The sequence below is a fragment of the Equus quagga genome, chromosome 11, assembly GCF_021613505.1.
Source record: "Equus quagga isolate Etosha38 chromosome 11, UCLA_HA_Equagga_1.0, whole genome shotgun sequence".
NCBI lineage: Eukaryota > Metazoa > Chordata > Mammalia > Perissodactyla > Equidae > Equus > Equus quagga.
The window spans coordinates 93,974,986-94,117,740 of record NC_060277.1 but is presented as its reverse complement, the minus strand read 5'-3'; the positions used below and the strand labels follow the sequence as shown (position 1 = coordinate 94,117,740).

Here is a 142,755-nt window from a genome sequence, read left to right as displayed (position 1 = left end):
TGTGTCTTTCATGGTTCCCTCTTCCCTACTCATTTGGCGGCCTGAAAGGCCCTGTGTGTTGTCTGTTTCTTAGCAGCGGGACACCCTCAGTCGTGGTTTTGAGTAGGCTGATGAGTAGAGAGCCCAAGGTTCAGACAGGGTGCAGAATGATTATTTGGGGGTGAGATTACGAGTTTTCAGTTTTATTTCCTTTGAGCCGAATATGTACTTGGACTCTCTGAGATGGTCCACGGAGCAACCTTTGTCAGTGATTTCATTTTTAGTCACTGTTAATTTTATCTACATAGCATAAGCCAGGAATGTGATTCAGTGAGTCAGATCCACCCCTGTCAGTTACCGCGTCTAGATTCATGGTTTAGTCTCAACTGTTCCCTTCTTAAGGTGATGCTAATGAAGACAAATTTAGGCATTATCTTTGATTCCCTAGGAGTTTATCAGTCCAGTTTTAGTCAAAGTGCATTATAAACCCACAGTGTTTTATTAGTTTCCCAGTTATAAGTAAGTGGTCCTTGTAACTCCTGTGTGATAAACTTTGAATACTGTGAGAGGAGATTTAACGAAATGAGTAGTTTGTTGAAAGTACCCATCCACTGTTTTAAAATAAACTTAACTTTAGAACTGTTTTAGATTTACAGAAAAATTGTGAAGACAGTACAGAGAGTTCTCATGTACTCCCAGCTAGTCTTCCCTACTGTTGACATCTTCATTAGTAGGGTACATTTCTCACCATTAATGAACCCATATTGATACATTATTGAAGTCTTTACTTTATTCAGCTTTCCTTAGTTTTTACCTACTGTCCTTTTTTTTTTGCGCCAGGATCCCATCCACGATGCCGCATTACATTTAGTTAGTCATCGTGTCTCTTTAGGTTCTTCTTGGCTGTGACAGTTTCTCAGACATTTCTTGTTTTTGATGACCTTGACAGTTAATGACAATTTTGATGACATTGACCTGATTTTAACTGATCAGGTACTTTGCAGAATGCCTCTCTATTGGAATTTAGTTGATGTTTTTCCTCATTATTATACTGGGGTTATGGGTTTTTGGGTGGAAGACTACAGAGGTAAAGTGCCGTTCTAATCACATTGTATCAAGGGTACGTACTATCAACATCCTTTATCACTAGCCGGTTACCTTGATTACCTGACTGAGGTACTGTTTGTCAGGTTTCTCTGCTATGAAGTCCCCCCCCCCCCACCCTTTTCGTACTGTACTCTTTGGAAGGAAGTCACTATGTGAAGCCCACGCTTAAGCAGTGGGGATTTATGCTCCACCTCCTTGATGGTGGAGTAGGGACATAAATTATTTTACCTATTTACTTTTTTCTATCCCCTTAGGTATCGCTCTCTGGAGTCTGAAATACTCAATTCTGAACTAATTATTTACAGAGTAGTAACACGTTCCAATGTTAAGTATAAAGAACATTGTAATGGAAGATAATAAGTTTTTCATAACGTTTTAATAACCAAATAACCATTCATCCTTACACCATCCCTGTGAAATTTTACAGTTCCTCTTCTGCTACTTTTGATGTGCTATTTTTGCTTTTAGAAACTAACAAACAACAAATTTCCCCTTTCAATACTAAAATTAGACCTAGTGTTTAGAGTTTTTCTCCGAAATTGATATTATCCTGTAGAACTCCAACTCATGCAAGCTATGGAGATGCTGCATGGTGCCATGATCTTAAAGCAAATGCAAGTTATTCACTCATTTAAAAAAATCATACACATGTACACATATATGTGTATATATATCTTGACTTCCTATACCAATGCATATTTAAAATAAACTAAAATTCATAAAATTACGACATGCATACATTAACTCATAAGTGTGGATTTCTTCTAATGTGGTCTGCTGATGCACAAACCCCCAATCTTAACTCTCAAATATATTTTTATACAATAACAATGTAATTTTTTAACGAGTGAAGGTGGCCTTTTTGAGAATTATTCGCATGTCCAATTCGACATTACTGGGTACCTTTATAAAGACTCACCTCAACAATGCCCCTTAGACCTCAGTATGAAGAAAAGTTCTGCTTTTGAAAAATTATGTGGTCATTTCCCTTTGCCTTTCTCTACAGTCAGATGTGTGCTTTATCTCTATAAGGTGAGAAGGATGTTGGGAAAAGACAGTGACTGGTACATCTCTGTGTACGAACATCTTTGAGTTTACTATCTTATCATCCGCCTCTCCTTAGCTCTATTTTCTTTACTTTTCTGATATATTACATATGTATTTTTGTAAGCTGTCTCAGATCCTATTTGGAAGAAGGCAGGGTAGTAGAAAATAAACACGCATAAATAGAGTATGTAAGTATTCTGTGAGCGGTGGCAAGTAAACCAAGCAGTTCCCAGAAGGGAAAACAAAAGTGAGAGAATTGCATTCAAAAATGAAAAAGTCGAGGTGATAAAAGTGCCCAAAGCGTTTTGAACTGTCTTAGAACTTTCTGAAAACTTGGACCAAGAAATTTTATCACAAGAAAGGAGAAACTGAGAATGAAAAACATAATACTTCGAATGTCGTGAGTTTTCATCGATGGTATTCATGGCTGTCATCCCCGAATCTAGACCCAAAGTTCCAGATTTTGCTCAATTTAAGACACACCTCTTTGAACTTAAACTTGCGAGAAAGCAATCCAGATCGCCTCTCCCCCATGTGCTGTTACTCTCCTACCCATTAACCTTCTAAAATAGACATTTTGAGACAATGTACTGATGCGCCATTTCCATCCTATCGGGGTTCTCGGCTTTGACATTCAAAAGGGGGCTGGAGGAGCGGTACCTCGGGCGCTCGGCGGTGAGCGTCCTTTAAAGCCGCCGCCAGCCAGCGCCGCTGTAACCCCGCGCACCGGCCGGTCGCCGGTTCCTGCCCCTTTCAATCTGCGCCGACGCGGCGGCGGATCCCGGGGACTCCCCGCGCCGGGAATCTCCCGCCAGCTGTGCGCTGCGTCCCGACGACGGCAGGAGCACGTGGAGCGGCCGGGTAGCCAGAGCGGCAGCTCCAGCCCAGCCCAGCTCGGCGGCAAGATGGAAGGTGAGCCTCCAGCCCGCTTCTTTTCTAAGGGGTCTTTGAAAAGCTCAACTGGTGCACGCAGCAGAGAGAGTTCCTTCTGAATCTCGGTTTTGCTTCTATTTATTTCTTTGGTCAAAAGTAAATATGAGGCATTTCAGAGGGCAAAACGTGTCGGTTCTCATACATCTCTCATTTGCCCCCTACCCCCTCGCCTAACTTTGGAAAGTGATAACTTCTCCGCAGTTTTATTTCTTAGGGGTTGTCAGGGGTCAACTATAAGTCTGCAGAGGAAGAATACTTACGGGGCTACCCTGAAATGTCAGCAAACCTGGGTTGGAACAACTAGTCCTTTTGAATGTTTTTTCGTCCATGGCCTCAGTGTCCATTAGAATTAGGCTAATCTGAGTGACTTGATTAGAATGAAAAATGATTGTTTTTTTCTTCTAAAGGGTAAATGTTGTCATATGGGAAAGATAAATTTTAAAGTGGTTGGCACTTGTGGTTCCCTTGGAACTCGATCTTCTAATGATCCTTCTTTACCCAAAGCAAAAATCAGGCTTAAATTAAGAGTTTCATTTGAATTCATTTTCAAAGTCATGAAATTATCCTTGCTTCTAAAAAATTTTTCAGTATGTACTTTCTTGGAATAACTAAATTTCACACTACTGTTGTAAACTTTTCAGTAGTCTTTTCAACGAGTTTCTTAAACCTTGAAAATGGCAGATGCATCTCAACTTGGGGGAGGTGGTGATATTTGGAAAATCAGAATTTGTGAGAAACATATTTATTCTATTAATAAATGAGATAGTGACACCTAATTAAAATGTCGATTTGATAAATATTGCAAATAGTGTGGACATTTTCTTCGCCATAATCGAAGCATCTCTTACTGCCAATGAACCTTGGTCTTTGGCGACTTTAGAGCTAAAGTATATGCAGTTTTCGAAATTTGATTAAATACTTTGGGAGACAAGATAAGTATGGTAAAGCTTTTGTTTCAACGGTATAATTGAGAACAATATTCTGGTCTTAAATCCTCAGTTTGTACATGGGTATGCTTACATTTTTTTCTTAACTGCCTTGGCCCATATAAGCATTTTTTTCTCTATGTAGAACGCCAAATGATAAGTCAATGAACAGTATGTATTTAGTATGTATATAGAAACTTTTAAATGGTCATTATTGAATAATGCTTCAAGTGTTTTCTCTTATGAAAAACTCCTTATGCTTTTAAATTTTTTAATTATCAGGATTTAAAAAATAGCTCTAAAAACTTGCACTTTGAATATTTGGAAAATGGTTTGTGAAGTCTAATTTTTAACATCTAAAGGTTTCATTGGCCAAGAACAGGAAAAAAAATTAGGCTGCTGTACTCTATGAAAAAATAATTTTAAAAACTCTCATACTTTGATTATTATAAATAAAATGCTGAATTTTTTTGTGTGAAATTATAAATCACTACTCCAGCACTAATTTTTCCTAGTCTTAACCATTTCACTGAGAGAATAACGTACATAATGGTGTAAATCAGTGGAGACTGAAATGTTTCTCTGTAAATGTTAACACTACTGAGTTAATTTATTTAATGTGAAATAGAGAAATTATTAACTAAATAGCATAATTTAGGATATTAAAGCCCTAATAGAGACTTTTAGATAAGCCTGAGTGAAGACTCTCTGAATAAGAAAGGAATGAAAACTTGTGTAGAATTTAATTTAGAATGTATAGACTATTCATGGGAAGAGATAGATTATAGATGAGTGATCAGTTGTGAGTTTAGATGACTAGATTAAATTCCTAGGTCCATAGAGCTAAATGGTGTATAGTATGCTTAATGCAGAAACTTCAACACTCTAATAAAAAATTAAATTAAAAAAAGGTTAATGATGTGAATTTAGCTATTTGAGGACAGAGTTTTTGATGTAGTAAAATATCTGGTTAATTATAGCCCCCCAGGATTGACTAATCTGGTTTGTGTGTTTGACATTTAAAATAAAGTATTTTTACATTATTTTGATATTTTGGTCTCAATCTAGAATAAAGATTTGACCTCTAGTATGTACCTCACATTTCTTGGCAATTTGAGAAAGTAGAATACTTTATGGAATACCTTTATTTTATGCCTAATTTGGGGCTCAAATTAATATGCTACAGTTTATTATGAAATGTGAGGCTGTATAGTCAGTCATTCCTTCAGCATATAAAATCTTTTTTAAACTCATTCGTCTTTTCATTCATCAACAGACATTTATGAGACTTTGAAGATGTCAGATGAAATAAGCTTTTGAAATAGAAATCTTGTCATGTAAAAATGAAAAGAGTTAATGCATATAATAAATCAGAAACTATAACTTTTTTCTTTTATCACAATCTGTGCCTAGATATTTTCTATCCAAAGTCTCTTTATGTTGCTAACTTTTGTTAGTTGTGCTTAATAACATCTCTTCTGTCTGGTATGGTTGAGAAATGAGGTGGTTCACAAATATGAATTTCACGGATATTGGCAAATGTCTCATTTAATATAAAACCTTTGTATTTAAACAATATCGGATAGAGATCTAAGTGTATTTATTACATAGCTCCCTGTTTATAAACAAGGTACACAAAAGATAACTTTATTTTGGTGACCCTGGGTCACTATTCTAACTATCAGGTAATGTATTGTTTTATAGTATATTCTCAAAGAGGTCTTGAACCATGTAGAGCTGAATGCCCCTACACTAAATATTCTCAGGTTATTGTGCAATTTTTGTTTCCTTCTTGATGTCAACTTCTGCTTCTCACCACATGGCTTTTGTGGTAGCCATTTTTCATTTCTAGGTCCCTTTCTATGCTCTGGATGTTTGAGATTTACAGAGATATAGCCTCCAGGTGGTGGAGTTTACTAGAGCCTATGAAGGTTGAAATGGTAAAGTTCAAAAGAAGAAGAGCCACAGAAAGGCTATGGGGTCCTGGTAGAACATGATTTTAGAAAGTTCCTGTTTATGCTTCCTATAATCCAATATGCTATTCCACACTTCCGTATCTTTACTGAAATTTTCACCCCATTCTTTACCTGGGTATGTCTCTTAATTTTTCAAGACTTCTCAGGCATCATCACCATGAAGGCTCTGCAGATGATCTCCTTCTTATGACCTTCCTTGGTGCCTTGTGGTGGTTACCCTACCCAGTCCCTCACCTCCCTCGACCTAGGCTAAGAGCCTTTCCTTTCTCCACATACCTCTGCCAATTATGTTGAAATTATTTGTTGATTTAAGTGTTTATTCCCCGACTGGTCTTTAAGCTTCTGGAGGGCAGAGACTATGTCTTATTTTTGTATGCTCGGTGCCAAGAACAATTCCTGGTTCGTAAAACACCCTCAAAGTTTGTTGCATTCAATTAAGAAAATGGTTCTGAAAAGTAATTTTCACTATGTTTATTATGATGCCTTTTATTTAGTTAATTTTTGTGAGTAGGAGATTGGTGCTAGCAATTCTTTGTTAGGACTCACAAATTTTTTTAAAGTACTTAAATGGTATAACAGAGAAAAAACCTTAGAAAACAAAAATGTTATTGGGTTTTTTGGCCGGACTATCACTTATCACTTAAAACCAAATCTTATCTATTAACTTTACATTAGATTTCAGGATCACATATTAGTCCATTAAAATATGGATCAAATATGAGCAGAAATTTGTTTTCTTAATCAGTAAGATGTAGATGGTGCCATAAAATTAGCATAAATATTTCCAGTGATACCTTTTTAATACATTATTATAAACTTGCCATTAATATATAAACGTATATACTTACATTTATTTAGGACTAAAAGATTGTTAGTAGATCTTTTATCAGACATCCAATATTAATTGGCTGCTAACTCAAGTTGTAGTTCTAGACCATGTATGAGAAGAACCAAGTGATTAGCACAGAAACCTGCCTGTAGTAAGTGCTCAATAAATATTTTCTTCTGTGCTAAAGATTCATTAATTATTGTGAAAAGAGACCCTAGACATCACAAGGACGTAGAGTTCACTCTGCTATCTAGCCTTTTAAAAATACAGCTCTCCCATTAACTGGTACATTTATAGTAACTAGAAACCATAGGGATGACCCTAAGCCCTTTTGAATCAGTTTTTAGAAAGATGAAATAATGAAACAATAATTATAATGTTCTATTATATGTAGGTCGTTTGAAAAGTGATCTGTAACTCAATTATTATTACTATGTAATGTATCAAAATACTTTAATCCCCAGTGATTCTGAATGAGATAATTTTTTCATTCTTAATTGAAATTTGTTTTTTGTATCCAAAATTAAAGTTCTTGGAGTCCAAAGTGGTGTAGAGTAAATCAAAATAATATGGAGTTGATACTGTATTATATTGGATATGTGTCCTATCTAAGAGAGATAAAAAACTAGGTGTTGGGACCAGTCTGGTGGCATAGTGGTTAAGTTTGTGTGCTCCACTTCGGTGGCCTGGGGTTTCCAGGTTTGGGTCCCTGGCGCAGACCTACACGCTGATCGTCAAGCCATGCTGTGGTGGTGTCTCATGTACAAAGTAGAGGAAGATTGGCGTGGATGTTAGCTCAACAAGAATCTTCCTCACCAAAAAAAAGAAAAGAAAAGAAAAGAAAGAAAACTAAAACCACAAAATAGATGTTTAATAATGGATATGAAACAGAATAAAATGCACTTATAGAACAATACTCTTTACTCCTTGTCAATAATTCAAAATCAACTTACCTCCTGACTTTTATATCAATGAGATTGGCAACATATCACAAATTGTATTTATTAATGAGTGTTCTTAGGGATGAAAATTTTTGCACATTAGTTTATTTGTGAGTTTATAAAGAAACTTTTAAAATAAGAAATAGAAAACATTTCAATAGCAACACTGATGAAACAATGCAAAACTGTATTTTCTGCTCTTAACTTTTAATTGTCTAAAGATTATTTAACTAGATTTCTTGCTTATTTTGGTCAGTAATATACCTGTAACCCTTTCTAAACTGTCAGGTCCGGAAGTTTATGGGTTTTTTTTAATCACCAGTGATAACTAGTACCCAGCCCAGTCCCCAACACATAGTAGATCCACAGTCATATTTATTGAATAAATTAATGAATGAGTTGCCTCTGTGTTTGGTCATATGACTGTTTATTTGTTCAGCTTTTATGGTAAAGAGAGTAAGAAAAACAGTGACATTGAAACTACTTAATTTTGCTGGTTGATTTGTCAGAGGTGCTGTTAAAGGTTCAGCAGAAGAGTTTGGAATGTTGGCTAAATCCAACAGGATGAATACTACCATCTTTTTATAATCCAATATTGTCTCTACACTGGGCAAAATAATATAATACCTTTAACTTTTGGATTTGTTTAAAAATTTTGCTACATTCTTTATTTCAGTGAAACTCCAATTTCCACAATAAACCATTTCTTCACAACAAATGTTTTGTTCTTAAAGTTGAGAATAACGTTTTACTTACTTGGAAATTCTCTATCAGAGCGCTATCAGTTCATTTGTAACGTGATGTCTATTTGAGAGACTATTATCAGAATATTTGGCACATTAGAACAATTTCCTGTAAAAGCAGTCATATAGATTCTGTGAATGTGAAAAAAAGATCATGCTCACCAAACTGTAAACATTTTTTATAGATGTGGAGTTACATCATAGCCAATATATATTAGCTCCAGTCTGAAGACCGGTAGTAACTAATTTTTATATTTAACAACTAGTCATTTTTGCCATCATCTGCCTTTCTCAAGTTAAGAAATCACTTGCTAACACTCATTAATAGTTGATTATGTGCTTGCATACAGTGTCAACAGTACCACAAATGTGCGTCGGAGGCTAACTTGATTTAAATTTCATTTGACTTTCATGCATATCACTTAAATTTTAATGCATTGAAGATTATCAATGTATAAATTTATACTCTGACTTCAGAATAAAACTTTTTTACCAACTCCTTGAAAATATTAACATTTTATAAATATTTATAAATATTTTATAAGTATGACTTGAGTAAGATTGTGGTTCCGCACTAGTATGTTTTTTCCTGTGCATATTCACTCATGTAAAAATTATTTAAGTAGGAATATCACTAACTCTCCTATTCCCTGTATTTAATTAAATTCCTATGAAGGCTCAGGCTAAGGTGCTTGGGACATGCTTTTGTCACAGTGTAGTAATCAGCTGCTCAATAACAAGAACATGTAGCAAGGCACATCATGATTATATGTTATGAATTTTTTAAATACTTATTGTATGGTTGGGGTACTTCTTGTGTGATTTTTAGACATGTTCAGAATTAAAGGATGTGAACAATTGTTAGATATTTTTAGTGATTCAACTTTGAAGCAAAGATTACTTACCATCTTTCAAGTTTCAAGGAACAGTTTAACTAAAAAGTATTCTGAAATAATATGGTGAAACACTTGTAAGTGGTAAAAGCTTTTATATATAGGCATCTTCATTTTTTTTTCATATTGGCAAATAAGGCAAAATACAGAAATAATTTGTGCATTGAAGACTGATATAAAGCTGCAACTTTCATCCGTAACTCTAGATTTTTAGTTTTTGTCTACTAAAACAGCCTTATTATTCTCATTGTTTGACTTTTTAGTAATTATTATATATTTGAACTTATTATAATTGTTACTGCTAAGATACTCCTTTATCTGTTTTATGTATGGTAATCCATGTAAGATTTCCTTTGAAAAAATGAAATGCCTCTTTTAAAAAATTTCAAAACTACTTGTATAGGAACAAATGCTTTCCTACTATGTAAGTAGTCTCTGGAAGCTGGTATTGTTTAAGATTCAGCGAGTTCTGTATAAATTATGATTGTCAGAAATTAAACACCTGGTCCCTTTGGCTTCCTTTGTAAGACAGAACTTCCTAACTTTGTTTTGGTACTGTGGATGTTATTCTGTACCATTCTCAAACTTTGAGAAATAGATGGCCCGTGGGCCTACAAAAAATACTTGTCTAAAGCAGTCGTGTGCCAGTGGATTCAAGAGGGCCAGGTAGGGGAAATTATTCAAAACTGGTATAAACTGCTAATTCTCTACCTCTCTTGATTCGTGAATCATCAGCAGGACAAAAGAGTTTATGGGCCATCCTAATCAACACACTTCTGCTTGCCACCATAAAAACAAAATTTCCCAGGATTAATAGGAATATTTTTGTGAGTGGATGAAAGAATTAGGATGAGACACCATTTTAAGATTTTTTATGCATTCTAGAAATAAAATTGTGAACTTGTTTGGTAAACAGTAATTCGGTGTAAAATAGACCTTTGGCATTTGTGAATGCTATTTTGATTCTTTGCGAGTGACCCTTATGGAATACAATAATGGTAATTTGTAAATGTTATGGGTTTTGTAAAGATTTAAATAGGATAATGTATATAAAAGTTCTGGCTCAAATTTGAATTAGTAGGGCTGGGAGACTGAAGCACCCGAACAAATATGTGGCTTCTATGTTAGCCAAGCCAACAGCATTCATATACATCTTAATAAATGGAATTTGGAGAACCTCAAAGGACTCCACAGTTATCTGTTGTAAACATCAGTGACCTAATGTGGTCCTATTTGCCCCAAACTTAAACAACTAGGAAATTTTTACAGGTAATCTAATTTGGGGTTGGAGGCACATGCTGTATAATAGGACAAATAATGATTAAACAAGTTGATGGTGAGAGTATAGTGCTTATAGGTCTTACAGCTTCTACTCTATACAGTGATATTTGGTAGTTGTATGATGACCCCCTCAGCTATTACACAGTCTCACAGTTCAACAAGAATTAGGATGAGACAGAAAAACAAGACAAAATGTGTTTTTATCAACAGAACACCCTTTAATACCAAAATCTCATGTGGGACAGATATAAGTGCAATGTTCCAGTTGGGAGAGGGGAGAGGGCAAGCCACCACTGCCAGGCCTACGTAGCTGTTGACCTTTTCCTTCCCCTCTACAGATCAGCGCCTGTGGTAAACCTCTGGGACCCTGGAGTTCCACAGAACACCTTTTGGAAACTACTGATTCAGACTGTTAGATGTTTTTTTTTCCGCTGGTAATCCTGTATCTAGACTTGCCTCTTTCAGTCCATTTTGAGGATTGCTGCCAGAATGATCTTCCTCAAATATCAGTTTACTCCCCTGATCAAAAGCCATTTTAAGTCTTTCTTAGTTGTGCATTTAAAATAATCCACAGTGTAGCTTCAATATCCCTTGCCAGTGGTATCCTCTGGCCTCTAATGTTATTATTCTGGACTACTTCATGTTGCCTGAACATGCACTGCTTTTCCTAACTCCCCGTTTTTCTAATGATGTTCAAACTCAGCAGATTAAAAAATGAACCCATTGTCCTTCCAACCCAAACCAACTCCTCCTGACTTCCCAACACTGTTAATAGCACCCTAATCATGCCAGCTGAAATTCTCCCTCATCATTATAATCTATCCCAAATGCCATCTCTTTTAGGAAGCCGTCCCTCATTCTACGTTAGAATCTCTCCGTTTTCTGAAACTTAGTAATGTTTTATGTCTGTCTAATGTCTTCTAGAACCTAACTCTATTTTATGTATAAACATGAAGTATTTTTATATGGTTTTAATACAATCTAAATTGTCAAAGTATGCAATTACTATATGAATTAAGAGAAGATGATTCTTTGTTTAGGTCAGAATCAAGACTCTATTGTCATTATTGATGCAACCTGTACCCTTCTGCATTTTTAGCTCTTGTAGTCATGCTGATGCTACAAATACATCTGACTACCTTATTATTATGTCTTCTAGAATAATTGTGCTGGGACATTTACATATTGAAGTACAAATTATTTTATTATCATTTATTTTACCTTTATGTTATAGTTAGGGCTTTATTTAAAAAAATTATGTGTGTGGGTAGGTTATATTTCATTCATGATGGCAAGAGGCCTTATAAAATATTTTTTCTAGTGATGTTCAAACAAAGGGGACACCTGGTCTCGGTAAGGTTGAGAACCACTCTAAGTTTACTGTTTTATAAGAGACCAGTCACAGCCTAAATAAGATCATGTTTATGAAATCACCTTGCATAATGCTAGACACAGAGTTAGGGTCCAGAGAATGTTCAGTTCAATTCATAAATCATTTATAAGGATCCTTCAAACCCTTGCTAATCTTAGTATGGCCTGTGGACCAGGAGCATTGGCAATATAGGGGAATGGTTACAAATGCAGAAGCTCACGCCAGACTTGCTGAATCAGAATCTGCGTTTTAACAGGGTTCCTAGGGGATTCTTGTGTACATTAAAGTCTGATAAGCATTGCCCACAGTTTGAAAAGTATCAGTGAAACTTATCATCACTGTCATAGCACATGTTGGGTTAGTGGTGAGTCATCTGTATATAAGTATTTAGAATATATTTTTTATTGTTTGCTGATTTTAAGAGATAGTTGAACAACAAAAACTTTATAACATTTAGTCTTTACTTACCTTGTAAGATAGCCTTTATGACAATGTAATTCAAAAGTCAAAACTCTTCGTTCATTCTTCATTCAAAAAATATTTATTGAATGCCTGTTCTGTGCCATGTATGCAAAATATTGGCGCTACAGTGGTGAACAAGACAGACAGTGCTTTTGCTCTTGTGGAATTTATGGTCAACTGAGGAAGACAGGTCCCCAAAACAAGTAAATTACAAATGAAATAAGTAAAATTAGGCTAAGTGCTATGAAGGAAATAAAGAGTGCTAATATGGAGAATAATGGTTGGGCCGGGTTGGTGAACCCTTCCTCTTTGGGGCCAGTCTTCCTCACCAAAAAAAAAAAAAAAAAAAAAAAAAATCTGGCTAAAGACAGAAATTTGGTCATCTTCAGCACATAGATGATGTTTAACGCCATGGGAATGAATGGGATCACCTCAAGAGAAAATATTTTGTGAGAAGGGGGCTCAGGATTGAGCCCTGAGGAATATCTCATTTAGATGGTCAGGTAGAGGAAGAGCTGGCAAGACAAGAGGAAAACCAGCAGTGTGGTGTAACGTAATTCAAGAGAGGAGAGGGTTTTGCTAAGGAGTGGTTAGCCAGCTATGTTGAACGTTGTTGAAACATCAAGTTAAGGTGAGGAGGACAAAAAGTGTGGGTTGGTTTTGGCAACATAAAACTTGCTGGTGACCTTAATAAAAGTGGTTTTTGTGGAGTGGTGGGGATGGAAACCAAATTGAAGTGGTTAAAGCAGGAATGGGAATAGAGGAAGTAGAAACAGTGATACCATTTTTTTCCAGAAGTTTAGCTAGTAGGCGAAGCAGAGAAATAAGTGGGATTGTTGATGGAGAGGAATGTAGATCAAGAGAGTTTGTTTTAATTTTGCAAAGATAAATGACAAGCTATTTTTAGCCTAAGTTTACTGAAAAAAATCAAAGACCAAGATTGAAACAGATCTTGAAATCTGAATTCTCAGGGAAGTTTGATTGCAGAATTAGCTATCACTGAAAATATCTTCTTATTTAGTTGGCACATGACATGTAAATGAATTTTCTCACCGTGAGAATTTTTAAGATATATGGTACCCATTCAGTGGATGGTTGGTATAGATATAACCTGTAAAGACTATAAAAGAATCATGAGAAACTCTTGAAATAGAAACTTTTTTCAAAAGTGGGAACATATTTCTTTAATTACATTTCTAAGGTTTTGGATTTTAGATATTTGAGAATGTTTGAGTGTTCATAGATTTTTTTAAAATTAAGGAATAACTTATGCAATGAAGTGCACATATCTTAGTTATATAGCTTGATTAAATTTTACCTGTATACACACTTTCCAAGATATGAAACATTTGCCTCACTCCATAAGGTTCCTTTGTGCCCATTTATAGTTAATATCCCCCCTTAGCCCCAAGTTAAACACTGTTCAGACTTGTGTCGTTATAGATCAATTTTCCTGTTCTTGAATTCCATATAAGTGGAATCACACAGTATGTGCTTTTTTCATGTCTGGCTTCTTTTACTCAGCATACTTTTGAGATCCATCCATATTGTTACGTTTATTAGTAGTTCGTTCTATTTTATTGTTGAATGGTATGAATATACCACAGTTTGTTTATTCATTCTACTGTTGATAGACATTTGATTGTATCCAGTGTGTTTCTATACTATGAACATTCTTATGCATATCTTTTGGTGGACATATACATTTATTTCCCTTAGGTAGATATCTAGGACTAGCAATTCTGGGTCATACGGTAGGTGTATATTTACCTTTGATGCACACTGCCAAATATTTTTCAAAGTGATTGGACCAGTTTAGCCTCCCACTAGCAATGTTTGAGAGTTCCAGTTCTTCCACATCTTGCCAACACTTGCTATTGTTAGTCGGTCTTTTAAATTTTAGCCGTTCATTTTGGTGTGTAGTGGTATTTCATTGTGGTTTTAATTTGCAGTTTTCCTGATGTTGAGTATTTTTCATGTTTATTGGCCATTTGGATATCCTCTTTCCTGAAGTGCTATAAGTCTTCTGTACTTTAAAAAAATTTTTATTAAAGTCATAATAGTTTATAACATTGTGAAATTTCAGTTGTACATTATTTGTCTGTCACCATGTGTATGTGCCCGTTTACCCCTTATGCCCACTCCTCAACCTGCTTCCCCTCTGGTAACCACTAATCTGTTCTCTTTGTCCATGTGTTTGTTTATCTTCCACATATAAGTAAAGTCATACTGTGTTTGTCTTTCTCTGTCTGGTTTATTTTGCTTAACACAATACCCTCCAGGTCCATCCATGTTGTTGCAAATGGGACGATTTTGTCTTTTTTATAGCTGAGTAATATTCCATTGTATGTATATACACCACATCTTCTCTATCCATTCATCAGTCGTTGGGCACTTGGGTTGCTTCCACATCTTGCCTATTGTGAATAATGCTGCATTGAACATAGAGGTGCATAAGTCTCTTTGAATTGTTGATTTCATGTTCTTTGGATAGATACCCAGTAGTAGGATAGCTGGGTTGTATGGTATTTCTATTTTTAATTTTTTGAGAAATTTCCATACTGTTTTCCATAGTGGCTACACCAGTTTGCATTCCCACCAGCAGTGGATGAGGGTTCCCTTTTCTCCACATCCCTTCCAACATTTATTTTTTGTCTTGGTGATTACAGCCATTCTAACGGGTATAAGGTGATATCTCAATATGGTTTTGATTTGCGTTTCCCTGATGATTAGTGATGTTGAACATCTTTTCATGTGCCTATTGGCCATCTGTATATCTTCTTTGGGAAAATGTCTGTTCATATCCTCTGCTCATTTTTTGATCGTTTTTTTTTTTTTTTGTCGTTGAGTTGTGTGAGTTCTTTATATATTTTGGAGATTAACCCCTTGTCAGATAGATGATTTACAAATATTTCCCCCAGTTAGTGGGTTTTCTTTTCATTTTGTTCCCAATTTCTTTGCCTTGCAGAAGCTCTTTAGTCTAATGAAATCCCATTTGTTTATTTTTTCTTTTGTTTTCCTTGTCCAAGTAGACTTGGTATTCAAAAAGATCCTTCTAAGACTGATGTCAAAGAGTGTACTTGCCTATATTGTCTTCTCGGAGTTTTATGATTTCACATCTTACCTTCAAGTATTTAATCCATTTTGATAATTTTTGTGTATGGTGAAAGATAATGTTCTACTTTCATTCTTTTGCATGTGGCTGTCCAGTTTTCCCAGCACCATTTATTGAAGAGACTCTCCTTTCTCCGTTGTATGTTCTTAGCTCCTTTGTTGAAGACTAGCTGTTCGTAGATGTGTGGTTTTATTTCTGGGCTTTCAGTTATGTTCCATTGATCTGTATGTCTGTTTTTGTACCAGTACCATGCTGTTTTGATTACAGTAGCTTTGTAGTAAATTTTGAAGTCAGGGATTGTGATTCCTCCAGTTTTGTTCTTTTTTCCCAGGATTGCTTTAGCTATTTGGGGTCTTTTGTTGCCCATATGAATTTTAGGATTCTTTGTTCTATTTCCATGAAAAATGTCATTGGGATTCTGATTGGGTTTGCACTGAATCTTTAAATTGCTTTAGGTAGTATGGACTTTTTAACTATGTTTATTCTTCCAATCCATGTGCGTGGCATGTCTTTCCATTTCTTCATGTCATCATCGATTTCTTTCAATAATGTCTTATAGTTTTCATTGTATAGCTCTTTCACCTCCTTGGTTAAGTTTATTCCTAGATATTTTATTCTTTTTGTCGTGATTGTAAATAGGATTGTATTCTTGAGTTCTCTTTCTGTTAGTTCATTATTAGAGTATAGAAATGCAACTGATTTTTATAAGTTAATTTTGTACCCTGCAATTTTGCTGTAGTTATTGATTATGTATAATGGTTTTCCAATGGATTCTTTAGGGTTTTCTATATATAAAATCATGTTGTCTGCAAACAGTGAGACTTTCACTTCTTCATTGAAAATTTGGATACCTTTTATTTCTTTTCTTGCGTAATTCCTCTGGCCCAAACCTCCAGTACTGTGTTGAATGAGAGTGGTGAGAGTGGGCACCCTTGTCTTGTTCCTGTTCTCAGAGGAATGGCTTTCAGTTTTTCCCTGTTGAGTATGATGTTTGCTGTGGGTTTGTCATATATGGCCTTTATTATGTTGAGGTATTTTCCTTCTCTACCCATTTTATTGAGAGTTTTTATCATAAATGGATGTTGGATCTTTTCAAATGCTTTCTCTATGTCTATTGAGATGATCATGTGGTTTTTATTCCTCATTTTGTTAATGTGATATATCACATTGATTGATTTGCGGATATTGAACCATCCCTGAATCCCTAGTATAAATCCCACTTGCTCATGGTGTATGATCCTTTCAATGTATTGCTGTATTTTTTTTTAAGTTGGGTTGTATTTTTTCGTATAGATTGTGTGGGCGTTCAAAAAAATATTTTGGAAAAATGCACTTTGTCAGTTGTGTATTGCAAATATTTTCTCCCAGTCTGTAACTTGCCTATTTATTTTCTTAATCTATTTGATAATAGAATTCTTAATTTTAATGAAGACTAATTTATCAATAGGACATAAGTGTGCTTTATGTTCTATTTAAGAAATCTTTACCTACTCTAAGGCCATGAAAATATTCTTCCATGTTTTCCTCTAGAAATTTGATGGTTTTAATTTTCACAGTTAGGTCTATTACCTACTTCAAATTAATGATTATATTTTTCACCCCCGTTATTTTATAAGAAAAACTAGGCATTTTAAAGTTATAAAATGAAAATCTTACTTGGAATATGTTGGATTCAACCATTTTAGCACAAACTTTTTTTTAAGTAGCAATAATATGAAATGCCCATTCCTCTTTTTCTCTCTACGTGTTCATTTGGTGGCATGTGATATCCATGGTAAAATAGAAATGTATTTATTTTTCTAAAACTTTAGAGTAATTGACCTTTCAAGGAAAATAACACTGCATATTGAATTTTCTGTTTTCAACCTGTGCCCCACGGTCTATAATTTCCTTATTAGATATTTAATCTGGGGGTAAAAATGAAATAGTTTTTATATAAAAGGGTAAGTTAGGAAGAACAGGAATGGTAACATGGGCTGCATTTGATCTAGTGTTCTTAGATAAGTAGTGTGATATTTCTTAGCCTTTACCTTAGTCCAAGGAAGAAAGGAAGGGAGTACTTCATGGTTGGAGGGATTACTCTTATTTTAAGGCATGCTCTTTGTTTATATATCTTCCTTTCCCCTCAATCTTAGTCAGTTGAGGTGTTTGAAATCAGTTAGGTCTAAAATCTGTTCTAGTTCTGACCCTCTTCCAAGATCTATAATCTATGTAGGGAAGCACTTGAAAACAGTGCTTCAGGGGCCGGTCCTGTGGCTGAGTGGTTAAGTTCATGCACTCCACTTGGGCAGCCCAGGGTTTTCCCAGTTCGGATCCTGGGCGCAGACCTAGTACAGCTCATCGAGCCAAACTTAGGCGGTGTCCCACAAAGCAGAACCAGAAGGACCTACAACTATGTACTGGGGGGCTATGGGGAGAAGAAGAAAAAAAATATATATAAAACAGTATTTAAATCCTTTGAAACAAATGTGAAACTCAAGAAACAAATCTTGCTTCTCTTCTTAATATGTCACTGACATTGTACCCTTGGACAATCATGTGACTTTATATTTTTTGTCATTCTTTGTGTCTTGAATTTTGTCTGTAGAATGGGGAGAATAATAAATGCCATTGTGCCTGTTTATCTTCCAGAAATGCTATGAGATAATATAAAATCTCATTCACACTACTGAGCTAAGTGCTTGGTGCCATATTTTTGGAAGACCACAAGCAAACAGAACAGGGGAAGAAAACTCTCACCACGGTTAGGGAGCTGAGTGGTAGCATCTGAGTAATAACTTATTGTCTATGTTCCCCGAAAGCTGAACTAAGACCTGAAATGGACATTGCAGGAAATTTGAGTTGAGCTACATTTAAGAAGGAACTTTATTAACCATTGGAGTTTTTCTGAAATGGAAAGGAATAACTTCTATATTATTGGAAGTGTCTAAGCAGAGGCTGTACAACCCAAATAGGGGGATATTGGAGGAAATTCAAGCATCAGGTGGCAGAGGAAGGAGAAGTAAGCTAGTTAGATATCCACTCTAATTCTGATATTCTAATTTCGTTGGTTATGGGGATCGTTTTCATTATGCAGAACTGTTCTTGTGATGACAAGATTCCATAAGTGATTGTAGGTAGAAGTAATAAAGAGAACTGGTAAAGGACGTTTCAGAAATATTAGCTAACACTGTCTGGCATTTATAGTCCCAAGTGTTAATGTTGTGATTGTGAATACATTTTTGTAGTCAGTGACTCAGTTTCCAAAGCTTTTAGTTAAAAAGTAAATGTGGACCTTTTAGATAAGAGAAACTGTTTTTTTAAAAAGAGGCATGGGGCTAGGGGAGTCAGTTTACTGTTAATGAAGATAAAAAAGGTATGTCAACATTCAGAGACAGCTTTGTGGCAGCTGTCAGGCACCAGTGCGGCTGGCAGCCGGCAAATTCAGTACAAGATTCTTTCTGAGATTTGACATTTTTCTCTCCTTTAGCACCTACACTTCCTCCTGGGAAAACAGACCAGTGAGTGGAAATCTGATCTCTGAAACTAAGATTAGAATTTTGTTAGCTGATATTCTTAATTGAATGATAATTACTTAACGGTATCAAAATAAAGGTGTTTATAACCATTTGAGTTTAAAATATGGTTACAAATTTCCTTGCTAACGTTAAGTATTTGGTTTAGTACATAGATAATTTATTAGAGCTAAAAGGTAAAAACATTCACGTGAGAACTTTGGTAAAATCTCAATTAACCAGACTCCTGCCATTTCCCAGTTTAAATTTTATTTGTCATCTATCACCTTTCATTTTGTAGCACATGAAATGCTAGAATCTCTGAGAAAAATCTTAGTATCTTAACAAAAATTCTAACTAGTGAAATTTTTTAAAATGGTGTCTTTGTCTATGAAAAGAGAATCTGAAGACATGAGAACAAGTTTGAAACTGGCGTCTCTCAGTAAGCATGTGATGAAGGCTTGTTTTGAATACTGGTAGAAAACAATTTGAGATTGCTAGTAAAGCTTTGAGAAGGCTACAAAGCTTGGAAAGCTACAAAAGAAATAACTTTTAACTTTACAGTCCACTATATTTATCAGCTGTCTCAGTAACATAATAATTATAAATTTTACAAGATTTGTTATTTAACAGGGAAGGTGTCAATAGAAAACACTAATGATTTAATTAAACCTAAAACATATCAGGAAATTGGTTATTTAGTTGTGGGAAGGGCAGGAGGGCAAATGATATGAAAAAAGTATTAGAGTTTTCTGCTAGATTATAATTTTGGTTTTTAAATGAGATAATAAAAATGGTTTTATCTAATGATATCAAAAAATCCTAATGTAAACATAATGCTAAGTATGTATTTGTACACATACATATAAGTACATTTTAAAATATCTGTATTTTTGGCATCATGTGGTATTTGTTTTTACCCTCTGAAAAGTCACATTAATTTTTCAGTCAGTGAAATTTGTAAAATGCTGTGTATGAAAGATGCTGTCTAGATGCTTTATATCTTTGATTACTGCATTAAGGGAAACCTGAACTTTTTCCTAAAATTCCAATTGCAGGAGTTTGGGAAATATTGATAGAAGATGGTCATTGTTAAGCTGTTTCTTGGTATAATATCTTTAAAATTTTGATCGATATTCATTTTTTATACGTGGTTTGATTTATTTCTTTCTTCCTGATCCAGAGTTTTAATGTTTGTTTTAAGTAAGTAGCTTTACAGTGGTATCCCAGACAACAACGAGATATTCTAAAACCTAAATCAGTGCTATTCAGTAGAACTTTCTGCAATGATGGAAGTGTCCTTTATCTGTGTTGTCCAATAGAGCCACATGTTCTGTTCAGCACTAGAAATGTGGCTGGTGCAACTGAGAAACTAAATTTTTTATTTTAAACTTTTAAATTTAAACTTAAATCACCATGTGTGGCTGGTGGCTACTGTATTGGACAGTACAGTATTAGTATTAGTGATAGATCTAGAACAGGACTTGGCAAACTTTTTCTGTAAATGACCAGATAGTGAATGTTTTAGGCTTTGCGAGTCATACGGTCTGTTTCGACTGCTCATCTCTGCTGTTGGAGTACGAAAGCAGCCATAGACAGTGCAGAAATGAATGGGTTAGGCTGTGTTCCAATAAAACTTTATTTATGGACACTGAAATTTGAATTTCATATACTTTTCAAGTGGCAAAAAACAGTATTCTTCTGATTTTTTTCAATGATTTAAAAATGTAAAAACCATTTTTAGTTCACATGCCAAACAAAAACAGGTGGTAAGCCATAGTTTGCAGAACCTTGATCTGGAGTGTTCAAAAGTAGTATCAATCATAGAGATGTAAAAATTCATGTGTTCATTCAACAAATATTTATTGAGTGTCCATCACGAGTGGGTACTATTTTGGATGCTGAAGATATAGCAAAATAGCAATAAAAAATGCAGACAACATCCCTGTTCTCACGGAGCTTACATATGGGGAGACAGATAAAAAAAAGGACAAATATATATCAGGTGGTGACAATGAAGAAATTTTATGAAGAAAAATAAAGCAAGGTAAGAGAAAAGAAACTGACAGTGGAGGATGACATTTTATATAGGGTAGTTAGGTAAAGCTTGTTTGGGAAGGTGACTTTTGAACACACACCTGAATGAAGAAAGGAAGTGGGCCAGGTGGCTATCGTGGGGAAGAGCATTCTGGTCAAAGGGAAGGGTAAATGCAAAGACTCTGAGGCAGGAGCATGCTTTACCTGTTCAGGTGACAGGAGAGATGTAGAAAATTGGCAAGATTCATGTTTCAACAAAATTAACCAGCTTTGGAATTCTTCCATCATTTGCATCAGATAGGTATAAACATCAGTACAGGAAACTTTATTTCTATCAAAAGCAATATAGGGACCCTTCCTTCTTAGCTTTCCAGAACATTCTTTTGAATATTTTAAAGCTATATTGAGTGCCAACACATTAAAAAGACCCCCGTAGACCCCATCAAATGGAAACTTTCTGAGGGTTTTTTTGGACTGAAGTATAAGAAATTACAAAATAGCCCATTAAAAACGTAAAAGTTTTTGCTGCACTTAGAAATACTTAAAAGTTTTCTGGTCTTCAGTTGGGAATTCCTTCACTATATATCCACTACTGCACTTCATGTTTTTATAAAGATCTTTAAATTCAGGGTGGGAAAAATGTACTTCAATCTATTTTGTCCTTGTGTTTTAAATATTTTTTAGTATCTAAGAAGAACATCCATGTAGCCTGATTGTAGATGGGTTTAATGTCTCCTTTAAGTTCTGAATACTAAGATAATCAGAATCTACTTTTTCTCTTAGAAACTGTGCTCAGTTACTTCTGGTGTTATTTACAGCACACAAAGCCCACTTGAAAAAGTATTGAGAACTATTTAAATGTCATTGTCAGAGGGTTTAAAAGGTTCAGGGGAGGGGCTGGCCCCGTGGCCGAGTGGTTAAGTTCGCGCGCTCCGTTGCAGGCGGCCCAGTGTTTCATCGGTTCGAATCCTGGGCGCGGACATGGCACTGCTCGTCAGACCACGCTGAGGCAGCGTCCCACATGCCACAACTAGAGGAACCCACAACGAAGAATATACAACTATGTACCGGGGGGCTTTGGGGAGAAAAAGGAAAAAAAAAAAAATCTAAAAAGAAAAAAAAAAGGTTCAGGGGACCTTTTTTATTTAGGTTATCACATCAAAAGTCATCGTGCTCTATAGTAACTAAATGATGTTTTCACATGAAGATTGCTTATGTGAAACCTTTGAGCTAGTTTTCTTTCTTTTTTTTCCTGTTAAGAATCCCTTTAGTGTGCATTTAGAAGTTTCACAGTTAGCTTTTTTTCTTTAACTTTTTTTAAAAAAAAAAAAAACATCAAACTTACAGAAAAGTTGCAATACAGGACAAAATACTATTTTTTCTGGAAATTTTGAGAGTAAGTTGCTGACATGATACCCTGTCACCCTTGAATACTTCTGTGTGTATGTTCTACCTTCTACATAACCAGGAAAAACCATCAAAATCAGGAAATTAACAGTGATACATTACTACCATTTAATCCTCAGACCCCATTCAGATTTCTCCAGCTGTTTCTATAATGTCCTTTACAGCAAGAAGATTCAGCTCAGAACCACACATTGTATTTAGTTCTCACATCTCTTCACTCTCCTTCAGTCTGGAACAGTTCCTCAGTCTTTCATGACCTTGACACTTTTGAGGATTACAAGCCAGTTATTTTGTAAACTATCCCTCAATTAGAGTTTGTTTTTTCATGGTTAGGTTCACGTTATGCATATTTGGCAGGAATATCACATAAGTGATGCTGTGTTCTTTTCATTATCAGGTGGCATGTAATTTTTGTTTGTCCTGTTACTGATGATGATCACTTTGCTCAAAGTGGTGTCTACCAGGTTTTCCACTATATAGTTCTTTTTATCTTTGTAATAGTAAATATTTTGGGGAGAAGCACTTTGAAACTATATAAATCTTCTGTTCATCATCAGAGTTTCAATTTATTCACTTACTTATTAATGTCAATATGGACTCATGAAGTTCTGTTTTCTTCAATGGGTTATAATCCAAAACTATCATTATTATTTTGATGCTTCCTTGTCCCAGATTTGGCCAGTGGAAACCCCTTCAAAATAATTTCTATATCCTTTTAACGTATCCTCTTCATTCTGAGTACTTCCTTGCTTTCTGTCACAAAATGTTCCATACTCGTCTTGTACTTTCCCTGCCTCAATCCTGGAATTAGCCGTTTCTCCAAGGAGTCTGGTTTTTTTAAGTGGAGAATGATATTTAGGAGTTAATATCTGGATACTAGAAGCTGTTGTAGTGTCACTGCTCCTAGATGCTCTCAGTGACAGGACTAGAGACTATATGTATGTATATCATACATAGAGATATACACACATTTACACCTATATTTTATATCAATTTATATGTAGTAGAAGCCATGTGTTCATGCCAGTATCTCCATTTCCAATACAGTACCACAGATTTCCATATATGTAACTCCCTTCTCTGACAGAAAAAACTGGCCTTCATTGTCCTTATTATATTTTTCTTATTTGATCAGTCCTCCTTTGTATAACCTAGTCATCCATTGCCACTGCCAGCTTCTCCTCAGTGCAAATGCTCTCCTTGCCTCGTTTGGGTTCTGACATCCTTTACCATGGCCACTGTTCTGTGTGGACACTTCTCAACTGCTTGGGCTCTGATATACTCATACAAGGCTGCCCCTAATATATTGGTGCCCTCTTCACCCCACTCAAGTTCTGACACTTTGCCCTGGACCAGTGCCATGCATAGAAGCTCTCCTCACTATATTTGGGCTCTGTGGTGCTGCCCCCGCCCCCCTGTCCCCATGTGGGTGCCTCGCTTACCCTGTTTAGGCTCTGAAACCCACACCAGACCACCTTCATGCATAGGTGTCCTCTTCACTATGCTCAGGCTTTGACTCCTCATGCTAGGCCGTCCTTTAGCGTGGATACCTTCTTCATCCATCTCAGACTCCAGCATTCCAAGTCAGGCAATTCTCCTGCCTGAATGCCCTTCTTACCCTGCTCGGGCTCTGATTTCCCATGCTGTCAGCCCTCCATGTAGAATTCCTCCTCACCTCATTCAGGCTTCCCACGCCACACAGGCACTCTCTTCATGCTGGTTGGTCTTAGCAGCCTGCCCTGGGCTGCCCCTACTCCCTGCATGGACATTCTTCTCTCATCTTGCATTTTGACACCCCATACTTGGTTACCCCTTTGCTTATTTGTAAAATATGTGTATTTTCCCTGACTTTATGCTTTTCTGCTAACATCTAATGGGTGATGTGTTAAATTTTTAAAATGAGGACAGGATATAAGTACATTGACTGTGTTTTTTAAACAAAAATTGGAATATGACCAGATTATAGTATAGAATATTTGAAGTCAGTACTGTCCTGAACGGTTTTGGGCATATGATCACCATTAAAATAAAGAACAAAGGAGAGTTTAAATTTCTAATAATGGAGGAGTACCTCCTATGGAACCAAACTTCCAACAGCTAACAATTACAGATTCTGGACAAAATATGAAAGAAATATGTTATCTGAAAGCATTGGAAAGTGACCAAAACCAACCTGTTTTTATGGCTTTTTTGCCCAAGGGCAGGCCCCAGTTTTAGACTCAGGGTGACCAAAACTTGGGTAGTAAATCCATAGTTTTACTGGCTTAAAAAAACGTAGCAACTACAGCAGCTGGTAAGTAAGTGGAGAAATCTTGGAATGGAGAATACTGAGAAGGCTTTTTTGTGTATAAATTCTCTGGCTGATCCAAATCTCTAGCCGATCCTTGAACTATGCATATCTGGGTCACAGTCTGAGCAGCCCATCTAAGGCTAAAATAACTGAATAGAGATTTATGATTCTACAAGGATGACCAACTTGTCCCAATTTCCTTGAGACTGTGAAAGTTCTGTCATCTGGGAAAACCCTCAATCCCAGGCATGCTAGGACATTTGGTTATTTGGTTACCCTAGGCTGCTGCCCACCACAAGTGAGACAGAACTTGAGTTTGAGTCCAGACAAGTTAAATACATGCTTTAAAAGTAAAATAAACAGGGGGCTGGCCCTGTGGCTGAGTGGTTAATTTCATGGGCTCCGCTTTGGCAGCCCAAGGTTTCGCTGGTTCCAAACCTGGGCGCAGACATGGCACCGCTCATCAAGCCATGCTGAGGCGGTGTACCACATACCACAACTAGAAGGACCCACAACTAAGAATACACACTATGTACTGGGGGGGCTTTGGGGAGAAAAAGGAAAAATAAAATGTTTTTTAAAAAAGTGAAATAAACAGAGAAAAATTCCTATACTCTTCAGAGGAATATAACAGAACCCAGAAATCCTGTAACATATCTTTACATTGTCCAGGGTACAAACCAAAGTTATTAGGTCATATGAAGAAGCAGGAAGATGTGACCCATACACAAGAGAAAAGGAGTCAATGGTGACGGACTGCAAAATAATATAGATATTGAAACTGGGAGACAAGGATCTTAAACAGCTATAATAATTGCACTCAAAGATGTAAAGGAAAATATACTTGTAATGAATTAATGAATAGGAAATCTCAGCAAGAGAAACTATAAAAAAAGAACAAATTGGAAATTCTAGAACTAAAAATTACAATATCTGAAATAGATAACTCATTAGACAGGCCTAACATAAAATTAAGATGACAGAAGAAGGAGTAAGTGGACTTGAAGGTATATCAGTGAAAGTATTCAGTCTGATTAACAGAAAAAAACATTGTGGGAAGAAAGAACAGAGTCTCAGGGAACTTTGGGAAAATATGAAAAAGTCTAACATACATATAATTCAAGTCCTAGAAGGAAAGGACCAAGAGAATGGAGGAGAAAAAGTATTTGAAGAAATAATGGCTCAAGTTTGCTGAAAAACATAATTTTACAGATAAGTTTAGTGAAGCCAAGTGGGATAAATTCAAATAAAATCACACCTAGGCATATCAGAGTCAAACTGCTGAAAACCAAAGGTAAAGAGAAAATTTTGAAAGCACTTAGAGAAAAAGAATACATTGTGTATAGGAAAACAACAATACAAAAATCACTGATGTCTTATCAGAAACAATAGAGGCTAAAAGATAGTGGAATGCCGTCTTTAAAGTTCTGGAACAAACTATCAACCCAGAATTCAGTATCAAGTAAAAATATTCTTTAAAATTGAAGGCAAAATAAAGATATTTCCAAGTAAATGAAAACTAAGAAAAGTTGTCACTCACACAGTTGCACTACTGGAAATACCAAAGGAGGTTCTTTAGACTGAAGATGATACCAGATGGGAACTCAGATCTTCATGAAAAAATGAAAATCACAAATGTTAAGCATGTGGGTAAATACAAAGTACTAGTTTTTTCCTCTTCATCTCTTTAAATTACAATTGCTACATAGATAATTCCTGTTATTCTCCTTGAGGCATTTTTTTAGGGAGGATGTAGAGAAGGAATAGTCTTGCTGGGAAGAGGGAATCTGCTACTAAGGCTTCCAAAATGGTATCCTTATTAAACTCAGAATGCTCAACTCTGAAAAACTTTACTCTAAGTTGCTAATATTTGTAATCCTTTTCTTTTCAGATATCAAACCAGATGTGGAACTAAAAAGCACTCAGGAGCAATCTGTGGCCACAGGTAATATCATGTCTTTCCTCTCTAGAAATACACCTTTAACTGAAATTACCAAGACAGAGAAATATTCTGATTGCAGTAAAAATGCTATCGAGATACTTTGGGGGAAAAAATGTGGTTGTGTCTTCCTGATAAAAAAAATCACTCATCCATTTAGAGCATATAAGTTCTTTGGCATCATAGGGCCAAACCACACCCCACCTAATGTTAATCACTTTTTTTTTCCTTAAAAAAATTTTTCAACTGATTGGTTTTGAACAAAGATAGTTTTTGTTGAATAATGTAGAGGCTTGTATTTGAATGACTTGTGCTTTTCATCGTAGAACATAGTTAGCAACCTTTTTTTATAAAGAGCCAGATAGTAAATATTTTAGACTTTTTGGACCACATAGGGTCTCTGTTGCATATTCCTCTTTATATTTTTTACAAACCTTTAAAAAAGTAAAAACCATTCCTACCTCCTGGGTTCATACAAAAGCAAGCCATGGCTAGATCTGGCCCTTGGGCCATAGTTTGGCGACCTCTGCTCCAGGATAAACTATAAACATTTAAAATTATTTCCTAAAAATAACTTCCATATTTTCTCTATTGATTAACTCACTTTGAATCAAAGCTTGTGCTATATTACAAAATTTACCACTTGTGCCTTTTTGTGTTATTGTGAGTTATAACCTTATATATATGTGTTTTTTTTAGAGTGAATTTCTTTTTTAAGATTGGCCCCAAGCTAACATCTGTTGCCAATCTTCCTCTTTTTTTTCTTCTCCCCAAAGCCCCCCAGTACATAGTGGTATATCCTAGTCGTAGGTTCTTGTAGTTCGTCTCTGTGGGGTGCCACCTGAGATGGCTTGATGAGTGGTGCTAGGTCTGCGCCAGAATCTGAACCAGTGCACTCCGGGCTACCAAAGCAGAACACGTGGACTTAGCCACTCAGCCAGGGGCCAGCCCCTAACCTTATATTTTAATTTAAACTAAATTTAAACTAATTTTAACTGTACTTCATATTAGTTGTTCAGGTGTGCACTTTATGTTAGTCATTTCAGGCTTGAGAAAAGAGAACCACTGTTTAGAACAGTGTCTTAGGGTTCATAGAGTATATGTTACAATATGCAGGAATTAGAAACTTTACCTATTTATAAATCAAAACATGAGTTCATGATGACCACATTTTCAGAACCTCTTAGTCATGGATTTTATGAAATGTTTCCATTTTACTGCTGAATTCCAGTAAAAGTCCTGCAACATGTGTTTGGCAGCTGAAAGGAATGCCACTGCAGAGTTTACAGTCACCTCTGCTGCTTCAGCCCAGCTTAAACACCACGGAATTCAGTGTCTTTGACTATTTGTGGCATGTAATAGGTTCTCTGAATATTGAGAAGGAGTTTGATAGAAAGTGGGTAACTTTTCAGTTCATTTCTTCTGTTAGCATCTTTTGTTGAGCTACCATGCTTACATGTGAAATAATTCCAGCTACATTGTTTCTTTTTTCTTACTTCTAATATTATCAATATTTATTGTGCAAAATTATATTTCCATTAAATTTGATTTTAACAAGTTTGCTGTTTATTTAAGCATGCTTTTATTATGTCTGCTCTCTTTCACTAACGAACTCCCATAACACTTTGTATTTCCCTTAATTTCTTACGTTATAGATATATAATCTCTCTGCATTATAGACTTCTGTTATCTCTTGTTTAAGTCTTGCATTATAGTCACGGGCTTGTCTAATCTACAACTGCAAAGTATAAACTCCTTGAGGATAGGAATTATGCCTTATTCATCTTACCTACAGCCTTGTCAGCATTTAGTAAATGTTTGAAGAAATAAAGGATCTTGGGGGCCAATATGTTTTCCTCAGAATCACATTTATAATGTGAACAGACAGGGAAAGTAGGATTTGGTATACAGAAGCTCATATGCTTCCTCTCAGGAAAGCGTCTTTCCCAAATTGGATTATGCCAGTATTTTCAGGCTTACTATTTCTCATCACCATATATTAATACTTCTTGGTCATCAATAGCAATAGCATCCTGCTGAATATTGAGACATACCAAAGGAGAGAGAATGTCTGTCTAGAAGGAACTTGAATTCATTTTAACTCAGATGAAGGAAATATTTGAGAAAATCTTGTCTAATGGAAAGGTACATCAACCCTGGACATGTATTTCTAAACCTCAAAAGTTTTCATATATATCCCACTTGGAGTATATGTGAAAGAGATACTGTCTATCATGAGATTGTATGAAGCTGAAATGGGAGTCTACTTATTACATGTTTATAAAAACCCTTTAAAGTTGACTGCATAGTTAAAATTCTTTTTATCTCCCAGAAGGTCCAGTGATTTTGAATGACTACAATTTAACCAAACCTCATGAAACAGAAAATGTGGATAGTGCAGAAGGCCCAACAAATGAAGATGAAGATATAGGAGGTGAGCCATAGTGTACAGACTAGAAACTAATGGTTATAGATGTGGTCGAGGCTTAATATGAAGAAGAAATCTGGAACTCTCCAAGGAAAACTTGCATTTGTGGGTTAAGTTGGGAGTAATTCAGTTTTGTTCATTTTACAAATATTTACATTTAATAATTTGCTATAGAATATCAGAAAATTTTGAGAATTTAAGGTGCTTATTCAGTGTTCAAGTTATACTAACTTCATTTTTAAAATAACATTTATTTTACTCTTTTGTATTATAAAAGTAATGCACGTTCATTGTAGAAAGTTTGTCCGGGGTGTTTTGTAACACCAAGAACCAATTCTCCAATTCTCCAGACACCAACTGGGCATCCAGCAATCCAAACTCTCATACTAACTTCTAGAGTTAATGCTTGGTCTCACAAGACTGCCCTCACTTCAGACACCAGTTGAAAGTACCAGGTCCCAGGTTACCTGCACGTCTGTCTAACTTGGCTACAAATTCAGGGTTTTGCACAACCTCCCCTCAGATTCAATAATTTGCCAGAATGACTCACAGAACTTAGGAAAGCGCTTTTCTTGCCATTAGTGATTTGTTATAACAGACACAACTCAGGAAGAGCCAAATGGAAGAGATGCGTAGGGCAAGACATGAGGTGGGAGAGCCTGGAGCTTCCATGGCTTCTCTGGGCACACTACCCTTCCAGCACCTCTGTGTGCTCACCAACCCAGAAGCTCTCTGTATCTTATTGTTCAGGAGTTTTCGTAGAGCTCAATCTGCAGTCCCTTCTCCCTTTCCTGGAGGTTGGTGGATGAGGCTGAAAGTTCCAATCCTCTAATCACTTGGTCTTTCTGATGACTAACCCACACTGAAGCTATCAAGGCGCCCCATCCTAAGTCACCTCAGTAGCATAGACTCAGGTGTGATTGAAAAGGGCTTGTTATGAATAACAAAAAAACACTCAGCAAACTCCAAGGGTTTTAGGAACTCTGTGTCTAGAATCTGGGACAAAACCCAAATATTATTTTTTGCATTGTACCACAGGCTACCCCCTGGTCTTTGACCACAAATCCCTTATAGCAAAAGGACCATAAAAGTCAAGAGATACTGGCACATTAGTAGGGTCCATTCAGTCATTAATGATTAGTCCAGTCCATTATATCATATGAAAATGTCTCCCAAGGTAAAGGCCACTCAGGTTTGCAGACTTCCATTTGATCTTGTCAGGTTCCAAAAGCAAGAGTGGTCTCAGCAATATATGCCTTCACCTTTTTGGTCATCTGGTATAATTGAGCTAAGAGACAATATTATTCTCTTACTCTGAGCCTCTCTTGAGATTTTAATATAATATTGGACTTCCTTCATTACATAAACCATTGCTTCATTCCTTTATCCTCAGCTACATTCTTCAATCTTTCCGTTTATACCTGAACTTTTCCACTTTTGGAAGGAACATTAGGTTTAGCCACTGTACTGCAGCAGCAGTACTAGTCTAACAAGTGCCTCCCCCTCAGTCCTATTCATATAGGGTAGAGTTACTTAGGTGCAGAACTAGAGGGCTGTTTTTACCACTAGGCAACATAGCTGCATTCACTGCTAACTTCAGTTTTGCCAAATGGAGTGAAGGCACAACCTGCCCTATCAGGCCTTTAGGAATTCTGACATAAAGATTTAAAGCTATAGTTACAGTTTCTTGCCTAGGAATCATCCCTGTTTCCAGCGCTTGTAGTTGCGGCCCTGGTCCTGTGACCACTGCATCAAGTAGGAAAGAGAAAGTTGAAGTGATGTGGGGAAGAAAAAGAAAGTATAGTCATCATACCAGTGTCCTCTCCCCTTGGGAAAAATTTCACAGTCATACTAGCATCCTCCTCCATCCCCTCTTCCCCAGATCCACCAGAAAAACAGAGGAATTTATTTAGTGAGGACACTCCCTTAGCCCCTCTCGTGTTGAGTGTGAGCACACACTCTTGAAGACATGTAAACCAACCCTTCATGCCCACGTCTCTCCCTGTCTTAAACAACCAGTGTTTCAGTTGCCTATTCCAGTTCTCGATGAAACTATTATTCTAAGGAAGGTATCTCTCTGCCCATTGTTTGACATTATGGGCTGTAAAGCATGTTCCTTGGCCTGAAGAAATGTGACTTGGTGGTCCAAATTGGTGCAATATCTTCTGTTCTGGTTGTTTTATAGTACTCTGACCATTTGCGTCAACCATCAGGTAAGCAAAGCCTAATCCAGAGTCAATGTCTATCCTATCAAAACCCATTTGTAGCCCCTCTGGAGCTACTGGCATTGGTTCAGTGTAATCCACTTGCCGCTTAGGTGTGGAACCTTCCCCTGAGGAATTTTCCCCGTAGCCACCTGCAGCTTCTGTCTTTCTTGCTGACAGACAGAAAAGTTCTTGTTGGCACTTTGAGCCTCAGAACGTGCAAAAAGAATATGTCCAGATTGAGCCCTTTGCCTTACTGCGGTCCCTAAATGTCTACTCATTTCATGGACCCATGTGGCCACCTCAAGTGAGTATACCATGATATCCACTTTTTGGTTCCAATCACCTTCCAAACCTGGGTATCAACATGTCCTACTTTAATGCAGCCCTCAAATTCCCGTAGTGATTTCCATAGGACCATGCCGCATTTGGGCATCCCCTTAATAGATCAAGTTTCCATTGCCTTTCTGCCTACATGGCCAGGCCATTGGCCATCATCCGTGAGTCAGGTAAAAACCAAAATGTAGAGGCTTTTATCATTGTTCAGTTCTTCTATCACTGCTAGGAAAACAGCATGTAATTCATCCTACCAAGCTGATTTGTTTTTACCTTCTTCAATCAGAAGGGTGATTTTCCAAACAGGGTATTGTCCGTGTATCTTAGAACTGCCATCCATAACCCAAGCACCTCTTTGTTGGTCTATCAAGAGCTGTTTATAGGGCACTGTCCAAGTAATGATAGAATCCGGCAGCTCTTCAGACAGTTCCAAAGTCAGTCCTAGGAGAGAAGAGGCTCCCTGCTTGTCTGTATCTCCTGCTTGCATTCCCCAGGTAGCATAATCCTCTATAAACTATTTCTACTTTATTATGGAATTCTTCTGGGCATTGCCCTCCCCGTTAGAGCATTTCTCTGACACCGCCTAAGACATCATGAGTATTTCAGATATTAAGATTGTTTTTTGTCCTGCAATCATAGGGGCAGTTCCAATTAATGTCCGATAGCAGACTAATAATTGCCCCTGAAATGGAAATTCTCTATTCCATAGTCCCAATAGTCATCGCTGGGAAGCACTCACAGGCTTGCCATAAGACCCAGTCTACACTCCACATAGCGCTATTGCACAGAATTTGTCTGTACCAGCACTCCAGCTTCTCTTCTACCCTGTGTGGACTTGGGCAATCTTATCCACTCCCATTCAGCATATCCGATTAATATTGCTTGAAGGACCAATTTACATGCCTTCTGTTTTACAGAAAGTTTCCCAGTCGGACACAATGTCCGTCCACGTAATATGTTCATGTAAAAGAAACTCAACCACTTCACACATACCAGTTTTCCTCCAGATTTTCACCTTAATCTGTCAACCCTTACATTCATAACTGTAACCTCCATTAGAACTTCATCAACAGGTTTTGATTTAATAGAACTAGGTAGAAGTGTTCCCCAGTCAGACATAATATCCATTCCCACAAAATATTCAGGTAAAGGAGATGCAACTTTTTCACATAAAGTCTGTTTAAACATTCCAATTTTCACCCAAACTTCTACCATAATCCTATCAACCCCTATATTTCTATACTCTCTCAGTCTAATTGAAGCCCCTTTATGGCTTTACTAACAAGTTTTGGTACCATAGTGCATGAGGCACTCATGTCAGGGAGTCTCAGAAACTTTTCTTCTCCACCCCCTGACCATTTTACCCCTTCATGTGCAAAAGGCTTTGGGTCATGAGTGAGAAGCTGAGCCAAGGTACTGTGGCCCTTTTGTCATGACAAAGATTAATCTGCCTATTGTCCTAGGCGATTTCAGATTGTAATCTTTGCCTTCTGGCTTTTTAAATTCCTCCAAATGGAGTGAATAGAGTGGACTTGTTTGGGGCCCTTTAAGGTAGGAGAATCAGCAGCAGGTCCCTTGGGTCCACCCAACCTTCCATAGTGCTGTATTAAGACCTTTGTTTCAAGCCCATCAATGTCCATTTTATTTATCCCATTTCTTAATAACCATCTAAAGATTTTCGCCCTGCTGAGACAAATCTCTTGACTCTCCCCTTTCTTTTTCTTCTTTGCTTTAGCCCTATCAATATTTCCTTTATTCATCTTATTTCTTTTTCTTTGTTTCTTTTTTTATTTTTTTTGCTGAGGAAGATTCACCCTGAGCTAACATCTGCTGCCAATCTTCCTCCTTTTTGTTTTTTTGTATGTGAGCTGCTGCCACTGCATGGCTGCTAACAGACAAGTGGTGTAGGTCTGCGCCCAAGAACCAAACTTGGGCCACAGAAGCAGAACGCGCAGAACTCAACTACTAGGCCACCGGGGCTGGCCCTATTCATCTTATTTCTTAATAACCATTTACAGTTTTCCACCTTGCTGGAATAAGTCCCTTGACTCATCCTTCTGCCTCTTCTTGTTTTCTTGTTCATTAACCTAATGTTTTTATTATCATGTGAAGACCCAATAGGGGAAGCTGAGACCGCAGATTCAATAAGGCTTCTAGCACTGTTGCTTGATCTTGCAGCAGTAACGGTACATGGGATGCCCACGCAAAAGGGGCCTCTGTTCTAACCATGTTTTCTTAGATTCCATATTTGTCTCTTTGGCATCTGTTCATCACAGGACCAATTATATTAACTATATTTTCTTATTTTCTGAATTTTTGATGCTTTGACATTTGAGGGCCTTACAGACCCAAGGAAAGACTGCCCCTCTCAGGGATAGCCAGTTCTTAGAGATAGTAAAGGGCTTGGCCAGGACCATGCTTTTCATATGCAAATTAACCAGTCCAGACTCTATACCCATTAGCCATCTCATTAACTAACTCTCATACTCTAAACTAGTATTTCCCCTTCTTGAATTCACCCAGGGCCAAGTACCAGACAACTAGAGACCACTCTTATGTCCCAAAGCCTGCTGGGATTATTCAAACCAGCCAATCCTAAACTGTTTATCCTTCCTGCTTTGCCTTTTCTCGGAAACTCCAATAAAGACTCTGGCCTAAGATTTTTCTTCACTCTTCTTTTCTGCCTCCTGACTGACACTGGTGCTTTCCCCAGTGGCCCTGTGTAGCATGTGGTGACCCCTCTCTATGGGGCTTGTGAATATAATAAAGTACTTCTTTCCAAGCCCCATTCTCATCTCTTCCAGTGGCTGCACCAACTTTACCATACCACGTCCAGCATGTACATTCTTAGAACACCCCCTTAAGTCATAGCATTTACCATGAGCTAGATAACAGGCATATTCTGTGGGTGAATATCTTGGTTTTTATAAAGCCAGTCCCATATGGTTGACCTACAAAGCATATCAGTTACTCCATCTAGAGTGTTCCATTGGCATTTATAGAGGGAATGGACAGTCTTCTTTTTCCGGGTAAATAAACCTTACAGTGGTTTATTACAGTCCACCAGCCTGGCTCTTCTCTCAGGAAAAACCTGCTGTAGTCTGGATCATGTGTAACTATCTGTGATTGTTCCATATGAGGCGTGGGTCCTGTGTCAACCCAAACATGCTCTTCCGTTCTGTAGCATTCAAAACCAAAGACACTGCCCCTAGATTAGTCACCCTCATGATCCATATTAATAAAGGTTCTCAGGAAGCTGATGATACTAATTCATAAAATAAGACAGCTCTTCCACACTATACCACCTGGTTTCATGGTTTTGCCCTCCCCCCCAACATGAACTACCTTTTGGTGAGCAGAGATCTTGGAGGTACTCTCTCCAGCATAATTTTTCCTTTTAGGGGAAGCTTTGATCCTAATATCTAAAGCTAAAACCAACCAAAATCTGAAACTGGTCCATCATCAAGGTCTGATCCAGAACTCTCTTTTCATTTCATTTTAGCTATTACAGATAACAGTAACCAAGAGATTGTACATTTCACTTTTTTATTAGTTTGCATTTCCTTATGCATCCAGTGAACCAGCTCCCCAGGGATTGGATCCATCACTTTAGTAACTGATCGCAGACAGCTCCTGCTCCATGGTCAGGAATCAGAGGTTCCTCATTTCCTGTTCTTTCTTCCTTTCTCATTCCAAACCACATGTTTCTATGAGCCAGGACTATTCTAGCAAGTCCCACTCATGATACCAATTCTGTGGTGTTTTCCAACACCAGCAACCAATTCTCTAGATACCAACTCACCACCAATTCAATTCTGATACTAACTCCTAGAGTTAGTGCAGAATCCACTGGTTAAGGGCTCAGTCCCACAAGACTAACGTCACTTCAGACACCAGTTGAAAGTACCAGGTCCCCAGGTTACCTGCACTTTAGCCCAGCTTGGCCACTTAGGGGTTTCCCAGAAATCCCCCTCAGGTTTGATAATTTGCTAGTATGATTCACATAACTTAGGAAAGTGCTTTACTTACTATTGCCGGTTTATTATAAAGGATAATATTCAGGGAAAGCCAAATGGAATCGATGCATGGGACAAGGTCTGGGGTTGGAAGGCATGGAGCTTCCATGCCTTCTCTGGGCACACTACCCTTCTAGCACCTCCATGTGTTCACCGGAAGCTCTCTGAATCTCATTGTTCAAGAGTTTTTAAAGAGCTCAATCTGCAATCCCCTCTCCCCTTCCTGGAGGTTGGTGGATGGGGCTGAAAGTTCCAATTCTCTAATCACTTGGTCTTTCTGGTGACCAACCCATACTGAGGCTATCAAGGGGTATCACTCTAAGTCACCTCAGTAGCATAAACTCAGGTGTGATTGAAAAGGGCTTGTTATGAATAACAAAAAAACACTCAGCAAACTCCATGGGTTTTAGGAACTCTGTATAGGGAATTGGAGATAAAGACCAAATATGTTTTTGTGTTTCATCACAGTTTGGAAAGTTCATAGAAGTAGAAAGAAAACAGAAAAACCCACCTCTATTCTGTTACTCAAAGATAGTCTGTATTAGCATTATGGAATACTTCTAGGCTTTTTTGGTGAATTTTGAGTACTATATTTATATTAACATTGCACACATTTTATGCTAATATTTATGTTGATAAATCTGATCACTGTTGCTTTATGAATGTCACTCAGATCTCATCTTAGGTGTCATTCCTTCAGAGAGATTTTCCCTGACAACCCAGTCACTATTTTAACACATTACCCTATTTTAATTCTCTGCATGGCACTCACCACAGATAATTTGGGAGTTTTATTTGTTTATTGTCTCTCTCCCTCCACCCTTCTTGAGCCAGGAGCTTGGGCTGTCTTTTTCACTGCTAGGTATTTGTAGCACCTAGAACAATACTTGGCCCATAGTAGGTGTGCAATAAATGTTTGCTGAGTAAGTGACTCAATGAATGCCTTAGATTAATTATATGTGTATATATATGTGCTTCTTAAAGAAAGAAAAGAAAAAGAAAAGAATTGTTTCTTGGGATCTTTTCTTTTCTAAGAGACCAAGAAATAGAGTTCTATGTCTAAAACTTCAGAGAATCAAATCACAGCTTCAACTAACATTCCAGCTCTGCCTAGCTGTACATTAATTTGTACCAGTTCTTAACCACAGAGACTGAAAAATGCTGCCTGGCACAGGATGTGGTCATTTGTGCTGAGGAAAGGCGTATGGTGTTCTACCAGCTTCATGCAACTTCTTGAAGGTGACATCCATGGAGTCACATTCAGAATGAGGCAAATGATAGCTGTGCCTTTGGCTTGTGTTTTTCTGAGTTAGGGTTTCTGAGTTCTGGTAGGTAATGCCATTAAGTTCATCTTTGAAATGATGACCCCTATACAACTTTTGGTCTGGGAATTTATATTTTATGTTAGAATTTGCGCAGGGTTCAGAAATGGCCTATGAGTTTTATATTTTCAGGTAATTGGGGACAAAAACCAGAAATACTCAAACGTAAACAAGAAACCAAATCATTTCCATCCAACAATAGGAGTTTAAAACAAATATTGTAAAAACCTATGTGGTGCAGCACTTATCCTGGAGTCCATACAATAGATTGCAGACCTCTGCATTTGACCCTGCTCCACAAGTGCTTCCAAGGAGAAAAGAGGTTCAGTCTCTGTGGTCCACTCAGTTTGAGTTATCTTTGACTGCTGTAGCTGCCTATGCTATTTCTATCACCTTACTTCCAACTACATGTCAGTGGATTAACGGGTTATCTGTATATTTTTCTCAGTTGTTAGGAGTCTGGGAGTGTCATTCAGTTCTTGGCAGAGACTAGAAGATATAATCAATCATTCTAAATAATTTGGGAAAGAGAGAAGAAATGGGATTCTTTCCTCCAAGCCTGACTTAGAAATGAATAGACTAAGTTTAGTATTGAAAGATGAATCCGTTATTTCATGATTAAGCTCCAAACTGATTACTCTTCTGTGAATGTTGGCACTTAATCTGGGTCATATACCTTTGGAAAAGGTTGTTACTAGGCGCCTGCTTTTTAGAAAGATTTGATATGATGAGTATATACAAATTATACATGCAGAATTATATAAAATAATAGAATTAAAAAGTACCATTGCCTGATAAAAGATATACCTATTGCATAAAAAGGTAATTCTGCCATATGCAGCACAGGGAAACATTAAGACTAGAATTAGGATTATATTTTTAAAGGTAGTTAGGAAATTTAGCTATAATATAAAAATGAATATAAATAACTTTAAAGCATGCTTTAGTGGATCCTATTCTTTTCTTTTTTTTTCCTGAGGAAGATTCACTCTCAGCTAGCCCTGAGCTAACATCTGTGCTCATACTCCTCTATTTTTTAGTATGTGGGCCACCAGCACAGCATGGCAACTAACAGCTCTTAGAAAATTATTTTATAGAAAATTAGAAATACTACGTTATTTTTCTCTTGTAGAGAATTGTTTGAGAAACAAAATGAAATATTTGGAAAAAAATTTTAAAAGGTATTAACGTTTAGCATAAATTCACTTGTTTCCCACCCCACAGATATTTTGATCATTTTTTTTACAATATATACTGAGCCTAGCACAAGAGTTGCCAAATTTTTTCTGTAAAGGGCCAGAAAGTAAATATTTTAGGCTTGTGGGCTATATGTTCTCTGCTGCAACTTTTCAACTCTGCTGTTGTAGTGAAAAGCAGCCATAGAAGATACATAAATGGATGCGTGTGGCTGTGTACCAATAACTTTATTTCCAAAAACAGGCAGTGGGTCAGATTTCATCTGCAGGCCGTAGTTTGCTGACTCCTGGCCTAGTGTGTATGTTTATTGTGTGATGAGTTAAGAAAGCTTCTGGTCCTTGAAAGGAACGGTGTTCATATAATCATTTCAAAAGGGCATCAATGGGGACTCTAACACTAATATTTTTTAAATTGGAAAAACATACATCACTAAGAGCTCTGTTTATCACACACGTATATAGTGAGTATAGCTCTGTACCACTACAATTTGCATATATTAACTGATCACAAATAAAACCATATGTGGATTAAATGTTGTGTTACCACTTGATTGATTCCTCCTTTCTTCCTGAAAATTTACATCTAATAGACTAATGCACTGGATATATTTACATCAACTCAAGTTTATTTCCTCCACGAGGCCTTCTTGTACTACCCCAGCTTCCCCCAAGTGTAGTCTTAGAGCTGGGTTTTTGGAGTGTGTTTGATTAGTACTTGTTTAAGCACCTAATTATACCCTACCTGGAGTTGTTTGTGCATGACAAACTTTCACCCCGTTACATTATAAACTTTTTGAAAAAAAAAGAGCCTTAGTAGCCCACATTTACATCTTTCTAAAAATACCTACCTATGAAGTGATATAATCCACCTGAATTGAAAAGCACAAGAAATGAAGAGGTTCAGGGTTCTTTTTCCAGCCTGGTCCTTGACTCCTGTGAGCAGTGATTATTTCTCTTCTTAATGGTAACCAACTGCAACTGTTGTCAGACTGATCTTGAGCAGTAGGAAATAACCCAGGGATCCCCAAGTCTTTATTTTTGTTTACTGTTGGGAATATCATGGGTACTCCACTGAATCTAAAGGATATTGAGACCTTCTTTTTGGACCTAAAATGTCATTGAAATACCGTAATGTCAAAAGCAGAACCTAAAGCAATATTTATAACATATTGTGAGAAAGAATTTCCCTATTGCTTGTATCTGGCCTGTGTTCACAGAGGAGCACGATAAAATAAAAGCCTCTGGATATCAGGACTGTAAGACGTGTTTAACAGTAGTGTACCCAGGATTATAACTAGGTAGAGATGAGACAGGAGATGGTGGATATTATCCCAGCAAGGCTCTATGACAAAGAAATGCAGTTAGGGACAGAATGACTGAGGTGGAACCTCACAGCTTTTCATTTCAGTTTGTCTTCCTCTGAAATTGGGTCCCCATCTTGTCGTATCCCACTTAGAATATGGAAGGAAAGATTCTGTTATGAGCATGTATGTTCTGAGGTTGTGATTCTGCTTGCATATGCTGGTGGCATTACTTTTCCTCTTTGAATAATTAGGGAATATAAATTTGGTTACCAACTCCCTGCATTTAACACTCTACTGGCCCCCATTTTTCAGCAGCCCCCTAACAATCCCCATCTCTTTGTACTTGCACTAGCAGTTTGTTCTTGAGCTGCTATGGGGCAAAAAGTACATAATATACTCAATATCCATCAGCATCAGCTTTTACCCTGCTTAAGTTGCACTTTTACCCTTTGTATTAGTTTTCCTAGAGGTTCTATAATACATTACCACAAACGAGGTGGCTTACAACAACAGGAATTTCTTCTCTCACAGTTCTAAGGGCTAGAAGGCCCAAATCAAGGTGTCAGCACGGCCATGCTCCCTCTAAAAGCTCTAGGGAAGAATCCTTTCTTGCCTCCTTCTAGCTTCTGGTGACTCCCAGCAATCCTTGGTGTTCCTTGGCTTGTAAACTACATCACTCCAACCTCTGTCTCTCTTGTCACATAGCTGTCTTGCCTGTGTGTGTCTCTGTCTATCTTCTCCTCTTCTTATAAGGACAACAGTCATTGGATTAAGGGCCCACCCTAATCCAGTGTGACCTCATCGTAACTAATTACATGTACAAAAGTCATGTTCTGTGGTTCCTGGCAGACATGAATTTTGGGGGGACAACTCAAGGCACTACACCCTTCATCTCACAAATCTTTACAACTGAATATCAAATATACCTGGTACTCATCATGAAATAGATTTCTTTTTAATTAATTGTACACTGGTGATCAATTGGTTTATTTATTTAATTATCTCTGTTGTAAAAGAGTTAGAATCATGCCGGATCCCATGAGAAAAGTTGAATTTGATAATTTTTTGAAAGGCCTTCAATTTTCTCTATTGTGATACCTTGTGTGATGCTTAGATCAAAAACAAGAACTTTAATTAGAAAGTTTGCTGAAAAAAATCATTCTTCCTCCCTTAGGAGGTACAGCTCCCATCTTCAGTAGCTTTCCATGTCAGAGTCTCAGTCTCTTTTGAGGTGTACAACTTTCTGCGCTCATGAGAAATACAAACTACTTTGATGCTTCTGAAAGGGGGAAGAAAAAAAGCAAGCCACATTTGTGGTTTATGGATGCTAATTACTGCTACATTTAGATGTGTGAAGGAGGGGTCTATGGCTGGAGCGAGCTGGGAGAGACCGAGTCAGCCTCGCCAAGGCGCTCACTGAGGTTCCAGTGGTACTGCTCAGCACACGCAAATATATGCTTCAAAAGGAAGTGCCGTTTTTTATCAAAATATTACATCTCTCAAGCCCAGATCAAGACCTGTCGCTCATGGGATGCAGGGGTTATCTTACAAAATCAGCAGTGCTTTGCTGCAGAAGTTCACTCACAGGGGATTTCTGTAAGTGCTCACAATGGGCAGAGAGGCTTGACGGCTTCTATTGTGTCAAACGGGTAAATTCTGCTGGTGATAAAACCCAGACACCTCTCCTTGAATCTTTTTAGCAAAAACATCTCTGGATTTTTTTTTTTTTAACCAAGCTATGTAGCACAGTGAACTAAAAGGAACTTATAGGAAGATATTTGGCATCTGCAAAAGATGAATGGACAGTTGTAATGATTGAAAGAAAAATGGATCTCCTCCCTGTCCTTAGTGGGTCCTCTGAGACTCTTCCCCTTTCCTTTTGCTTTTCTTTAACTGTAGAGCAATAGCGCTGATGCCTTCTCGGAGTGGAAGCAAGACATGTGTGAAATAAAATGTAAATTCTAGTCCAGTTGATTAGGAGTATGTGTGAAACACCCGTATGTGCCTGCTAACTCTCATAGCATGTGGTCTTGCCAACTAAGTTTGGCACCAGGCATGGCGACCCGGGTCATTGTGTACTCTGGTATGGTTTGGTAACCACATGAAGGCACCCTGCTAAGGGCTAAGTGAGGAATCTCCATGGTGTGCCAGAGTCAGCTCATACATAATTGCTTGTTATATTTTCAGGAATTTTGTGAGCCAGCTGACTTTACGTTGGTAGCTTGAAATGGGCCATGGTATTTATACCGCTGACATCAGCAAATGCTACAAATAAGCCCTTCCCTCACTCTGAGTTGGTTTTTAAGCATTTACCAGCATAATTCTGGAGTGAGAACTACATGAAGGTTATCGTTTTTCATAATTTGTCAGAAGGGCTGTTTTTTTTTTAATTTGCACAAAGGAGAATAGTGTTGGAGATGAGAAGAGTACATGAGATCTCTCCACAACTAGGATCCAGAAATTTTTTTTTTAAAGATTTTATTTTTCCCTTCTCTCCAAAGCCCCCCGGTACATAGTTGTGTATCCTTAGCTGTGGGTCCTTCCACTTGTGGCATGTGGGACGCCCTTCTCAGCATGGCTTGACGAGCAGTGCCATGTCGGTGCCCAGGATTCGAACTGGCGAAACCCTGGGCCACTGAAGCAGAGTGCATGAACTTAACCACTCGACCACGGGGCCAGCCCCAGAATCTAGAAATTTTGTCTTTAAAATATGAGGGTCACATTATTGTGAAACTAATGAAATATGGGAGTTTTTCAGTACTTACTATTACAAAAAGCACAAAGCAACAACAGTGAAGTTTAGACCAGACACAACTGACCATACATTAAACTTAAAAAGTCCTAAATAATCATGAGTCAATTACTTCAAAGTCCCAAAAAATCATGAGTCAATTACTTCCTACGAAATCCCGTAAGAATTTTAGCTTGCGCTGGTCAGAGAAGGGAGGAGGAATGGGCAGTTGTAGGCAATCACCAATCCAATTTATATCCAAATTTATAGATATTGCATTGTGGCAGGGTCTTACTGCACTTTATTGTCTCTCAAAGAGTTGATGACATGGCAAGGACAGGGTCTTATTCTTCTTTTATGCCAAAGTTTGGAGTATACAGTAAATGCTCAGTATTTATTTATTTTTCTTTATTCCTTTTTTTTTTTTTTTCCTGAGGAAGATTAGCTCTGAGCTATCATCTGCTGCCCATCCTCCTCTTTTTGCTGAGGAAGACTGGCCCTGAGCTAATGTCCGTGCCCATCTTCCTCTGCTTTATATGTGGGACGCCTACCACAGCATGGCTTGCCAAGCAGTGCCATGTCCACACCCGGGATCCAAACTGGTGAACCCCCAGGCCGCCGAAGCGGAATGTGCGAACTTAACCGCTGCGCCACTGGGCCGGCCCTCTTTATGCCTTTCCATCCAACCATCTGCTTATTTGTTTACCCCCTCATTGTTCCAAGTGCTCACCAAAAAAATTATTGGTTAATTAAATAAAGTGAAGAAGAGCAAGTGAGCTCATTTTAACAATGGGATCTTTTTTAGCAGTATTCTTCAAACTGGGATATGGGAAGACTTTCCAAGGATTACATAGGTGTGGATAATTTTAAGAGAATCAATTTCCAATCTTCAACTACAGTATGTTCTCTTTCCTAAAAATGATCTACCCTTTAAGACTGCTGTAGTTGAAGTTCTTCTTTCCCATCTCCCCTTTTACAATGATCCTTCTCTACTTTCTAAAAGAAAGGCACATCTTTCACCCATCTCAATTCTTACTTTTTTGCCCTAAGGTGTAAATACTTCCAGGACACCAAACAAAGGGTCAATTAGATAATTTCTTTCTTTTTTCTTTTTTGAGGAAGATCAGCCCTGAGCTAACTACTGCCAATCCTCCTCTTTTTGCTGAGGAAGACTGGCCCTGAGCTAACATCCTTGCCCATTTCCTGTACTATATACGTGGGACACCTACCACATCATGGTGTTTTTGCCAGTCAGTTCCATGTCCGCACCCAGGATCCGAACCGGCGAACCCCAGGCCACCAAGAAGCGGAATGTGCAAACTTAACCCCTGTGCCACTGGGCCGGCCCCTAGATAATTTCTTTAATCAAACTTTCATGAATGCATCTCCTCGATCCATCTTATTAAAAGATACGTTCCCAACAAATTTTTCTATTTATGCTTAACAATTATTGATCAAGATTTGTGATATACCTATATTGTTTTCATCAATTGTGTGCTAATAATTGAAGTGATAACTCGATCTAGAAGAAATTTTTTAACACATAGCACTTGATGCTAATAAAAATATTTTATTTATATATGTACATATAGATGTTGTAGAGACACATGATAGGATGAGCAATAGGAAACTCAAGCATAAAGGAATAGTACAAAAGGACGAAATTCTGTGGGGAAAGCAAAATGCAAATAGAAGTTCAGGGAGACAATTTCTGACTTTTAAAAAAAATTTATGTATTTTTAAATTTCTAATGGAGTAAATCAAATCACTAGTACTTATATTCCATTAGATACATTTGAAAGGCAGCAATAACAGTTTTAACCATCATTATTTACAATAAACAAAAAGTGTGCTTTTGTTTAAAAATTTTTTGGGGGCCGGCCCTGTGGCCGAGTGATTAAGTTTGTGCACTCTGCTACGGGGGCCCAGGGTTTTGCTGGTTCGGATCCTGGGCACGGACATGGCACCGCTCATCAGGCCACATTGAGGTGGCATCCCATGTACCACAACTAGAAGGACCCACAACTAAAATAGACAACTATATACTGGGGGGATTTGGGGAGAAAAAGCAGAAAGAAAAAAAGAAAAAAAGAAGATTGGCAACAGTTGTTAGCTCAGGTGCCAATCTTTAAAAAAAATTTTTTTTTTAATCATGGTGAAAAATTGTCAATGTGATCTTAATATTCACAGAATGTCCACTATATATAAGGTAGAAACATAATTTTTCAAAATTCTTTTGAGAGTACTTGAGCAAAAAATTGGAAGGCTGTCCACTGTCATATAAAGTATATAAAGTGTAGCATGGAAGAGTCTTCAGTTTAAGCCTGAGCCTATTTAAAGGCCTAATACAAAGATTCTCAACCTGAGATCTCAGGGTTTGAGGAACCTCTCAAAACTATGTGAAATTTTGTGTTTATGGGCATGTGTACATTTTTTTAGGTAAAGGGTATAGTTCTCAAAGACATCCACAACCCAGAAAAGATTAAAAAGCCCTGACCAAAGTGTATAAGGTCTTAAGGCTTCTTGATTTTGCTGTTTTTGCAATAGTTTCATATGTAAGGGACGGCAGAATTGCTTCCAACATAAACAATTTTGGTTCAGTTCTGAGTGTATATCAAATAATATATACTAATTATGAAAAATCATGAAATAGGCACAATATTCCTTTCTTCATCACCACCCTGAACTATCCTGGGGTGATCTTTTAATTTTATTCCTTGCTTATTCAAAGGCCTTTCCTTTTTCTTAATTTGGATAGGGAAAGTTACAGATGCTTCATCTGTAGAAAAATGCTGGATGGCAATTTGGAAAACAGTTTGTAAAAGAATAGACATCATCTGCCCCTGACCATTCTGTTATGTGGTTTCTTCCAGCAGCTAATACTCAGCAGACTAGTGATAGGTTGACATAGTATTCAGGCTTAGACTTAGGAAGATTACATTTGGAAATGACTGACAACACAGTAGTTTTAAATGTTTGGACTTTAAAGTGTCACACACAGCAGATGAATGAAGATGTCAGAGCCAGGCCTAAAGGAAGACCCTGGTAATCCAGCCCTTGGTGTATAACCTTCAAACACCAATAAACAAGATTATCTGGATTTAACATGTGACCTTTCTCATTCTGACTGGTAGGTCCAGATGTTTTCTCATTCCGCTGCCTGGTTGGAATCTGCTTTTAAACTGACTGCAAGTGGATCTAGATTTGAGGTTGCAGGAATGACAGTCTTGAAAAGTATATTCTGCAGTGGGTAATGCTGTCTAAACAGTAGCATATGGAGACCCATGGTTTAATAATTAAAAGTAACTTGTGACCTTACCCTTAATAGATTTGTTAATTATGTCAACCAAATAAGTAAAAATGGGATTGTAGTAGATATTTCGCTATATTAGTCAGTCTGGTGGCATTAAAAACATTCACAAGATTTGTTAGAACCAGCCTTTTCTGCACCTGTGTCTACAGAAGCAGAAATCCCAGTCATGCCTTTGTTACCCCTTCAGGAAGTTTATAGCAGCCCTAGAGAATGTAGGAAAGGCTCTTTTTTTTTTTTTTTTTTTTTCCACAACTCACCATTTCTTTTTTTCTTTTTTTAAGGATTGGCACCTGGGCTAACAACTGTTGCCAATCTTTTTTTTTTTTTCTGCTTTATCTCCCCAAACCTCGCCCTGTACACAGTTGTATATCTTAGTTGCAGGTCCTTCTAGTTGTGGGATGTGGGATGCCACCTCAATGTGGCCTGACGAGCGGTGCCATGTCGGCACCCAGGATCTGAACCCTGGGCCACTGCAGCGGAGCGCACGAACTTAACCACTCGGCCATGGAGCGGCCCCAGGAAAGGCTCTTTATTAGCTTCTCTTAGGTCAGTCTAGGCTTATGGCCATACTTTTCATCCACCAAAACTTGGACACAACTAATGTACCTGTATTACCTGTCTTCGTTGCTTGGAGCCCAGAACTATTTCTGGCATTTTTATATGAACTATTCCTTACTCATCATCATCTTGATTTTCTGGTTCTAGCCCTTTGAGTTGTGTTAGTTCTCTCTCTGAGGCTATATAGACAAGATAATTCTTTATTGTCTTATTTTCTTATGGGAAAACTAAACTCTCACACCCCTGAGTGAACCCTCAGAGAGCTTCCTCATATGCTTCATACAAACACTGCTGACTTGTAGTCAGGATAGTGCTTGTTAATTAATTAATAATCATAGCCTAGTAAAGCACACTAAATTATTAACAGAACTGAAAATGAAACATAAAAAGACGTAAAAGCACAAAATATGACAAAGAAGTAATACAATTAGAAAACCTGTATCTTTATAGATTTTAACACAATTTATAAAGACCAAAAGTCAGTAGTTACCTATCAAATAAAGTTGATAATAAAATAATTAATATGGGAGATGTCTTATGAGGCCAACTGTTGTTTGTTTTAGCCTCCTTTTCTATTGCCAAGTCGCAGATGTACCTTGTGTTTTTTAACTCAACACTTAATAATTTCTTTGCAAAGGGCATGAAATTAGTTGCACAGAAACAAAGGGAGTTAAAGATAGTCTTATGAGGATTAATCATAGTTCAAAATCTACACTTGTCACAATGCTGCTTGTAATAGTTTGTGAATGAGTAGCTAAACTCTCCACTCCTGAGACAGGGTCAGTATTAGTGTAGCTAGCCATCAGTTGTTGGTTTTTTGTTTTTTAAAAATCCTTATAAAGTTCTTTTTTAAAAAACAGCTTTAGTCTGGTTATAATTTACATACCTTTAAGTGTTCAATTCAATGATTTTTAGTAAATGTACAGAGTTGTGCAACTAGCACTTTGTTTTAGAACATTTCTATGACCCTAAAAAATCTCTTGTACCTGTTTTTAGTCAATTCCCATTCTTACCCCCAGCCCCAGGCAATCACTAATCTGATTTCTGTCTCTCTAGATTTACCATTTCTGGATGTCTCATATAAAAGGAATAATACAATATGTAGTCTTTTGCTTCTGGTTTCTTTCACTTAGCATAATATTTTTTAAGTTTATCCATGTTATTGTATGTATCAATACTTGTTTCTCTTTGTTTCTGAATAGTATTCTATTGTATTGATAAAGTACATTTTTTTAATCAATTCACCAATTGATGACATTCTGATTCACCATCTGTTTCCATTTTTGGGCTGTTAGGAATAATCCTGCTGTGAATATTTGTGTACAAGTCTTTGTATGAACATATGTTTTCATTTCTTTTAGGTAAATACCTAAGAGTGAAATTGCTGGGTTGTGTGGTAAATTATGTTTAATTTTATAAGAAATTATTTATATTAGTTATCGATTACTCTATAACAAATTACCGCAAACCTTAGCAGCTTAAGACAATACAAATTTGTTATCTCAGGAATACAGGCACAGCTTATCTGAGTCCTCTGCTTCAGAGTCTCTCACAAGGCTGCAATCAAGTCACTGACATGGACTGTGGTCTCATCTGAAGGCTTGAGTAGGGAAGGTTCAACTTGCAAACTCACTCATGTGATTGTCAGAATTCAGTTCCTTGAGGGTTGTTGGACTAAGGGCCTCATTTCCTGACTGTTAGTTGGCTGGAAACTACCTTCAGTTCCTTGCCATGTGGACTCTCTAGTTTCTTCCACTTCATCAAAAGAGCACATGCGAAGCACCAGAGAGAGAAAATGAGAAGAAGATGAAAGTCACAGTCTTTTATAATCTCATGATAGGAGTGATTTCCTATCACTTTTACTATGTTCTTTTAATTAGAAGCAAATCATCTAGGGCCAGCCCACATTCACGGGGAGAAGATTACACAATGATATGAATACTAGGAGTCAGGGATCATTGGGAGCCATTTTAGAAGGCTGCCTACTATACTGCTAAACTTTTGTCCAAATGGCTGCACCATTTTACGTTCCCACTAGCAACATATTAGGGTTCCATTTTCTCCACGTTCTCAACAACACTCACTGTTCTCTGTCTTTTTGATGCTAGCCATTCTAGTGGGTGTGAAGTGGGTTTAATTTGCATTTCTCTAATAACTAATGATGCTGAGCATCTTTTCATTTTCCTCTTGTTCATTTGTATAATTTCTTTGGTGAAATGTCAATTCGCATCTTTTTCACATTTGTTAATTGGGTTATTTGTGTTATTATTGAGTTGTAAGATACTTTCATTTATGCATCATGTTTGGTATCATATCTAGGCAATCTTTGCCTAACCCAAGGTCATGAGGATATTGTGTGTCAGCTACCACGTTAGGTCTTTCTGTGCATTATTTTGCCTAATTTAATTGCTGTAACAACCCTGTTAGGTGTAGATATTATCGTCATTGCAAAATGAGAAAATTCACAGAAATCTAGTGACTTGCTGAGATCATATAGCTAGTTAGTACAACTTGAACTTAGACTCTGTCTCACTCCAAAGCCTTTGCTCTTTCATCAGAACTTAAAAAAACAAAAAGACATTCAAATCTATTTTCAGTGGACAGAATGAGAATGAAATACCACATTGTCCCTTCCTTGTAATTATCAACACCCATTCTGATGTGCAATTTGGAATACTATTAGTAGAAACCTCTCTATTTGTGATCATTTGTTGTTAGTGCCGTCAAGTTGATTCTGACTCCTAGTGACCAGTGGAACCTTGCATCCCTCTCATCTTCCAGCATGCTCCACTGTTCTTCATAGGGTTTTCATGGCCAAATTTTTCAAAAGTTAGTGGCCAGTTCCTTCCTCTTAGTCTTTCTTAGTCTGGAAGCTCTGCTGAACCTTGTCCACCATGGGTGACATATCAATGTCATAGCTTGAAATATCGATTGAAATATCGGTGACATAGCTTTTAGCAGCACAGCAACACACAGCCACCACAGTATAACAACTGACTAACGGGTGGTGCAGTTCCCTGACCAGGTCACGAACCTGGGCCACAGTGGTGAGAGTGCTGAATCTTAACTACTAGACCACCGCGGCTGGCTTTGTGATCATTAGAAGTTGCCTTTTGAAGTAGAAATGGGCGTGTACTCTAGTTTCTTGGCTAGATTCCATCCTAGTTTTATTCTGCCAGACAATATTTCCTGCACAGGTTCTGGTCGAGCTAGGATGCATCTTTGCTTGCAGCCTTGAAGTATGTTACTGGGCAGCTGTTAAGCAGTTGTTGTACTTTTCCCCCAGGGACAAGCATGTTCCAGTGACAAGATAGCTTATTCCCTTATGTGCTTTTAATGTTGTACATTAACCTAGGACAAGTCAGTGCTGAGTTTCCTCCATGTTTCTCAGTGCTCTGATTCCACTATTTGAAAAGCAGAGAGAGGAGAATGGAGGAAGCAGAGAGGAAAAAAAGTCCAAATAATATGTAGCAGATGGTAAATTTTATATTATTTTGTACATGTTTTGTTTTAATTAATTTAATCTTAAAAAGAGCATGAATCTTCTCATACTCAATCCTTATACTCATTTCCCTCTCTTCCAAGAATCCTTTACACCCTTAGGGTCTGCTTGATATACCTTAAGTTAGAATTACAATTTATTGTGTTCCTCTGCTGTGACCTAATATGCTAGCCTTAGGCAAAATTACAATCTGTGCAATTTTTTTAAGACATCTCCAACCTTAATTTTGTACTTGAAGCAAAGAACACAGTAATTTTTCATGCCTTCCTTCCTTCTTGCTTTCTTTTCTTTCTTCTTTTTGTTCATTTGGTAAGCAGCTGCTGAAGCATGTGCCAAGCACATTGCTAAATGTTAAGAGTGCAAATGGAATAATTTATAGACATTGACATTAAGCAGCCACTATGTATGTAGAGGGGAAAGTGGGGAATACCATAAGAGGAGCAGACTTAGAAAGGAAGCAAAAAGGAGAGAAATAATGAGCTAGGTTGAAACTTGTTGCGTGTGAAACAAGTTTAAGAAATCCAAGAAGTGATTGGAAGTATCTCTTGGTCTCAGCAGGGAGGACTAGGCTGGAAATACAGATTTGGGAGTCATCAACAACAAAAAGTTGGATCAAGAGAATATGTCAAGTGAAAAAAAAAGAAGGGTCAAGAAATAGGCCCCTGAAGACCATTCACAACTAGGAGACAGAGAAAGAGGAGTAAACAGAGGAAATAAGTAAGTGATGTAGGAAAAGAACCAGGTGTGAATAGAGCTCAGGGAAGAGGTTCAAGAAGCAGGGACTGGTCAGTGGCATCCTGTTGCTAAGTGGTGGAATAGGAGGGGCAGAAGCCAGACCACAGTGGGCAAAGAAGTCAACTGGAGAACTGGTCATCACTGTGGGACTTGGGCTTTTCTCTGATGGAGCGTGAGGAGAAACTCTGCATGCTACAGGTCAGCTTCAGGAAGTTGTAGACAAGTAGGGAGTGGTACAACAAATTGACTTATTACTTCTTCCCTACCTGGCCTTCTTATTATCATTAAATTTGTTCAGGCTGCCCAAGGAATGAATTCATTTATTCATTTGTTCATTCATTCAATGCTTATAGTAAGTGGGCTCTCTGAAAGGTTCTGGGGACACAAATATTCTTAAAACCTGGCCTCTGCCTTGAAGATACTCCTAGTCTATATGGGAAACAAACATGTTAACTGTCATATAACACAACACATACTGTGTATACCAAGAACTACTTCTGCTCTGGATATAGACTATAGCCATTTTCATTCTTTCCCTTACCTGTGATTCTGAGTTTGATGTTGTGACAGAATGTTTTTAGCCAATTTAATTATATTTGGATGATGTGTTTTGAATTTTTCTGAGAATTATATTTTAATATGCTTTAAATTTTATTATTGAATTATGTTAAGAAAGATACAGTGGATATTCTATACAAAGGAATTATGAATGAAAAGAAAGTTTTTTCTTCTGGATTTCTAAATGAAATGTCTGCCAGGTGCATGCTTTAGTCTATCTCTGGTATGTTCAGGCAACATCTAAAACCTCAACCTCTTTAAATGTATTTTCATTGGTTATTTTTCAATGGATAGTGGTTATTTCTCAGAAATATAAATATGAAGTAATATAATACTACATAGGTTAAATAATCAACAGAAAAAGTTCATAATTACAATAGACAGAAATGAAAAAATACTTTATATTTGTATACTGCTTTATAATTTAGAATGAACTTTCACGCATCGTGTTCTTCAGTCCTCACAACTCTAGATAAAGAATTCACCTGGCCCTATGATATCTGAAGAGCATAGCCCAACTGAGCAGCTGGACCCTTGCCTACTGCTGATATGTAGTATATTCCTGTAGTTAAAAGTGATAAATCTCTTGTTCTAATGGGGAAGCAAAGAACTGCACTGAAATTATTAAACAAAATTATTTTTATTATTATGGCAGTGAATGAGCTATTTGATAGATAATAAGGCAAAGATTAATCTCATTAGTAAAATTGAAGTTGGTTCCTTTGCAACTAAAACTTTCTTCATGTTTTTGTGCTAAAGCTCTTGAATTTGAAGTGATATAATTTACTAATTTCTAGTTTAGATTCTTTGAGGGAAAATTTAAAAGTCTGATAAGAATATGTTTTAGTGAGAACTTAAACCAAACCAACTAGTATCCAAACTGCTATCTCTTATTTCACTGCTATTGATATTTTATCTCTTATTAGTCTGAGTCACCTTTTCCAGTTTTTTTATTAACTTTAAAATAGGTATTTAAAAAATACCAGATGTCTATCACTTTAAATTTTAAAAGAAGAGAAGAATGAAAGCATAATGGATCGTATACTAAATCAATGACCGAAAGTTTTGTTTTCATTGAAGCTTTATAATTTTACTGGTTAGCAAATACTGGAACTTCTTATTCTTTAGTTCTCAAAATATCATTGGTTTTTCTCCTTCCTCACTTTACACATAAAATGTAAATTAGAAGATGAAAATGACCCATAATTTCAGTATTCTTGAAAAAGAGGCCATTGTGGAAAAGGAGTAGAGACGTTAATTTTATAAGGAAAATTGTTCTAGTTAATCTGTTCCTGCTATATTGGATGATAGCAACAAATTCTGTAGACTAAATACCTACAATACATGTATCTCCCATTTTGCTCTTTAGTGCTTCAAGCTTCTAAATCCTATTAACAGCTGTCAAAACCTGGTAAACTATTTAGATGCTTTCACAATTTGTTTAATTGGATAGTTAGAAAATGGCATGCTAGAAAAGCCCACCCCCCCTTTCTTTTAGCCTGGCTGAACATCTGTAGCATTAGGGCCTCATTATCTCTGAATTGGCATAGCAAATCAGTGGCATCATTAAAATGCCACATTAAGATGATTAAGCTTCTTTGTTATCCAGTTGACTTTTGCATGTGCTGAGGATTTCATGGTTATGACCCCCAATCCTTGTAAAACACTTAAACACATCGCCCTTTTGTGTCTTTCCTGTTTAACAGTCTCTATCTTGTTTTGTCCCTTCTCACAATATCCCTTGCAAACTTGAGGCTTTATCCCAAACTTTGCCCTTCTTTGAATTGGATTCTGAGATCTCATAGTTCAGGGTGGTAATTCAGAACCCCTTTTTACAACTGGGAAATTCCTACTAACATGCTATCCAAGACATCCAAGTTGCCTGTTCTGTTTGCCATCTTTGATAGGTTCTTCTCTCCAACTGAGCATTTTATGTGCCTGTAAAAACAAACTGAGGCACAGTTGGCTGAGACTGCTATTGCCCCTGAAGGATTTAGATGTTGGATCCTTTCCAAGACCCATTGTTTTTGCAGTGTCTCAGGTGAAACCAAAAATGTCTACTCTGGAGTGCAAGCCTTTCATGTGATAACCATCACCCCAGGAAATGAAACCATGTGCATCAGCCCCAGTGAGCCAAGGCTTTGTTCTCTTCAGCCTACAAAATTCTCTCTGGGGGGTGTGTGTTTGTTAGTGTGTGTCATCTTCCTAAGAGGCCTCCAGAACATAGACAAAGATGGGAGCAATTGTACCCCAGAGTAGCTCCTTTAGAAAGAAGTTCAGTTTAATCTAATTTTCACGGGTTAGATTTAATTTAGACATCTTTTTTTCCCCCCATGGGAATGTTTTGCAATTACCTTTATCAGCAATTTGTGGTTTGGTATGTTCTTTGCTCCATGAGTTTAATTATAAAAAATTTACTCAGGAAGGCTTTAACATTTTTTATTATGAAATTTATCATACATACAAAAAGGCAAATATAGTTACATGTATAGTTTAAAGAATAGTAACAAAACAAGCATCCATGGACCAACCACTTGGCTTAAGAAATAAAATATTGCTGGAGCCTATGAAGATTCTTGATAGTTTTTTAAGTGGCAATCTAAGTTGTGTGTCTAAGAAACCTGATCCATATTGTAAGACTGGAATTCACAAGACTAAAATGGGAGATTATTCGCATTACAGAAGGTTTATTCACTTTACAAAAACTTCAGGATACTGTAAGCCAGTTCCTCAAGTATATTCAAGTTTTTCTCGCCAGATCTTTAATATCTTCTGCCTGTATTAACAGTTCAGGCATTGCTAGTCACTGACAACTGAAAATCAATGAAAAATGAAGGTAAATATCTCTGAATGTATAATGTAAGTCAGTGGGACAACATTATTGGTTTTTGTTTTGTTTTGTTTTTTAAAGATTTTATTTTTCCTTTTTCTACCCAAAGCCCCCCCAGTACATAGTTGTGTATTTTTTTAGTTGTGGGTCCTAGTTGTGGCATATGGGATGCTGCCTCAGCATGGCCTGAGGAGCGGTGCCGTGTCGGCGCCCAGGATCCGAACTGGCGAAACCCTGGGCCGCCAAAGCAGAGCATGAGAACTTAACCACTCAGCCACAGGGCCGGTCCCCAACATTATTGGTTTTGCACGTAACGTTTTATGAACACATTGGCTATATAAAGGTAAATCTGTACAGGTTAATGACATCGTGATAAATATAAAGTAGAATGAGGTAGGTGTATGAGAGAGCTCAGAAACAGGAGAATTTGTTTCTAGTTTAGAGTATCCATTTGCATGGAAGAAATGGCATTTAAACAACATCTGGAAGTTTAAATACAATGTTGATATGGGGAAAGGGCATTCATTTTAGGTATGGGAAAGACTGAAAAAGAAACTTGGAGAACTGTGATTACATTGCTGCTGTGCTTCTCGAACTTTAATGTGTATAAGAATCCTTGAGTATCTTGTTAAAATGCAAATTCTGATCCAGTAGGTCTGAGGTGGGGCCTTAAGAGACTACATTTCTAATAGGCTCCCAGGGGATGCTGGAACTGCTGATCCAAGGTCCTCACTTTGAGTATCAAGCTTCTAGTCTAGAGAAAAGGATGATTCCAGAAGACTAGTGAGAAATGAAATGATCAGATAGGCTCAGAGCAGGTTCTAGACAGGCCTTTGAATGCCTCACTAAGGATTTTGGACTTTATTCTGTAAGCAAAATGAAATCATGGAAAGTTTCTGAACAAGGGTTTTAGTGCTAGGGGATAATTAATCTATCAACAGGTTATAGTATAAAATCGAGGTCACATACACTGTGGTCCAGTCAGGAGGCTAATGCAGTGCCATATTCGTGTACTAAGTATTTATTGGGTATGCACCTTATGCAGAGCACTGTATCAGACTCTAGAGCATTGGTTCTCAAACTCCATTATGAATAAAATTTACCTAGAGAACATGTTTTTTAATGCATATTTCCAGTCCCCACACCAAGATTAGTAGATCTACTGTGAGACCCCCCCCCCCCAATTTCTGTTTTAAAACCACACAACCTCTGGTCTTACAGACCAGGTTACAGTGTCATAGGGGACATTGAGTTTAAAAAAACAAACCTGTGTTGCTTCTGCTCTCAGATAGCTTACATGTCCAAATGGGAGAGGAGATAAGTTTATAAGTAACTCAGAGAAAGGAGGAACAAATTATTTTGCAGCTGTGAGAATCAAGGAAAGCATAGTGTGGGGGAAATGGCATATTAGTTTGGCCTTAAAGGACGTGTAGGATTTAGACCTGTGGCGAAGTTGGGGAAAGACCTTTTAGGCAGTAGAAATAATAAAAGCAAGAATACTTAGAAGTTGTTTAGTTTGGCTAAAGATATCTGAACATTCAAAATCAACATTACAAAGATAAGTTGGGGTCAGATATTGGAAGGTCTTTTAAATTCTTTGTTTCTGTGTTTGGACTTAATTTTGTTGGCAGTGGAGAATATGAAAGAATTTTGACAGGGTCATGATATGACCAGAGCCATAGTTTAGGAAAAACAAGCTGGTGATAGTATACAGGATGAGCTGAAAAGGGGAGAGAGAAGAGGCAGAGAGAACAATGTGGAGGCTACCGCAGTAAATCTTGGAGAGACTAATGAGGCTCTGAGATTTAGGATAGTAGGTGTGCAAAATAGTGGGGAGAAGAAACAGATTGGAGAGAAGGTACAAAAATAGAACCAAGGAGGGTTGCAAGCAAGAGGAAGGAAAGATGACTGTAAAGATTCTAGCCTGAGTAATTGGGAAGACACCCAGGAGACCTTTGGGAATAGAGGATTGACGAACGAGAGAGAGAGCACACCTGGAGATATATATTTGGGGACTAATCAATAAAATGCTAGTTGAAGCCTTAAGAGTGGATGAAATTGCCATAGGGAAGGAGGTGTAGAGGGAAGAAAAAAGAGGCTTAAGGACAGTGGTTAGGAGGCAGAGGGAGGAAAAGGAGCTAGAAAGAAGCCATCAGAAAGGTAAGGAAAGGAGGTACAGTTTCACTGAAGAAATAGAAGTATAGAACAAGGAGTGGCGGTCAGTAGGGTCAAGCGCTACAGAGAAGATGGAGAGAATGGCATAAAAAAGGCCTTTGGATTTAGGAACCAGGAGACTGTTGATGGTCTTCAGGGAAGCAGATTCAGTGAATTATGAAGGCAGATGACAGATTACATGGAATTGTACATCAGTTTTGAGGATGTAGAGGCAGTAAGCATAGATTACTTTTTTAGTAAGACTGTCTAGAAAGGAGTGTTGAGAGAGGATGAGATAAGAGGCTAAACTAAATTGCAAAGAGAATTTTAGAGCCTGAGGGCATAGAATAGAGGTCTTAGAGACCTGATGTAGAGGTTGAAAGGAAAAGGATTCCAGTTTCTAGACTTGGAGACTGGAAGAATGAAGATTCCATTGTAAATAAAAAGTCATAAATTAGAAGCAAGTTTGTCATTCAAAGATGACATTTTATTTTAGACATGTTTATTAATATTTTCAAGGGATACTAAGTAGAATGCCCCCTTTTCCTCTGCTCCAGTAAATCTTCCTCCTAAGGGATGGAATGAATTTCTTCATTAGAGCGAACTAGTGTCTTTCCTGATAGTTTTGGTGGACTATATTTGGAGGCTGTGTGCTAAATCCAGTAATTTCTCAGGAATCTCATTAGTATCCTAGATACTCATGTATTCTAATATTCAACTCTGTTTACATTCATGTGGTAAATCATAATGAATTTTTGATCCCCAGTAACCATGCACGGAGGCCATCCAGGTCTTTTATCTAAAACTGGTAAGACTCCAAAGGCAAACCAACAACTGTATCAGGAGCTCTTTCGTCCACTAAGTACAAGGAACTTCCCTAATGCCCTGTCCATGTGACTCTCATGCTTTCTCTTAGGGCCCTGGGTCTCAGATACTGTCTTTCTTATTCTACAGTTAAGTCCTAAAGGACTAAAGCCAAGATTTTATCTTGACCCAGGTCAACGTAGTATTGAGTTCTTGGTCAGACCCATTAAAGGCAAAATCTGAGGGAAGGAGCAACTCTCTTGTGTCCTGTGTTTTCAGAAAGACCCCCACACATTGATTTACTAGTTTTTAATTGTCACTGACCACAGAATGGCCTGAGTCTGTTCATATTAACATTTTATAACTAAAATGAAAAGGATTCTTTTCTGCTGGCCCTTTCTATCTGCTGTTTTTGGTTTTCAGTAGCTGAAGTTTTCCGTTGAGGTTCTTTTAAACGCCTACATGCAAACTGAAGAGCACTCAAGCTTTGGTGGGATATCACCCACAGCTGGAGTGATGGAGGAAGGGAGGAGGGTACAAGCCTCAGGTGCATCCTTCTCTTAAAAAAATTCAAAAAAAACGAAAACCACTTAAAGCAAACAAATTCCATCTGAAAGCAGGCAAGACCTATCCAGAGAAAGAAGGGAATGAACCTCTTTCCATGTAGGAAATGGATATCAATTCATATATAACCCAGATGCATAGGATGGGCAAGTTTGAAACATGTTGGACTTATCCTACAGCCCTCCATCTCTTCTAATCAAAGGGTGAAAAGTTGTGAACCATGAACCGTGGTGAGAAGCAGTGGAACAGAGTTGCAGCAATGGCTCCTCTGTTGGTGGTTAGGCCCTGTCTTGCTCTATTAAGCAAACACAGTTAATATAGATGAAAGGTAACCTTGATAGAAGTGAAAATTGAAACTTGAGTTGAAGGTAACAAGCCAGGCGCAGCTGCGTTGTACTTCCTCCTATGTGGCAACAGGAGCTGCGCTTACTGGTGTTTTTTGGAAGGGATGTAGTTTTTTAAAATACCCTTTTTTCAGAGTGTTTTGGTTTTTAACGTCTATGCATTGGTAGGAGAGTGTGGAATATGTTAGTAAGAAGCCGCTTAGACTTTATAAGTCTAGTGTGTGAGGTCAAATCCAAGTTTAGCATTCTAATCACACATCTGCTGTTAACTGGCTATGTAACCTCGGACAAAGCGCTGAGAATATCTCTGTATGAAAAACAAGAGGGTTGGATTAGATGATCTCTAAATTCCCTTCCAGCCCTAAAATCCCATTGATTTGTGATTCCTCATGGGAAAGTACAACTTCCAATTTCTAAGAGTGAATGTTTGAAAAAGTAAGCATTTATGCAGCATATTTTGTATATGAAAAATTCCTTATGAATGTTTATTATTAATACAGCCGGCAAATGTCTGGGTTTTGTTAGTGTCAGTACCTAATTTGCCTTCTTCATTTCTTATGTTCTTCAGCTTAAGAGTGTTACAGCTCTTTTTAAGATAATACCTGGTCACCCAACTCACTTGGGCCAATTGCTCCTCTCCTATCCGGTCCTGTAATTCTAGGATCTTGAGTTCATCCCTCCCTAACTTGGGTATAGGTGCCCTTCCCTTGCTTAGGTTGAGCTCCATTTACCTGTGTCAATGAAAGTGACTCCTTAGAAGGTTATGTTAAAGAATTACTTCTCCTTTTATCTTTCTCAACAGTATTTCACTAGTACTGCCAGCTTCCTCTACATTCAGTGTTGTCTCTTTATCAGTTCCGAGAGAGAGAGAGAGAGAGAGAGAGAGAGAGAGAGAGAGAGATAAGACTCTTTTAGCAGTTCATATACATGGAAGGGGAAGAGGCAAAGCATGGCTTAAAATCAGAAAAACAGTATTAACTAGTCAACTCTCAATCTTAGTGACTTAAATTGGATACATTTGAAGGATTAAAACAGTTTTTTCTTCTTGAAACCAAAGAGCACATCACCTCGCCTCTTAACTGCAGCCACCAAAAAAGGTACTAGATCTGAGAACCTTTCTTTTCCCCCAGTACTGGAGAAGAGTTGTGCAAAATGTTTTTTTTCATGGTTTCTTTGAGCAGTCATAGCTAAAATCTGTTATCTCTAATTTTCTGGGTGTCCTAAAACGCTGTCATCTATTTCTGTGTGCGTGTGAGTGTGTTTTCCCCTGACTGTGGTTCTGAATTCAAATAATGAGTAATCATCCTAGTGGCGTTTTCTTGTTTTGTAAATGTACAATATTATGTTAGCTTCATTTGGTATTTCATTGTCAGTTGTGAGTCCCTGCTCTTTGAGCTGCTTTGATAGCCCCAAATACAATCATTGTTCATTTCTTGCATTTTCCTCCCTGCAGATGATTCAATGAAAGTGAAAGATGAATACAGTGAAAGGGATGAGAATGTTTTAAAGCCAGAGCCCATGGGAAATGCAGAAGAGCCTGAAATCCCTTACAGCTATTCAAGAGAATATAATGAATATGAAAACATTAAGTTGGAAAGACATGTTGTCTCGTATGATAGTAGCAGGCCAACCAGTGGCAAGATGAACTGCGATGTGTGTGGATTATCCTGCATTAGCTTCAATGTCTTAATGGTTCATAAGCGGAGCCATACTGGTAAATAGTCTCCTTTATCCATTCTTCTGAAAACTCTCGTAATGCAGCCATGTGAGAAATGAAGTGGTGGAATTTGGGGTGACTTTTGATTACTTTCACTGATTTTTGCTATAATTCTGATGTATCTCTTCTCTCCATTTCCATTTAACCAGTGATTTTTAGTCCTGCTTCACCATGCATTTGGCAAACATACTGCAAATGCTATGAATAAAAACAAAGACTGTAGAGGGCACAGTGTTCTAGGTCCGCCAAATATTTTTTTCTTGAGTTGATAAGTAGGAGTTGAATTGTGTGATTTGCTTCTTAGGCATCTTTCATATATTTTTACATAACTTTTAAAAAAGCAGATCTCATTATTGGGTTCAAATTTGGTAGATGAAAGGATGTAGTTTTTATGACCAGTTTAAAAAAAATTATCTTCAGACAGTAAACAGGTAGTCTATAGAAATGCATACAATCACAACAATCCTACTGAGCCCAATAGATTCCTTCTGCAATCTGATATAAAGACTTTAAAAAGAAGCATTTCTGGCCCTCGATACTTTATTAGGACTTGAGTCTGTGACTCTTTTTTCAGACTGAGATTATATTCAAAAGGAATGCTAAGTAATGTAAAAACTTACATCCAGAAAGCACTTCTAGAGCTACTCTTGTTTCTTTGCTCTGATCCAAGACGATACCTAAAACAGCCTTGCTAGGGAGTGCTTTTTCTCTTCTAGAGGGAAGAGTCCATTAAGTCTTATGCTTGCCTTGAAATATAACTCCCAGCCAATCCCAGTATGAACAGAAACTGTCTAAACGATGAGCTTTTGCTAGAGGCAGCTAATCTGTGCATATGCTTCTCCACTTGCTGGTGATCAGAAATCTCCTTTTTGTCCTTTTTAAAGGTGAACGCCCATTCCAGTGTAATCAGTGTGGGGCATCTTTTACTCAGAAAGGTAACCTCCTCCGCCACATTAAACTGCACACAGGGGAAAAACCTTTTAAGTGTCACCTCTGCAACTACGCATGCCAGAGAAGAGATGCACTCACAGGTCATCTTAGGACACATTCTGGTAAGTGAGAGCAATGAGCATTCCATATCTAGTAAATGTGTGTTCCTCCATGCCCGTTGCAGAAACTAGAAAGAGTTAAGTATGGAGGTTTTCATCTGTCATTCCTGTTCTGAAGGGTTACAACAGCAGAGACCTCTAGGGCTAATTACACTCCATTAAGGCATTAATTGCTCTCCGTCTGGCTCACTGGGGATGATCATCTCCTTACCATCCTTGCTCCCCTAGAGAACAACACAGTCAGACAGGAAAAGCCTGCTCTATAAAAACGCCTTTTTAGTTTTTGTGAAGAAATTATAGCCATCAGTATTTTCTTATAGTAAACTTTATTAAAAGATTATTTTTCTAGGGGGCTGGGCTGGTGGCACAGCAGTTAAATTCGCACGTTCTGCTTCTCAACTGCCCAGGGTTCGCCGGTTCAGATCCCGGGTGCGGACATGGCACCACTTGGCAAAAGCCATGCTGTGGTAGGCGTCCCACGTGTAAAGTAGAGGAAGATGGGCATGGATGTTAGCTCAGGGCCAGTCTTCCTCAGCAAAAAGAGGAGGACTAGCAGTAGTTAGCTCAGGGCTAATCTTCTCCACAAAAAAGAAAAAGATTATTTTTCTAAAAACACACACACATTTTTCATTCAAAAGTCTAGACAAGCAAATAATGTACAGTTTGTAAATTATATAAAACTGTTAACTGGGATGGGGCTGGCTCCGTGGGTGAGTGGTTAAGTTCGAGTGCTCTGCTTCCTCAGCCCAGGGTTTCACCAGTTCATGGCATCGCTCATCAAGCCATGCTGAGGTGGCAGCCCACATTCCACAACCAGAAGGACCTACAACTAGAAATATACAACTGCGTACTGGGGGGCTTTGGGGAGAAGAAAAAAAAACCCTGTAAACTTGGGTTAAATCATTATTAGAGAGTTACTTTTGACCATTCTGGGCTAAATTTGGGGAGTTTTTTGGCCATTCTGGGATAAATTTCTGGGTTTTTAAAATTGAAATATAATTGACCATATAACATTGTATTAGTTTTAGGTGTGGATGGGCTAAATTTCTTAAACCCAACTTTCTTCTTGATCAGCCTATTTATTTTTAATCTCTAAAAGATGAGCAGCAATAAGAATTCATAAAAAGCTATGTTCTGTCTTGCTGTTTTTACTCCTTATTTTGACCAAGCAAGATAATAAATTTTTTTTCAACATTTAGAATTTCCCTTCTAGAAAAATAAAACTGAGTTTATTTTCAAATTTGGGACCTCATGTTCTTGATGTTATCTGACAAAATTTTAATTGAAGAAAAAAAAAAGGGTTTGTTTTTTTGTTAATCCACGTACTGCTTTGACTAAAACCCAGCCCCAAACCCGCAACTGGTCACAATTCAGAGAGTAAGGATTAAACAAGTCAGCCCCAACAAAACCTACTATGAGAGATCATAAGTGGCCAAAGAAGGGTTTCTTTTACAGCTCATTGTTCAAAGTAATGAATTAAGGCTGAGTTTGGTCCAAAAAATTAGAATAGTTTGCTTCTGTTGCTTTTTTCAAGTAAGATCCAACAATAGTAGTCATTTTTAAGACAGATTCTAGAGGACCCCAATTAATACAGAAACTTAACATTTTTAGCCCTAGCACACCTTTATTTATTTTAATTTGGGGTTCTATATGGATCTTTTAGTGCTTTACGTCCCAAAGGGTCTGTTTTAAACAGAGCAAGAGGATTAGAAAATAATAATCTCAGTCCCTAAAACTCTGATAAATTCATAAGGAATACTTTATCAACAAATCAGAAAGACCAGTCCTGCACACAAAGTTGAAGTTATTACCTACATATTTCGAGCAATAAAGCATTTGGAGGAGTTGGGAGGGTAAAAGTGGTCTGAATTGTATGGATGAACTTTTGAGGAAACTTTTGCTTTATCTTAGAAATGAAGATGAAGTCATTTTTTCAATTCATTTTTTTTCTATTATTCAGATATATCCTTGGTTAGCTCAGTTTTTATTGATTTAGCCCAGACTTTGCTATAGCTACTTGGCAAGGATGAGCCAAATTTATCCAAAAATGTCAATGCTCTAAAAAGGCCATCCGTTTCCAGCTGAATGGCTAACTGCCACAAACTGCAGCATTCTTTATTTACAGCCAGATGGATGTCACAAAACAAGAATCTCTTCCTATTTCATTCTTAAGCCACACTAACCTCCTTGAAGAATACCCTATTCTTTTCCCTAAAGAAACAAGATTGATCTGGAGCCAGAACACTGTGCTCAGTGATAATCATTAAATCTAAATCCTTTCATTTGTGAAAGGAGGCTATCCTTTCAGAGAATAGTCTAGCATAATAATCAATCGTAGACCTTAACGTTATTTCAGTTTAGAACCCAAATACTCTGGCTTCTCTCAGCAGTCTCATTCCTCATGGACAGTTTTCACAGAGCCCTAATACACCGTTTGTTCTATAAACCCTGAGGGTCACTGAGTGCCCCTTTGTGCTCTCCTTATAGTTGAGAAACCCTATAAATGTGAGTTTTGCGGAAGGAGTTACAAGCAGAGAAGTTCCCTTGAGGAGCACAAGGAACGCTGCCGTACATTTCTTCAGAGCACTGACCTGGGTGAGACTGGTGAGTTCATACAACACTCATTCCACATACATTTAGTGAGCATCCACTGTTCTAGGTGGTGGACTAAATAGTAGTGAATAAAAAGACAAAAAAATCCTGCCCTCGTGGAGTTTATATTTTAATAAAGAAAGACAGACCATAAACAAAGTAAATAAGTAATTTATACAGTGTATTGGAAGGTAGTAAGTGCTACTGAGAAAAACAAAGCAGGTACTAGGGATGGAGGGTAAGTCAGGGAAGGTTTCAATGAGGTGACTTTTTAACAGACTTAAAGGGGTGAGGAGAGAGCCCTACAGATAACTAGGAAATAGCAAGTGCAAAGGCCCTGGGGCTTGAGTTTGAAGAAGTGTAAATAGTCCTGTGTGGCTGGAGCAGAGTGAGTGAGTAATGGATGTGAGGCCAGAGAGAAAATGGGAAACCAGGCCTTACCAGGCCTTATAGGTCATTGTAAAGACTGGCTTTTACTTTGAGTGAAATTGAAAATCTTTAGAGGGTTTTGAACAGAGAGGTGACATGATTGGACTTCTTATTTGAAAAGAATCACTCTACTTGCTATTAAGAATAGATTGTTTTGGGGGAAAGATAAAAAATTGGGGCATCCAGTTAGAAAGCCATTGCAATAATACAAACAATAGAAGATTGTGTGTTGGTTGTGGTAGAGGTGGTGAGAAGTGTTCTAATTCTGTGTATAAAGATAGAGCCGACAGTATTTCCTAACAGATTGATGTGGGATGTGATGAGGAATGCAGTTGTCATTAACTGAAATGGCAAAGATGGAGGGTAGAGGAGCTTGAGGCGTGGCTAGGGCAGAGTTTATTAAAACCACAACGATTTTTTTGCACAAGGCCCAAAAGTCATATACTTGTCTACTCATATGATTTATTGTGATGCTTATATTTGGGTTTTGGAGTTTCATATTTTGTTCAGTATTTTGAATTATATACTGAATGGCAACTGGTTGAAACACTAGATGTCTTTCCATCTATCAATTGTGTTTTATTTATTTTTCATTATTAGTTGAAACAACCTGAAACTTTTTTGTGTCACATCTCGGCTGTTGTCCTTTGTCCTATCCAGTTGACCATCAGTTTGGTTCTGCAGCTTGAATTGTCACACATTTTTATTTGGTTACTTGAACCAGTTGCTTGTTTAGAGTAGGTACAAATCCTCATGGGATTTGATGTTTGACAAAAGTAGTTGCGCTTGAATAGTTTGAACATTCTAAAGCAGAAAGATTACAAAAATATGACAGAAATAATGTGAAACTCAGGAAAAATGCAGTGGAAATCATGAGTAGTTTAACTGTACCAGTTTTGAGTGAGAGGAAACTTTTGTTTTAGATAAAGCCTATTTTATGGTGTTAGGAGCTGGCCAACTGAATTCCGTTGGTTTGCAGTGCTTCTGCTTTTTATCCTGATGGCATCTTTGGTTTTATCAAGGAGTTGGATTTCCTCCTTATTTCTAAAGAGAAATGTTTACTCTCTTTCAAAAAAAAACCTAAAACGGGTTTTGACATCTTAAGCAATATGCTTAAGGTCAGTCAGGCAATACTTGGGCATCTTTACCTGCAGTTCCATATTTCAGACAGTAGACCAACCTCTTACTGTGAGAAATTCCAAGGTTATGGAAATCTATTATATTCCAAATAGAATCATTAACATGTAAAGCTAGAAGGGTTAAAGAGAGCATCTAATCCTACCTCCTCATTTTAGAGGTGAGGAAATTGAGACTCATCAAAAATTCAATGACTTAAAAATCATTTCAGTAAAATCAAATTAGAACTTTTCGTTGTTTTCATGATTAGCTATAATTTTTTGTTTTCAAAAATGTATTGAGATTATAACTCATACACCATAAAATTCACCCTTTAGTGTACAATTCAGTAGTTTTAAATGTATTCACAAATTTATACAACCATCACCACTATCTAATTCCATGACATTTTTGTCACCCCCAAGAAAAACTCTGTGCCCATTAGCAGTCAGTCCTCATTCCCTGTCTCTCCAGCCCCTGGAAACCACTAATCTACTTCCTATCTCTATGAATTTGCCTATTCTGAACATTCATGTAAAAAGAATCGTACAATATGTGGCCTTTTATATCTGGCTTCTTTCACTTAGTGTAATGTTTTCATGGTTTGTCCATATGGTAGTGTGTATCAGCACTTTCTATGGCCAAATAATATTTCATTATATGGATTTATCACATTTTATTTATCCATTCATTAGTTAATGGACATTTGGGTTTTTTCTACTTTTAGAAAATATGACTTTATTAGCTATATATTTTTAAAGCTTATATATTATCTGGTTAGCAAAAGAAATATAGTAACACACAGACTAATAGACATACACATATACATGAATGTGTGTCTTGATTCTCCTGGAAATAGGGGGAAAAAAATCAGTAAACTGCCCTCTATGATCAGTAAGTTCAAAATTGATGATTTTGAAGTAAGGTTACCTACCACCTTACTTTCCATCTCCATAACTTTTTTAAGGAATTTCAAATTAGGAAAGTATCAAAAGAAATATTTTTGGTATCTTCACTGGTATGAGGTGATTCAGGAAATGCTGAAGTACAGAAGTTAAGTTAATTTGCATTTCGTAGGGTGGTTTGATAGATATGTGCAGCATACTTTAAGTCTCAGCAAAAAAATAAAGGGTTAACTAAGTCAGCAAGTTTTGATTTTCTTTAAAAACAAATATGTTGTAATGGTGGTTTCAGGTTACAAAATGTATAAAGTCACAGCTTAATCAACTATAGTAAATACTGCATGTCAGTCAATATAGTACTCTTTCAAATAGTTCTCATGATTTTGCCTAAAATCCAAAATGTAAAGAATGTTTAATCTAACACAAGCCAATCCTTTAATTATTGCCACTGCTCTCTATATGGTTTCCATTTCTGTTTCCTTCTTAAAATTGGGAGTCTCTGTCTGGACATAGTGTTCCATTCTGAGCCTGACCAATATAATATCCCCAGTGGTAGATCTTATCCCTTCATCCCTAGCTTTTAAAGTGATGATGCTCCATTACTACTGTGGATGCTGCCCTTATTCATCAAGTGGCTTATTGTAAATTGAAATGCAGCCTTGTGTGAGAGCCAAGCCTTGGGAGAAACCTGCCCCCATCAGGAAGCAGGCCTTTATGGAAGCAGAAGAGATGAAAAGGCCTTGGCCTAGAGACCAGTCTACAAAAGACTGCCATGTTGGGCAACAGGACTTCTGGCCTTGCTAAAATCATTTTGTTTTTTTCAGACAGCATTTGTTGGATTCTCTATGTGCCAGGCTCTGTGTCAGAGCTGTTTGTTAAGATGAGTGAAGGTTAAGCCCCTGCCCTTGAAGATCTTACAGTCCAACAAGGGAATGGGCACTTGGTCTATTAGTACAATACAAACGTCCAATAGGGACACATGTCCTATTGCTACTTCAGTCCAAGTCTCTACACCGGACATCACCAGTGACCTCATCATGATACTCCTCCAATTCTGTGGTCTTAATGGAGTATAACTGAAAAGAAGAAGGAACATAGAAGACCACGGATTTCATTTTCTCATTAGCTTGATCCTTATTCCAGAAAGGGACTAACAGCTGGTATAGAGATTCACTTAGCCTCATTTCACACAAATTATGAGTACTGGGAGCGGGACATGTTTTTGTATGACAATGTTCTAGCAATAACGAGAGTTTTAAAGTAATTGAATAATTAAATTTATTTATGAATCTAGGAGTCAAAACCTTTTATCTGCATTATCATGGTTTCATTTGAGCTAATACAAGCATGAGAGTTTCAGAATAAACTTATATTTTTACCAAGTATCAGTCCAAAGAAAAAGTTTAAAATGTTTTAAAAGTCTGTTTTCCCAACAGATTATTCTTTTTAAAAATCAATACTATCTCACAGGTAGTATTCATTCTACTTGGTCAAAAAGGCACAGTTTTATGTAACTTTTTTGTTGGAACCTGCCTCAGTCTTTGATAGCAATCTCTTGTTAGACAATTCTTATTGCACAGTGACACCCCGTTGTTCCACACACTATTAGCTACTGACTGACCACACCATAGAAGAGACAGGAAGCAATGCCTCTTATTTGAGCTCTGTTTAACACTTCAAGAGCTAATGAAGGATTTTGCACAAAAACAAAAACACTACAAATTACATAGTTAAATCTGCAATCACTTTGAGATAGAAATTGCATCATGGAAACAGTTAACTAAAAACCGGAGAAACTATTAAGACTTGTGCAGAGATTAAAGGTAGTAACCTATTCTGTAATTATGACTTCCTATAAGTTTTATTTATTTTTTCGACATGTCTTTAAAACCATTTTGCTAATGAAAGTTGGTATATCTACTATAGAGTAGGCAAGTGACATCGAGGGGAATTGATCCAGAATTACAGTCCTACTCCTTCTATGCTCACTCCTGAACCAAGTGTGCAAATTGTTCCTTGCCCCTGTCCCATATTCCCCACACCCACTCCTTGCAACATTAAACTGCCAAACACCACCCAGGAACGGATTTCCTATTTCATCATTTAAACCCATTATCTTGTTCCCTTACTATCTTGCCAAACTGGTTTCCCTCCACTTACATTTCTGAGACATGATGTGGCAAGATAACAAGTCTAGACTATTTGTATAAATAGACAGTTGGGTCTTAAAGTTGAAGCAGAGGACCAAAAGCCAGTAGTCCTTTTTTTCTTTTCAGTGTACTGCCTAAACTCCTTATAATCCCAAAGAGATTGTCTAACTCCAAAGCATTTCTTTGTGTTTTAAAGAGTGCTCATTTAGTGGCATTGTGTAGCAGCTGTCCAACAATTGCAAGGCAAAAGACTAACAGTTTGGAAAAGAAAATGAGAGTGCACCATATTCAAATGAAATTTTAACCTTTGCCTAACTTGCCAATTGGAATATACAGTTAACTGAGTAAAGACTAACTTAATCTCTGGAGTGTGTTCACATATACAGTGAGGGTTGGGGTCTTGGAGCTTATGTTTTGAGTGAAGAATCCAGAGAGAGAGTGTGAGTCGATGGAGCCCTCTAGATGAGTTTTAGAGGATTTCTTTCACTATAACCAGAGTTGTGGAAATGGGAAAGTCTTCACCTATGCCTCAAATTATCTGTCTATCCATAAACACTCCAGAATTTTATCTTTTTAAATGTCAGGCATTTGGTCACTGATCTACAGAGTAAGATTATCTAGAAATGACTGTCAAGACAAGCTTGGTGAGTAACCAGGGATGAAAAGTGATGTTATCTCGGAAGGTTGCCATTTAGTGACATGCCCTAATTACGTTATTTAGGTCAGTGTATCCCCACTTTAGCATCCTCCCAAATATAGAGGATATTGAGTGTGTGTCCTCAGAAAGCTGTTTGTGGGAACTGATAGTGACTTAGGTAAAATGTAGACGGTGACTGCCACGAGGCAGGTGGGAAACTAGGCAGGCAGCATAATGCTTGCAGTCAGTGCTGGGACTGAGCAGATAAATCTCTGGGTGACAACTGAGCCATTTGAGGAGTGACTGCCACAGACGAGTAAGAATAGCGGTAAAATGGGGATAAAGTTAAAAATTCCCAGAGTACTGTTTTTTCATTCTCATTTCGCTATAAATCTTTTCGGTAATAAATACAAGATGGAAGGGGAGCCTTCCCAGGATTTAATCCTCTCAAAGTTGCTCAAACCAGAATGAATGTTCCCAAAGCACAAATTTAGCTGCCTCTCCGATGCTTCTAAGAAAACGCCTCCTTATAACAGCCTCAGGAACTTATTTCAAATCCCAGACCTTTGTCTTTCATCTCTCTGCTCTTGGGGCTCTGGGTAGTGCCACATCTGGTGGTGGTTTGTGTGAAAGGAAATAATATATATATAATAGTTTCCTGTTTGGTCATTTAAACCTTTCCCTGTGCTGGACAGAATTTGACCCACTTTGCTCAATAGCAGAGTCCTGTCACTAAAGTGCCAGTTATTTACAACGGTTGGTCAGACAAAGTTGCAGTGCTTTACCACGAGCCCAAAAGCTGCCCGGGCCCCTTATTCTGACCCTTATTGTTTAGACATTTAGACAAACAGTGTTGTTAATAGTTTAAATTGGAGGCTGGGATTTATTTCTTTAGAGCATAGAATTATTTTTGACAAAGTATAGTAAATATGGTCATTATCATCATCCTCTTTGTTTATTCATTTTTGGAGCCAGAGTTCATTTTATTCCTGAATTTAAAAAACCCTGAGCTTTATAATTTATTGTGTAAGACTTGCATACATAGAATTTTAAAAACAAAACCAAAAAGATACTAATAATAAAATGAAAGATATTGAATACCTTGCATTCTCTTTTTCTAATTTGGCTTTGGTTCTCTCACTCTGGTCATACTTAACAGTCTTGCCAAGGACATCTTTCTCTGTCTCTCATTTACTGCAGAGGTGGCCAGTTTTCTTCTTTCTGGGCACGTCCATCTGTGGTATTCAATGTCTGAGAGATCATGGAATTTGTGACATTATTTTTGTATATTAGAATCTCCTCACACAGAAAACTCTTCAACTACAGCAGGATCACTGACAATTCCTAGACTTGTATGTTTATATTTGGAAAAAAAATTCCGTTCTGCAATCATCACTTGCTTTCTACTCTAGTCCCTTAAACTAATTTCAATTTTTTCTTCCTTAGCGATATTAGAAATGTAGATACTTCATTTTTGTTTGGACCTCCTAAAATGCTTATTATAAACCAGGGGGAATTGTTTGTAGCATCACAATATGTTTGTTTAGGGCAGGGGTGAGCAAACTATGACCCTCAGGCCAAATGCAGTCAGCGGCCTGTTTGTACACAGGGGTTTTTACATTTTTAAAGGGTGGTGGGTCAGGAAAAACAACAAAGAATGTGGAACAGAGGCTATATGTGTCCCACAAAGTTTAAAATATTTACTATCTGGCCCTTTACAGAAGAAGGTTGCTGATCCCTAGCTTGGACTAGTATCATGTGTTAAAATTTAAAGCTTTATATTTAGAGCAGCTCGTATCTCTTTGAACTTGAGTCATGAACTCTTTTTGGGTACTGCCTGCTGTACCAGGGTAAACTATGTTATATTTATTCCAACTTAGTGTTTAGTTGATTAGACGTTGGAACTATTTATATATTCTTCTAGTGATTGTCAGTTCTGACTGCATTTTAAAATCATCTGGAGAGCTTTAAAAATACTGTTGCCTAGGCCCCTACACCAGAGATCCTGATTTAATTGATCTGAAGGGGAGGCCTGGGCATAGGTGTGTCTTACGTGCTCTTCAGGTGATTCTAATGTTCAGGTAGGTCTGAGAACCACAGGCCTACACCACTTGAAAGTCTATTTGTGGACTGACAATTAGACCATAATCTTCGGCAGTTTTTATTCACATTTTTCATTAGAAATATAATAAAGATGCATTATACAAATTGCTCTTTAATTTCAAGACAGAAGTGTTGCTCAGGGAAATTTTAACTGAGACAATTTTGAAATGTGAAGAGCATATGAAACAGAAAATGCAGAGCCCAGAGAAATAGAATTTAAAAGATAGGAACTGAAAGGAGCATGCTGGAAAAGAAAAAAAAGAAAAAAACCACTCAAAATTTCAATACACAAATCACTGAGTAGATTTCTTGCTATCTGGGTAAGTGTCTATTTTCAAAAGTGCTATTAACATAAACAGAGCAGTAAATCTGGGGCACCATACTTTTTTTTCAAAGTTGTTAAGAAGAATTATATCAGTCTGCAGGTGTCACACGCAGTTACTCAGAATCAGAAAGAAGGCTGATCCGGGGTTAGAAGATCTCCTTCTATCTATCTTTTTGCAGCCAACCACGTCCAGGCTGTTTATTTAATACTTCCTCTTGCTAATGAAGGTACTGGTTGGGGATGGGTCGGGCTTTCCCATCTCAGCATAAGACTGCAAGATTTGAATGTGCCCTGGTGCTGGCTTCAGTGACCACAGCAGGTACCCCAGGCAAGAATCTGAGCAGTAATAACAGGTAACAACAGAGTGTGCATCAGACCTCTGACACTTTTCCTTCTAGTTTATTTCCTTTTCTCCCCATTTACCAACGTGTTCTTTTCCCTTTTCTTTTTACATTTTTCCAAACCAGCAAGTGTGGAGGCAAGACACATCAAAGCAGAGATGGGAAGTGAAAGAGCTCTCGTTCTGGACAGATTAGCAAGCAATGTGGCAAAACGAAAAAGCTCAATGCCTCAGAAATTCATTGGTAAGAATACAACCCTTTTTCCTGCTGTTGTTAGCAGATAGTTTGAATGAGATAACATAGAATGATTACTACACAGGCCCTTCCTAGATTAATCTCTGTTAAAATAAGGTAATTTGTTTTCCATTGTACACTTTTTATTCTTTGTTATTCATTTTGATAACTAGAGCAAATAGAATAAAATATTTTAACTAAAGAATCTATTGAAGATGGGAGTATTTGGTATCCAATTCCCTAAACGGAGTTGGTGTTAAAAATGCTGTTCCTTCCTCTTTATTCTGAATGACATATGTTGCATGAGAGAGTTTATGCAATTTACACCAGTAAGATGTTTGAGATAGCATTTTTGTAATCTTTTGTAATTATATTTTACAACTTGGTTCCGTTATCATGCTCAACCTTTTTTCATGCTCTAAAATGTATTGCCATATTTTCTTGAATTTGATTGAGAGTTGGCTTTAAGAGAAAGTGGTTGGGAAATCACAAATTTAAATAACAGGGTTTGATTTAATCATTTGTCTTACTGGAATTAATTTTTATGCCATTGGTTTTCACGTTGTCAAAAAATACAGCAGAATGAGATGGCTAAGAAATAATTACGTCCATGAAAAGTGTTAGGACTGCCAAATGGCAGAGATATTTTGTTGAACTCTCCCAGATGTTTACATAAATGTGACCATGATATTTAAAATAGATTTGTATTTGTGAAGTAGGCAGCTGAATTGAATGTATCAGTTTTTCTATAAATTGAAAGTCAGTGATATCAAACAAAAATAGTTATCACGTGAAAATAGACCTCCCTCAATACCAATAATATTTTAGAAATCTGTTTTTCCAAAGCTACTTGCTGCTATTGATTTCTTCAGTCCTTTTGTGTTTATTCTTTTCAATAGCTTTTATAGATACTAACTGCCTGCCTGGTTTTTAAATCTGGTTAAATTTTATTCTGTAGTTTTTTTACAGGTAGGCATTTTATGTGAATTATAGAGATATATTGAAAGAACCCATATATTTCAAAATTACCTAGCTTGGTATTTATGCTTATTTATTTTATTTTGATTAGCTGACAACTTTTTGTACCATTTTAGTCACTTTAAGAATAAATTGTGTCAGACTAAAGTGCGTGCATTTCAGTTTAGAGATCCCCTCCTCCTGACCATCTTCTCTCTCCTTGGTGAGAAATGTCAGGGAGCATGTAGTGACTTCCATAGGGAGTTTAGGCACAATGGACCAATTGTGATTCCAAGACATTCTCTGAAAACATTGCTCATATCTTTTGAGCTTTACTTATGTGAAAACTTTATGACTGGAGTACAAAAGAAAGCTTGGATTGTTACTCTGTGTTTTGAGTGTAATTTAATTTGGGGAAAGTTTTGACTCTAGAAATGGCTGAAGCTGATGTGTGGAGGCACATGGGGAGAGATAAGCAAAAAAAAAGTAAAGTGACAATTTCAGTCGAGTTATGGTCAATACATTTTGGTCTAAGAGAACTAAAATATGAAAGAAGGTCCCTCGTTCTTACAGCTGCCCTAAACCTATGGGTGAGCTAAGCCCCTACTTAATCGAAGTTGCTTTGGTATTTTCATGGGTTTAAAAACATGGTTCATCTGTCCAACTCCATGCCATTTGCCTGTTGTGTCAGGGATTCATTCCATCTGTTTATTACCATTGTGACCAGAGCATTTTCGCTCCTGTGTTTCCAGACTCATGAGAGATGCTGATCGTGTAGGTGCTGATTTCCGTCATCTTCTGAACCATCAGAAGTTCTCTCTGTGCTAGAATCAGACCCAGTAGAATTAGTTCTTGATCTGAGCTGAGGTAGCAACTTCAGGGCTTCAGAGCCCCGAATAATTAGGGGAATTTTTTTGGTCAATTGTGGTATAGTGCAGTAGGAAGGGCACTGGATTAGAAGCCAAAAGACCCAGATTCCGATTCTAGCTCAGTCATTTCTTAACCGTGTGTGTTTAGACAAATCACATAACCTTTCTGGACCTCTGTTTACTCATCTGTGAAGTGAGGAGACTGCATAGGTGATAAAGTGATCAGGAAGGCACCTCCCAGCTCTATCAGTCTACAAGTCTGTGAGGTGAATTAGAAAAGGCAGCAATTATGAATACTGCTTTGTGTTTATAAGCCCACATGTGTAACTTCAGATAACTTTTTTCTCGAGGCTGTACAGGTATGGTGTTTATGTTATGAACTATATCATATATTTTAGTCTTTTTTAGGAAGTTGTTAAGTGTGAGAATCTATAAAACAACTGTATTAGCTCAACATTCATATAGTTTACTTAGGGCATTACTACTTGTTTATTTGCTCTTATGTCCATTTATTCATCAAGATATCATTATAGTGCTCCTGCCATATACAGTTGACCCTCTGTATCTGGGTTCCGCATCCAAGGATTCAACCAACCTTGGATGGAAAGGCCTACAATGGTTGTGTCTGTACTGAACATGTACAGACTTTTTTTTCCTTGTCATTATTCCCTAAACAATATAGTATAACAATTGTTTACACGGTATTTGCATCGTATTAGGTATTATAAGTAATCTAGAGATGATTTAAAGTATATGGGAGGATGTGTGTGGGTTATATGCAAATACTACGCCATTTTGTATAAGGGACTTGAGCATCCGGGGATTTTGGTGTTCGTGGGAGTCCCGGAACCAATCTCTCATGGATATCCAGGGACAACTGTGCCTGACATTCTTGTCCCTGAATACTGTTCTAATTGTCTAACATTGGCTTATATCCTGAATCTTTGTTTTAGAGATTTTTTTTTAATTAAAGAAACTCCTTTAATCATTTAACTGAATCAACCTTTTTGATAAAAACCAGTAATATCAAGGGGGGGGGAAGGAATATTATGACACTGTGCAGTGTTTGGGATGAAGTGATATAAAACATATGGGGCTAATGTTTTCCTTCCTCTTCTTTTCTCTCTCCTATATTTCCTCTCCAAGGCACCATTTTCTGAAAAGGTTCAGCTGCCAGGGAAATGGCAATGGGTAAAGTGTGAAGGAAGAATGAGTCACTCCCTTTAATCCTTGCTGACAGTTGCACAGCACTCAGACCTACCTTGGCTTCCCTGACCTCTTGAACTGTGAGGAGAAAGGTGAAATTATACCATTAGGTCAGCCTGTTAATTTCCCAGCAGGCTAGAGATAATTACCAGTAGGTAGCATTTTTCATCCATTAGAAGTGAACTGAGGAAGAGGGACGGATTGGGTTAAGTCTAAATGCATTTAGCAACACAAAACCATGCCTCTTGAAGAGTAAGAGTAAAATTAAGTTGCCCAAGTAGGAGAAAAATAAAGTCATTTTTTCCCTCATTCTCCAAGAAATTTTGTATCCCTTTCTGTAAAATGCGAAATAAATTGACCCACATTCATTGGAAATCAGCATCTTAACATCATCAAAGTAATGCTTAGTTGTTCTTTTCAAAGGACAAGACCTTACTTTTAGCACCTAACCCTTTTAGGGGTTGTCCTTTCTCTCAGTGCTGTTTTCTTGTTATAAACTATTTGACTATACTTCTAACTAGTCCATCTTCAAATCCTTGGCTCAAAACAGAGGCCAGATTTCTTTCCTGGAGAGAGGAGGAAAGTGACTATATTTCTTTTTCTGATTTTCATTCTTTCTCCAGAAACAGATGTGTTATTCAGACCAAAGTGGTTACCATAGCATCTCCTTATTTTTTTAATTCTGTGTATTACTTTATCAAAGGAAGTTTTCATGTTGAAAAGAACATGAAAAAAGATCTCACTTACCCGCGGTAAACATGTTAATGAGGTTTTGACACTTCAACAAACACCGTCAGTTCTGTTCACCCCGTGAAGTAACTAATGAGAGATTGTCTGCTTTGGTTAACAGAGTGACAGGAAGTAGTTTTAATACCTGTTTCTAAGAGCAAAAAGTATCTTCTCCTACCCCTTCCCAAAGGGCTGAAATCCATTATCCTATGAGCATTACAAAGTCATAGCATTTTAGAACTTGAAGAGAGATTCAGAGCCACCCAGTGAAGTTCTTTTACCGAGGAGGGAAGAAGGGTGGGAAAGATGGAGAAACACAGCTGGTAGGTGACAGAGCAGGGCCAGAACCTACGTCTGTAAAGGGGTGCAGCACAAGAAAGCTTCTCTGGGAGGTCAGCCACAGCAACGCATGTCATGTCTGCTATCTGGGGGCTTTGGACGGGGAGGAGGCTAGTCATTGAAAGCTAGTGGGAGAAAAGTCCTTGAAGAAGGGCAGTCATTCTCTCTCAAGGGTATGTTTTCTTGAGAAAAGAACTGTCTTCCACTGGTGACTCCATCAGGACATATGACATCCAAATAGCACTTCACAGTGTCTCAGAGGACAAAGGCTTCTGCAGCAACAAAATGTGGTCTCCAGCTCAGTTTTCCTCACCACCACCCCCACAGCTCTCTCTGTTCTCTCTCCTCCTTCCTGCTTCTTGTTCTGTGGCTCCCCTCTGCTTTCGTCCTCCTGGAAGAAGTGTTAGTCACTTTAGTCTCAATAAGATTGAGATCAGAGCCATAATTATCATCAGATATTCCACTTACCCTACTTACCTGCCTTTTTTTTTTTTTGACATGTGCTTGCAGTAAGAGTAGGTGATAATACACATGAGAAATTGTATGAAAATAGCAGCAAATATATTTAAGTGACTCGAAACTTAAAGACTTAAAGAAAACCTGAATATTTCACATTAACCCATCATGATGACTGTAATATTGGAATTGTGTTATTTTTCTAATGTTCAAATTATTTTTCTCCCCTCTTCAAAAAAAACTTTCAAAGGCTCCCCATTGGAAGAAAATCCAAACCACTCAAGCGTTCTGAGCCTTCCGCAATCTGTTTCCAATTTATCTTTTCTAATTTTATCATTTCAGCCAACTGATCCTTTAATTCAGCCACAGTGAACTACTCCCACTTCTATGTAATACTTTCCCACTTCTATGTAATCGTTCTTTCCGTGCGCTCTGTCTGGAATGCCCTCCCTCACATCTGCCCTTAAAAGTACACGTGGGAGCCAGCCCGGATGGCCTAGCAGTTAAAGTTTGGCGCACTCTGCTTCTGCGGCCCTGGGTTTGGTTCCTGGGCGCAGAACCATATCACTCATCTGTCAGTAGCCATGCTGTGGCAGCGGCTCACATAGAAGAACCAGAAGAACTTAAACTATAGACAACTATCTACTGGGCCTTTTGGGGTGGCGGGGAAGGAATTAAAAAAAGAAAAGGAAGATTGGCAACAGATGTTGGCTTAGGGTGAATCTCCCCCTGCCCAAAAAAAAGTACACATGGTCCACATTCCCAATACTCTGCTGAGCTCTCTCGGTTCTGTCCTCCTTCTGCACTCAGGCAAGTTTAACACTCTGCTTTTTGTGATATATATGACTGTCTCCACCATCATCACTACCACCACCTCAGATTATAGGAAGACTTTAAGAAAAGCATAGATTAATATTTACCCATGTTACAGGTGGCACATTTGAGAAGTGGTCTGTATTTTCCTCTCTCTGCTCTCTTGGCTACTCTATACTTTGTTCCACCACATAGCATTAAGGATACTGGTCTATAATGAAATTGTGTAAATGCTGCATCTCCTATTGGATTGCAGTTATATTTATATTCCTCAAAGCACCTAACATGGTGTGAGGCATATAATTATAATAATAATAATAACAATATATCACTTACTGAGTGCTTACATATGCCAAGCACTCTGGAAGCACTTTATAGACATTGCAACAACTCTGTGCATTATAGACATTTCTTGAATGCATGTGCTAGTCCATATGGAACAAAGCACAGTTGCTTTTCCACTGCGTATGGGAACCATCCCAACAAAGAATCTGAAGTCACTGCCAGTGGTAGGATTGTGCAGCCATGGGCACGGTAGCAGCTGGGAAACAGCAGTTAACACTCGAACATATACTGAGATATATGGGGCCTTGGATTGCATTCTAGTTCTCTATTTACCAACTGGGTAACTGGAAAGTTAATCAACATGTTTACACTTTAGATTCTTCATCTGACTAAGAAATGATAATTCATCTTAGGTAGAATGAGACAATATATGAAGTACCTAAGACAGCACTGGGTTTATAGTAGGGGCTCAATAAATAGTAGCTATTCTTATTAGTATTATGTATAAAGCACAGGGCTAGGAACTGTGAAGTATAAAGACCAGAAGTAAACAGATTAGGGTGGTGGATCTTATCCTTTGACCCCAGAGGCAGAGGTCTGAATCCACATGCTCAGTTAAGGTCCCTTTTATCTCTAGACTGTGATTTTGTAATTCCAAGCTCGCACCTAGAAGCCAACAATCATATGCCCTCACCACATGGCAGCAATTCAGGTCAGGCGGTTGCTCAGAGTTACCAAAGCATGGATATTAAGGATTGGCACCTTTAAAAAGAATCACAGGTAGGGAATGGCCCAACCAGACAGCCTTGGTATCTAAACTTAGGACTTGCTGTTGCTGCTTATATTTTCATTGGAAGAAAACCTCTAATTCAGCCTGAAGCTGCTATCATTAATCATTCAAAGGTGTGGTACAATTTTGACTAGAAACTGGACTAGAGGCGCCATGCAGGTTTGGGAGCAGTTACACTCTTGCGGTTTGACTAACCTTTTTTATGAGTGTGTTACTAAAGAAACGTGAGCTTTTGGCTTTTCAATTACTGTAGCTTACCCCTTCTGAGTTTCATACACATTGAGTCATCGTGTCTACAGGTGACTGATAATCATCTGCACTACTCAACTTACCGTAACTCAGAGATGAGGGGATCTGATGATTGCAGGTTGCGTGCACGTGAAGATCTGAGGCTCTCCCATCCTCTTAACAATGAACGATGGTCTGCCTTAACCACAGAACTCAGTCACATATTTCCACTCATCCAGGGGTTTATTTTCCTCTTAATGTTTTGCCTGTTACAACTTTAGCACTCAGCTGTTTTCTGACATATGCTGCAGGTGGTATAGGTTCTGAAATTATAGGCCTAGTTAAGTAAAGCAAACTCTTGGGAGAAAGGATAAAAGCAGAGTTTGTGATGTGCCTGCCCCACCCCGGAAACTTTCTGGAGCTTGTCTGTTAGGTGAAAAGATAAAAAGATTCTCAAGGACCCCTGGTATTTGGGGAGTTGAGTAGAGCTGGCCACACTGGAAAATCATCAAAAACCTTGAAAAGGCCAAGAAACCAAAGTTCATCATTTCTGTGTCACTTTCAGGGGAATGAATATTTGTGACCTGAGCTGGCTTTCATGTTCTCAGCCTCATTCTTCCTCTTGATCAAAGATGTATCCAATCTGGAAGTTGAAAATAAGAACCATTGATTACTTTGGCCAAGATCTACTTTTCTGTTGCTTTTTATTGAGTTGCCAAGGCAGGGTGTTTTGCTGTGCATATTTTTTCTCTCAGGTTTTGTCTAGAATCTATCACATTGGCTTTAAGGTAGTAGGGATGCATGACAAATCCATCTGATTAGATTAGATCTTTTAGCTGGTCTTTCTGGCTCCAGTTTCTCACTGTTCTGGTCCATCTTACACATTGCTGTTACATTAATATCCTGAAATAAATTTTGATCACAAGCCTCCTTTGCCCAAGGGTACGTAACAGTTTGCTGTTTGTTCAAATCCAAACCCTATGGTGGGTCATTCAGAATGCCCCTCATTTGGTCCTACCATGTGTTATCTTTTTTCAGTATCTCCCAAAATGTGAAAAGCAGAATGCCAGGAGGCCCACAGGGTATTTAAAAACCTTGATCCACCAGGCAAGAAAATTATTTTCTTTTTTTTTTTTTTTTTTGATTGGCACCTGGGCTAACAACTTGCCAATCTTTTTTTTTTTTTCTGCTTTATTTCCCAAACTCCCCCGGTACATAGTTGTATATCTTAGTTGCAGGTCCTTCTAGTTGTGGGATGTGGGACGCCGCCTCAACGTGGCCTGATGAGTGGTGTCATGTCCGTGCCCAGGATCCGAACCCTGGGCCGCCACAGCAGAGCGCGTGAACTTAACCACTCGGCCACGGAGCTGGCCCCAAGAAAATTATTTTCTTTTTAGTTCTCTTTCAATCTCCCTGATTACACCAACGAGAAAGATTTAGACTTAATTTGAAGTTAGTGGTCTTTAACTAATCTCATACTTGGTAATCTCTGTTTTTAACAAAGAGAGAGGGGATCTTCGTCTCCAAGCACTCATAGTAGAATCTGATCAAAATTTAATAAAGTGCTCTGTTTCATTGTCTTTATTTATTTTCTTTTACAAATCCACAATTATGGAAAATTTTTTTTTCTTCTCCCCAAAGGCCCCCAGTACATAGTTGTATATGCTAGTTGTAGGTCCTTCTAGTTGTGCTCTCTTTATTTTTCATTTACCTTCAATTTGTGGCAAGTGATTCTGGTTCTCTGTTTATGTTAGTGATTATAAAGTTTCCTTAAAAAGCAAATTTACTTTAGCAAAAAAAGAAAATGTGAGCTGATTCAAACAAAACAAAAACCCTACCATTTACCAAGTGCTTTCTACGTGCCAGGCACTGCTGTAAGCGCTTACTAGTGACCCTGTGAGGTAGATGCAATTATTATCCCCATTTTACATGAGGACATGGAGCCATAGACAGGTTAAATAACTTGCCCAAGATCACGCAACTAGTAACTGATGAGCCAGCATCAAATCAAGTTCTCAACCACCACACTACCCTGGTGTGTGAATATTGCAGAATGTGAAGGAAAAAGTAAAATTTGAGAAATACCTTATTTCATAGTTCTTGATATAGCTATAGCCAGACTCTCTTAGTCTTCCCTGCTTGTGTCCTGTATAGTCCCACTGCTCTGCCTTCACTCATGCTCCTCCCTCAATTAGGATGTCTCTTCTACCTCTCCAAAAATCTAAATCCTACCAGTGCATCAAGACCCTCCTCAAAATTTACGTTTTCTGAGAATGCTTTCCCTTCCCCAAGTACTCCTGAATTTTTGCATTCTCTTAATATTTAAATATACAATTTGTACCTTGCCCTTATAATTCTGTTTACAGATGACATATTTAATGCCTCAAACTTGGCATTTAGAATAAAGTCAAAGGCCTCCATAGAGCATGGCAGCCCTTTCACAACTTTTGTCATTTATTTTTCTCCAATTCCATATATATAGGTCTTATTTTTCTCCCACTAGGTTGGAAACACCTCAAGAGCAGGAACTGGTTCGTCCAATCCTTTTGTTTTCCTGTGTTTTTTCATTACTGAACTCTTTCCTGTATGGCAGTGACAAGTTTTAGAACCACAACATGCCTAGGAAATGTTATAGAAAAGCAGATGTGGTTCAGCAAATCTCTCCAGGATCCAATGTCTACAGAATGAAAGAGCATCAAAAGTAACCTTAGCCTCACTTCCAGCACCTGACACATCCTCCCTGCTTTCTCTTCTCTCTACCAGCTGCTCACCACTGAGCACATCTGCCATCAGTGCAGACCCTGCTCCTGCCTTCCCTGTGGCCAGAGAGCCTCTGTTTTCTAACACACAACACCCACACGCCCTGAAGGTGGCTAAACTCTGTTTTCAAAATTTCTCAGCAGTTTGACATGAGATGTAGGAAAGGGTGACCACAAATAAATTTTTCAGTTAAGTGTGAGATAGGCCCTAATGATCATATATGTATCAATGATATATTTTTTTCAAGCAAAAGAAGAATAACACGCTTTATGAAAGGGACAAAGTTCATGATCTTTCATCAAGGGAGCTTTTCTAAAACTTTCTACATTTGAAGCTCTTTTACTTAAATCTCAGTCATTCTGGTGACTGACATGTTTGGGGAGTGTTAAGTTGGAGTTTGGGGGGCTATTTTTTCCACCTCTGTAGCTATTTAAAGAGGCTAGTCGCTGACCATCCCCACTTTTTGCAGCACTTCTGTCCCCTTGGCTCCCTAGTATTACGAGCAGAAAATAACAAGGAAAATAAGAGTTTGGGAATTGACTGCATCGTAAGAGTTCACGAACAGCAGAAGTACAGAGGCCCCCATGCTCCTGCATAGTAGTAGCTCCCTTGCCTCCTCTAAATCCCGTCCTAGTATTCTCTTGCTTCCTTTTCTCCAGGGTTCCCCTCTGACATGAGCAGTGGAAACAATCACATTATAGCCTCAACTTAATGACATCTCTGACTCTCCCTTTTGCCTGCTGGCTTAATTTATTTTGACTGGCTAAACGTGCTGTCAACCACTGTCCCCTGAGACATCAGCACCGTATGGAACCATTCTGCCTGGGCTGGTGTTCTTGAGCAGGCAACACGTCCTTCCTCATTTTTCAAGGACTCTGGAAAATAATTTTACAAACTCTCTGCCTTTGTGTTGTTCCTTTTGTAACTCTTTCTTTAACTTGTTCTAGGTGACAAGCGCCACTGCTTTGATGTCAACTATAATCCCAGCTATATGTACGAGAAGGAGAGTGAGATAATACAGACCCGAATGATGGACCAAGCCATCAATAACGCCATCAGCTATCTCGGTGCCGAAGCCCTGCGCCCCTTAGTCCAGACACCACCTGCTCCCACATCAGAGATGGTGCCAGTTATCAGCAGCATGTATCCCATAGCCCTCACCCGTGCTGAGATGCCGAATGGTGCTCCCCAAGACCTGGAAAAGAAGAGCATCCACCTGTCAGAGAAGGGCCTGCCTTCTGAAAGAGGCCTTTCCCCCAATAATAGTGGCCATGACTCCACGGACACTGACAGCAACCATGAAGAACGCCAGAATCACACTTACCAGCAAAATCACATGGTCCCTCCTCGAGTCCGCAATGGGATGCCACTTCTGAAGGAGGTCCCCCGCTCTTATGAACTCCTCAAGCCCCCACCCATCTGCCCAAGAGACTCCATCAAAGTGATCAACAAAGAAGGAGAGGTGATGGATGTGTATCGGTGTGACCACTGTCGAGTCCTCTTCCTGGATTATGTGATGTTCACTATTCACATGGGTTGCCACGGCTTTCGTGACCCTTTTGAGTGTAACATGTGTGGATATCGAAGCCATGATCGGTATGAGTTCTCGTCTCACATTGCCAGAGGAGAACACAGAGCCACACTGAAGTGAACATCTGGTCCCAGAGATGATTTGCGCCTGAGCATTGAACATCATTCTTAAAAACTGATAAATCACTCTCAAAATAAACTCAGTTCCAAGCTCCTTTCCATACCATTTTTAGCATCCAAAGGGTCATATTCACATGGGCAACAGAGAAACGCTGAGTTCATTCAGAAATTGTTTGCAGATATGTCATGTTACTACTTTTGTGAAACTTTTGTTTTCCCACCAAGGACTTGAATTTTATATTTAAAAGCCAATGAAGTATTTAGTCATTATCTTTTGCAGCAACAGAGCAGGCCTTCCTTGGAGTTTGTTGTGAGTCAAAAGAATCCCCTGGTTGTGCTGCATGAGACATTCTTTCTGAGATTCATCAGCCATATGTGGAAAAGCCTTTTGGTCATATGCCCAGGACCACAGAGAAGAAGAGCTGACCAGCTGACCTTGCTGGGAAGCCTTGCCTTTCTGCACTTAACACAGGCTGAAGGGTTAGGATATAATCTCCCCATTCCAAATTATAGTCTATTAATAAGGAAAAGAACAGCAATAAGATAAGTTATCTGTTACCAATAACTGAAGACCCCAGTCTCCGAGCATCAGATCCATTTCTTATCACACAAACCAAAAAAGAACAAGTCATCTGATGATACTTCTGCTTCTACCCTTTACCCTCCCATCTCCAATTAAAAGCTGCTTTGGGCTAAACCAGTCGTCTATAGGGGAAATTCTATACCAGGAGACCCAATGGTTTTAAATATAGACTATCATTGAAACTCCAGGAAGTTGTCCACTGTGGTGACGGCATCCATTTCTTGTAATCAAGACTGGCAGAACTGGGCTCTGAAGGGTGAAATGCTTCAGCACCACCACCCGGGGGAAAAAAAAACCAGCTACCTGAAGTTCTTGGTCTCTTTCATGGAGTATCGGTGTACAGACCCAAAGCAAACTCGCCAAAGATTTTTTTGACAAAAAATACCAGAAAGTCCAAAAAGTGTGACTTAGTGTCCCCTTCCCCACAGGAGAGGAATCAGGGACAGATGCCATGAGTGCTGTTTAGATCAGAGCTGAACTTCATGATGGGGTGAGGAGGGGAGCACCTCTGCGGACGGGTTCTCCTCCATCAGACAGGTTGGGGTTTTCCCCCCGGTTTTCAGTGGAGTTGCTGTGTCCCACAAAGATTCCTGAAAGTCTAATCTTGGTTCTGCAGATGTATCAGTCATCTTACCGTGAGTTATGGGACATGCTATCAAGGAAGAGCACTGTGATAACTACAAAATTAGCGCTGGAATAGGGGTCACAAAATCGGTTTGCTAATTCCATATTTGCCACTAATTAGTTGTATGACTTTGGGCAGACCACTTAATTCTTAAGACTAAGTTTCCTCAACCGTAAAATAAGAGTTGAATTCAGACATTCTGTAAGGTCCCTTCCAGCTTTACATTTATGTGATTATGCAGTAACCACAGTTAACTTTTAAGCCTCTTAATGTATGGATATTAAGCAGAAGAGTATGTATATGAATTATCTGTTTCACATTTCTTTGGTGTGAAAATGGTAGCTGTTGTTAAGTTTTTCCTTTAACCACTGAGTTGTGAATGTGAAGATGGTGGGGAGGAACAAAAAACAGGAAGGTATTTTGATCTTGCCCCAAAGTGTACACACAAACTGGCACCTGCAGCTGCTTGCCAAAGGCTTTTTTTTTTTTTTCCCCCCTTTTTAAGAACTTCTGTTAGGGAAAATAAATTCTGCTTCCAGGGACAACTTCATGGAGCCTATTTACAAATTAAGAGTCAGCTTTGTGAACATTTCTACCAGAGCCAAGAATCCCAAATTCCTAGCAGATTAGTGTTTTATGTATCTGCCTTGATATTTCGAAAGGGCTCACGCATTAGGTTCAAACTCAACTCGTTCATGTGCTGCCAGTAATTAAAATGTTCCACCTCAGTCTGCACAAATGGCTTATCCTTCTTTGTAGCATGGCGTCTGTCTCAGGAAAAAAGATTTTGTGAAATTCCATGGCAACAGTCCCAACATGTTTGAGATTTCAGCTAAAAGACTAGCTGTATTTCAGTGTGTAGTCTTCAGTGTATCACTGTATTTCCGTAATCGTAGGCTCCAAGCCATGCCAGGTTGCTTATACCCATTGTGAAAGAGGAGCTGCTTATTATATTCTTAAAACATCACACATCCTGTTGACTCTTCAGCGGACAAAAGAAAGAGAATTTGGAAGCAAGGACTAGTAGGAAAGAAAGCTAGGGAAACCAAGCATTTCCACCAGATTAGTGGGAAAGTCTGCTGAAGAGACCAACTTTTGCACCTTAAGGTAGTGAAACTAAGGACCATCCCACTAACCTGGGGACTCTTTGTAGATATGACCCTCATTTTCCCTGTGACTAATAGATTTTCTGAATGATTTCCATTCTTCTGAGGTCAGTTTTCTGAGTGGGGTGACCACTCACAAAGGCTGCACTTTCATTGTAGCATTCTGAGTCTAGGTTGAGGCATGTCAAGTCTAGAGAAAATTTTTATGTGGAAACTCCACATTCTTAAAGTTGAACCGGGTGGTATATAGTGGTTACCACCTCAAAGGTAAACACTTCTGTAGGTACTCTTTATACTAATTAACGCCCTCCTCCCCCCACTTGCTGGGTGGGTGAAAGAGAATCTTAGCAAGATACCTAGAGAGAAGGGCGGGATCAGGATTCACATCTGACCCTCTTGGAAACTGAATTCGTGTAGCAGCTTCAGGCAGCACATTTACTTTCTCAGCCAGAGTCCCTGTGAATGTGAGCCTTGTAGGTCTTCTCTCCTTCATTTCCCACCAACCCTCTTATTAGGCAGGCCTACCACCACGTACCCAGGAGGCCACAATTGGAGAAACAACCAAACCCATGAAGAGTTCCTTGCAGCCAAGGTGACAGAATCTGGGTGAGGGTAGAGAAGGAAGAGAACTGGCTCTCCAGGTGGTCCTTCTCACTGTTTGGAGTGTTGCGTAGGTATTTTCTACTGGCCCAGAACTAAATAGAAGTGTCTCCTCCATGACCCCCGCCACCAGGAAAAAAAAATATTAATAAACCCACCAGTGTTTAGATTCCTTAAGTCATTCTCCCAAAAAGAGATCTGCCTTGACATAGATAAGCTAGCTAATCTTATACTATGTTACCCATTCTGAGCTTTTCCTGACAGCTTCTGACTTTGTCAGTGACAGAACTTATTACCTTTTGAATGCAGCTCTTAACATTTTGCTAGCCCGTAATCATTAGGCCCAGATATAAAATGACCCCAGATTTCTCTTGGAAAGAGAAATGTTTAAAAACACAAAATTGTACTCAGTTGAAACACTGTGTTCTTAACAAATCTCACATCAACATGAAGTTTTTCCAAACAGCCTCTGTGTCACTCTTCTTATTCTCCAACTCTGCTTTATACACCCCCTCCTTCCCTCCCCCCCCCCCTCCCCAAATCTCCACTTTTTTTTTTTTTTTTTTTTTTTTTTTTTTGAATATTTTAAGGGAAAAAGCAGTACTTCTGATATATATCCCAGGGCAGGCAGTAAGACCGTAATGGATATGTTAAATGTTAAATTTTTTAAGTCCTAGCTTTAAAGTATATCCCACTGAGAATAGGTCTCTAGTGGAGATTTGGAAACTCCGGGGGGCCAGCCCAATGATGCAACAGTTAAGTTCGCACATTCCGCTTCAGTGGCCCGGGGTTCGCCGGTTTGGATCTCGGGTGTGGACTTGGCACCGCTTGACAAGCCATGCTGTGGCAGGCATCCCACATATAAAGTGGAGGAACATGGGCACGGATGTTAGCTCAGGGCCAGTCTTCCTCAACAAAAAGAGGAGGATTGACAGCAGGTGTTATCTCAGGGCTAATCTTCCTCAAAAATAAAAGAGACTCCAGGACACAAGATTTGAGTCCTCAGTGATGTCCAAGTTCTTTCACAAAGACTCAGAATTAGGACTTGTGAGCTCAAGGAGAGAAAAGAAAATGGAGTGACGAAAATTTTGTCCTAGAAAATAGCATCAGGCTGTGCAGAAGAGATCTACAGTGATATCTCATCTTTTAAAGAATCGGGAGCTGTTTTTGTGCTCAAACAGAAGTATAGTTCAGAGAATCGCTATAAGCAGAGTTCAGAAAAGCAGAATGATTTGGGATTTAAGTGCCTGTAAAGAGGACAATTTTGACCTGAAACCAAAGGTTAAACCTGAGCCATCCTAGCAATAGCACTCTGTTCTCTAAGGCCGAAAGACTGAACGGTTCTGAGAAGGATCACGAACCCAGGGCTGGGGACTGCTGCCTCTAAGGACTGTGGACTTGCAAGAGCCTAGAAGAGAGGTGTAGGCTTTACACTTTTCTGAGTTCTTAACACAAGACTGTACCTCTGTGTACCCAAGCTGTATATAGTCTGGACCCCAGCATGCCATCAATATGATAAAAAGGTCTTTGCACTTTGAAGAAGTTAGATGCAAGTTTCCTCTATTACAATAGTGGACTGTCTTATACATTGATATTAAGTTGTTATTTGAAACTGGAATGTTAATGTTTTCATTAAACAATGTAAGGTCATAACAATGTCTACCTCCCAAGGATGTTGTGAGGTTTTATGTAATTTTGTCTATTGAGTAACGTTATGTTTTTTGAGGGGGGAGGGGGGAAATTATGTTGGATGGTTGCAAATTTTCCACTATATATACTGTATTTAGATTTAAAGACATGGAAAATATTCAAGACCATACTAGGACCATAAAAGTCATTCAGCTGCCAGTGGAGGCAACTGATCTCTAACACACAGTTTCCTTCATTTTTTTTTAATGCATAAGAGTAGAGAACATGCTGAGCCTTAGAACCAATGTGAGTTAACCACATGCTACAGATACTTCACGGCTTTGCAGCCAGGGAAGTAGAATAGTTTTGCTCCCCTACTGTCCTATGAGCCCTCAACCATTAATTTCCCAAGCAACTTAGAGTTTCCTGAAATGGTCTTCACTGTCCATCTTTCCATTGACCTCCCTCTAGAAAGCCTGGAGAGCAGTCCCATGATGCCACCCACCTTCTCCCAAGCCGATTCGGTGCATCTGTGGGGCCTACTCCATACTCTGAACGTAACTGCAGCTTTGCTTACCCCTCTCCTAAAAAGACTGAGAAGAAACACTTTAACATGTTAGGAAAATGAGGCAGCCTGAAAAATGACTGATCCCATTGCCAGTGACTCATTCATACAAGGACTTTTCCAGGTTAGCAGACAAGGCCCTTTTTGGTAGGACCGCTTCTGTGAGTTCACAGAAACCAAATTACTGTGGGTTGCAAAGAATTAGCAGGTCATTTGAAAAGCAGACATCCCTTCACCCAGACTGTGGTTTTGTATGCTCAAGTTCTCAGTCTGTGAGCTTTGAAGGATCATTTTGGCTACTGGAAAAACCATAGCTTATTTTTAATTTCTGGTTGCCAAAGCCACCACACGTGTGGTCTGTGGATGACCCTTGTCTGCAGAATGATGGGGCGGGGGGAGGAGGGGAACGTGGTTTGGGGCTCAGGGTGGCCTTCCCACCAGGAGAGAGGGAGGGAGCCCTTGCCGAGCGGTTTTGACACAGCCTGTGCTCACAGCACTCTCATCTGGATTTCCCAGAAATGCCCTCCCTGCCCAGCAATGACCTTCCCTCCTGAATTCTCTGAGTTTTACCTGGAGTCCAATCATTTGGAGCACTGTAAGGTACCCTACTCATCTGTAAAGACTGTTTAAAGAGTCAGCTTCTGAAATGTAGCAATAATGAGTGCATCCTCGCGTCAAAAACAACCCTGCTGATAGTTTTCAAGGTTTCTTTATCATGTTTGATTTTTACACTGAAAAATAAAAAAAATTGGTGTGTTTAAAATTAGTCATTGTGCATGCCTATCATTTGTAGTTGCTGCTGTCAGAAGATGGAAAGATTTCATTCTGCCTCTAGGAATGTTTTCTTAATTTAGCCCTCTGGCTATTTCTTAAAGTCCAAGTACCAAGATAAATGGAATTACCACCAAAATAAAGCATCTCACCTGACAGCTTCCTGAGCCTGCCATGATATCCTACTGCTGGCCCCCAGGCCCCCAAAGTTGGGTTCTGGTTCCACTGGTCCTTAGGTTGGGAGGAGGTTGGGGCCTGGACTTGACGGGATCAACACATTGAGCACAGTGTCTCCCAGTTGCAAGACACCACTCCACCTTCCCTCCCAGCAGGGATTCTTCCTAAAAGATAAGCAAGTCCTGACTTTTTCATCTCTGGGGGCTCAGAAACATCCACGTTGGGAAACTCAAGTTGCAGTTGCTGAACTCAGCCACATTTAAATGTAGTCTTTAGCTACTTGGAGGTCCACGTGTTGGGGGGGGAACTCCTAGGAGAATGGCATAGGGACCATGCAGCTTTCTCTCTGTCTTGATATCTTCTGTTCTCTCTTAGAAAATGTCAGAAAAGAGTCTGACAGGTGGTCAGGCCTTCTGCTCAACTTCATCCAAAACACCTTCCCTTTCCCCTCTTCTGTGGAAGGAGGAAGAGATTTCTGAAGTTTAGGATTAGTAAGCGTGGGGCCAGCTTTTGCTGGCTCTACGTTCAGCACCATCTCCCTCCCTTCAGCACCACCAGGCTGTTTTGAGGATCTTCAGCAGGTTCTCCAGCCTCAACACCAAGGGCAGGGAGAGAGGACCAGCACTGCAGCCTGTCTTTGTATTGTAACATTAAATACATTCAAAAATGGCCTCTTGGTAAGCTGATTTTCAGCCTTGGAGAGAATGGTATGTGGCTTTCTCCATTCCCAATCCCTTCTCAAAGCAGAAGCAGCTCAGGGAGAAAAGAGGGAGACAAGGAGACTCAGATCCCCCTTGCCATGGAGCAGTGGAGAGCTCCGCAGCTGACTGCTGCTGGGGTTGGGGCAGAATGGACTTCCTTCCCGCCTGAGGAGGTTTCCTTTCCTAATTCTTGGGAACTAACTTCATGTTTTAGAAGGTGGTGGGCCTGGCAGTGGAAGCCACCCCACACCTGCACTCTCCTCCTCCCCCATCACTTGACACAACCAGGTCATTCACACAGGCTGTGGCGCCCAAACCTCCAGCTGCAGGCAACTGCCACCCAAGGGCAGGCAGGGGGACAAGGACCTATCTCTCTTCCCTCACCTCCCATCCCCTAGCATCCAGAGTCTGAGGAAGAGTGGAGGTGAGAGTTCTGGGAAGGCCAGGAACGCTGAGGGATGATGGAGGCACACATGCTGCCCGGGACACAAGTTTAGCTGCAGAGCATTCCTGGTCAGACAGTTGTTTGCATAAAAGCCAAAAGCCACTGCACCTGGGGTGGGGAGGCCCTCTGGGGAGGTACTCCCTGGCTTGGGGGAGAGGGGGGAAGGAAGGTGTCATGGAAAGTCCCTGAAGGACACGGGGTGTTGAATTTGCTGCGGTTTTGTTTTTAACTCTGCTTGACCTGTGAAGTAGGCAGCTGCCTCCCTTCCCCCAAATAACAGACCTTCCCCCAGAATAACATGAACATACCCAGGGAAAGAGCACTGCAGTGGAAAGAATGGAGGTTAGAGGGTGATGTAAACTGCCCCCCTTCCCCAGGACTGAGGGGGCAGGAAGCCCCAGAACAGCCTTTTCCCATCACCTCCCCTCCCCCCCTCAGCCCCCCAGCCCCCTGGCCCAGAAGAGCTGCCTAGTCAAATAAACCACAGCCCTGGGGGCGGCTGGTAGATGGGAACTAAGGGGGCAGATGCCACCGCCTCCTCCAGGCTCATCCTTCCACCAGCTCAATCCCCATGCCACCCCCATTGGAATCACATTCTCAGCACCCCCACCTCCCTCTCACTCATAGACCCTAACTGCCCTCTCTAGGCTCCTGGGTGCGTGTGTGTTGGAGCAAAGTAGGCAGAATCAGTGAATCCAGCAAAGCTCTGAAGTCTCAATAAAGCAAATGACTCCTGATGCAGACTCCAGCTGAGTATCTGGACTCCTGGGTTCCAATCCCAGCCCTGCCTCTTTCTGAGTGACCCTGGGCACTTGGCTTTCCCTCTCTGGGCCTTGATTTTTCCCTGGAGTCAGGGATCTCTGAAGTTCTTTCCAGCCAGGACTCAGTCAGGCCTTGCGTCTAACACCAGAAACAAGAGTAGCACAGAGAAAGAAGGTCCAGTTCCGGCTTCCTTCTCTTGCCACCAAACTTAAGCGGTGGGATAGAAGTGACGGCGGCTTTTCCCAAGTGGTCACTTTCTTAACCGTTCTATGAAATCACAATTCTGGCCCAGCGGGGTGTGGCGGACAGGGAGGTGACAGTGTAATTGTGGGAGGCTCTGAATATGGGCACTGAGGCTGGGTCTGAACTCTGGGCCCCCGTCGTCTCTCAGGATCGCCTCTTAATTCTGCGTGGACCCAGACACCAGATTCCCGGGTTACCGGTGCCTGGGAGAGGAAAGCGAAGGCCGGGCGGAGTGGGGGAGGGGTGCGGTGCGAGGTGGGAGTTAAGGGGAGTGTGAGGGGAGGGGCAGCTGCACTTCTGAGAAACAACTCGGCGTCTCAGCAGCCCGCAGCCTAAACCCCCGCCTGCGGCTTCACAGCTCGCTCCTCCTGCCGCCCACGCCGCTCGGGGCCTCTCCGGGGGTCGGCAGCCCCCGCGGAGGCGGCGGCTGCTGGGGAGGAGCGGCAGCTCCGGGGACTGCGGAGTGGAACCCATGCGGGGGGTGGAAAATGGAGGAAGGCGTGGGTCGCGTGACACCCCTGGAGTAAAAACCCATCCCTCGCTTGGGGTGCCGAGCGCTGGACCTCGGCAGGGCCGTGTGTCTCCCCTCCACCCCCTCCCCAGGTACTCTCCCATCACACCCGGGGTAAGATCCAGAAGTGAAACTGCTAGGGTCACTGCCCAGCGCCGCCGCTGCGCCCCGCCCCGCCCTTCCGGGCACTGCAGCCGTGCAGGATCTCCCAGCGCTCTGGAGTCTGCAGGGGAGGAAACTGGGGGAGGGGAAGGGGAAGTGCCCCGCGGGACAGTCTGCAGAGCGCGGCCTTCTCTCTTGGGGGTACCCGCTCGTAACCACGAGTGGGAACCTCGCGGCGCGGGACGACCTTAACACCGGGAGAGGAGCCTGCACTTCCCGCCACGGCCGCTGGGTGTCACTGAAGCCGCGCGGCTGAGCCGGCTCGGCGCCGTCGGAAGGCGGAGGCGTGGGTCCCGGGAGCCGCAGGACCGGAGCCCGCCGCGTCGGCGCAGGTCCTGCCTGGCCTTGGCCCCTCAATGCCCCGCGACGCTTGGATGTGGCGCTCAGACCTTCCTCCACTCGCCTGCTCCCTACAGGCCCCCACCGACTCGCAATGAAGAACAAACTAACCCCCTTGCCCCGCGACGGATGGGCTCATTGATGTGGCGCCACGCGAGCCACCTCCCGCCGGCCCGGCGATCAACGGCGCGTACTCGGCTGCCCTGTGGGGCTGGGTGCGCTGAGCCCAGCCCTCGAAGCGCGCCCCCTGGTGAAATGCGCGGGGCTTCCCGCCACAGAAGCCAAGGCGGCTCTACCGAGTCCGGCGCCCGTCCGCGACAGCAACTGCATGTAGGCCGGGTTGTTCCTGGGGAGAAGGGAGCGGAAGGGAGCGGAAGGGCGGGCGCCGGATGCAGCGGACCTTCCGCACGTGCTGCCGAGCTAGAGCAACTGCGGGATGCGTCCCTGAGTGCATCCTCACTCCTATTCCAGCTTCGCCCAACTCTTAGGTCACGTGCTACTCACCCAGACGCCCCTCCCCACCCCGCAGCACACCCCTTAGATGTGTGGGAAGGGCTGGCTCAGCTGAGAGAAGGGAACCAGAAGGTGGGAACCTCTATCGGGACTGAGAGGTGTGAGAGGGCCGTGGGTGGGCCAAAGCTGGAAGAACAGAGATATCCTGGAATCTTTTGGAAAATTGGGGTAGTGTCTGGTAGGAATGCCCACTTCTAGCGTGTCCTGGGTCTAACTCAGGGTGGGGGATTGGCTAGGTAGATGCAGAGGAACGCATCCGCATCCGTTGGCCTGCGGGTCTGTGGGGGTGCAGGCGGCGCACTCTGTCCCTGCATACAGCTTCCCCTCCAACTTCAATGTCACAGGGCCCAGCTCCATTACCAGTCCCCCGGGGCATCCACATGGTGGATCTAAAGGAGTGACATGGGCCTCCCAGTCTCCCTCAGACTCTCCAAAACCACCCCAAATAAACCCAACCCAAGTAAAAAACTGCTTACCGTGGAAACACAGCTCCAGCTAAACAGCCCCCAGGTGCCCAACAAAGAAAACTGCCTCTTCCTTGGGGCGGACACAGCCCTGCGGGAGGTCACTAGACGCCACAATAGCTCAGCCCACATGGGATTGAATTTCAGGACTCATTAGGGCCTGGCAGAGCATGACCCTTCTCAGCCCGAGAGTACCCCCACTTCCCAACCCCCCTTCCTGTATGGAGATCATGGGAAACCCCTGGGGACCAGCCTCAGCCCCCAGGATCACCCAGTTCCCTGTGGCTCTAGACTTCGGTCTGCAGCATCAGCTCCCCCAGAATCCAGCTCCCTCTCTTCCCTCCTCTCCCAGCTCCCCACCCTAACTGGACGCTCGGAGTCCTCTGTCCTGAGAGGCCACTGCCCACCTCACTCCCAAGCCCCAAAGCTGAGGTTCTGCCCACAGCACAGGACAAGAAAGCAGATGCCACAGACCTCACCACTGTGCAATTTGCACCAACCCCTGACCTCTCTGGGCCCTGTTTTCTGTCTGCTGGACCAGATCAGTGGTTCAGTAGTGGAAGCCTTTTTTCCAAAAATACCATGATGCCAAAGTCCCAGATTTAAAGGCAGTGCTCCCCCCCAACCCCACCCCAAGCTGCCCCCAAGCCCTACTGGAATCCTTGGGCTCCAGGAAGCCATTAGAAAACTGCTTGTGTAGACAGTTCAGAAGAAAGGATCCTTCCAAGTGGCCTTGGGCTCCCCTGCTTGTCTTCTTTTCTCCCTCCCTCCTCAGGGTGCCTGGCACTGGGGCATGAGGAAGAAGCCAGACAGGGTCACTGACCCAATGTTGAACCCTCCAGCCTGCAGGAGGAGGCCCTCTACCCTTAACTCAGGAGGCCACGTAGATTTCACTGAACAGGATGTCTGGGGAGCAGGGAGACCATGAACTGGCCAGAGCTTTGCCTTTCTGGATGCCCCACCCAGGGCATCCTAGGGGAGGCGGGCTCCGCTAGAATCATGCGCACCTGTTCCCAGAATCCAGAAAGTTGGCACCAGCCCTCCATACCTGAGCAGGCAGGGAGGCCGACCCTGTGGCCACATCCTCCGGCGGGCCCCTGGTGCTGCTGAGGATGGCTATGCATTCTGGTGCCAGGCTCACACTAGCCCACCAGCCCCAGGAGCTGGTGTCTATGATGCACTACAGGCCATTTAGGGCCAGCCCCTAGATGTGAGCCCTGCATCACTCTCTCTCGAGGCCTGGATCCTCCTCAGCATGGGGAGATTATGGGGAATTTCTGTTTCTTTTGCAAAGTCTTTTTCTGATTTCTGAAATGATCTTTAATAAGCACAATATTTTTTATAATCGAACCCAATAACTTAATATTGAAAAGAGTATCTGAGGCGCCAGCCCCATCTCGTCCACAATGCCCCACCTTCCTCCCACCAGCCCAGATTTCCTCATGACCACAAGCCTCAACTATCCAGCACTGCATAGCCTTGGCAGTCCCTTCTGCTGTGTGGCCTCTGTAGGCCACGCTGCAGCCTTTTTAGCAGGAGAGCAGCAGCCTTCCCACATCCTCAGAGCTGAGGAAACTTGCCCTGGGTCCCTCTGGGAGCTGGCCCTGAGGGGCCCTTGTCCCCCACACTCACAGCTGCTGTCTCTCCTCCAAGAAGCCAGAGATCTCAGCTACTCAGCAAGGATGTCCAGCTGACAATTTCTAGTATCCCGCTCAGGGCTGAGCCAGCTGCCACCTCTAAGGACCCCTAGCAGCCCAGGTTCCTCATAGTGGCCAGCACTGAGAAGGGAGGGGGCAGAGAACAAAGGGCAGGGCAAGGAAGCCTGTGTTCCACCACCTTCAAGATGGACTGAGTCTGATCTCTGTCCCTAACTCCATCTCTGACCTCAGGTGGGTCACCCTCTTTTCCCAGTTTCCCACATACACAATGGGAACAATATTTGTCTCACATACTCCGATGAGCTGATTGACATAGAAGGGCTTTGTCCCCTGCCAGTCCCTCAGGCTGTGAGGGGACACTGGGTCCTGTTTTTGTGCAACGTAAATCCCTGGACATGCTTAAGAGGTGACTCACTCTGACCCCTTTACTCTCACCCCAGCATGGACTCCTAGCACCCAGACCTCAGAAGTGGCTCTGGGCATCCATGGCTAGCCACACAGCCAGCACCAGCCAGCTTGGGCCCAAGTAGCAGCCAGAGATGGGATGGTTCTGAGAACCATGGCAGGTGGCAGGCAGCAAGTTGCACTGGTCCCTTCCTTCTCAAGTCCTGCTAAAAAGAAACAAAATCTGCACCCCTCTCATGCCTGGGCTGCAGTAAATTCTTCAGGGTAAATCCCTAGCAGGCTCCGGGCTGGAGGGTGGGTGAGGCCTCTCTGCCCAGCTCTCTCTGCCAGGCCTGGCTCCCCGGGCTGAGATTAGCCATGGTCGGGGGTACCTCGGTCATGAGTGGCTACCAGGGCTGCCAAGCCTGGCCTAAGGGCTGGCTGTGGTGGCTGGTCCTTCTCAATGTCACCTCAGGACAACCCCCCTTAGCCAGGGCTGCAGAGAATGGAAGGGCTCTCCAGAGGAGGACCCTCCTACGGCCACTTAGGAATCCCACTAGGAAGTCAGCTGGGTAGGGGGAGCAGAACAGCCCAGACCTGGTACTCAGATTAGGGTTTCAATCGTGGCTCTCCCACTGTGGTTTGGGGCAGTTCTCCTCACTGAGCCATCAGTTTCCTCGCCTACAAAACCGGATTCCACCACCTGGTGCCCAACCAATCTGAAAGATTTCAGGAGAGATTCTCTATTTAAAAAAACTTATTATGGAATTTTCAAGCTTACACAAAATAAGAGGATAACTTAATGAATGCCCATGTACCCATTACCCAGTTTTAACCAATATCAACTCATACCCAACCCATGACTATACCCACACCCTCTCCCCCAGCCTCCGGGTTATTTTTAAAACAAAGCTGAGACATCATTTCACCTATAAATACTTTAGAATGAATCTCTTAGAGGTATAGGCCTATTAGCATCAATTCTATACTTTTTCCTCATTCCTAGAAATGAACTATTTCTGGCATCTTTTAAAAAACTTTTTTAAAGACTGTTTTAAAGAAACATAACCACAGGGGATGGCCCCCTGGCTGAGTGGTTAAGTTTTCATGCTCCGCTTCGGTGGCCCGGGGTTCACCAGTTCAGATCCTGGGCGAGGACCTATGCAGAGATCAAGCCACTCTGCGCTGGCATCCCACATACAAGGACTAGAATGACCTACAGCTATGTACTGGGGCTTTGGGGAGGGAAAAAAATGAGGAGGATTGACAGGGCCAATCTTCCTAACCAAAAAACAAAAGTATACAAAAAAGAAAACCAGAAAAAAAATAACCACAATACCATTATCACACCTTAAAAGTTAACCATAATTCTCTAATATCATCAAATATCTCATCAGTTCAAATTTCCCCTAACCGCTCATAAATGTGTTTTACAGTTAGTTTGGATTTGAATCAAATAAGGTCAACATATTACATTTGGTTGATATATGTCTAAATTTCTTGAAACCTACAGATCCCCATCTTTTCTTTTCTTGTAATGTTTTGTTGTTGAAGAAGAAACTAGGTTATCTGTTCTGTAGTTTCCCAATTTGGATTTTGGTAATTGTATCCCCATGTGTCATTTCACGTGTTCCTCTGTTCCCTGTATTTCTGATAAACTAGTAGTTGGATCCAGAGGATCAGATTCAGGTTTGATTTCTTGGCAAAAATAATGGCTCGTTGGGGTTCACCTGTGTGGAGGGAGGTCTATCCCTTTGTGATTTGAAGATTGAGCAGCAGGTTCAGGTGTTGCCAATCTGATACATTTATCATAAAGCTCCCCCGGCATGTAAGAGCTAAAACTCTTTGATAAAACTCTTTAGACAAAAACAGACTGGTGTGGGCAGTGGGCAGGAGCCAGACCTTGCAGGGTCTATCTGGGCTTAAGTGGAGACACGGGGGAGCGGGCAGGTTTCTATTTTGGAAAGATCACTCTGGACGTTGAAGGGTAGGTTGGAGAGGGAGCCAAGCTCAGAGGGTTGAGTGCTGTAGGATTCCATTTGCATGGCTTTTGGGAGCGGGCAGAACTAACCGTGAGGATAGAAAGCAGATCTGGGCTTGGGGAGGACGGTGGGGGGCGACAATGGGGGGGCACAGGGACTCATGGGAGGTAATGGAGCCTCCCACAATGGAGTTGTGTGACTTGGTGGTGGATGCATAAGTGTTGTGTCTGTCAGGACTCATTATTCCACCAGTTAGTCCAGCACTTGCAGAGGATCAGGATGCTGCTGACTCAGCTCTGTCCCCAGGCTTTGTCAGTAACCTCCAAAGCTTTAGGCCCTGCCAGGAGATCTCATCTGGATGGCAGTCCCTTGTCCGTTCATTCATTTAACAAGCAATGACTGGGCACCCACTTGGGCCAGGCTCCATGCCGGACACTGGAGACTCAGACGACCAAGACCACCCTTGCCCTTAAGAAACATCTAGGCTGGCTGGTACATGGCCTCAGTCCATCTGACATGTTCCCCAAGGCCTTAACTGGTGCCCACCTCTCTTGCTCCCCTTCTCTACTCCAGCCAGCCAGGTCGTGCCAGACAGAACTCACAGATGTACCAAAAAATAGTCTTTATTGTCACTAGTATAAAACAGAGCAGATCAACTGGCCTCTCAGTCTGTACAAAGTGTGGGGCATAAGACCACCTGGGTTGCCCCCTTTTCTCCCATAATGCCCTGTCCCAAAGCAGTGCCCAGGAGCTCCAAGACAGGGAGAGGGCCACCCCAAGTGCCTTCCCTTGAGGAGAGGGGTAGAGGGTAGACTGGCTGAGGGGTACTTTCTGCCTGAGGGAGGAATAGGAGCAAGGGGGAGCCCTCCAATTATTCACGATCCTGTCCCCACCTTCTGCACCCTCCAAGTCCACTCTATGAGTGGAGGGAGTGGTGGGCAGCCTGGAGCTGGTTAAGACATGTGCCTGCTTGTGTGGCAGTCAGAGGGCCACGCGGGTACAGCAGTGGCGCAGCAAGCACGGCAGGATGCCGCGGTTCAGCTGGTGGAACTCCACAAGCTGCAGCAGGTCAGTGAAGCGAGTCTGGCCATCATCCATGCTGAAGTAAAGGCGGCCCTCCTCCTCGCTCTGGGGTATGGCCATAAGGGGTGGAACGTCAGGGAAGGGCACGAGGCTTGAGGAGCCCCCTCCTGGGTCAGGGCTGAGGTCCCCACTGTTTGTGCAGGGAGCAAGGACAGCGGGAGATCCCAGACCCACTCAGGCCTAGGAGAGCTTCTTGAGGGGCCCTGATGAGGAGGACAGTTTCTGGGAGTCCTGTGTCTCCACTGCAGGAAGCTGGGGCTCTTACAGAGGGAAGGATTACTCACTGGCAGGATAAGATAATGTTTGACTTTCTGCAGGTGGCACAAAGAGAGGACAAAGCCCTGTGGGTTCCGCTGACTCTCTCGGACCAGGAACAGGCTACCAGGAGACAGGGCAACATTACCAGGGGACACACGGTTGCCACCTACCCAGGGTCTCTTCACCCCAGGGTGTGCTGCCCAGCCAAGCCCTGCCCCTTACCCATCTACCAGGCCCTGCTGCCCGATGAGCCGCTGGCTCTCCTCGCGGGAAATGCGTCCATGGAACCAGGGTTGGGTGCGGTGGATGGCTGGGGTAGGGAAGGCAGATAGGCAGTCACTCCAGGGAGAGGACCCTCATCCTAACCATCCCCACCGGGAATGCTCAAAGCCAAGGCAGCCCCCACCCCCAGGGACGCTGGGTTCTCTCCCACCTGCACTGAGGCTCGAGCCTGAGCATGGGGTGGGCAGGCTGAGACGGTGGTTCGTCTTCTTCTGCAGAGCAGTGGGGGACACGGGGGTCAGGGCGTGGCTGGAGTATTACCCAACCCAAGATTCTAGAACCCCTTTCTGCAGCTCCCTTCACTCCTCTCTTCCTCCCACTCCATGGAAACCCAGGACAAACATGCAGATGGGTGCTGGCCCCTCACCCTCCAGGCCTGGGCCTCCTCCAGGGCTGCGCTCAGAGCTTCCCGAGGGTTCTCGATGACACGCCCAGCATGGCCAGAGAAGTCCATGGCCACCAGGGTGTTATCCGAGACACTCCTCTGCAGACGGGATATGATGGGGGAAAGGTCAGAACAGGACCCAAGTACCCCCAGGCTGGGGCCTGAGTGCCCACCCCCAGCTAACACCCCTGTGTACACTCACCAAGGGTGGGGAACCCACACAGGATGGACGCAGGTGGCGAGACTGTGCCTGCTGATAATTCTTATACAGCTGCATGCCATACTGGGGGGTAGAGAGAAAAAGAGGGCCTAAGGTCAAGCAGATCCTGGGGGCTGGGCTGTGACACCCCCTAGACCAGAACTCCCCAAAAGCAGGACTGTGTCTCTGCCCCTGGATAAGGAGCTTCCTAAAGCCAGAGCTGCGGATCCTGCCTTGGACCAGGGGTTCTGGAGAGCAAGGCTGTGATGCTCCCTCATTCCAGAGACTTCCTCATTCCACATTCCTCATTCCACAGCTGTAACTCTTCTCTCAAGCCGGGGATCCGATGGGTGGGGCCAGCCCCCCAGGCCAGTCCCAGAGCCTCACCTTGAAGAGGCGGAAGGCAGCTAACCAGCAGGTGCGGCTCTGCTCATCCTCACTGCAGAAGATACGAAGCCCCTTATGGCCATTTCGAAGCTTGTTCGGCTACAGGGAGAGGAAACTGGCTGGTCCCATGTCTGCCTTTAGGACCAGATGTCTGTCTCCTGCCTCCATGGGGCAGGGCACAGTGCAGAGAGAGGAGTCTGGTGTCCCAGATGGAGCTCAGAAGCCTCAGGTAGGATCCTGGGGCCTGAGCAGCTCCCGCTCCCTCCCAAGCAGGCCAGGGTCTTCACCTTGATACAGAAGCCGAAGTCCGTGGGCATCCCATAGAGCTTGCGGCCCTGGGTCACCACATACACGTTGGACTCATTCACATCTGCTACGTACTGCAGGTGCCTAGGATCCTGTGCAGCATGGGTGAGCAGCACTTGTCACAGGCAGACCCTATCCCTCTGCTACTACCACCCTAAGCCAGTTGGAGAGATTTCAGGCCCAGAGAGGGGCAGAGAAGTGCCCCAGGTCACACAGCAAATAGAAGTAGGGCCAGGACTCGAACTCAGTTCACCTGCCTTTCCCACAGCTACTTCCTGGGGCAAGTAAACTGGGAGGGAAAGAGGAGCAGCTGAGGGTCACAGGGCCCAGGGGAAGAAAGGTCCAGGAGTTCCAACAGGGAAGGGGGAACTCCTAGAAGGACCGGAGATGGGGTATCCAAGGGGCTGGGGCTGTCACCCTCAAGGACTCACCTTGGAGGTGCCCTTGGTGGAGTAATAGAGGCCAGACCGGCGCAGGAAGCAGAAGAAGCGTTTCCAAAGCTTGCGTCCCGACCCCCGCAGCTGCAGGAAGCCCTGGATCTCTGGGAAGCTGCCTGCATTCAGGAAGTTCTGAGGCCAATGGAGAAGAGGGTGAGAGGCCTGGAGGGGGCCTGACATTCACATTCACACACACACCAAGGCCTTCATAGGACCTGCCTTTATGACAGGAGGTGCTCTGATGCATTTATTGTCCCGATTTAACAGACAAAGAAACTGATGCTCAGCCATGGAACGTCACTTGTCCACAGTTCCATAGGGCATAGGACTGCGCTGGGCTATATCCATCACACAGAGGGGAGGCACAAGGCTTAAGGGCCGAGAAGCAATGGGTGATCCTGAGGAATCATGACTATGTCATGAAATGACATATTCAGGTGAAACCTCACCTGGATGAGGTCTTCGTGGGATATGCCCGTATGTGCATCAAAACAGCTGGACACCATCTTTTCTGGGAACAGGGCGTGCTGGGGGAGAAAGGAGTCAGGACTCAGGGATGGAGGGTCCAGGCTGGGGATCGGGGTGTCCTAGTGCCCAGACCCCCTTCACACACACTCACTGGGGAGCTCTTGAACAGTTCATACTTGGCGAAGTTTTTCCGGAAGATGAAGCGGCTATCTCCGCCAATGGGCCAGGCAGCCTGCACTTCCACCACTGATTCATGGTCCTCTAAGCCCCGCTCTGGGGTCAAGGGCAAAAAGCAGCAGTCAGTGGAGACCAGCCAGGCCTCCCAGATGAGCCACCTGCCTAGCCCAAGGTGTGAAGTATTGCCTTCCAGCCCAGGCAGCCCCAACACCCCAACTCACCCAGTGCTAGATGTGGGTGGCACTCCACCAGCCCCCAGTTTTCATCACTTAGGGCATGAGCTCGCTGCACCAGCATTTCACAGACATAGCGAGCTGTTGCACCTGCCGCCACCTCCACCGACCGGCAGGCCCCATCTTCGCTGTACACCTTTACTACCTGCACCCAAGGAATTACAGATGACTTGAGGAAGGGCAAAGGGTGGTTCTTTCCCGTTCCCCAACCTGCTGTACTCTGAGGGACCCGTGACCAAATCCCCCCACCTCCACAGAACTAGCATTATATCCACCCCAGTCCCGTCGCACCCCCATATCCCAGACTTCTCTTTCCCAGGACAACTCACATGAGGGCAGCTGGCGTCTCGGGGGAGCAGCCCCCTTGCACTGCAGGACCCCCCAAGAATGGGGGTCTGTGAAGGGGGACTGCAGAGCTCAGGGAAGGGGTTCGGAATGGAGGGTAGAGAGCTTGCCCGCAGCTCCTCCTCTCGAAGAAGTTTCCTATGGCCAAGTAGGGAGGAGTTGACTGCAAGCTTCTATGTATAACCCAGCGCTGACCGCCCCCCAACCCCTCCTCAGTCCCAGTACCCCATTGTACCTGCTGGTTGGAATGGGCAGAGGCTGGGACCTCTTCACCTCCCCAGGCAGGGGGGGATCAGGAGGTGGGGGGGTCCCAGGAGGGGTCCCAGGGGCCGGGTACAGGTCTTCCGGGAAGCTGCTGGGATGAGGTGGAGACAGACCCAGCTCCATGACATCTGAAGGAGAAGACGGGGCTGAACGCAGCCGCCCTTGTGCCCTTGTCCTGGGGAGAAGGGCCAAGAGGACCCAGACCTCCTGACTTCACACTGCTGTCAAGGTGCCCCTCAGAGTTTACATTGTACCTCAGTGCTCCCCCTCGAACTGGAGTTTCCCTGGAGCCTTTGGGGAAGGGCAAAGTGAGCCCATTTTACAAAAGGGGACACTGAGTCCCTGAGAAGGAAGCATTCTTGCCCCCATCACAGGTAAGCCAGGGAGTGGAACCTGGTGTTTGGACTCCAAGTCCAGTGCTCTTCCTTTAGCCCCACGTTGCCCAGGGGAAGAGCTAAGAGGATCCCCCCACCACAAGCCAGGCGACAGCAACAAACTCCACAACCCACAGACTGTCTGGGGCTCAGGCTCTCAGTGTCAGGGCAAAGGGCCACCCCACTCCTCTGGGCTCTGCCCCAGGTTTTTCCAGTGCTTCGTTGGCAGACCTGGTTGCCAGAGCCTGTTGTGGCAACGCTGGCCCAAGTGCTGAGTGATGCACAGAAGGGGAGAGGGAGGTGGGGAAGGACAGGAACCAGGAGGGCAAGAGGCGGGCTCAGCTGCAGTAGGAGGGACAGGGCCGGCCTGGGGGCCCTTGCCTCAGCAGCCCCCAAACCTTGTGTGCCCTCCCCAGGTCCCTCCTCCTCCCCAACTTTATTGAAACCCCAATACCCGAGCTATCTCCTCTGAGAAGACTTCCTAGATTTTCCACATTTAGACCGAAGGGCTCCCTCTCCCCAGTGTTGCTGAGGCCACACTGCGCCTGTGCACCTGTCTTATCCACCCACCAGTCTGAAGATGCCCAGCACTACCAAGCAAGACCAGGGTCTTACCCATGTCTTATCACCCACAGGTGCTGTACAGGCACCCAGTAAGGATAGGGGAGATGGGGCAAAGATGCTGCTGAGGGTAGAGGCAGGGCAGGCCCCTCCTTCACAGGAACCAAGACAACATCCCTTTGGCTGAGCTGAGACCGGGGAGAACCTGGGTGAACCCACCAGTTCCAGCCCCCAGCTTGCTCTCTGGACCCTGGGCTAGTGCTGTTAGGCTGCTTCGGGCACCCAGGATTGCCCTCCCAGGATGGGGCAGGCCTCTGACCCTTAGGTGAGGGCATAAGGGGATTTGGGGGACAGGTGAGTCAGGGTGGGGCGGGACAGTACTGCCTGGAGCTCTCCATTCAACCTTGACTCATCTGCACAACTTCCTGGCTTAGGAGAAACACAAACAACCCTACCTCTACCCACACCCGCCCCCAACCTACCCGCCTGGGAGGAATGAGGGAGGCACAGCGCAGGGAACAGGATAGGGAAGAGGGAGGAGGATGCGGGGCCTGAGGCTCCTGACATCACCTCTTCCCCACCCTTGGCCTACCTACGATTGCAACTGCTCCAGTCCAGGTGGGACCTGCAATCTGCCCCCAGTCCTGTAGCCACCACCCAGCCCAGGAGCCCCCTCACCCAGGAAGGAGAGAAGAAAGGTCCGGCCTGGATTCAGAGGCCCGTGAGGAGTGGAGCCAACCTCTCCTTGGTGCCCCTGGCTCCCGAAAGAAACGCACAGCGGTCCCTCTCCTGACCCGGCCCTACCGGGCTTTCATCCTGCTGCTGCGGCCCACCCCTAGCACCCAGGACTCAGCTGGTCTGGGAGACTCCAGCACATCACCCCTGGAGGATGAGGGTCCTGCTAACACACTTGCTTGGGTGTCCTGGCCAGAGGGGTGGAAAGTCAAAACACCCAAGAGGACAGACACAGACAGGCAGGCAGGGAAAGGCCTGGAGAGAGAGCCAGGGAGGGAGAGAGCTCAGACTCCCGCTGGGAAGGGCAAGACACACCCACCATCGGACATCAACAACAGAACAGCAACACCTAAACAAATGCCCCCACCCCCACCTCCTGTCTGACCTCTGGCAAACAGCCCAGCATTCCAGGGAGGACTAGGGGGAGGGGCTGCGGGGCTGCCCCTTCCGTGAAGTCAGAGACCAACAGTGGGGCAGGGGCAAGAATCAGGGAGGGGAGAGGGAAGTAGATTTAAATCGGATTAGAGTCTTGGGTCAGAGGGCAGAAGGGCCACTGAAGACTTGGGTTTGGCCTTGAGATCCCTCCATCTTGCCCTCCAGAGCCTTCTAAGGCAAGAGAGGAGTGGCACAGTCAGGACAGAGGTGAGATGGGAGAACTGGGTCCTAGCTGTGGGGCCTGGTCAGCCCCCGTCCCAAGAGATCTGAAGCTTTCAAACTGGGGTCCTAGGAAAGCTTCTGTTGAAACCGACCCCCGAAACCAATCTGCCCCTCAACACTGCAACTCCAAGCTGTGGCTTCCTCAACCGCCTCTCCTGCTCCGGCGGCTCCGGCCTCACCCTCCTTCCCGCCCTCCCTGTCTCCTGCCTCCTTGTTTACTTCCTGAATCTTGCCTCACCTGGCTGGCCCCAAGGGCGGGTGGCAGGGCCCAGTGTTTAGAGCCGATAGAAAACAAGGCCACCTTCGGTGCTTCCCAGGGCGGGGGGGGGGGGGGGGGGGGGGTAGGGACTGGCAGGGAGAGGCCTAGACTGGGGACCTGGAGGTGGCGGAAAGGCCCCGGTCTGGCCCGGTACTCCACACCCCGCCCCCATCGAGATTTATTGTAGTGAGGAAGGCTTACTCTCTGCGGGAGCTCTTAGGGTGCAGGGCCCTGGTGAGGAGGCAGGAAACCCCTAGGTGACCCGGAGTTGGGGGCAGCGCCCAAAAGCCTGAGGCCCCGCCCACTCCCTCACTCAGGAAAAAAACACCCAAGCCGGGGGCTGGGGTGGGGGGGGGCAGCTCTTTTAAAGTTTAATTTGGGAAGAATGCTGGAGTGTCTGTGGAGTTAATCATTAGAGGCTGCTTGCCTTCATGAAGGGCCCCCCTCACAGCAGGATATCGGGGAGAGAGGGGAGAGCAGAGTCCAGGACAGGCAGACCAAGAGGGGGCATTCTTGAGGGGCACTGGGATTGGGAGGCCTTCCAAGGGCGGAAAGGTGCATTCTCCACCCGCAACGTGCCAGGGAGACCCAGACCCAGACCCGGGTCTTCCTCCAGCCTATTCAAACAGACAAGACCATCTGCCCAGCAACGCGCACCCAGACTCTCCCCAGGCCCCACTGCGCTGCAGACCGCCCAGCATCCAGCCCTCCAGCCTTCCAAGCCCATTTCATTCTGAACCAGGAGGGACCCCAGGGCCTACCTCGCCCGTCCGAGGGCAGGAACTTGTGTTCCTGAGCAGGATACAATCTGGAGAGACGGAGCTCTAGCAATGTACAGAATCCCTCACATTTACTGCCCTCCAAATTGGAGGGTGCACCCCCTTCCCGCGCGGAGACGTCAGTCTCTAGTAGAGACTTGGGGAAACTCAAACTGGAGTAAAATCAGATTGCGCAAGAGAGTGACTCGGTGCAGCTCCCTCGGTATTCGGACCCTGCTCCTAACTCTCTTTCTGGGAATGTGGGGAGGGGCTAGTTTCAGCGGGAAAGCTCGTCTCCTGGAGGAGAGAATCTGAGATTTTATTTCCCTAGCCCCACCAGCTAGTTTGCGCGGGGGGCTGAGGAGAGGGTTTCAGAAAGGGAAGGAAGGAATAAGGAGGGCAGGAAAGGAGAACAGGGAAAGACGGAGGGAGGGGGCGAGATGGGAGACTGGAGGAAAAGAGAAAGCGAGGCCGCCAGAGTAACACAGCAGGAGGCGGAATCTTTCCATATTGACCCGCGACCTGGCGAGGCTCCCCACCCCCAAGGTGAAGCGCCCGCTTTGGTCGTTACCTGGACCCTGGGTGTTGTTACACCTGGCTGGGGCCACTGGTTTAGGGAGCGAGACGCCAGGCCCTTAACTACCTGTCCCCCTCCTGCCCCCGCCCTTGGCCTGACATCACTGAGGGGGGAAGGGGGGAAAACAGGCGGCCGCCGGTCCGCACACCTGGGCAGCCAGCCAGCTCCTAGCCCTGAGACGGGCACAGCTGGGCCCTGGTGCGGCTGGAGGTGGGAGCAGATTGTCGTCTAGGATCGATCTCGGTCCCCTTACCTGGAGGAGCCCCAGCAGGAGTAGCAGGACACGGGGTCCGAAGTCCGGCTCTGTCTAGGAACCCTAGATACCTGGGCTTGATTTTAAATCCACTCCCTCTTCTTGTCTGCAGGTAGTAGGAGGGTGTCCTGACTTTGGACGTAGAAGTGGGAGTCGGGGGAAGGTAAGCCCTGTGTGTCCGGGCTCCTGGCCCAAGGAAACTAAAATTATCTTGGGCAGGTGGGGGCGGGGCTGGGGGAGGGGCCTGGGAGGAGGAAGCACACGAGCGGGGGCGGGGACTCCCTGACTTCGCCGGCTGGAATTGTTTTGGCCCTTCTTAGCCTGGCAGCAGGTGCCGGGGGAGAAGCGGGGAAAACAGTCGAACTTAGCCTCGAGAGCGAAGATCTAGAGTCTCAAGACCTAGGAGGGAGGGGCTAGGAGCTGGAAGGTAGGGGGAAACGGCCCCGCCCACTCTTCCCATGCCCCTCCCCAAACCTGGCCAGTTTATTGGCCAAGATAGGGGGCCTGTCTGCAGCTCTGGGTCCCACCTCCTGGGGCAAAGAGCGCTCTGCGAATGAAGGAAGCCAGCCAGAGGGGATGTCCAGCACATGACCTGTCCCTTGACCTCCAGCCACAGTCTAGCCACCCAGGCTGCACCCTAGCCCCTCGGAGGCACCCAGGGTCTGTCTTCCCTTCTGAGCAAAGTCCAGGCTCTCAGCTTCTCCTTTTGAAATCGAAGGGGTTAGGCAGGGTCTCATGGTGGGAGGAGTGATCTGGGGAACGCTCTGGCCAGGTGCCAAGGAACTCCCCTCAGGGCAATCATGTTAGCGCTCTCCTTTGGCACTAGGCAAACACAAGGACCTGGGAGAGGGCCTAGGAGGCTGAGATCAAAGGCAGCAGCCACCTCCCAGCCTGAAGTGGGTGACAGTTGGGTAAACAAACATCCATAGGGTGATAAGAGGTCTGCCCTGGGGGACCATCAAGGAGTGGCTCCAGCCTCAACTTTCTCCAACTGGGTTTCCCTTGAAAAACCGGGATGAGAAATAAGCAAAGAAGTGGGGAGGGGGCAAGATCACCTGGGCCATGGAGAAGCTTGTACAAAGCACAGCAGACAATTCACTCAATCATTCATTCTACTAATATTTGTTAAGTACCTTCTACATACCAACCCCATGCTTGGTACTCGGGATACAGTGGTCAGCAACAAAAACAGACCCTGCCCTTATCTTCATGCAGCCCAGGTGGGGAGACTGATGTTAATCAAAGAATCACACAAATAATAAATGACAGGTGATAACTATTCTAGGAAAATGACTCACCCAGGGAGTTAGGAAAGAATTCTCTGTTGAAGTGACAATTGAGCAGAGGGGAAGCTGTCTGGGGCAGGGAGGAGGTTCGAATTGGTGGATGGGAATTGGGGCAGGAGGCACCTTTCATGATGACAGAACAAGAGCCAAAGCCCTTGGCAGGAGGGGACACAGCAGGCAGACGCAGAGTAGGGGTGGAGGAGAAGGAAGGAGAGGAGGCCACAGGTAAGCCCAAGCTGATGTGGAAGGTATGGCGAAAGACAAGTGTTTTGGACTCAGCTGTTTTTCTCAAATTGTGGCCTGTTACCACCTGCCTCCAAATGTCCCTAGGCTTATATAAGAAACAGATCCCTGGGCCTTTCTCCATCTGCTGAATCTCAGTCTCTGGAGCCAAGACCCAGGAATGTGTGGTATTGACAAGCCCTCAGGTGGTTGTTCTGTAATCTAGGTTTAAGAGCCATCCATCCTGTCTGTCCAGACTGGCAGGGCCTACGGGCAGAGGCCAGACCTGCAGGGTCTATCTGGGCTTAAGCAGAGGCACGGGGGAGCGGGCAGATTTCTGTTTTGGAAAGATCACTCTGGATGTTGAAAGGGACGTTGGAGAGGGAGCCAGACTCAGAGGGCTGAGTGCTGTAGGGTTGCATGTGTATGGCTTTCTGGAGGGGACAGAACTATAAGGACAGAAAGCAGATCTGAGGTTGGGGAGGAGGAGGTGGGGTTAACAGTAGAGGGGCACAGGGACTTGTGAGGAGGTGATGGAGCTATTGTGCATCTTGGTCACGGTGGTGGATGTACAATTGAGTGTGTCAGAACTCAGAAAAAAGTTCACTCGAGAGGGTGAATTTTACTGTATATAAATTGTATATGAAGTTTTTTAAATAAAAAAAGACAACAAAAAAGAATAGATTTATAGATCAATGGAGCAAAATCAAGAGTCCAAATATAAACCTTTACATTTCTGGTCAATTGATTTTTGACAAAGAGGCCAAGACAATTCAATAGAGTAAAGGATAGCCTTTTCAATAAATGGTTCTGGGGACAATTGACTATCCACATGCCAAAAGACGAATTTAAATCCTTACCTCACACAGTGCACAAAAATTAACTCAAAATTGATCATAGACTTAAATGTAAAAGTTAAAACTCTAGAGGCCGGCCCGGTGGCGCAGCGGTTAAGTGCACACGTTCTGATTCTCAGCGGCCCGGGGTTTGCTGGCTCGGATCCCAGGTGCGGACATGGCACCGCTTGTCAAGCCATGCTGTGGTAGGCGTCCCACATATAAAGTAGAGGAAGATGGGCACGGATGTGAGCACAGGGCCAGTCTTCCTCAGCAAAAAGAGGAGGATTGGCAGTAGTTGGCTCAGGGCTAATCTTCCTCAAAAAAAAAACCAGTTAAAACTATAAAACTTCTAGAAGAAACTATGGGAGAAAATCTTTGTAACCTTGGGTTAGGCAGAGATCTCAGATATAACAGCAACAGCACAAGTGACAAAAGAAAAAGTTGGTAAGTCGGATTTCATTAAAATTAAGTTTTTTGTACTTTATAAAACACCATTAAGAAAATTTTTTTAAAACTTATCAAAGACTGGGAGAAAATATTTGCAAATCATATATCTGATTAGGGACTTTGTATCCAGAATATATAAAGAACTCTTATGAATCAATAAGAAAAAGACAACAACCCAATTAAAAATGGGCAAGAGATTTGAATAGATGTTTTTCCAAATAAGATACATGAGCAGCTAATAAGCACATGAAAAGGTGCTCAACATCATTAGTCATTAGAGAAATGCAAATAAAAACCACAATGATGTACTACCTCCCATCCACCAGGATGGCTATAATCAAAGAGACAGACAACAACTGTTGACAAGGTAACAGGGAAACAAACCCTCATATGTTGCTGGTGGGAATGTAAAATGGTACAATCACTTTCAAAAACAGTTTGGCAGTTTCTGCAAAAGGTTAAACATAAACTTGCCATACAACCCAGCAATTCTACTCCTAGGAATCTACCCAAGAGAGATGAAAACACACGTACATACCAAGACACCTACATGAACATTCATAGCAGCATTATTCAAAAGAGCCAAAAACTGGAACCTCCAATGTCCATCAACTGGTATTGAACAGATAAAAAGGTGGTATATCCATAAAATGGGATACTCTTCAGCAACAAAAAGAACAAACTACTGGTATATGCTACAGCATGGATGAACCTCAAAAACTTTTTACTGAAGAAGCCAGAAGCAAAAGACCACATATTGTATCATTCCATTTATATAAAATGTCCAGAAAAGGCAAATTTATAGACAGAAGACAGATCAGTGGTTGACTAGGACTGGAGCTGGGAGCTGGATTGACTGCAGACAGGCAGGAGGGACCTTTTCAAGTTAATAGAGATGTCCTGTAACTGGATTGTAGTGATGGTCGCACAACTTAATAAATCACTGAACTGTTTAAAAATGAATGGTTTAAAGTGGGTGACCTGTTAGTGTACCATGGTGGGACTCCAGGGAAGGAAGAGGCAGCGAGACAGTCTTCATTTCTAAAGCTGCAAAATGGGAATAATGATGCCAGCCCTGTAGTGAGGCTGGGATGAGACACGGGAGGTGCAGGAACTGGGTGCACGTGGAGGAAGCATAGAGCCTGAAGAGCGGGAGCCCGAATGCAGGGGAGAGGCAGTCTCTGCCCCAGATTGTGCCTACTGTTTCGAGTTTAAGAGTCAGAGTACTTGAGTGTGTAACTAGGGGATGGTTTAAAATGCCACCAGCATGTTAGTGACAAATAGCAACTATTCCATACCAAACCCCAGGCCCTGGGTCCGCTTGCCCCACCACTTTCTCTTCCTTTTGTAAACTGTAAAGCGCTTTGCCGTCTATGATCTTTCATTAGATTAAATAGGCCGTGAAGTCCAGCGGACACCAAGTGCGTGACAAGCCTGGCGCCCTAAGAACCCCGGCCAGGAAGATGGTATGGGCCAGACCACCCACCACCCGGAGCTCTCCAGCTGGCGATAGAGCCAAAACGTAGCAGCAGCCGCGGCCTGCAGGGGGCGCCCGAACGTAACGCGCGGCTCCGCCCCGCCCCGGCGGCCCCGCCCCGTCACGTGTTCGCGGCGTCGCGCACACCCGGAAGCAGCGGCTGGAGTGGAGCCGGCCGCAATGAGCGGGGAGCCAGGGCTGACGTCCGTAGCGCCCCCTCCCGGGGAGATCGAACCGGGCAGTGGGGTCCGCATCGTGGTGGAGTACTGGTGAGCGGCTCCAACCGGTGGGGGTCTGGTCCGGACGGGGGTGGGTCCACAGAGGCTCCTCTCCCGAAACCCAAGCGGACCCCAGGTATCGTCTCCCTAGTGAACCCTGCGGCTTCGAGGCGACCTACCTGGAGCTGGCGAGTGCCGTGAAGGAGCAGTATCCCGGCATCGAGATCGAGTCGCGCCTGGGGGGCACAGGTGAGGCCCGCAGAACACCTGCTGAGTCAGTGTTCTAAATCCCAGCTCTACCACTTTCTAGCTCTGGCATTGGCTGTTTTATATAGTGTCCAGCAGTGTCTGGCACATAGTGAAATGTCCAGCCAACTTGAGTCCCCTTCCATAGATGAGGGGGTCACAGATGAAGCCTGTAGAGAGAAACTGGTGAGACTACAGAAGTGTAGTGTTACGGGGGGTCGGGGGGTGGGATGCTCTTCGTCCAGTTATGAAGCCGAGTTCAAAGGAAGGACACACAGGTAAAAACTAGGTTCCTTTAGCTTGACCCTGGATTGGGAAATGGCTTAAAGAATTACGAGTCTCTAATGGAGCCGGTGGGGGACATGAAGGAGCCTGTGTGAAGCCTAAGGAGTGTGGAGGGACCCCATCTGGAGGGCCTCCCCTGACTTTTGCCTGTTCTCAGCATGCACTTCATTCATTGATTTATTTCATACCAGGGGCCTTTGAGATCGAGATAAATGGACAGCTGGTGTTCTCCAAGCTGGAGAATGGGGGCTTTCCTTATGAGAAAGATGTGAGTATTTGCAATCTTGGGAGGACCCTCGCTTCACCCTGCCCCTACAATCCCCTTCCACATCTCTGCCCTCTAGCTCATTGAGGCCATCCGAAGAGCCAGTAATGGAGAACCCCTAGAAAAGATCACCAACAGCCGTCCTCCCTGCGTCATCCTGTGACTACATGTGACTACACTGGTGCCCCTTTGGGTACCAGGAGAGAATAGAAGCTTCTGTGGTCTTGGGGGTGGGAGAGAGACCCTCTCCATGGACATTTCCACAGCCACCTTATACCCCCTTCCCAGGATTAGTGCCCACAAAAGCCAACTCCCCTCTCCAGCTTAGCCATACCTGTCAGATGCCACCATAGTTCTAACTTATTTTCCACTAACCCTGGGCAATATCAGCTAGTGGTAATAAAGTGACACTACAAACACCTATGCCAACTAGTGTGTTTTTATGTCCAGTCTGGGGGTGGGGGATGGGCACAGAGGGCAGCCCAGCCTTTACGCCACCAGGGAGGCTGTGCTGGGTGGGTGGGCTTTTTCTGGATAGCTACTTCTAGTTTAATGATCTCCTCTCTCATAGCCAAGGCAAGGAAAATGAGTCACACAGTAGACACTGCCTCTTCTTTCCTCTACCCCTCCCCCACTGCTCCTACCCACAGGGGGAAGTCATCCCATTCTGGTGGGTGGCCTTAGGAATTCATTTTTTGGTGAGCAAAAGTGATCTGGTTGTCAGAGATCTCTCAGATCAGAATCCCAACTCTCAGATCCCCCAACCCAAAAGCCAGGAAACTGGAAGATAAGCTCTTCAAGCTTTCTCAAGATCCCTAGGGACCCTTCCAAGAAAAGATGAGTTGAGTCTAAGTTAGGAGGTGAGCAGTAAGGGATGGCACAGAGCCACCCCTAGACATAGGCCAGTGCCCAGCTGTTTTCCAAAATATATTTGCAAATGGAGATGGTGGGTGTGGAGAAGGGACATCCCTCCCCCAATCCCAGGGGTGCCCCTTCCACAATACCCACGCTCCCCGAGCCCTTATTTCATCTTTAAAAAAAACCCAAAAGACATAAGTAAAAACAAAACAAAAAAAGCACTCTGTACAAGAACTGGATCTGGGCGCTCCTGCTGCTCCCATCTTCCTGGGGGCAGTTAGGTCTCAGGGACAGTCTCTGTGTGGGTTGCTCTTGTTCTTACTCCCTTGGGGCCCCTTCCCCTCCTAGGCCCAGCTTCCCTAAGTCCTTCAGTGCCAAGGATCTGGAAGAAGAGACCAGACTGGTGAGCAGACTGTGTCTGTGGCATCCATTGGAACCTACAGTCTGCTGGGGCAGGGCTCCAAAATCACTCAGGACTCCCCAGTGCTGCTCCGTCTTCCAACCAGGCTGGGCCCCTCTCAGCCACTTGGGAATTGGGAGTAGGAAAGAAAGTTCCTGGCATGGCAGGTTCCCCTTGAAGTGGTCCAAGGGCCCTCTCCCCGCCTGGTCCCGACATGGGCCACAAGTCCGGCCGTCCCCACTCCCTAAGGGTTCAGCAGGGCCTCAGTGGACTTGGCCTTTGGGCTCACACTGGCACGTCCAGGCCCAGGTATTCCGGGTTCTCTGCTGTAGGGGTCCCTTCAAAGGTGCTGGGTGGAGAGCCCCGCTCTGATGGGTCCTGGTCCCAGTAATAGAGGTTGTCAAAGGCTGGGCTGAAGGCAGGAGGAGGGTGGGGCTGAGGGGCAGCTCTGCTCTGGGGTGCCAAGTACTCAGGGTTCTCCACGGCACCCCCAAAGGCAAAAACGTCTTTGACAACCCCATTCTTCCCGGGGGAGAGAGTCTTGGGCCTTTCCAAAGTGGCACCATCAGGTCGACAAGGAGACAGAGGGCCCTCTAGGGGCGAGGGGGCCTGCGGCCGAACCTCTGGCTGGTTCACGTATTCTGAAAGGGCAAGAGAAGGGGGCTTGTCAGGGGATGGAATCCGCGTGTCTGGGCTACTACCACTGCCCTCATGGTGGGCTGAGCACCCCCAACTCCCCCACCTCCCAATCTCTCAGCTCAGGCTTGGGTTCCATACCAGGCTGGGGGCTACAGGACAGGGGGGCAACGTAGCCGTCAGTCTCCGGGGGCAGGGGTACTGTGGGGTCCTCGCTGTACCTCTGTAGAGGGCTGGGGTCATGTTGCGGGAGGCTCTGCAGCCCCTTGGCTGCCCCCATTCCCAAGTCACCATCAAACACATCAGAGCCAGCCCCTTCTGAAGGTGCCAGTGGAGACTTGGGGGGCTCCTCCTCCGAGGGCTCCAGCCCCAGTGTCAGCTCACCACCGCCACTCTGGGGACGAAAGAGGTCATGATGGGAGTCATTCATGGGTGTGGGATAGAGACTCCATGGGAGGTGAAAGGGTCACAGGAGATAAACAGAAGTCACCTTTGGGGTATGACACAGTCACCGTGGAAAGAATGGGGTCATGGGTTGGAAGGCAATAGGAATCCTCCTTAGGGATAATGGGGTCTCCAGGAGAGGTGATGGTTGTGGGGACATTGGGCTAGGGTCCATTCGGGTTGGGAGAGGTAACCAAACACACCCACCACAGTGTGAACGAGGGCACTGACCCTGGAGGATGAGCTGCGGTGCCTGCGGTGGGCTGTGCCCCCAGCACCAGGAGCAGGGTCCGGGCAGAAGAAGCCCTGCTGGGGTACCAGGTACTCCTCAGCATCTACCAGGTCCCCCATGTCATCATCCTCCAGCAGCGAGCGGTAGAAAGTGCTGTCCAAGGGGCTGGCAGGGCCCAAGTCCTCATTCTGGGGAAGAGGGAGACAGAGCATGGCAGCCTCTCCCCAGCTCAACGGGCAGCCTCCCGAGGAAGGCTCAGGGAGGACAAGAGGGATGATGAGTCAGGTCAGGGCTGGGCTTGGAGGCCTGGGACCCAGGAGTCATCTCCTTTTCCACCCTCTGCAGGAGAGTCCTCTTAAGTCATAGGCAGGGATTGGGAGCAAATGCCCCCGGTACCTGGATGACCACAAAGCGCTGGGGGTCCCTGGCCATGCGGGAGAATTCGGCCACCAACTCCCGGAACCTCGGCCGACATTCAGAGTCAATCATCCAACCTGGGGACAGGAGGGAGCTCAGCATCTCAGCTGTGGCTGCAGCCTGTGTGCGGGCCCCACTCCCTCCCTTTGCAGTCTGGTCTAGACAACCCCAATTACTAGAGTCCAGAGGTCTCAGCTGGTAGAAAAGAAGTACTAGACTCGGGTCCTGAGCCAGATCTTTGAGAATCTCTACTAGTTTCCCCTTTTATTTTGCGTATGAGTCTCTTTCGAGCTGGTCCTTTAGAGCTCCTCTGGATTGGTACTGTAAAAGGGAAGCCAGAACCTTTAGAGGCTCCTTTAACCATATCAGGGCCCCTGGGTCCACATCCTGCTCTTGGCCCCCTCTCAGGTCCCTTGTAGGCCCCTCCACCCAGGACTTCCCACCCCTCCTCCAGGCAGTTGGCACAGCTCAGCCACGCACATTTGACCATAATCATGTAGACATCAATGGTGCAGATGGGGGGCTGGGGCAGCCGCTCCCCCTTCTCCAGCAGGTCAGGGATCTCCCGAGCTGGGATCCCATCGTAAGGTTTGGCCCCAAAAGTCATCAGCTCCCACACAGTCACACCTGGGCAGAGAGTTAAGAGTTGGGGGGACAAGAGGGATCTTTAGTGTACTGAGCCCCAAAGGCTCTGCCCTAGAGCCTGGAACCACGGGGAAAAGAGGGGAGGGATGCCAAGGGGCAGGAGCCACACAGTCTTTCCCCAATCCCTGGGAAGTGCACAGACCCTGGCAGACTGAGGTACTGGCAGCCCCTTCCTTCCCTCTCACATTCACGATAAGGCCCATCCTGGCTCTCATCCTTCCACCAACATCTCCCCCAGGGCCATGGCTCCTTGTCCATCCCTTCCAACCCTCCTCACCACGCACCATAGCTCCACACATCACTCTGGTGGGTGAACCGCCGGCGGAGAATGGACTCCAACGCCATCCACTTGATGGGCACCTGGGAGAGGAGAGGAGGAAGTCCTTAAACTAGGTGTGGTGGGCAGGCGGCTGTTCTCAGAGTTTTCCCAGAAGCCAGACCCTACTCCACCTCGCCTCACTCTGCTCCCTCCTCTAACCTTGCCCCCATCCGCATGGTACTCTGTCTCGTCAATGTCCAGCAGCCGAGCCAGCCCGAAGTCTGTAATCTTGACATGGTTGGGACTCTTGACCAGCACGTTCCGGGCAGCCAGGTCCCTGTGCACAAGCCGCACATCCTCCAAGTAGCTCATCCCCTGGGATCAGAGGCATCCCTGTGGACCATGCTCTGGCCACACTCTCCCAGGAAACCTCCCCATCCTAGCCCTGCCTGGAGACAGAGGCGTACCTCCAAGGGCACCTGCAGAGTCCAGACCCCCTAACTGCATACCTTAGCAATCTGCACACACCAGTTCAGCAGGTCCTGGGAGCCCAGGCGGCCGCGGTGTTCTCGGACGTGGTCTAGGAGGCAGCCATAGGGCATAAGCTGTGTCACCAGCTGCACTGTGGATGTCAGGCAGATGCCCAAGAGGCGGGACACATATGGAGAGCCCACACCAGCCATCACATATGCTTCCTGGGGGCAAGGGTACACATTGAGAAGGTACGGGAGACCACAAACCCCCAGCACCACACACCCCTCCTAAGGGCTGAGGCAGGACGGGGGACCCTCACCCAATCTAACTGCATCCCTCATAAACCAGAACCATGGCCCACAGATTAGAGAGGTTAAGAGTTGAGGTTTGGGGAATCATAAATTGTCTCCCAGGAAAGAGAGAGAGACCAGAGTGCAGACCTGCAGCCAGGGGGTCCCTCCTACACTCCCAGCTGGAGAGGGTGGAGAGGCTTACGTCCAAGATTTCTTTGTTGGCTTTGGGGGATGTGTTTTCCCTCAACACTTTGATGGCCACTGGGATTTTCACATTTTCTCCATCAGGGATCCAGATGCCCTGGGCAGAAACAGGAGAACATGAGCAGGAAGGGGGCCGGCCAGATCCAACTTGCAGTGGTCCAGAAGGTCACTACTTGTGCTCCGAATACCCTTCCCCATCCTTAGGCCAACCCCACTATTGAGGAACAACCCTGCCACTTAGGCCCATCCTCCACTCCTTTTCCCGTTGTTCCAACCTCTGTAACTGCCCTGCCAAAGAGCAGGCCCCCCCACCCCCTGCTCCCCTCCACTCTTGGCCACACCCCACCCATCCTCTGGGACCGCCCACCCCAGAACTTTGGCCCCACCCCTGACCTTGTAGACTGTGCCAAAAGCTCCGGATCCAAGCACCTTCACCTTCCTCAGCTCTGTCTCTTTCAGGATTCGCATCTGAGCCTGGTTGGGCATCGCTCCGCTAGGTGTCAGCGGCTCCACCAGCTGGGGTGAGGGGATGGTGCATCAGTGCCTGGGACTGAGCTGCAGACCCAGATGGGCAGGGAGGCCCTCAGACTGCCTCACCTCCGTTTCCTGCAGCAGCCTCCGCATCGTGTATTTCCGGATCTTCTGCCGCCTTCGCTTGATTAGGATGCCGAGGACCAGACCAATGACCACCACCAGCAAAATGCCCACCACAGCAGCAATGATGGATGTCACAGGGCTGGGGGCGGGAGCCAGGGTCAGGGATTGGGGACCAGTCTGGGGCAGGAGGGATGAAGGGGCCCCATGGAAGGGCATGGAGGTCAATAGCGTTTGGAAAGGGAAGTTGGAAGGGTGCCCCACAGGCTCTGATCCTCTCTGCCCTACTCTAAAACCTCCCTTAGCTCCCTACTGCCTCCAAGATAAAGACTAAACTCCTTGCTGGGCATTCAAAGCCCTCTCCATCCACATCTCCAAATTGTCCATGCTCTTGCCCATGGTTCTACCCTAGGATTCTCAAATTTCCTGACAAAAATCACCAGGGAGCTTGTTAATATGCACGAGTCTGGAGCCCCACATCCAGAGATTTTGACTGTGGTATGGGGTGGGGCCCTGGAATGTGCACCCAGTGATTCTGAGCTTCCAGCCAAATTTTTCACCCATAGGTCATGATTTTCCACAACTCTTAGCCTCTGCACAGACTGCTACTTCTGCCTGGACCACCATTTCTCTGTGGGATCCTCCTTCAAGCCTTGGCTCATCCTGGGACAGAGGGAGCTCCTGGGTGTTGACCCTGCATCGTGGTCTGCCTGGCCCCTCCCTGGTTTAGCCAAGGGCTGGCACATCGCCAACCTCTCAGCAACGCTTGTTTAACGGACAATGACTGCCTAGGACAGACTCCAGGCTGTTTTTCTCCCCAAAGCCCTTCCCAAAGCGCCCCACTGCCTAGAAAACAAGTCCAGCCCTGTGGCCTGGTGGTGAGGGAGGGCCTCTGCCCTCCAGATCTGGCCCTACCCTGACTTCACGCCTCACTCCCTTCTCTGTGCTTTCTCAATGGCCCACCACACCAGAACCTTTGAGCAAAAACATCCCAGATTTTCCTGACCCCTCCCCCAAAATGCCACCTGGTTGCCTTCCCCCTAATGCAAGTGACATACCTGCCCCCTTTTTTAAGGCCTGGCTCAAACGCAGCCTCCTCCTGGAAGCCTCCCGCCACCCACCATCAAGAATTCACCGTTCCTCCTCAGTGCTGCAGCTGCACTCTCGTCTCTATCTACCTGGAGTCCCGGGGAGTTGAATGCCACCTGTGTCCCTTACAAGACATCTAGCTACTCGAAGGTGGGGAGGCGCTGGGTGTCTGTGCCATCTTTTCCTGTTCCCCACTCCCCCAAGCATCCTGAGCAGGTCCTCCATCCACTTGTTAAAGCGAATTGAGAGGAGGATCAACAGAGCAAGAGTGGGCTGGGCTGGGATATATGTCATGTCAGGAGACCCCATCCCTGCAGCAGTGACCACCCAGGGGCTGGTGGGGGACTGAGAGGCAATGTGGGGTGCGTCCTGGGGATCAAGCTGACCTGGCTCTCTGTTCGGCGGGACAGCCCCTGTCATCCAGGTCCAAACAGCTGCAGGAGAGAGAGTCCCGTCAACAAGGCTGGGATCCACCTCCTGGGCTCACTCCAGCCTCACAACAGCCTCACAACAACCGGGGAGGTGGGTGTGGCTGGGTTATTACCCCAGTTAACAAAGGCAGAAACTGGGCTCAAGGTCATCAGTACTCTTGCTACCACCCCACGAGGAGAGTCCTCCTCCAGCCTGCAAAGCCACGTCCCCTGCTCCCCTGCACGTCCCTGTGGGGGGCTAGGAAGTGGAGGGCACCCAAAGGATCAAGTCCAAAAGATCGATTATTCCCTCCATAAAGGAATAGCAAGGCAGTAAACTGGCACAACTTTTGCAGGAGACAGTTTGGCAAAACCTATTAAATGTCTGTGACCCAGCAGTTCCACCTCTTGGGAGATACCCTAAAAATGCCAACACCTGTACTCTAGGAGGCATGTACAAGATGCTCACTTGTACATAGAGCTCAAGTGCAATAAGCTGTAAAAGAAAAAAGGAAACAAGCTCAATCAATATCCCTCACACAGGGACACGGTTAAATAATACTACATCCACGCTGCAGACTGAATCGTTAAAAAAAAATAGGAGGTAGATTCGTGTGCACTCACAGGCGGGACCTCCAAGATACATAAAGGGGAGTACAAAGTGCAGAACAATTTGTAGGCTGTGATCCTATTTACATTAAAAAATGCACACACGCAAAACCCAAAACTGATTATATATGAGTTGAACTATATGAAATTATTATCTCTTGATCATTTTTGACCTACAAAAACAGCAACCTTATATGACTCAACCTAATATAATGCAATATATGTTTATGTAAATGTGTAGACAAAAGCCTGGAAAGACACACAGCCAGAGTGAATCTGGTGGTTCTCCCCGGGGAATGGAGAGACTGGGTGGACGGGGAGTGGAAGGACAGGGCACATTTGCTCTGCAATGTTTATACTTTTATGTTGTTGAAAATGTTTATCACAGGGCTGGCCCGGTGGTGTAGCGGTTAAGTGCTCACGTTTCACTTCGGGGGCCTGGGGTTCGCCAGTTTGGATCCCGGGTGCGGACATGGCACCGCTTGGCAAGCCATGCTGTGGTAGGTGTCCCACATACAAAGTAGAGGAAGATGGGCACAGATGTTAGCTCAGGGCCAGTCTTCCTCAGCAAAAAGAGGAGGATTGGCAGTAATTAGCTCAGGGCTAATCTTCCTCAAAAATAAATAAATAAATAAAATAAAATGTTTATCACAAGGATGTATTCATGTATTTCATGTGCAATTAAAGACAATCAAATGAAAAAAATAAAAAGAACAGGGTAGATCACCATGTTACGACATGGAAAAACATTGCAAAACTCTGCTAAGTGAAAAAAAAGCAATTTACAAACAATATGTATGATCTCATTTTGGTAAAAAGAATATATGTTAGAATGTAATGTGCACAGATAAAAACAACTGAAGAGTAATAATATTTATATTGATACAATTAAACATATTTTATATGTCATAATAATATATAAGCATGTGCACAGATAAAAACAACTTGACGAAAAATATTACAAATTATTAATGGTGGAGATGGAAGGGCTAGCGACATTTATATTTCACGTTTTCATTAAAAAATTTTTAACATGTTACTTTTGTTATCAGAACAAAAAAAAGATACGAAGAAGTAAGAGTCTCAGAGTAAACAAAGGCAGAGTTGTCCCCCTTTTATAATAAGAGCTCCAGAGAAGCTCCTGGAACGATGCCCTCCTTTCTGCAGAAAAGGCCCTCAGACTCACGAGTGGGTGCAGTTGATGGGGCACGGCTGGCACGTGCCCTCCTCATCTGGGAACTTCCAGATGGGCATGAAGGAGAGGTCAGGTTTCACACCGCTGGGGCAGCGAGCCACGCAGAAGGGAGGGTCCTTGTAGTGCGTGCAGGCCACACACTGGTCAGCCTCCTGGGAGGGAAGGAAGGGTTTGTGGAGGGCTGGCACCGCCACCCCCAGGGCAGCAGGATCAGGCCCTTGGGTCCCCTTCCTGGTTCGCATGGCCACTCAGCAGCACGTTCACCCTGCTCCTGGGACCCCTGTTCTTCACCCAGCTCCCCCTCGTCAAAGTTTCACCCCCGAGGTGAGGGCTCAGGTGAAGAACGGCAGGCCTATTACCTAACAGGAGGGGGCGTATTCCCTGAGGCACAACAAAAAACGATAACAGTAACTAACATGGAGAAAGCCTTTCCCGTGCCAAAACCTATTTTAAGAAATTCTTACTACACCCCAGTAAGGGAGGTGCTAGTATAATATTCACTTTACAAATGAGCAAACCAAGGTTGGAAGCAGGGCCTGGATTTGAATCCAGGTAGTCTGATGCCTAAGCCCACAGGTCTAACCATCTTGCCACAGCCACAGCCAAGAACACAGGCTTCCTGGGATCTTTGCATAGTCCCAAGGGTCTCAGGGTCCACTACACAACTCTTCCCCAGCATCCCAGCCTCCTTTCACCCTTCTGCTGTTTGGGCCTGAGTTCGGAGCCCTCTCCAGGGATATTTTACCAGACTCGGCCAGGCCTCTGGCGATTCCCCAGCATCCCAGCCCTTGCTTCCCCTCTCCCAGCTCTGAGCCCACCAGCACCTCACCGATCCAAAGCAAGTCACTGAGCCATTCTGGGGCTGACATTCGGGGTGGCACGGCAGACAGTACCTGTCCTTCACATATTCCCGGGGGAGCCTGAGAGAGGGGACGGCTGGTGAGGAGATCTGGAAGGATCTCCCGTGTACCCCTCCAGCTGCCCCCCTCCTCTGCCCCGCATACCCCTGCAGTACTCGGCATTCCTCCACGCATTCCTGGCCCCGAAGGAACTGGCTGCAGTTGACACACTGGGTGGGGCCCGGACCCCAGCAGTGCCCGTGGGCGCACAGCGGGTAGCAGGCCAGGCCCTCGCCCACTGTAGTGAGGAGCAAGGTGGCAGAGGGGACTCTTAAGGGAGGCTCCAGGTCCACATGAGCCAGGGTAAGAGGCTGTGGGGGTGGCTCTGGGCTGGAGGGGTGGGGTAGGTACAGGGCAGTGCACGGAGAGAAAGAGTTCTGAGGTCCCAGGAACAGGGAGGAAAGGGAAGGCAGGGTTGCAAAGACAGTGTGGCAGGACCCTGCTAGAAGCCATGACAAGACGTCAAGCCAGCCAGAGCTGTGTCAAGAATGGTGCGCCAGGAAGGGGCAGGCTGCACAAGTCCCAGATTGCTGCTGCTAGGGGCCGGTGGTTACTCCTGTGTGCTGGCAGACGGGGAGCATGCAGCGCTGGGCTCCATCTTACCACACTCGTCCTCTGGGCGGTTGGCACTGTGAAGCAGGGCCTGGTGGGGGTTCCGGAAGAGCTGGGCCCAGGGCACCGTGTGGATGAAGCAGAGGCGGGCATTGCGGTGGACAAGGGCCAGCCCGCTGCCCAGTTCCTGCAGCGAGCGCAGCCCCAACCAGCTGATGCCCAGCCCTTGCAGGGTCAGCGAGTAGGCACCACTGTGGGAGGAGGAGTGCTCAGCTGCGGGGTGGACAGTGTGCCACCGATGCCACCCCGGTCAACGAGGGCTGCCCTCCCCTTCCTCCTGTCCCCAGCACACTCTGCAAACTCCCATCGAAAGACTGCTGCTGGAGTCCTGGGGAACGGGAGCACCCACCGCGCCCAAAGCTTCTCCCAGGCCCCCTCCCCTGGTGCTCACTCATGCAGAACTCGGCCCCGGATTACTCGCAGGTTCTGGAAGACACTGAGGTCAGGCAGGCTGTCTGGCCACGCTGAGATGTACAGGTAACCTGCAGGCACAGGGTGAGGTTAGGGGTGTGGGGATAGGACGAGGACCCCCCACGCCCTTCAAAGCAGGATGCAGAGGCAGAGCCCACCTGTGATCTCCTCCAGGGTCTCAAACACTCTGAGCTGCTCAGGCTGTAGGGGGGCAGTGTTGGAGGCTGGGTCCCTAGAAGGAGGATTAGGAGAGGAATCAGCTGGGCCAAGAAGGGGGTAGGCGTGAGCCCCAGCGCTGGCCCTGCCATCCTCCTCCGCCCTCCCCTCCATGAATGACTGCACTTAAACCCTCTGCCCATCAAGCCCAGCTATTCCCATCCTCAGCTTCAAAGCCCAGGCCCTGGTTTGGCAGGCTCCACCAAATCAGTATTTACAGCCTTTGATCGAGAAACCCTACTTCTAGGAATGTGGCCTAGAGACACTGGCCCTTGTTCCCAGAGGCATGTCCAAGGCTGACTGTAAAGGCAAAAATTGAACATGACCTAAATATTCACCAGTAAATAGAGGAGCTGTTTGATACAATCCTGATCTATCCAGACTACAGACGAAAAACTAATTTAGGGGAGCTTAGTATCTGCCAGGCACTGTGAATATTAACTCATCGAAGCTTTATAACCACTTTATGAGGTTGGAACTATACTGCCCCCATTTTCCAGATGAGGAAACTAAGGCACAGTAAGGTCACATGACTAGTAAGTGGTAGAGCCAGGTGTCAGGCCCAGGCAGTCTGGCTCCCAAGCCCAGGCTCTTAGCTGCTACTCTGCGGCCACCTGCTCCACGGCTGGTGATAGGACGAGGCAGCTCGACTCGAACTGTCGTGACCAGCTCTCCAAAGCAAAGGGCAGACAATACTCGCAGTAAGCTCCCATTTACATAAACCCCTCTCCCCAGCAAAATCACTAAGACTGTGTTTCTCTGTGTGTGTGTCTGTGTACGTGTAAATGGTATAGAAGAACACGCAATCTGTTAGCAGCAGTCTTCTCTGGAAAGGGGAGTGGAGGGGAGAAGTGTTGAAAGGAATTGTCTCCTTTTTTTAATAATATTTTTATTGAAGTACAATTCACATACAATAAAATGCACAGATTTTTAGTGTACGGTTTGCTGAGTTTTGACAAATGCATTCACTCGTGTATCCACCACCTCAACTGACATACAGAACATTTCCATCACCCCAGAAATTTCTTTTGTGTCTCTTTCCAGTGCCCCCACCCTGGGGCAACCACTGTTCTGATTTCCATCACCAGAGTGGTCTGCCTATTCTAGAACCTCACATAAAGAGAACCTCACAGCGTGGACTCTCTCGTCTGGCTTATTTCATTTAACATAGTGTTTGAGACTCATGTTGTTGTGTGTATCAGGAGTTCATGTCTCTTCATTGCTGAAAATTCCATTGGGTAGACACAACACCGTTTATTTACTCATTTACCTATTGACACACACTTGCGTTATTTCCAGTTTGGGGCTATTACAAATGACGCTACAGTGAACTCAAGGAGAATTTCACTTTATCTGGATGGCTTGCCCTCCATACAAGTGCATGTTCATGGATAACATGTAATTTATGAAAATAATCCCCCCAAAGTCCCTGTTCCCTCTGGTTTCCCACCTTCTTCCTTTGCGATCCCGGCCTCCCGCCTCTGTCTCCCACCGTCCCCAAGAGACTCTGCCATTTCCGGTCTTCAGGATTCAGTGACTGCCCTCATGCTGCCTCCACCCCTTGTGCCACTCCGAGTATCCTTACCCCTCAAAGCTCTCCGGCAGGAATGCCAGGCTCCCAAAGATCTTCTTGCAGCCAGCAAACTCCTGGATGTTGGCACTGGTGACCGCCCTCACCTCCCGCAGGTGTTCCATGCCCAGGCCATAGCACACTGCGGGGAGAGGGGCCAGTGGGGAAGCGGCCATCTCAGCCCCCGCACCAGGACTGATCAGCCCCCACATGGAACACCAGGAACTCAAACCCCCCGGGGTCCTGTCCACAGTCCCCTCCTGGGGCCACATGCCCCCTCCCGACACTGGCAGGAAATATGGGGGAACTTGTGGGACTGATCTGGGGAGGGCCAGGGGCAGAGACAGTGGGAGTAAAGGACTGGGTCCCAGGAGGGTCTGTGGAAGGGTGGGACAGTGAGCGAGGCCAGGCTAGGTGTGCAGAGGGGCAGGAAGTGCGGCCTGGCTCAGGGGTGGCCAGTGGGTACCTCGGGCACAGGGCTTGCTGCATTTCTCACACCGCTGTGTTCCGTCCTCAGCTGTCACCTCTTGGTTGTTCAGGGGACAGACCAGGGTGCAGGATCCCACATCCGTAGACAGGTAGTTGTCTGCGGAGATCGAGATCATGTGACCACGAGCTCTGGCCCTTCACAGTCCACCATGAGGAGTGTCACCGTGCCCAGGTAGTACAGTAAGAACCGTATCACCCGATACTGAAATGCCCTTACTCTATGTCCGAGCACGTGACATTCATTTACTCCTCATAACAGCCCTACGTGATAGGCACTGTTAGATTCCCCTTTTGCCAAAAGGGAAACCAAAGCACAGAGCTTTACGTAAATTACTCAAGGTCATTGTGCTAGTAAGTGGAAGAGCAGGATTTGAATCCAAATGGTCTGGTTCTACATTCTGTCCTCTCACCCACCACGGCGAGGTGACGAGGACTGGAAAGCCCACTCCTGTCTCCTGTGAGAGAAAAGAGGTCCCCAGGTCCGAGGCCAGTCCCTAAATGCCCATCGGTAAATAGGGAAGCCGTTAAATAAAACTCAGATCTACCTAGACTATAGAATAAAAATTAACATTTAAGAGCGCTTAGTATCTGCCAGGCACTGTTCTAAGAGCTTATGAATATTAATTCATCCAAACTTTATAATCACCTTATGAGGTTGGGACTATACTGGTCCCATTTTACAAATGAGGAAACTGAGGCACGGCAAGAAGCTCACATGACTAGTAAGTGGTAGAGCCAGGTGTCAGGCCCAGGCAGTCTGGCTCCCGAGCCTGGGCTCTTAGCTGCTACTCTGCGGCCACCTGCTCCACGGCTGGTGATAGGACGAGGCAGCTCGACTCGAACTGTCGTGACCAGCTCCCCAAAGCAAAGGGCAGACAATACTCGCAGTAAGCTCGCATTTACATATACCCACCTCCCCAGCAAAATCACTAAAACGATGTTTCTCCCTGGCACTCACAAGGACAGGCGGTCACACAGCTGGCGCCGAAGGTATACCGGCCCTCAGGGTTGGGCATGGACTCGAAGGTGTCTGTGTTGTAGATGACCAGGGATGGGCAGTGCAGCTCGCAGATGCCGCTGTGGTTGAAGTGGAGGCAGGCCTGGGGGCACAGGCAGCTGGTGGTCACAGGGCTGTTTTTCCCTGGTGTGCAAGGGGCAAGAGGGCAGTACCAGGCAAGGTGCCCCACCCCTTTCACCCCTTATGGGGTGGGGCCCGGTGGGCACGTACCAGGCAGTCGGAGTGCTTGGGGCCTGTGCAGCCGGCAGCACACTGCTCATGGCAGCAGTCGGTGGGCCGCGGGCCCTTGCAGCGGGCACAGCCACCGGCACAGACAGTTCTCGTCACTGTCAGGCAAAGGGCAGGATGAGGGCTGGGCGGCAGGCAACCCAGGCGCCAGACTGTCACCAGCATCACTTCCAGGGGGAGACTTCCTGTCTCCGGGTGTCCCACCCTCCCATGTCACCTTTCTTCTCCCCAGCCCATGCCCCCCCAGATTCTGGGCCTCCCTAAGACTCACAGTTCTGACAGTCCTCGGAACTTTCTCCCCAGCAGTGGGAGGGTCTACAAGCTGGAGAACAGGGTTGGCCTGGGGAGAGAAACAGAGAAAGAGTGAGAGAGACAGAGACCAGGAGACAGAATGCACAGCGAGGGAGAGACCCAGGCAGGAAAACAGGGCTCCGAAAACAGAGGCACGTCCTCGAAGCAGACGGAGACAGGACAGAGGACCACAGAGATGAAGAGACACAGAGAGACGGCAGGAGGGACTGAGAAAAAGGAAGTGGGTGGTGTAAGTGCGGGGTCGGTGGGCGGGGGGATGTAAAGCAGGAGGTTGGGGTCATTGGGCTGTCTGAGAAAGAGAGGAGGCCACAGGTGGGGAGCAGTGTGGCTTACAGGCCCGTGAGCGGTTGGTGTCTATCAGCGTGAGGGTCAGCTGGTTGTTCTTGTGGAAGATGTCCTCCCACAAAATCGTGTCCTGGTGGCAGAGCTGGGGGTTCCGCTGGATCAAGACCCCTCCCTTCAAGATCTCTGTGGGGCAGGCAATAATCACAGGCTTATTTCTCCATCTGTCACCTTCTGCCCTCCCTTGGGGCCCATCTGCCTTCTAAATGGAGAGCCAGACTCTTAAACATGCCCCAGGTTCCCGGGGCTCAGAGAAGACACCTTCAGCATCTTTTAGCCCTACCAATACCACCCCCTCACACACAGGAACAAACCAAGATCCAGGGAGGAGGGAGTTGTCCATGTCAGGATCCAGATGTCCAAATCACTTTCTCCTCTCCTCCTACCTCTACTCTGTGCACACTGCTTAGCAGTTAAAAGAGAGACTCTGGAGTCTGAAACCCGGCCTCACCACTAACTAGCTATATAACCTTGAGCAAGTCACTTATCCTCTGCAAACCTCAGTTTTCTCATCTGTAAAATGCGAATAACATTGATGCTTCCCTTGCAAGATTGTAGGCATGACTGAAATGGGATCACCCATGCAAAGCATCTGGCACACCCTATCAGCTCCAGGGTTGCCATGTGCAGTTACACAGGTTGTTCACTGCCCATGTGTACTCAGCCAAGAAGTGGCCTGCATCCTACTTCTTACTGTGTGGGCTGGCAAAAGCTGTGACTTCCTGGGAAGAAGGGAAATCTTTTTCTAATCTTCACAAGGGCACCTTCCCTAGCTCCACCTGCATCCATCCAGAAGGGCCCTAGTTAGCTCTCAATAACCAGGAGAAAGTTTCAATGATAATGATGACCACCTGTGAGGCTTCGAAGCTGTAGCTCCCGCAGCCCTCCTGGGACAGCCCCTGTAGCAGAGGTGGCATTGTCCAGCAGGTCTCCATTGTCCAGCACAGCCAGGGCATAGTTGTCCTCAAAGAGCTGGGTGCCTCGCACGATTCGCAGCCTCTGCAGTGGGACCTGTCTCACTTGGTTGTGAGCGATGAGCACATAGCCTTGCACCTCCTGGATATCCTGGGAGGGGACAGCGTAGGGAGGGGCTGAGCCAGGCCTGGGCCCTGGAACGTGACTACCCCCCTCAAGGCCTCCTCAGGCTTGCCCAGTGCTTGCGGCTCTTGGGCAAGGCCCCCATCCACTGAACAGTCCTGCTCCCTCATGCATAAAATGGAGATCAAGGCCGCCGCTCCCCACCTCCCCGAACCAGATTCTCGTATGATCAGGAAAGATAATGACACGGGGAGCACTTTGCAGACTGTGAGCAAGCACCCAACCCTCTCTGCGTCTCAGTTTCCTCATCTGTAAAAGGAAAGGCCGGAACAAGATGATGTCTGCGATTCAACAGACCAAGCATCGCACACACGGCCCCACTCTAGGGCACCGTGGACACAACCCAGCTGTCTGGTTTCCACTCTCTTGATGCTTTCAATACATTTCCCATTTTATTTTCAAAATGGGCACCCCAGGGGGAGTCAAAGCATGCCTGTTTTTCCCAATATACAGATAAAGAAACTGAGACCAAGTGAAGCCAAGGGCCTAGACCACATTCCCATGGCTTGTCAGTGGTGCAACTGGACCTGGAACTCCCATGAGCCCTTTCTCTTTTTTTTTTGAGGAAGCTTAGCCCTGAGCTAACAGCTGCCAATCTTCCTCTTTTTGCTGAGGAAGACTGGCCCTGAGCTAACATCCGTGCCCACCTTCCTCTACTTTATACGTGGGACGCCTGCCACAGCATGGCTTTTGCCAAGCGGTGCCATGTCCGCACCCAGGATCCAAACTGGCAAACCCCGGGCCGCCGAAGCGGAACGTGCGAACTCAACCACTGCGCCACTGGGCCGGCCCCGAGCCCTTTCAATACTCCAGATGGGAGAGGGACAGTGGCCAGGGCAGTAGGACAGGGGTATGCAGGAGAGGAAAAAAATTTAGCAAAGGAACAGACGCACTCCACCCAGATATGTCCACAGCCAGCCACGTTATAGAGAGGGAGTCAACCAGTCTTTCAGTACAATGGGTAGGGGTTAGATATCAGAAAGGACTTCCCAGCTGAGGAACCAGAACAAGAGAGGAAATATAGGGCAGGGGCACCCTCTTCTACCACCCATCTATAAGCAGAGGGCTCAGCCCAGCTGGGGGTAGAGCCTGGCTGGGCTGCTCGTGGGCCTCACCTGCAGGAAGGAGAGGCTGGCGCTGGCCGGCAGGTAGGTGAGCTCCAGGTTACCCTGCACCACCTGGCAGCCCTGGTAGAGGTGGCGGAGCATGTCCAGGTGGGTCTCAGGACTGGCTGGCAGCCGCAGCTTCATGTCTGTGCCGGTGCACACTGGCAGGAGGGAGGAGATGGGTCAGAGGACACTACCCACTGAGCTTCTCCACCCTGGCCACGTCCTCCATACTCAGTCCCTACAGTTGTGCGATCTCACACAGTGAGAAAGCGCAACTGAAGGACCCCTCCTCTCTTGTTACACATCTCAGACAGCAAGAAAACACAACTGAAGGACCCCTCCTCTTCTTCCAGAAGGTCCAACAACAAAAGAGAGTTCTCAAGTTTGGGAAGAGGAGGGAAATCAGGGGAGAGGCTCCTTCTGACTCGACCCATCCTAAGTATCCAGAGGGGGCCTCGTCGTGCCAGCCCTAGGGAGCTTGCCCACCCCATTCAGAGTTTTGGCTGGCAAAGAAAGCCTCCCTTTGTCCCAAAGGCACGACTCAAGGCCAAGGGGTAAAAATCACCCAAGAGAGGCGACGATGAATCATGAGTCCTCTGGATACCCCCTGCCCCTCTCCCAGGCAAACAAACTCAGGGCATTCCCCCCGCCCCATTCCAACGCCACCCACATGCTAACCTCCTGGCAAGGAACACTCACCCCCACAATGCCACCCAGAAAGCGGGAAGGAGGGTCAGCTGGAGTCATATCTGGGGCATGGGGACCACTGGGGGCTTGGTCCCTGCAGGGACCTCTGGAATTCCCCCAGGCAGAGAAAAGGAGCATCAGACCCTGACTGTGGGCATCGGGACCTAGGCTGCAGATACTAGGCCAGAGTGATGCCTACTCCAAAGGCTCCTACGCTGGTACCTCACCCTTGCCACCTCCTCAGGGCAAGACTCCAGAACCAGCTGGCAGAATCTATGCCATGAAACTCCTGCCACAAGGGCACTACGTCAGCCCTGTGTACCTGCCCGGTGCCAACCATTGGCCCAAGGGCATCAAGACGAACCACTACCCTGGCCCCCCTGGACCCTAGATGGGTGTCCCAGAGACCAGAAGTGCACGCTAAGTCCAGGAACACTACAAGGGGTAAACTACCCCTGGTGAGGGGTACTTTGGGCAGTGGCTGGCACCATGCCTGACAGCAGGCGGGGAGAGTAAGGTGCCCAGTTGAACCCGTTTTTCTGCTCTGGTGAGAAGATGAATCATGTAGTGCGTCTTGCTCAGGAGGGTGTGCCAGGAGGAGGTGGGTGGAGGGCACCCCCAGATACACAGTCCCACAGGTGCCTGAGCTGCCCAGAATTCCTGTTGGTCGCCACTCCACCTCCCACGGACTCCATGCAGAGTCAGGGGGACGGCATGGTGGCTGACTTCAAGGTCTGACACCAGGGCTCCTGCTCCCCCAGCAACTTGGAGCCTAAGGTCAAATCCTAGGGAGTAATAAGAGATACTCCTGCCTCCAGAAAGCTAGGGAAAGGCTGGTAGAGCAAGCCCCTGGGGTGCCTGCCTGTGCCAATGGCTACGAGCTGGCAGCCTCCCACTAACACCCAGAGTGGTCTCTGCTCCCATCCTTCTGGGCAGATAGGGGAGGAAGGGGAGGACCCAGAAATAGAACTCAAGGGTCCCTCCCCCCAGACTCCTAAGAGAAACAGGAGCAGGGGGGTGGCAGGCCAGGCCCAAAATAACGCCCCACTGCCAGGACCTCCCCCGGCCTCGGCAGCTTCAGCTGCTTTGTAGGCACAGCTGTCTCCAGGCCCAGACCCCAAGGCCCTGGCCCAAGCCTGGGACAGGCACAGGGAGAGCTGGGGCAGGGGCTGTCTCCACCCCCTGCGGACCTCTGCCGCCTCTAAGGGACACAGCTGTGGCAGCCAGGCAATAGGAAAACAACAACAATGGGAACACTGGGAGCAGCAGCATTAACTGAGTGCCTACTGTGTACTTAGCAGGCATTCGGAGTAGCCTCAGAACATCCTCCAGAGGCTAGGACTGCAAACTCCATTTTGCAAAGAAGGAAACGGAGGCTGACAGGGGTTATTCTCCCAAGATCATAAAGCTTGTGAGTGAGCAACAGAGGCAGGATTTGAACTCGAGTCTGTCTGACGTTAGAGCCCACATTCCTTCCACGAGGCCTAACTGCACACATACAAATTCACCCCACATCCCGCACAAAGGTAAAATACACACCAACTCTACTGATGCCACAGATAAACATTACAGGCTCTGGGCTGGACAGGGTGGCTGGGCTGGGCGGGAGGACCAGAAAGAGCGGTAGCCCCGCCTCACTAGGGAGTTTGTGTCTGATTTAAGTCTGATTAAAACTCTTTGCAACAGGTGGTAAACTTGGTACCCTGAGACCTACTCCCAGGGAGCTGGAGGCTTGTGGGCTGACACCCCCATCAACCTGACAGGAAGCCTAAAAGGCCCTCTTGACTCCTCCCCTACCTCCACCTCCCTCCCCTTCACCATGGCCCTCCCACTCCCCCATTTCCTCCCCAGTCTCCCCTCCCCAGTCCTCATCACAGTCCCCACGTCCACCCCACCCCCATTGATTTTCTTGGAGGACATGACACCCTGCTCCACACTGGGGAGTTCTTTTGACTCCAGGACACCTACCCCTCGGAAGCCCCAACCTCCAGCTCTCCAGGGCAAAGTCAGTATGACGCAGGACCAGCCCAGAGCCAGGGCAGGGCACACAGTGGGCGCCAGGTAAGTGTTTGCTGGATGAAGGAATGAATGAATAAATGAATGAAGTCCAATCAAGAGTTTCCAAAGCAAAAGGGACCAGTTGAGATCATGGTGTCCATCCCTATGCTCAGGGGCTTGTCAGGGTCGCCCATGTCCCTTCAGCTGGACTTCAGCAATCAGGGTTTGGTCCCAGCTCTGGGGGTGCTCTCCAGTGGGTTCTCTCCTCCTCACCAGCCTTCAGCCCCAGCTGCTCCTCTTGCTTACCACACAAAAGTCAATATTTCCTTTGGTTTCCAGGAACATACCTGCATCCCCAAAGCTCCCCTCCCCCAGACCCACAGGGCCAGAACCCATTCTTGTGATGCCAAGACTCACCCCACAGCCACCCCTGGTGTATCAGGCCTGATGTCAGACCAGAGCCTGGGCTCAGGGTCATTAGACCAGAACCCTAGCCAGGCTGCTCACTGTGTGACCTTGAGGACGTGCCTGGACCTCCAGGGCAGAGGCCAAGTCAGATTCATCTGTATGCCCGGCCATGCCTATGACTTAGTAATGAGTATTTACTGACCTGAACTTGGCTGTAAGGAGGGGATAATAAAACAATAACAACTCTTACTCTCTGCAGGGAAGTTAAATGAGAGTTAAATGAGATAATGAATCAAAAAGCAGTCTGTGAACATGACAAGGCTTTGTCAACAAAGCTGAGGCAACACCAACATTGGCTGTAGTAATTCCCCCACTCCCTGAGAGAGCACACACCCCTCGCCCTACCCTGACTCTCTTCCCAGGGGGACTCTCTTCCCAGGAGTGGGGAGGGAAGGTGGCCTAGCGAGAGATGGAAGTGTCACCCCAAGGGGGCTTCCCACAGGTTGAGGGTGGGGAGGGGGCTCTCCTTCCAGATCATTCCAGCACCCAGGGGCAGACACAACTACCTGGGCCCGCCACCAGCCCCCAGCCCCAGGCCCACACTGGTCCTTCATGCTTCCTCTCCAGCTTCTCCCCTGCCCAGAGCCCTGCAGGTCCCACTGGCCTCCACCCAGCTCCTGCCCTCAGCCCCCTGCCATGCCAGGAGGGTCCAAGTGGAAGGCAGACGTGAGCTGAACAGGGAGGGAGAGGACTCTGAAGCCAAGAGGAGACCTAGAGGGGACCGTGCTCACCCCACTTTCTATAGTCCAGATAAGGGAGGTCACTCATCTGAATAAGAGTAGCACCTGTACCCAAGTCTGGCCACCTGGCTGCCCCTGAGGCCTTGTTCAACCCATCCCTGTACAGATATGGAATGAGACTTTGACCAGCTCCTAACACCTCTTTATTAGAGTCCAAAAATGCCCTGGACATTACTGGGTCGCCAGGAAGCCCTGGCTAAGTCACCTCCTTCCTTTGAACTTCAATTTTCTTATCTGTGCACCTCCCTCACAGGATTGTTGCAGAGAGAAAATGAAACTGTAATGGAGAAGAACATGGCACACAGGAGGCACGCTGTCGTTTTTAAGTTAAGGCTTGGGAAGTTCCTGCAGCAGGAGTAGGGGTAATTCCAAACCAAGAGAAAATAAGAAGTGCTTTGTATGTGGAATGCAATCTATTTTCTCTCTTTGCATTTGATCCCATCTTTTCAATTGTTTTTTCCTGAATATTAAAATGAGGTTACTTTCCCTAAGCATAGTAAAAAGAAGGAAGGAGGCTGTTGGGGGAATCCTATGGGAATTAAAATATGAGCTTTGCAAGATAAAGAGGATGTGTTTGCTGCACTTTACGAAACTCTGACCTCCAAGAAAGGATCTCAGCAAAACCCTGACCCTCTGGGCCCTCCCCCCTCTCCCCTTCCCCCACATTCCTGCCACAGCCCTCAGTCCTGGGACATAATGGGGGTGCTGGAGGCAGCTGGGTGGTGCGCTGCCATTTTAACCATTCCCTGCACAACACACAACCCAGCAGTGCAGGTTGAGGGGTGAGGAAGACCCGAGGAGGCCACAGTCGTCGGTGGGGGAACTGACCCCTCAGATCCCAACAACCTGGCTGCTCTCCACCTGCTCAACTCGCAGGCCCAGGTGAGGAGGGCAGCAGCTCGGCTGACAGCCCAGCCTGGCCTCACCCTTTTCAGCAGAAGGTCAGGGGTGAAGACACCTGCCTGGAAAACAAGGAGGGGAAGGATGGGCTCCGGGAAAGAGGAGCCACCTTCCTCAGAAGGAAGGAAGGTGTGGGGCCACCTCCCGCTGTTTACAGCAGATCTGGCCCAGCACCTCGAGGGAGTTCCTTGAGAGGACAGAGTTCAGCCAAGTCCCCAAGTCAGCAGGGAGACTGCTGTTTGGCAACACAAAGCCCAGACACACAAACACACAGACCACACAACTCAAGAACACCCGAGAATAGATGCCCCTCAGACAACACAGCAACGCTCTGCTCTGACAGAAGGGCCCCGGGGCAACACACAGACAGGATAACACCCACCCCTTCTCCAGACTCCCTGACCTATGGAGACCACCCACTACTTCCAAAACACTCTCATTTTGTCTTCCCACAACCCTGTGGTGCAGGGAGCAGGGTCTCCCATTGTTCAAGGTAGATTTATATAGTGATTGCAAATGTGTAGTCGGAGGTCGCACTGTCTGGGGTCCAATCTGGGACTCCCCACTTACTTGCTGCTACTTAACCTCTTTAAGTCCAGGTTTCCCCCGGAAAATGGGAACAGCAGCAGGACGTCTCTTATAGGGTTGTTCTAAGGGTTCAAGGAGGCAACAAACGGGGAACACCCGCTCGGTGCCCGCACTGAGTCTACTTCCAGTACACATACCTCTAATCATTGTTGCACACGGACTGACAGGCAGATGGGCAGGACACACACTGCACCCCCCACAAACACACACATCCCCCTTCCCCACATACAGCCAGAAGAAAAGGGCAGGACAACCCAGCCCTCTGCATACCCCTGTCTGGTCCTGTTTCTTAGCCTCCCTCCCACCTCCAACCCCCCAGGAATCACTCCCTCACAACTCTCCCACTTTAAGCCCCAGACCAGGAAACCCACCGCCACCCCTCCGGGGCCCATGCTCTCCAAAAGTCACAAAGCCCTCAGTCCCTAAACGGGCCCTAAAGGAAACGTTCAAAACAAACGTCTCCTCCTCCCCCACCCCGACTCCGGCATGAGGCAACTCTGCAGTCCGACTGGCCACTCTCTCCTCCCCGGCTCGGGCTGGACAGGTTGCGTCCCCCACCTCCCCACCCCCCACACCCCGATCCTGCCCGAAGCTGGAGTAACTAAACCCTATCGGCCGAAGGGGGGCGCGGAGGGGGCAGGGGGAGGGGCGGAGAGAAGAGACCCCCGAGAAATCCAGCTCAGTCCAGTCTGGAGGCGGAGGCTGCCAACTGGAAAGGCTTTGAGATAGCTTGAGGGGGCTCTAGAAGGGGGAACACGAACGAACACACGCATGCACCATGCGATACACCCTTTGAGGGAAAACTTTCTGAACAATTTCAGAGAACTTTTTTGACAAGTCCCCGGAGCCGTCGCGGAGTCTGGGAAGCGCCCGCCTCTTGAATGGGACATCTAGAGCCGCTCTGCTGTAACTGACCCCCCCGTCCCACCTTCTTTTGCCCCCTCCCTGCCGAGGACCGGCTGCTTCGAGCGCCTGGACTGTCAGAAACTTCGGGTCGGGGAGCTCGTATGGCCCCCTCTGCCCCCGCGGGCCCGGAGATTTCGGCGGGGGTCCCAGGCTGCAGGGTCCCGTCCTGCTCCATGCCCACCCCACACCAGACCCACCTTGGGTGCCCGCGGCTCCGGGGGGCAGGAGGGCGAGGAGGAGCCCCCAGCGGCACCAGGCCGCCAGCTCCATGGTGCTCACTGCGGCTCCGGCCCCATGGCTCCGGCTGGACCAGGCTGGGAGGGCGCCGGGCGCGGCGAGGGGAGGGGGCCGGGCGCTCGGCGCCGGAAAGGGTACCCTGCGAAGGGGCGGGCGGCTGCCTCGGGGGGCTCTTCTCGGCTCTCTGGGCACGATGGGCACGATGGAGGGGAATCTCAGCTCCACAACTTCATTCCTGTACTTCCTCAAGGCAGCCCTCCTCCTCCACCTCCTCCTCCTCCTGTGATTGGGAGCAAGCGCGCTCACAGCTCGCCCCCCCCCCACCCCCTCCAACCGCATTCCAGCAAGTCCCTGGGAGTGGCAACTCCCAGCTTCACTTTCTCCCTCTCTCGGCGCAGGCCTGGGGTGCGTCGCTCCCAGCTCTCGGACGCCCGGGTTGCCTGCAGCAGTTCTCACCCATTCCCATGGAGAACCCCTAAAAGGAGAGGAGGGTGCTCGCACCGCCTCCGTCGGGAGTCTGGAGCAAATGCTTTAGGCTGCCATCCTTAACTTTCTTTTAAGTCTCAGGTTTTATCGTAAACATTCCTGGCGAGTCTGCATCCTACTCCATCACATGCCTTGTTTTAATATCAAATAATGGTTTTCCCACTGCGTCCTTAAGTAAAATCGATAGCCAACGAGGGGGATGTGTTGTATTTCGCCTGTGGCTTCCAGGACTCCCTGGCATAGTCTCTGGAATTTTGGGGGTATCTTTTCCAGTCTGAAACGCATGGTTTTAAGGGGGCCTACAGGTTTGGGGTGAGTCAAATCGGAGAGACTTCCATCTCAACCCTTCCAAGAACGCCTCTCTTGTTTCTTTCCGGGGGCATTCAGCACCCAATTCATCCGAGGTTTCTTCTCTGTCTCTTGCCTTTTATTAGCCTGCTCAATTCCACCTCCCCACCCAGCATTCCACCAAGAGCCCCTGACTCTGTTCTTAAGGCCGCCCCGTCTGTGTGGAGTGGGGGTGGGGGATGGAAGGAAGGCGTGTTTTTGTTGAAAATTCCAACAAAGTATTGCATGGGACATACTTACACTAATAAATTATTCGTTGTTTATCTGAAATTCAAATTTAACTGGGCATCCTTATTTTTATCTGCTAAATCTGGTAACTCTAGTTGGAATGCCTCAGCCAAGGGCACTCCTGTGCTGGTCTAGAGGGGATCAGAGACACCTACTGGGGACTGGAGAATGAAGGACACTAGCCTTGCTTAAGCTGCTTCCATATTCCTAGCATAGTATGAAGCAGGCACTTTCGCTAAAGGGGTTGAGAACAGGGCACCCTGGGATCAGAATGACCTGAGTTCAAATCTCAACTCCAGTGCCTATTAGCTGTGTTACCTTGGGCAAGTGACTCAGCCTCTTTGGGTCTCAGTTTGCTCACCTGTAAAATAGCCCTCTGGCATACTGTGCTGGGGGTTAAAGAAGATATGCTCCTGAAGTTCTCAGCACAGTACTTGGCACATAGTAATTGCTCAATAAATGGTCTCAGATTTTGTTATACTGGGGCAGATCCAGGTTTTGCGGGGCCTGAAGCTTATGAAATTTGGGAGACTCTCTTTAAGAGGAGGAATACAAAGTTATGAATACAAAAATAGACACATGCTTCCAAATGAGGGGTCTGAAGTTCACCCTTCTCTAACACGGTGCTAAGTCCCCCTCCGGCTCTAACCAGTGACGGCCAAATTGCAGATCAAGTTCTATTAGAAAGTCAATCGTGAGACCAATTTAGATGATCAAGTCAAGTCTTTTTTTTTTTTTTTTTTTAAGAAATAGAATGGAGAGGCCAGCCCGGTGACCAAGTGGTTAAGTTCCTGCGTTCTGCTGCGGCAGCCCAGGGTTTCACTGGTTCAAATCCTGGGCGCGGACATGGCACTGCCCATCAGGCCACACTGAGGTGGCGTCCCACATGCCACAGCTAGAAGGACCCACAACTGAAGATACACAACTATGTACCGGGGGGCTTTGGGAGAAAAAGGAAAAATAAATCTCTTAAAAAAAAAATAGAATGGAATAGAAAAGATCTGCACGCACCACATCCTCACGTGTAGTAAGTGTGAGTGTGGGTAAGGGCATCTGTGTCTGAGGTGATGAGGTACAATGGATTTATTCCTTGGATCATAGTCGCAAACACTGAAGAAATACTGCTGTGTATGGGGACACAGCAGCCCTTCAGGATGGCTGTCAATATCCCTATTTTCTCTAAGAGTTAGAATTAGGGTGAGGGTCAAGGGGGTGGAGGCTCAAGTGGAGTTAACCAATTTGCCCAGGACCGTCCATCTCAGGGCTAATGAGGGAAAAGCTGAACAGCCAGCAAAACCAGACCCACTCCCTCACCCATCACATAGGCCAGGACCTAGTCAAGGTGCCTCCCGGCCCTGCAGGCAAACGAGACCGCTGACCTGGCTCCAAGAGTCATTTGTGGTCACATTGTGGAGGTCTTGCACCCTGAGTGCATGCCGCCTTCAAGAGACCATCAGGGTGTTAGGGTCAGGGTTAGAGATGTCCCTTCTCCCCCAGGCCCCACCCTCCCCTCCCTTTGTGTTAGAAGGGTTTGTCCAGCCAGGAAAGTGGCACCATCCTTTCTGGACCCATACTCTGTGTCCCTCTTCATCCTAGAGCCACACTCCTCATCTTACTAAGTCCTCTGGGTGCCAGAGGAGGCGGGCATTATCTTTCCCCATTTTGCAGAGGAGGAACCCTGAGATTCCGAGGTAACAAGAACTGAGCCATGAAGCTTTGACTTCATCCGTTATGCTCCGGAGCCCTGAATCAAGGGTACATGAACCCCCTCTCTCCCCGGCTCCTGTAGGGGAACCAGAGAAGGGTCCTCCAAGAAATCAAGGTAACTACCAGTTCCTCACTCCACAAAGATCCTGCCTCCCCCCAACTCCCTCCCCGCCAAGGCAGGCCCACCGGCTCTACATCCCAGATCCCAGGAGGAAACCCAGACTAGAGACAATGCTCAGTCCTAGTGGGCTGCGGAGGGAGGGTGGAGCAAGCAGCAGTGGGGGCCAGAGTGGGGATGAGGGAGGAGCTGGGGTCAGAACTCACGCCCCAGGAGGAGGCTTGAGAGGGGCTGAGTCGCCCAAAGAGAATGAGCCCATTCAGAGCCAGGAAGGAAGGGGAAAAAACCTTGTCTGGTGTTTGACAAGAGGAGAGGAAGGGGGGCAGGGGTGGGCGCTGCTGATTCGCTTCTCTCCTCCACTGCCCCTCCAGCAGGGCCTGGCAGGAGAACCAAGGAAAGAGGATGTCTGAGGGACAAAGGCTGAGGGGGGGCCTTAGGAGAAGGGAGGGGGCTGGGGGATGGCTGGGTGGCTGGAGGAGCCTGAGAGTTTGCCAGAAGGGTCCAGTGAGGGGCCTGGGGAGAGGGAGACAGCTACAGAGGAGAAGGGTGACTACAGGACAGAGAAGAGTGGACCAAGGGACAGAGGGCAGAGGCATGAGGCCTGTCGGAGGAGGTTTTTGCGCAACAGGTACTGGGCCTGCGGGCCATGGAGGTGCCCACTGGCGCTCAAGAATCAGGAAGGGGCTCTGGCTTAGGGAGGTGACCTCTAATGGTCAACAGGCTGAGGTCTGGAACCAGCAGCCTGTGAAATGCCAGTCAATCATTGACCAGCCACTGAGACTGGGGGGTACAGGAGGTTGTGTGCATGCCTGTGTGCATGTGTGCGTGTGTGTGTGTGTTGGCACCAGAGTCTCCTCCCCTCTGGCTACCTCACCAGCTAGCCTGGGGTCAGAGGACTGAAAACAAACAGAAAAAGGGAGGAGACAGTCCACAGTCCGAGGTCTAGGCCACATATTGGAGCCTACCCCACAGGTCTCGAGTCTGGGGCATGGGTTGCTGGGGAAGTGTTTATATGAATTAGTTACTTAGAAAGAGTCCCCCCAAGAGTAGGAGGGCCTCCCTGAGGCCACAGGAGAGTAATTTGGAAGCTTCTGATAAGAAAATCTGTCGTTCGAAAAGGTGGCCTTTTAAGAACACTTGCAACCTACCCACTGGGGGCCATTCCCCACTCCCCGGGCCCAGAGTTAGAAAAGGAGCAGAGCCCAACCTGGCAAGCTGGGCGTGCTGATCTCCTCCTTCAGCCCCTCTCACTCGCATCGCATCTCGGGAATGCAGGCCCAAGGCCTGGGGAGTTTGCCTTTTCTCTCCCCAGGCTGCTTTGCCAAGACAAAGAGCACTCGTGCTCTCAGCTTCACCTGGCTTTAATGCATTTACATGTGGCTTCTGTCCTGGCCTGTGCATACCAGGCTGTCACGGTTTGTGTTCCTGTGTCCTGTGCTCTCAGTGTCTTTGTGCTGGCTGCTAAACATGTGCCCTTCATTTATCTGGGGGTCTGAGACAGTAAGTAACTGGGCTGTGTGGCCTTGAATAAGGCTCCACTTTGCCATCTGAAATATACGAGAGTTGGACTGAATGGTTCCTGGTCACAGTGTTTTAGGATTTGGTGTGGGGGCAGTGACCCCTTCAGCCCCCACACTTGTCCCCTGAAAGCCCCATTGAGCCATTCCTCTGCCAGATTCTGGATTCCAGATTCTTTGTTTCACAAGCACTGAGTCTTCCTGCTCCATTCAGCTCTTCAGGATCCCAAGCTCACCCTGCTGGCTGCTGGGGATACAGACACTGGGGTGTGAACGAGGATAATCTTACCTCTGGCTTTTAGTTTGGGGAAGAGGAGACTAGGAAGCTTCTGGAAGCATAAAACTATGGCCATCAGGAAGTCCTGATTTAGAGGGACACTTCCAGTTTTAGCTGTTTTCATTCACTGAGCCCACATTGTTGATTCCTCCCTTTCCTCGCCCTTTACATCCAATTGTTTTTTAAGATCTATCAGTTCCTCTTCCAATCCATTTATGTTTTCCCACTTCTCCCACTAACTAGTCTAAGCCTCTATCAGTTCTTCTCTAGGAGAAAGCACTAGCCTTTCACCTCCCCTGTGCTGCTCTTCCCCCCTTTCGATCCCCTGTCCTTTTCCCATGATAGCCAAAGTAAATGTTTTAAACACAAATCAGATCATTTCATTCATTCCAGTGCGAAAAACACCTCCCAGTGGCTTCCCATTGCCTCAAGTCTTCACCGTGACCTGAGACCCAACAGAACTTGGTCTCTGGCTGTTGCTTCAATCTCAGCCTTCCAGTCACCCAGACAGGCCTCATTTCTGTTTTTCAGAGATAACAAACTTGTTCCTGCCTTAGGGCCTTTGCACTGGCATTCTCTTGGCCTAGAACAATCTGCCCCCAGGTATTAGCAGGGCTGGTTCCTTCTTGTCATGCAGGTTTCAGCTCAAATGTCACTTTCTCCAAAAGGCCTCTGACCACCCAGTCCAAAGTAGGCTCCCCCACCCTCCCTCACTTTTACATTATCCCGTCACATGACTCAACACTGTGACCACATGAAATTGTTCTCTTTACATTTTCCCTTTGTTTTTAATTGATATATACAGATGGTACAAAATTTAAAAGGTACAAGAATAAGAAGTGTCCCTCACGTCCCTGTCACCCAGACACAGAATCCCACTTCTCCCCAGAGGCAACAACTGTTTCTACTCTCTTATATATCTTTCTAGATGTATTCTCTAAGATAGCAAACGTAATATATACTCTTATTTTTCCCCACATGAGGTAGTGTGTACACACACACACACACATACTGTTATACCTCTTGCTTTTCTTTTTGTATTTTAATTATTTTATTGCAGTCATATTGATTTATAACATTGTGTAAATTTCAGCTGTACATTATTGTATCTCAGCTTCTGTTTAGACTGCATTGTGTTCACCACCAATAGTCTAGTTTTTATCTGTCACCATACATATGTGTCCCTTTACCCTTCACCCTCTCGCCACCCTTCATCTTGCTTTTGATACTTACCAAGAATATCACAAAAGTTTTTCCATGTCAGTGCATTACAAATCTGCCCCATTCCTATTAATTTCTGTCCAGCATGCCATTTTAATTGTATGGATCTCCCTCAATTAATGTAATTCATTCCCTATTGATGGACATGTAATTGTTTCCTTTTTTTTTTTTTTTTTTGCTGTTGAAAATAATGGACAATGCTGCCATGAGTAGCTTTGTACTTACACCATTTTGCACTCGTAAGTACACCTAGAGCCTGTGTAAGTATACCCAGGAGAGAAATTGTTGGTTGGAAGGTTTGTGCAAATTGCTGGGTTAAAGGGTTATGTGTCCTTGTCAGTCAGATAGTGCCAGATTCTCCTACATAGTGGTCACACCAACGTGCTCTTACGTTGGCAGTGAAGTGATCTTACTCTTTTGTTTGGTGCTTGTTTATTGCCTGTCCCCCTCCTCTGCCTTGTTCAGCACTCTGTCCCCAGAGCCTCACACATGATAAATGGCAATAAATATTTGACGAATAAAGGAACTTCTTGGTATGCCCCAATTTTTTTCTAAGAATATGAACAGTTTGCCTATGAGCCCTCAGCACATTGCACTATTACTTTGTCTTTCTCCACCTTGGACTGGGAACCATTTCTGCTTCATCTTTTATTCCCTAGTTCAATGGCTGACACCCAGTAGAGCTCAATAAGCCTGAGCTGAAGGAATGAACTGATGACTTTGCAGGCTGTGACTCGCATATGAAGCCAAATACGAGTTAGGAAGCCGATTAAACTAAGGGGGCTGGGGCCGGGGCGGTAGAGGGAGCTCTGGGCTGAAAAGTTGGGAGAGGGAGAGGCCTGGTGATTGTCTAGAGATGTAGGGCTGCACTGGCAGGAAAAACCCTCAAGAGATGTTCCAGAGAGACAACAGCTCATCTTCCACCAGAGCAACATGACACAAGTTTCAACTGTTCCCCTCCACATTTTCTTTTTTTTTCTGAGGAAGATTAGCCCTGAGCTAACATCTGCTGCCAATCCTCCTCTTTTTGCTGAGGAAGACTGGCCCTGAGCTAACATATGTGCCCATCTTCCTCCACTTTATATGTGGGACGCCTACCACAGCATGGCTTGATAAGCGGTGCCATGTCCGCACCTGGGATCCGGGCCAGCGGACCCCAGGCCATCGAAGCGGAACAAATGGATTTAACCACTGGGCCACCGGGCCAGGCGTCCCCCTACTCCACCTTTAACTGAGGATAGTTTTCTTCATCACGTCTGTAGGCATGAGTTTTCAGGGACCTATGAAATGTTTGAGACTAGAACAAATTTTCAATGTTAGTTCCAAAACATAAGAAAACTACAAAAATCAACTAATATTTTATTAAATGTATACAAAATGTAACAATATGTCAACTATTAACAGCAACTGAATTCAACTATACATAGTTATTTATAAATTTTATTTAATGTGGGGTATTGCCACATTTTTTTTTCCCCTGCTTTTTCTCCCCAAATCCCCCAAGTACATAATTATATATTTTAGTTGTGGGTCCCTCTAGTTGTGGCATGTGGGACGCCGCCTCAACGTGGCCTAATGAGTGGTGCCATGTCCGTGCCCAGGATCCGAACCGCGAAAGCCTGGGCCACGGAAGCGAGTGCATGAACTTAACCACTCGGCCATGGGGCCGGCCCCAATTGCCACATTTTAATATGTTTGATATAATATAGGAAGATTCCTCCAAAACTGGAACCTTAAGAATTTTAAAAGAACCCTATTTCTACCTTGGAGCTCTCTCAAAGGAAGAATCTCTGCTTTGTCAGGATTTAATCCTCTTTATTCCTAAATTTCCTCATCTTTAAATGGGGATCCCTGTAAAAAGATTCATCCCAGCATTATAGTAAGAGAAAATGAAATAATGTTATAAAAGGACTGACCTATCAGATGCAAAGTAGTATTAGTACGGGATTATTTCTGGTCAGTTCCTGGAGGGCTGAGCGGTTGTTTTGTTCATTTCAGCTTCCCAATCAGTATCAACTGGGTGCTCAACTCCAGGGGGCACTATTCATGTTACATTTAACTCGAAAAGGCACCATTCAGAGAAAATGCACTGTGAATGGTGCACCCTGAGCGCCATTCACAGAAAATACCATGTGAATAGTGCCCCCTGGAGGTGTGCTTTGCCCAGCAAGTTGCTAGAGCTAAGGGCTGAGGAAGTGTTTGCTGAATGAGTGAATGAATGGAATCCAATTTTACTTCCTACTCATTTCACCTCCCAAGATAAAAAAGAAAAGTTGACCAGGAGGGAAGAGAGTGGGGGAGGAGGAAAGGCAGTCATTAATCTACACATGCTAATTGTGCATCTAGCTACAAGGTTTCAATGCTTCAACGAGATGGGGGTGTGTGTGTGTGTGCTGCTGGTAGTGCGGGGAGGAGG

General features: G+C 44.3%; 4 protein-coding genes across 10 annotated transcripts; 2 read left to right on the top strand and 2 right to left on the bottom strand.

Moving 5' to 3' along the window:
* The first annotated feature begins 58,666 nt into the window (after positions 1-58,666).
* Positions 58,667-85,776, top strand: IKZF3 (IKAROS family zinc finger 3). Its single transcript, XM_046674566.1, has 6 exons — positions 58,667-58,767; positions 59,124-59,384; positions 60,272-60,439; positions 62,924-63,040; positions 71,158-71,274; positions 81,645-85,776. Exons 2-6 carry the CDS (start codon positions 59,132-59,134, stop codon positions 82,346-82,348), a joined length of 1,359 nt encoding a protein of 452 aa, XP_046530522.1. The 5' UTR covers positions 58,667-58,767; positions 59,124-59,131; the 3' UTR covers positions 82,349-85,776.
* Positions 85,777-97,174: 11,398 nt separating this feature from the next.
* Positions 97,175-105,776, bottom strand: GRB7 (growth factor receptor bound protein 7). Of its 6 annotated transcripts, XM_046676684.1 has the most exons (15): positions 105,566-105,774; positions 101,363-101,519; positions 101,112-101,265; positions 100,771-100,927; positions 100,524-100,645; positions 100,354-100,431; positions 99,899-100,036; positions 99,449-99,559; positions 99,162-99,260; positions 98,778-98,858; positions 98,558-98,674; positions 98,342-98,402; positions 98,131-98,218; positions 97,935-98,028; positions 97,175-97,695 (listed from the first exon to the last, which is right to left on the bottom strand). In XM_046676684.1, the coding sequence occupies exons 2-15, from the start codon at positions 101,512-101,514 to the stop codon at positions 97,549-97,551; spliced, it is 1,599 nt and encodes a 532-aa protein (XP_046532640.1). In that variant the 5' UTR covers positions 101,515-101,519; positions 105,566-105,774; the 3' UTR covers positions 97,175-97,548. The 6 variants fall into 6 exon arrangements, with proteins under 6 accessions (XP_046532640.1, XP_046532635.1, XP_046532637.1 ...); XM_046676679.1 differs by having other exon boundaries at positions 97,175-98,028; positions 105,566-105,775; XM_046676681.1 differs by lacking the exon at positions 105,566-105,774 and adding an exon at positions 105,307-105,384 and having other exon boundaries at positions 97,175-98,028.
* A 3,263-nt stretch (positions 105,777-109,039) lies between these two features.
* MIEN1 (migration and invasion enhancer 1) lies at positions 109,040-111,269 on the top strand. Its single transcript, XM_046674828.1, has 4 exons — positions 109,040-110,105; positions 110,206-110,303; positions 110,777-110,853; positions 110,930-111,269. The coding sequence occupies exons 1-4, from the start codon at positions 110,017-110,019 to the stop codon at positions 111,011-111,013; spliced, it is 348 nt and encodes a 115-aa protein (XP_046530784.1). The 5' UTR covers positions 109,040-110,016; the 3' UTR covers positions 111,014-111,269.
* A 495-nt stretch (positions 111,270-111,764) lies between these two features.
* On the bottom strand, positions 111,765-134,665 carry ERBB2 (erb-b2 receptor tyrosine kinase 2). 2 transcript variants are annotated; one of them, XM_046674827.1, is made up of 28 exons: positions 134,398-134,665; positions 130,569-130,672; positions 127,920-128,071; positions 126,558-126,771; positions 125,698-125,832; positions 125,324-125,392; positions 125,035-125,150; positions 124,765-124,906; positions 123,784-123,903; positions 123,333-123,459; positions 121,690-121,763; positions 121,512-121,602; positions 121,112-121,311; positions 120,614-120,746; positions 120,439-120,529; positions 119,601-119,761; positions 117,782-117,829; positions 116,310-116,448; positions 116,106-116,228; positions 115,711-115,809; positions 115,251-115,436; positions 114,961-115,116; positions 114,767-114,842; positions 114,318-114,464; positions 113,817-113,914; positions 113,420-113,608; positions 112,886-113,138; positions 111,765-112,749 (listed from the first exon to the last, which is right to left on the bottom strand). In XM_046674827.1, the coding sequence occupies exons 3-28, from the start codon at positions 128,052-128,054 to the stop codon at positions 112,394-112,396; spliced, it is 3,678 nt and encodes a 1,225-aa protein (XP_046530783.1). In that variant the 5' UTR covers positions 128,055-128,071; positions 130,569-130,672; positions 134,398-134,665; the 3' UTR covers positions 111,765-112,393. The 2 variants fall into 2 exon arrangements, with proteins under 2 accessions (XP_046530783.1, XP_046530782.1); XM_046674826.1 differs by lacking the exon at positions 130,569-130,672 and having other exon boundaries at positions 134,398-134,525.
* Between the last annotated feature and the right edge of the window lie 8,090 nt (positions 134,666-142,755).

Bases quoted from the DNA above. Each gene is read 5' to 3' on its own strand.
- MIEN1 (XM_046674828.1), top strand. From the start codon at position 110,017: ATGAGCGGGGAGCCAGGGCTGACGTCCGTAGCGCCCCCTCCCGGGGAG. The intron at 110,304-110,776 runs GTGAGGCCCGCA...ATTTCATACCAG, and splicing joins GTCGCGCCTGGGGGGCACAG to GGGCCTTTGAGATCGAGATA. The intron at 110,854-110,929 runs GTGAGTATTTGC...TCTGCCCTCTAG, and splicing joins GCTTTCCTTATGAGAAAGAT to CTCATTGAGGCCATCCGAAG.
- IKZF3 (XM_046674566.1), top strand. From the start codon at position 59,132: ATGAAAGTGAAAGATGAATACAGTGAAAGGGATGAGAATGTTTTAAAG. The intron at 59,385-60,271 runs GTAAATAGTCTC...TCCTTTTTAAAG, and splicing joins TCATAAGCGGAGCCATACTG to GTGAACGCCCATTCCAGTGT. The intron at 63,041-71,157 runs GTGAGTTCATAC...TTTCCAAACCAG, and splicing joins CACTGACCTGGGTGAGACTG to CAAGTGTGGAGGCAAGACAC.
- GRB7 (XM_046676679.1), bottom strand. From the start codon at position 101,514: ATGGAGCTGGGTCTGTCTCCACCTCATCCCAGCAGCTTCCCGGAAGAC. The intron at 101,266-101,362 runs GTACAATGGGGT...ACTTGGCCATAG, and splicing joins CTGCCCATTCCAACCAGCAG to GAAACTTCTTCGAGAGGAGG. The intron at 100,432-100,523 runs GTGAGTGTGTGT...TTTCTCCCCCAG, and splicing joins AACTGTTCAAGAGCTCCCCA to CACGCCCTGTTCCCAGAAAA.
- ERBB2 (XM_046674826.1), bottom strand. From the start codon at position 134,470: ATGGAGCTGGCGGCCTGGTGCCGCTGGGGGCTCCTCCTCGCCCTCCTG. The intron at 125,833-126,557 runs GTGGTCATCATT...CCTGCCCCACAG, and splicing joins ACAGCTTCGAAGCCTCACAG to AGATCTTGAAGGGAGGGGTC. The intron at 120,530-120,613 runs GTATGCGGGGCA...CCCCTCTCTCAG, and splicing joins GAATGCCGAGTACTGCAGGG to GCTCCCCCGGGAATATGTGA.